Below are 105,388 nucleotides of genomic sequence, written 5' to 3'. Positions count from 1 at the left end.
GCTGCGGGACGGAGCCGCGGGCTCGGGCCGGAGCGGGGATGTGGGAGGGCACTGGGGAACCCCCCGGGAGCACCGCGGGCCGGGCCCCGCTGCGGGCCGGGGGTCGCGCCCGCTGCTCCGGGAAAAGGGGCCCCAGGAAAGCGAACTGGTCAGCAAGCGGGGTTGTGACGCCCCTGGAGTCACTCACGGAAATGAAAAAATGATGCCAACGAGGAGTCAGTCCCCTCTTTTGTACGCTTGTCGCTGTGCTGAGGGTTATTTGTCGTGACAGCCAACAACTACTGAAACACTGAATACTGAAGCATGTTTTCAACTACAACACTCGATCGTCTGCAATTTAAAACAGAGAAAATGCAACTCAGCACCCATTTCTATTAAAAAACTTACTGCAGGTTCAGTATAAAAAGTCAAGTTATCTATTTAAATATCTATATACGTAGTATCTAAATATCAATACACCTATGAAATATCAATATATCTACAACTATATACATATAACTATATATGTAAATCTAACTATATACACATATAACTATACACATATATCAATATAACTATATATATATAAAAATATAACTATCCTATAACTATAGACATATATATAACTATAGCTACATACACATACATAAATATAGCTGTGCACACATATAAATATAACTATATACATAGGGAGCCCAGCTGGCAGCTGCTGCACATTTTCACATGCTCTCTCTTGTTCCTTCCTTTCCAAAGCACCCCCACTTGAAAGGCACATCTGCCAGCAGATGGAGATCTAGGAAGAAGCGGGAATGCTGAGTAAAACTGGGGCCTTGTGCGTGTCCCCTGGCACACACATGGCCGGTGTGCTCCTATCAGGGACTAAAAAATACAGCTCCAACTTGGGAATTTGGGGCCTGCAGTTCAAAGTACAGGAATCCTTCTAGTTCTTCAATCTTTAAATATAAAACAACAACAAAACAAATTATCAGCAAAATCTTCCCATGCTCCAAGATCTTTGCCTTCCCTTCCATGGATACCAGCTGTCCACTGTTTATTAATCTGAAGGCTGGCAGGACCTGCAGGAATGTCCCACGTGGGACACACACACCTTCCCTGATCCATGAAGGGCTCGACTGCCTCAGCATTGCTAAGGCTGGTGCTAAGATCCTACAGAAAACTCGAGGAGTGACAAAGAGCACAAACAAGAGGCTCCTTTATTTTTTGTAAATTACCCTAATTTGGCAATGTGAGGACATTTCCAACGTCTGGTCAAGAAAGTGAACACGCACCCTTAAGTCCCCACAGCAGCCCTGGGAATGGCACCCAGGAGAGCTTAAATCTCTCAGAGACATTCATATCTGAGGCAAAGAACTGCAGCCCTTGATCTTCCTCTGTACTGACAAAGACACTTCATTCTTCCTTAAATGTTTCACACGGATGGGCGTTATGAGCTGAATTATTAACTAGCACCATTATCTGGAATCTACAAACTCCCCTTTGAAGTGAGCAGCAGCTCTTCCAACTCCACCACCAGCTCGTGGATGCACAGCTGGGAGGGAAAGAGCTTCCTACAAGGCTGAAGGTGGCACTAACTTTGGCTCTAAAATGGGTCCAGAGCACTCCTGGTGTCCTCTTAAGTCTCACTAATCTGTGGACATTTAGGTTTCTCTTTTCATTACTAGATTAGAGCATTGTTTGCCCTCAGATGTTCTGCTGCTGGTTTGTATCATGTACTTCAGCATAGATATCAGCAGGCTGGTACAACATTTGTTTTGTGATTTGAGATGAAATATTTGGACTTCTACATCAACTTCATCAGTTTGGTGGGTTTTTTCCCAGTTACTTCCAGAGTCATCTCATTACTCAGTGTTTCCTTTAGAGCACTGTTATCTTCAGCAAACACATCTGTGGACATCAGCTCCAAATTGTGACATCCAGGTTTCTGACAACTCCCAGAACTTCAGGTTTTAATTACTAATTTAATCAAGACCTTTTCCATGGAAGAGGAATTAGTGTAAGCATCTCTGCAGAAGTGTGTTGGTAAGAACACTAAGAGGCTGTACAGGTGTAATATTTAAACTGTAATATTTCAAGATTCACACTGCCACCAATAACTAAACTATTCCTATCTCCCCTTTCTTTAATAGTCTCAAAGTAGTTTTCTTGGCAATCTCTTTAAAAAGTCAAATCACTTTTTTACCAAAGGTTTCCAGCTGAATCTGTTCCTTCTAGAGATTCTGTCAGATGCTGAGTGTCTGAATATTCCCAGATCACACTGATGTTCTCCTTAAAAAAAAAAACAAAGAACAAAAAAATAAATTAAAAAAAACCCCAGTGAACCAAAAAAGGAAGGAGGGAAGGAAGGAAGGAAGTGGCAGAAGGAAGTAAGTGAGGGAGGGAGGGAGGGAGGAAGGAAGTGGCAGAAGGAATTAAGGGAGGGAGGGAGGGAGGGAGGGAGGGAGGGAGGGAGGGAGGGAAGGAAGGAAGGAAGGAAGGAAGGAAGGAAGGAAGGAAGGAAGGAAGGAAGGAAGGAAGGAAGGAAGGAAGGAAGGAAGGAAGGAAGGAAGGAAGGAAGGAAGGAAGGAAGGAAGGAAGGAAGGAAGGAAGGAAGGAAGGAAGGAAGGAAGGAAGGAAGGAAGGAAGGAAGGAAGGAAGGAAGGAAGGAAGGAAGGAAGGAAGGAAGGAAGGAAGGAAGGAAGGAAGGAAGGAAGGAAGGCCAAACATCACTCAATATTTCCCTGTAATCACTTCAACATAAAATAATAACCATTCTTCTCCACTCCAAAAGGGCATCTAAGCTGAGGTAAACACTACCTGGATATGTTACATAATACATTAGTAGCTCAGGACTGAGGGTGCCAGCTTGAAACTCAAGCTCTTACAAAATTAAGAAAAACACAAAGTCAGAAAAGTAGAATTAACAAGCTTAGAGTACATGTCCCCACTGTCTGAACTGTGCCCTCAGCCATCAAACTGTCCAGAAGAAACAAGCCAGAATCCCAGAATGGGTCAGGCTGAAAGGGACAACAGAGGGTCCCTGGTGGCACCTCCCTGCTCAGGCAGGGCCATCCCAGAGCACAGGGCACAGCATGGTGTGCAGAGGGCTCTGGAATATCGTCTGTCCCTGTGTGCAGGGAGGGGCAGAGCAGGGCCCAGGCTCTGTCCCTGGGCAGGGACTGAGCCCAGCAGTGCCCCTGCCCAGCAGGCACAGCTCCTGCCCTGGGCAGTGCCCAGCCCTGAACAGGCTGCCCAGGGAGGGGCTGGAGTCTCCCTCAGCGGGGATCCTGCAGAGCCCTCTGCACACCATGCTGTGCCCTGTGCTCTGGGATGGCCCTGCCTGGGCAGGGAGGTGGCACTGGATGTGTCCCACTCACAAATCTCACCAGATGAAACCAGTGTCACAAGTTCCTTCCAGCTTTACTAATTCTGTGATTCTGTGACTCTGCTCAGTGTTAAATATATATATATTGATAATATGTGTATCATATTAATAGAATTATATTTGAATTATTTTACAGTGTTATGTAACAATTTTCCTAAAGACCTGTGCAAATATAGTAACTGAATACTCCAGTTTGGGAAGAGGAGAAGAGTTAGAGGAAGGGTATTTCTGAAAAAAAAGGCAGAATCTGTCAGACAAAAGGGCTGACAGTCCCTGAATTGCTCTTAAACACAGAATAAGCTCCAGTCATTGAGCCAGCTCATGTCCAGGACCACTATCAGACTTCTCACTAGTTACCAAGACATGGGGCCTCAAAACCAAACCATCTCCCCCCAAAACAGGGGCTCATACACCTGATCCTTCAGTTCCCAGTGAGGAAATTTGGGCCCCAAACTCCAAACATGTTCAGCAACAGAGAAAATGCCCAGTGTCTGAAGGAGCCAACAGGAAAGATGGAGCAGGAATATTGATGAGGGATGGAGGGACAGCATGAGGGGGAATAGCTTCCCAGTGCCAGAGGGCAGGGTTAGGTGGGATATTATTAGGAACAAATCCTTAGATGACAAGGTGGGCAGGCCCTGGCACAGGGTGCCCAGAGCAGCTGTGGCTGCCCCTGGATCCCTGGCAGTGCCCAAGACCAGGCTGGACAGGGCTGGGAGCACCTGGGACAGTGGGAGGTGTCCCTGCCCATGGCAGGGGTGGGATGAGATGAACTTTAGGGCCCCCTCCAGCTCAAACCATTCCATGATTCTGTGATGTAGTTCTGTATCTGCAGCTCAGGAGCTATCCAAGCTGGCAGTGTTTGGGGCTGACCAGCACTGCACACGGAGAAGGGAGGCTGAGGGAGATCCCACCAGCTCCAGCACCAGCACAGGGACAAGCCTTCTTCTGGAGCCTGCGTTTGGTGCTGTGTCAGGGACACCCAGCACTGCCCCACTGCACAGGGCATTCCAAACCTTGTGTACAGGAACAGCAGGCACAAGTACACAAAATGCAATTGCAACTTGTCAGGCACCACCAAATATAAGTCTGTGAGGATGCTTTATAGCAACCAGATGTTATTAAATTATAATTTCCACAGAAAACAGAAACTTAATATCTGTTTGTCAGAAACAATCTGACCATTTATATAAATTTTCAATGAAAATTTTTGCCTTCAGTGGCAAATCTCAAAACACTCTTCTATTAATACAGATTAATACAACTTCTAAAAGCTTCCACTTTATCACCATGAATTCACCCACACTCAGTTACCTGCCAAAAACATTTTCTTCCTCTTCAAGAGTTTGTCCAGGTCTACAGCGGGATGACTCCCAAGGATGCTTTTGCCATTACAGAGTAGGTCTGAAAGCTGCTGAAATGTTCTGTGATCACAAGCTGACAGGGCACAGTCACCTCCAATGGCCTTTTTCTTAGTAGAATTCATAGAGATCAAACAACCTTCAAAGCAAAAAGAAGGCAAGGAGAAGTTTCAAAACCAGCAAGTCCTACCCAAGGGAAACAACAAATCCCATTTTTACAACCAGTGTCTGTTCTGCTCCTTCTTCTGGAGATAAATAAGAGTTAAAGGGCACTGGAAAGGTAATTTCTTTGGACAAAGATGAGTCCTATAAATATGATGAAGAGAAACTCAGGTATACTTAAAATGCAGGTTTATTTTGGAAGAGATTTAGGGATGAAGGATTAGTCTTTAGTGCCTGATTATCCTCAGATTTTCTGGCTGAGATAATGGTTAATAAAAAGCTAATTCCATAGATGAATTAATGAAAACAGGAAGCCACAGGATCACCTATGAGGGAAGTCAAGCCCTGCTGTGACCCATGCAGATGCGCCAGCCTGCAGACAGCCATCACGGGGGGGGGGGGGGGGGGGGAAAGGAAGGGGAAGAGAAAAACTGGAATTGGAGAAGTTTAGAGGTGAAGTTAAGCAAAGTCCTTCCATTAAAGGCAAGTCACTTTTATATTTTTGTGGTCTGGATTTAAATGTAGTTCCTTGTCTTGGTTTGGAAAGACAGGCATCTGCTAAGGAAGGCAGAAGCCTCCCCTGAAATGGAGAATGTAAACCCTCCCCACCCCTCCGAATTGCTATAAATTTTAAATTAAGGGGCTCTCAGGCAAAAAAAAAAAAAAAAAAAAAAAAAAAAAAAAAAAAAAAAAAAAAAAAGGGGGTTCTTTAATAGGGAAGGAAAAATAAAAGGATAAAATAAACAATGCAGTACACTAGAACACTGAGAGAGTCAGAACTCAACCTGACACCCTGTTGGTCAGGGTGTTGGTAGCAGTCCAATTGGAAATGTGGCTGCAGTGCTCCTGGAGTGTCAGGTGTGGTGCTGTTGGAGCAGGGCAGTCCTGTAGGAAAGGGTGTATTCCTCCTCTGAAGATCCAGTGGAAGAGGGAGCAGCTGTTTCCCTGGGAAATCCAGTGGAGAAGAGCCGTGCTGGTGTTTCAGAACCTCCGGATTATATCTGGGTAGCAACGCTTGGCTCCTCTGTCTGGGCGGAGCATCTCACAATGGGATGTTATAGTTCTTATCAGTCATGCAGTGACATTCAATAGCCTCTTATCAGCAGATGTCCCCTGCCGAGGGAGGAGTGATTGTGATCACTCAGAGAGATAAGGAAAATTGCCCACTTGACAAAAGACAACTTCCATACAGATGGTAACAGAATTCGTCTTGCCTTGCAATCTGCAACATTCCTTTCATTTAATTTTTTTTCAGCTGTGTTTTTTTAAACCACAAATAAGGTGTTTCTCTTTTGCTCCATTGGTTGATTATTGTCTGAAGCAGACAGGATTTAAGGTAAGATCCTGGTTCCCAATTCAACTGTCCAAGGATGGATGAGCTCATCCTGCCAAAACCAAACCCATCTGCACTGCAAACTTCTGCCTCTTCTCAGGGACCTCAGCTGGCACCTGCGGTAAGACAGGTCATCTTGTGGGGTGCAGTACAGGATCTCACATGCATTTCGAACTGGAAAAAGTGCTCCAAGTGCAATTTAAATTCTTTCAGTTTCTCTAGCTAGGACAGACAAGAATGGGACAGGGGCAGCAGTAAAACAATGAAAAGGGACAAAAGATGGAGAAGTCAGGACACAGAAGTCGGGACTCAAAAGACTGGTGGTTTGCTAGTTACTTGAGCTCAAGAGTAAAAATTGTCATATTTAGCCAAAGTGGTGAAAGGGAAGATTGGAGTTTCATTGACAACCAGCCCTTTTCAGGGACTGCCATGACTAAACCAAAAGCTTTGGAATATGTTTCTATCCCAAACATCCATTCTGAGATAAGTTTTATGATTGTGACTCCCACCATTCTGATCCTAAGTCCTGGATAAAAAAGAAGCTCATCATGAAACTGAGAGGACAAAGGTGGGCTGGGTGAAAAATAAATATTGGAATATCATTGGCATGACTGGCTGCTGGCTATTACCATCCTTACACCAACACATTATCCTAGCCATAGCCTGGCCAAGTTGGATATGGTTGGATAAACTTGGATAAGCTTATATTTAAAAAAAAATCATGAATAAAAGACAAAGGTTGATATTTGCAAGGCAGGAAACTGGATGATCAAGCTTGGGTAGGTCAAGCCTTTTTCAACACACATAAGCATAACTTGCTTTGCTTGTCCTTTGTGAGGGAAAAAAAAGGATAAGCATTATGCTGTAGTAGAAAAGGAAGCCCTTGCATTTTTACTTCAGATCTTTTGATATCTGATAAGCCAGGGCCTCCAAGTAAGGAGCACTTTCCACTGGAATGATATAAAGCATTTAGAGTAAGTCCTGTCATTCTCTTTAATAAGGCACCTTGGAGGTGGGGCCCATTCCAAAAGTCACCATAGTTTTCCTCATTCATCAAGTGAAACTCAGGGCTGCAAAAAGCTGTCTGGGAAAAAAAGTGGAGCTATTTCCCAGTCTTTTCATAATAATAAAGAATCTCTTTTTGTCCGGGCAAGGACATTCTTCAAAGATAAACATAGACTCGTTAACTAAGATAAATTCTGGTGAAGTCAAGCAAAAAACTTTTGAAGAACAAACCACTGCACTGATGAGGACACCCACTATGCTGCTGCCCTGGAACCTCACTTGAATTACAGAACTTCTGTTTCATGTTCAGGGCTTCTTTGAAATAGATATTTGTAACCCGCAATGCTTTCCCTTTTCTCAAGCGGATCCATTTTCAAATTCATAGCCTTCATTCCAGAAGTACAGAAGTCTCTGGTCCGCTCCTGCAGTCTCCCCTGCTCTCCCCTGCTCCCTGGGCTCCCCTGGAAGGTGCTGCTGCTGTGGCAGGGGAGCTGCAGAACCAGCACAGCCACTGAGAGGGCTGGGGGGGCTGAACAACCCCATGGGGGGGCTCGAGGATCTGAACACAGCCACCAGACTCGTAGAATGTGTGCTCAGTTTGCAGAGTGCTATGGCTTCCTTTGATTTAACATTTCAAAAGTCGCACAGTAAAATAAATTCCAGAAATGTATTCTTACCCAAGTGATTTGCAGACTGATTTCTTAGTCTTCAAAAACATTTATTCTAATATATGTTATATATTCTATTTATTGTGTGTGTGTCTATATATATATATATATATAAAATTTATTTTATATATATTCTAATGAATATGAAAAGTATACATTGGAAAATTGATCTACACACACGTAGAAACTCCATAACCACAGTCCACAGTCTTTAGTGTTTTACTATCAGCCTTTTGATTTAGCTGCTTGACTTTATTATCACCACAAGCCGCAGAAAGTGGATTCATATAGGAATGTGAATTTCACAGTGAAATTAAACACTGGTTGTATTCTAAAAATCAACTTTGTAGATGAGGCAGTTTTCTGCAGGTATTACTTGGTGATACACAGAGATAATTTAAAAGCAAAGGCATTATTTGCAGGACAGACAGTCTTTTTACTCTGCAATTGTTCTGAGCAAGAGAGAAATCCTTGATGAAATCAAACTTAGTCCAATGTTGATAATCAGTAAATGTAACAGGTATAACTTGAGATGGCAAACAGCTCAGATAATTAACTTGCAATGCATGGCACTTACATGGGATTTTATATGAGATCATTGCTACAATAACCAAGAAGGTTTTTAATATTTCTGCCTATTGCCCTTTTTAATTGGATGTTGCTGTATTTTTGTGCTGTTTGGAGCAACAAACCAGGGAGCGAACAACACAGAAAGAGCTGGTGGCCATCATTCCAAAGCAGCAGATGTGGGAATGACTCACATTACCCAAAAGCTAATTTTGAGCAGCTTTATGATGAAATCTGGGCATCTTTGAGAACATTCTGTGACCTGTGAACAGAACACAATTCTGGATACTGCCAAAATCCCTAAATGATATCTGTGAATCTCTCACTGCGAACTCCAAAGTGTGTTTGCAAACCTGAGAAATCAACAAAAGAAACCTTTGAAGGGCTCCAGTGAAGACAAAGTGAGTGAGCAATAGCAAGGGAGAAATTTCTTGTAGCTTGTTGGAATGATTCCAAGGGAAAACAAACAGATACTACAGAAAACCCCAATCTTCTAAGAAAAGAAAAGGAGAGATCTGAAGGGAAAAAGTGCTTGTGGAATAGGAGATAAATGTTCGACATCAAATCCAGATCATATGCTATTAAAAACTATAAGTAAAAAGTCAAAACCACTGAAGGAAGTGTTTGCTGAGGGCAGAGATATCAAAGGGGAAGGTGGCGATTCATTTCTAAGACTTCAAGATTGAAGCGAGAGTCAACAAACAGACCCAGGAGACTTCACTCACACATTCTCATCCTGCCCTGTTAAATCAAGAGAAGTTTCTAAGCTCTTTTGTCTGAGAGCTTGTGGTTGATCCAGTCCTACCCAGGAGAAATTACCAGCTACAGCCCATTCTCTCACCAGAAATAGCTGTTATGAAATAGCTGACAGGGAACAATGATCTCCTTTGAGTACTATGGAAACAGGGATGAATGGCATTTTATGGAATAAATCAATATTTACTGATAAATTACAAAAAACCCACAGCCCCTTCCTTCTTCCAAACAAAACAGATTATCCTTAAAACAAATCGGTTTGGGTCAGAAAGGAGATGTATTTGGGCCCACAGAAGCTCTGGATGGACCCTGCATCTCAGCAAGAACATACCAGGGAAGACACATGGATGGTGTCACATGGACACTGTCACGAAGAACAGCAAAGTTGGGCAGGACTCTCCATTCCAGAGAAAATGCAACTGAGGGAACTGAGACAGAAGTGTTTAAAATCATGGGCCATGGGAGAGACATGGTTGGAGACCCAATCACACCAAAACCAAGTGGAGATTGAATGCAGGAGGCTCAAGAGACAGGGGAAGGTGGCTCTGGGCACAACAGCCCCATGGTGAAGTTCCTTGGCACAGTCATGTATGTGCCACTGTCTGCATCAATTGGGACAAACAAATTAATGGAAATTAAATACACCAAGGGTTATTAAATACAACATATGGTTTATTAATTCCCTCAGCCCACATGGAATCACAGAATCATTTGGATTGGGAAAGCCCTCCTAGACCATGGAGTCAAAGCTGTACCAGATCCCCACCTTCTCCCCAGCCCAGCATGCTGAGTGCCTTGTCCAGCCCTTCCTTGAGCACCTCCAGGGACAGGGACTCCAAACCTTCCTGGGCAGCCTCTTCCAGTGCCTGACCACCCTGTCAGTGAGGAAATACACTGTTGGAAGTTTTTTGGGACTGCATCAGTTCCTGCTGGCTGTGCTACTGTCTCCTCCTTGGGCATTGCTCTCCAAAGAGACAGTGAGCTTTGGGATGGGAGTTTGGTCTGACCAAGGCCAGTGTTCTTGTCTTCAAAGAAGAGATCTGTTCATTAGAGAATTATTCATGCATTCACTAAATCCTGCTTTCTCAAAACTGGAAAAAAAGGGATTAATTGGATAAAAATAAGCATGTGAAATCTAGCTGGAGGGGTGATAACACTAACACCACATTCTTACAGACACCTTCCTCTTGAGATAATATTATTTTGTGCCTCTCAGTGTTCCAGTAAAGAACAAATCAATCATCACTTCAGCTGAAGGCACAAAGGCTGCAGCTTTACCAGCAACTGTATCCAGTTCCACTCTCTGGCACAGAGGCTGTTAATACTGGGAAAATCTCTTACTCTTCCATTTCAGAACTGCCACATCCAAACAGCCTGGTGGGAATGGCCCCATGCTAAGCACTAAACTAAGCCCAGCACTTTTGGGGAGAGCTCTCACCAGTCCAATGGTCCAGTGATGAGGCTGAGTAAGACCCCCAGGCACTTCTCCTAGTGGGGTCTGCACTCAGGAGGGGCCCACATCATACTGAGGGCTTTTCACAGGTCTCAGGGCTACCTGCAAGCTTAGGAAATTGGAAAGCCCAGAAATCCGGCCTTGGGGTCCCAGCACAGCAAGGACATGGACCTGTTTGAGCAAGTCCAGATGAGGCACCAAGATGATCAGAGGGATGGAGCAGCTCTGCTGGGAAGAAAGGCTAGGAGAATTGGGATTGTTCAGCCTGGAGAAGAGAAGGCCATGGGGTGACCTCATTGTGACCTTCCACTGCCTGAAGGAGCCAACAAAAAAGATGGAGAGAGACTATTTACAAGGGCCTGGAGTCACAGAACAGGGGGTAATGGCTTCCCACTGCCAGAGGGCAGGGATGGATGAGATTTTGGGAAGAAACTCTTGGTTGTGAGGGTGAGCAAGCCCTGGCACAGTATGCTCAGAGAAGCTGTGGCTGCCCCATCCCTGGAGGCGTCCAAGGCCAGGCTGGACAGGGTTTGGAGCACTCTGGGGTAGTGGAAGGTGTCCTGCCCATGACAGGGGTGGAACGGGATGAGCTTTAAGGTCCCTCCCAAATCAACGCATTCTATGTTTTTATGGTTCTAGGAAATAAATGCAAATCCAACATGACCAGCATCAGATATGTTCCAAGTATGCTCGAAGTAGCTCGTGCTACCTCATTTCTCCAAAAATCTGTTAGAAATTGAAGGAATATCCAGATCATTTTCAGGCATTGTGGGTAGGAATAGGCCTCAAAAGGGATTATCACCAGCTCAGCTGGGCCAAAGGACACAAGACTGACACTCTCCAGCATCTCCCATCCCATGCAAGCACACGCTACATGGGAAATACCAAGGAAGCAATTTAAGACCATCCTTTTGCTGGGAATTTATAAAGTCAGGCCCAAAAGTTATGCTTAAGGGGAGGTAGTTACTCATCTGGGGTTAACAGAACTCAAAGCTGTGCAGGAAATTAGGTAATCAGCTGTGTCTGTTCCTGCCTGATCAATGAACACTCGGAATGGATCTGGATACAAATTCTGCAAGCTCTGGTCCTGTACCAACCAAAGGACTGGTGAAAATGAAAATTATCTCTTCATTGAAATGAAGAAAGTCTCTTCAAGAAGGGAAAATGGGAGAGACAGTGTTGTCTGCACTTTGACAGCCAGGTGGGATTAATGCTTTCCTGCCACAGCCCCAGAGGTCTGGCAGCTGTCAACTCCCTGCACACTTGATGAATTAATAGGCTCATCAGAAAGAAATTAATTGTCTTCCAAAGGCATCCATCTAAGAAAGTTGGAGTGATTCAAGCTCTGGGAGGTGCCTGTTTCTCTCCACTGACTCTCTGTGCAATCTTTGTGCAAGCCCAGGCACATCCAACTGACTATTACAGATTCAGATGAATCTTAGGCAAGATGAATCCTACAACGAGTTTTGCAAGTGCATTACTAATGCAGCTATTCTGCTTTTCTCAAGGGAAAATGTGGTGCTCTTCACGCTGTGTTAAAACAGATGTTTTCAGCTGCTTTTTATTTTAAGAATCCCCTTTTGGCCATGTGAATTTTAAGCCCTGCATACAAAGACAATTATTTATCTTGGCGGGGGTGTATCACTCAGAGCACCACGACTGCTCTGAGGTTACCACTCACCATAAAGGTGATCATGGGCAAAAGAACCCTCGGCCACTGATGCATTTGAAGGCATGACTGGACTTGCAAGGTCAGGTGGCACCAATAACTCCCATTTCTCACACAGCCTCCTCGACTGATTTTTCATTATTCTCTGATATTAAAGCTTCACTGCATTTCTCTGATCCAGCCCTACCTCTAGCAAAGGTTTTGCCAATAGTAGAAAGCAAACAGAACTAAATCCTTCAAATAATTATGGTCTAAAAGACCCAGGTGGGTATCTTTTCTTTTACTGCTCTCACAGTGAAAAACCCAGAGAAATCTTCTTGTTGCTGAAGTCAACAAAGTTTGAACACACATGAAAAGAAACCTTTTGACAAGGTTCTACTTTGAATTAATTTACTGAGACTTCAAGAGTGACATTAAAAGAGTCAAGAATAAGATTGAAAATATATTCTTTAGTCCCCTTATTTAGGAAATACATATTTGAAGTATCACTTTGCAAATAAAGCTAATCTTGGTGCTGTGTCTTTAAGATGAAGGCAATATGTTTTTATGTGAACACTAGAATTAATAAGCTTTCAGCATTCTGTACATAACACTGCAGAGAAGGAAGGAGAGCTGAGAGATTAAGGGATACACAAAATCACAGAATTAAAGAATGGTTTGGGTTGGAAGGGACCTTAAAGCCCATCCAGTGCCACCCCTCCATGGCAGGGACACCTCCCACTGTCCCAGGCTGCTCCAAGCCCTGTCCAGCCTGGCCTTGGGCACTGCCAGGGATCCAGGGGCAGCCACAGCTGCTCTGGGCACCCTGTGCCAGAGCCCCCTACCTTCAAAACTATTTCAGTGAGACTGAAAATTTTAGCAGAACCATTTTGGATGAAAGGAAGTCATGATTTTTGTACTTCCTACTCTTCAGTGCATAAAAAAATACAACATAAAGAAGTTAGACAAGAAAAAGAAATATGAGCAGAATGAACTGTTCTACACAATATTTTTGACTAATCTTTGCCTTTAAAAACATAACCTGGGAAAACATGAGACCAAAAACTTTTCAAACTTTTCAACACATCATCAGTTCTTTATTGTCCTAATTTTGCTTAATTAAAAAAAATATTAACGTCAGCCTAACAGTGACTAGTTGTGGACAAATGTTTTTCTCCTTGCACTTAATCTTCAGCAGGGACTGTCTGGAAATCACCAGGAAATGCTCAAAATCTGGAGGAAGGACAGGAACACCAAACAGAGAATCTTTTGGCTTTAAAGGTTTCTCTTCAGTTTAGACTTTACAGTTTTTGTCTAATTCTCACTTGAGATATACACATGACAGAGCATTGCAGAAATATATGTAGAGGTATCATTTTTTAACTCTCTTTTTGACAAGCAAGTACAGAAATTCTTTTCATACCTGATGGACCTGAGTCCTGCCCTGAGGATATGCAGGGCTGGAGAATGGAAGTGGAGGTGGGCAGAGCCAATTGCAGAAGCAGCCAGAGTGGAAACTTCTTTATCTGGAAAAGTTTGGGAATATTCATGTCTCTGGGATGAGGTTGTTAGGTAAAAGCATGGAAAGAAAGCGATAAAAGTGCCCTGAGTCCGTAGTGCTGCGAGGGGTACATGAGACAGTGAAACAAACGAGTGTTGGGGAGAGGACTTTTCCCAGGCAGTGAAAGGCAGCAAGAGGAACTGAGGCTCCACAAAGCTTTGAGGAAGCAGGGCCACCTTTGCTGCAGCTGGCCCAGGACCAGGCTGTGTCCCCAGCCTGAGCACACGGTGCTGCTGCAGGGGCAGGAGGGCAGTGCCAGCCCACCTCTGTGCAGCGCTCAGTCTCCTCCAACCCCGGAACAAGTCAGCAATGCTCAGAAATGCACTGGAAATCCTGTGGTGTTGGAGCCACTAGACCAAAGCAGTCATTCAGAAAGTGATGTGTGTTAAACCTGACAATGTGGCAAAAACCAATGGAAATCACAAAGCCAGGCTTTACCAGAACTCCAGTGCTAGCAGCTCCTGGACAATTGGGGAAGGGCAATGTCCAAATCCTCCGTGTGACCCTGGCAGCACTTTATAGCAAGGCATTTTCTCAAGAATTAAAATTCAAAATCCAATTTTTTTCCAGTCAGCTCAACGAGTTCAGTTCAGACAAAAATATCCAAAACTTTGCAATTTTGTAATTTCGTAGATATTCTCTTTATTTTTCTCTTAACTTCCTCTCTTGCTGATTATTTAATTAAATTAGCTCATAAGCTGTGACACTTGGATTCCTATTAGAGGCTGTAGTGAATTTGTTGAGACACTGACAGCAACATCCAGGACCCCTCTGCTTGCTGAATGCCTACAAACACGCCTGCATTTATGCCTTTTCTGCAGAGATGTCACATGCCAAGTACAAATTTTAGGATAGTTTACACCAAAATGGTTCATCCAGTAGCCAGGCTTTCTCACCTTGGAGTTTTAAAGGAATTTTTAAAAATAGCCTCACATTTACCTCTTTCTGTCCTCTGACAGGCCAGGTCAGATGGGGCTTGGAGCAACCTGGTCTAGTGGAAGGTGTCCCTGCCCATAGCAGAGGGGTGGAACTGGATGGGCTTTAAGGTTCCTTCCATGCCAAACCATTCCATGATTCTACAATGGGAACTAACTCAAGATGGACAACTTACAGTCATCATTCTAAAAGTTCACATTAAATCATTAAAATTCACTAAATAAATACAACTTGGTCCTGAAATTCTATTAAGAGTTATCATTTAGGACTGATTATTTCCTGCTCAGAAAGAGCAGAAAGTAAACATTTTTATTTCAATCACTATTTTTACCATATATTAACAGAGAATGATCAGACATCTGAGAATTCTCTTGTTTATATTTTGCTTTTGGACAGGAAATTATCATTTTCTAGTCTTAGCATATCAACAAGAAACCACAGGATGCCAAGCTAGGAAGAACAGTTGCTTGACATGAGTTGTTCCTGGATGTTTAACAGAAAGTTCCATGTTGCAAGACATTTGGAACAGACTGACACTTTGCAAACAAAAATATCTTTTATCTCTCAAATTACCTCACAAATACAGCAAAGCCATGCCTAAATCATCAGGACAGGGAACTGTCAGCCTATCGGAACTTGGCCGCGCATGGAACCCAATGTTTGCCTTGATCTGTGTTTCTAGAAACTGCGACTCCGAGAACCAAAGCTCCCTGAAACTGCATCCCATAGAAACAGAGGCCAAAAAATCAAAAGGCCCTGTCATAGGGTTTGCTCGACCACTGCCCAGCAGCGCATCAGGCAGAGCAGGCTGCACTGAAGAAGTCTCTAATGACTCATCTTCATCTTAACAATGTTAATATCAAATCTTAACTTAAATTCTTCCTAACTTGGTATTGAGGTGAGTTTTTTTGCTTTCTCAAACACTTAGTTCTATTTTCTTGGTATTACAGGTGATGTCCACATATACCACAGAAAACACCTGAGGAATCAGATGGCAACTCCTGCTCTTAAACATGGAGAACAACCCCTTCCCTACCCCGGGTGACCCGAGCAGCCACCAGGTCAGGTCCTCCCTCTCGCAGCCCTCACAGCCCCGCCGTCCCCTCACAGCCCCTTCATGCCCTCACAGCCCCTCCATGCCCTCACAGCCCCTCCATCCCCTCACAGCCCCGCCGTCCCCTCACAGCCCCTTCATGCCCTCACAGCCCCTCCATGCCCTCACAGCCCCTCCATGCCCTCACAGCCCCCTCCATCCCCTCACAGCCCCTCCATGCCCTCACAGCCCCGCCGTCCCCTCACAGCCCCTCCATGCCCTCACAGCCCCGCCGTCCCCTCACAGCCCCTCCATGCCCTCACAGCCCCGCCGTCCCCTCACAGCCCCTCCATCCCCTGACAGCCCCGCCGTCCCTCACAGCCCCTCCGTCCCCTCACAGCCCCTCCATGCCCTCAAAGACCCTCCATGCCCTCACAGCCCCTCCATCCCCTCACAGCCCCGCCGTCCCCTCACAGCCCCGCCATCCCCTCACAGCCCCTCCATCCCCTCACAGCCCCGCCGTCCTCTCAGGCCCCATCGCCCCCGCCCCGCGCTGGCTCCGGCCGAGCCCCGGGGGGCTCAGCGCCCTGAGGGAGGGGCTGAGGTAAGATGGCGGGAAATGGGAGCTGCCAGGAGGAGCGGCTGAGGGAGCTGGGCAGGGGCTCAGCCTGGAGCAAAGGAGGCTCAGGGGGCCCTTGTGGCTCTGCACAGCTCCTGCCAGGAGGGGACAGCCGGGGGGGGTCGGGCTGTGCTCCAGGGAACAGGGACAGGAGCAGAGGGAACGGCCCCAGGCTCGGCCAGGGGAGGGGCAGGGGGGATTTTGGGGAAATTCCTTGCTGGAATTTGGTGTCCAGCCCTGGCACAGCTGCCCAGGGCAGTGGTGCAGTCCCCACCCCTGGAGGGATTTAACAGGGGTGCGGATGTGGCACTTAGGGACATGGGGCAGTGGTGGCCTTGGCAGTGATGCAGAACAGCTGGACTCAGTGATCTTAGAGGGTTTTTCCAACCTTAATTATTCTGTGATTCTAAAGCTGCATGGGCAGCCTGAGCTTGGTGAGACTGAAGCTGTGCACTACTTTTGTCAACTTTTTTTTTTGTTTCAAATTATGATAACTTTAAATATAGTGGAGGATGCGTGCAGCATCTTTTATCTACAGACAATTATTTTATCTAAGGACACACAGAGACACCAGAGGTCCCATAAACAAATGGCAGCACCCTAAGTTCACTTTCACAGAAGCCCAAGATTTTGGGAGTGAAATGTGTGAACTATCACTGAAAACAGACACTTACACACTTCAGAAAGCTCAGAAATCCTGCCTGCTTGTGTCCCTCACTTTGAACTGTCTCCTGCACAGGACTCGCAGGGTTCACAAGGCCACACATCACCTTCCTCTTCCTCTTTGTCCTCCACATCCCCGGCCGTTTCAGTGTTATCCATTAACACACCTGAGTAACCCCAGCCTTTGCCAGCCTGACCTGGCTTCTCACTACACCGAAATATGTGTTTATTTTGTTCAGTGGCTGCTGAGATAGCGTGGCACATCACACGCAGCCCCAGTTGTTAATTCACCAAGGATTCCTGGCAGTTGGTGCATGGATGGGGAAGGCTTTGATGTCCCTGTTTGTGCTGGGTTCAGACCCATTTCGGCAGATATTGATTACCTCAGGCTGAACGTGTTGGCAACGAGGGCTTTATGTTCCTGTAGTGATAACACTTCCCTCTGTGCTTAATAAGCAGGAGAGTTCACTGCCCCTCACTGGGGTGGCCAGGCTGATGTCACACCAGACACAAGTGTCCTAGCAACTTGTTACTTAATAAACACTATTTATAAATAATGATTTACCTTTTAACTGTGCATGGGGGAATTCAGCTGTGGTATTTTCCTTGCTGGGGATAAGAAGCCAACAGATCACACCCATATCCCAGCAGTCAGCCTTCCTCTGCCTTTCCAGATGACATTGGGACTGCTAAACATCTAAGTTAATAATAAATGGCCTTTTCTTGCAAAAATGCTGGTCATGACTAATACTGAGCAGTGTCACTGTGGCAGTGCACCCACCACAGCTGGTTCCAGCCTGTCCAATAAGTGTCCTGCCACAGACAGTCCCAGTGCGCCTAGCTTGTCACACCTGTGGTGGCTGTGATAGGCAGCAGTTCAGATGCTGGCCAGCCATGGTTAATGTGAACATTTGACCACAGATCAGATTGGACTGGGCTGGAGCCCTGCTGAGGGTCAGTAGAATCTCATCCTCGGGTCAGCAGTCAGGGATTCTGTCTGAGGGTCAGCAGCTGCCTGAGGGAATTCCTCAAAGGTGAGCCCTTGCCTCCCTGGGGCAGTGACTGCACATTCCATAGAGAGGGTACCCCTCTAAACTCTTCATAGTTCTCATGCCAGTTGGGTAGTACCAATTCACTTTCACATCACAAATCTGTATTTGAGTGTTTGCAGGGCTATAATTTAACTGATTTATCTGGTTTCTAGAAATAATCTCATTTAAACACCTTCTTTGTCTCAGTTTTACAATCTCCAGCAAAAGCAGCCTTCTGAGCTGACCTCATGTGACTCTGAGGAACAATGGTTCATGTTTCAATGTGACAAACTGTCCTTTTCCCCACATTTCTGATACGAGGCCTTTAGGTATCATCTGTCTGACAGGAACACCTGAGCCGAACTGAGGGAGTAGTTTACCAGGCACCTGCTGAATTTCAATATCCCTGGATCTCTGAATTGAGGACAGGCTTTCCAGGAGATTCTCTCTGGCTCCCTCACAAACTATAACTGACCTGCAGCACCATCCAGCTGACAAAGCACAACTCTCCCACCCACTATCCTGCACAGAGGAAGCAGTCACACACCCACCTGGAACAAGTGGTAGGAAAACATCAGTGAGGAGTGAGGAGATCATAGAATCAAAGAGTGATTTGGTTGGAAGGACCTTGAAGCTCATCCAGTGCCATCCCCTGCCATGGGCAGGGACACCTTCCATCATCCCTGTTTGCTCCAGCCTGGCCTTGAACATTTCCAGGGATCCAGGGTCAGTCACAGCTACTCTAGGCACCCTGTGCCAGGGCCTGCCCACCCTCACAGGGAACAATTCCTTCCCAATATGCCATCCATCCCTGCCCTCTGGCAGTGGGAAGCCTTCCCTGTGTTCTGTCCCTCCATCCCTTGTCTGAAGTCCCTCTCTTGGAGCTCCTTTAGACACTGGGAGGGGCTCTATGGTCTCCCTGGAGTCTTCTCCAGGTGAACAATACCAACTCTCTCAGCCTTTCCTCATAGCAGGGAATCCTGCCTAACAATGCTTCCTTGGAAAGAAAACAACTACTTGAGTCCTTATAGGAGAGGCAGAAGGCCCTGGTTATCCTGGGAAGGACATGCAGGTTTGTTTGGAAGAGGGCAGAGGTGTTCTGTACACTACCTGTGATTCTGATTGTGAGAAAGGATATTAAATCCCTAACACACCTTAATCAAGGGAAAAGGTGGTGAGTAACAGCAGCTTGAAACTCCCTGGGCAAGCAGAACTCCCCACAGAGGAAAGAAGAGGCTAAACCCAGCAGCACTAATATAGAGATTTTATTTCGACTGTATCGAGTTGTACAGCACATTTCGTTTGTCACAATGCCATCAAACTGACTGGAGTTTTTGGCCAGCACATTGTGACGCTGAAACTCACAAGACCTAAAAGCAGTTTGGACTAATGGCCTGAATGGGAGGGCCAGCAGTACCTGGTTTCTGGCTTCCTCATCACTTGCAGTCATTCCAACATGTGCAAAACAGGAGCAAATCCAAGTTCCTTCTGCCAGGCCAATGATCACGCTTCCATGTCCAGCAATGACTGCAAGGTACAAGGCAGGGGAGAATCTGAAGCAAGGTGCCTTCTCTTCCCAGAGCCAAGTTGGTTGTTCCCAGTATGGAAAAGAAGCAGAGTCTAAGTAAGTACAGGGTCTTCAGAAGATGAGCTTCACTTACACATCAGGATTTACAAAACCAGAGGCTGACAAGTCAAAGTGCAGGAAAGGGTCCTTATTTCATGTCATCTGATGAAGATGACAAACCATTACCGAAAGATCTGGGAAATCACAACAGTGTCAAGTCCTTTGCCTTGTTAGCAGACCAATGTTCTTTGCCTTGTTAGCAGACCAAAGTCTTCCCTACCACAAACTGAGTCTCAGCTCCTGAAGCGCAGAACATATTGGAAAGAAAACCTACACTTCTGCAAAGAAATGCCCCACTTTCAAACTCTTCTTCCTGACTAGTATCCACAGATGCCTTACAGAGGAGGCAGGATGGATGCTCCTGAAGGGAGCCAGGGATTACAAGCCCACTGAAGCCCACTTTATAAACCATTCTTCCTTTCTAAACCCAGTTCTTTGTCCTTAGGATGAGTTGGGATTCCTGCTCTCTAGTTTAAAGAAGAAGCAGAGAGGCATTTACAAGTTGGCAACTCTGAACTTTGACCACTGTACAGGAGACAAAAAAAGAAGTCAAATTCAAGAGGCATTTCAGGTAGCACTGGGGCAAGTCAGAGAGATTGTTTCCATCACTGAACAAATGCCACATGTCATGGTTATCACTGCAGCTGTACATCCTAAAGTGAAAAGCACAGACCGTAGTGTCTATGTCAGCCAGTGTCCTTCCCCACCCCCGTTTTGGTATCGATGCTTCATTCTCCCTTCTTCGGGTTACATTAAGTGCACAGAAATATATAGCAGCATTTGGACTGAAACCCTCACATACACCAGACAGCACATTCCAGGAGGTAAAACAACACATTATGGCCTATACCCTCAAGGTATCAAGTTTTCAGGATAAAGAGCAGTAGGAAGTGGAGAGCTGAGGGCAGAAAAGGGGAGGAGGAGCAACACAGGAACACGAGTTCTGTTTCCATGCCAGGAGAGGATCAGGGTGCCATTCCTGTGTTAGCACCAGGCTGTGACACAACCGCAGACAAAGCAGAGGGGCAGAGCAGAAGTGAAAAGCCAATCTCCCATCTCCCCGTGGTGCTGGGGACAGGGACGAAGTCCAGTGAGACACCGAACCCAGCGGAGCCTGAAAATGGGCACGATCTGCTCAGCCGTTTTCAGCTGGAATGAATTTCTCTTCAGAGCCTGAGAGAAAATCAATTAGTGATGGCTAGTGAGTCTTGTTCACCAAGCTGATTGCAAATCACACTCATGGGAAGAAAATCTACAGATCTGCTCCAGGCTGAGGCCCTTCCAACACCCACAGGACCATTGAGAGCTTGCCCTCTTCCTTCTCACACAGCAGCCTGGCTTTGGAGGGGGAGGTGGCTCTAAACATGCCTTTCTATTGCTTTGAGGGGACTTCGCACAGGCAAACAGCTGTGAAAACGTTGCTTTCCAACCCACAAAAGGAAGAGGTTGTGATCTTCTCTCAGCCCTAGGCCATCAGAGCTACAAAACACAGGCCCACCAGCTCCGGGGTGGGGACACAGCAAACTCTGATCTGAGCTCCTCTGCTCCAGCCTGGCAGCGAGGCTGCTGCGGACAGTGCATTCCAGCTTGGTGTTCAAGTGTTGCACCAAAGGCCTTCACAGTTACCCTGGAGGCAGAGTCACACTTCAAACCCATGAGAGAAAAGGCTGGGCTTAGACAGGTCCTTTGTCTGGCATTCAGCTGGAAGCTGTGGCAATGGGTTTCTTCATATGTTGGCTCATGAGCTCCCTGGCACGAGACACTTGGATATGGTCAAAACAGGAGTTGCAAACGAGGACAGGGTCATACAACTGCTGATCAGGGATGGGCAGTTTCAGATGGCAGCAAGTAGCACAGAACACATTCCCACAGTTCCTGTCAAGAGAAAGAAAGCCAGTGAGAAGAGAGCTGAGACCACCACAGCAGAACTTTAACAAGTACAAAGGGTCCAGGTCAGGGCAAAGCACCAGCCTGACTGAGGATTGTAAATGTGTTTTTTATACTGTGGTCAGCAGTGCAAGCAAACTGCTAGTGCTGACAGGGACTCATTGCTGTCCCAGAAAGGGATCAAAAGCCTTGGAAAAATAGAAACAAGAACAATGTAGAATGTAACTCTGCAGGGAACTGATGAGGCCTGGCATGTAGTGAGTGGAAAGACCTAAAAGCTTCTCCTGGGAGCTGTAGGAGCAGACCTGGCAAAGGGGCATTTTTTGACACCAGGCTGAGGGGAGGACAGGCCCAGAGCGCTGACATTTTTACCTGCAGTGGTGCCTCCGTTTGGCCAGCCAGAACTCACAGTCGCAGTTGAAGCAGTGTGAGGCCATGTGGTCTGGGACCCACCGCGTGACCTAGGGCAGACACCAGTTAGCTCCCATCTGTAACCCCCGCAGGGACAGCTCTGAGCAAGCTGGGGGTGGCTTTGGGCCACACCTCACAGTGAGCCTACCGCACCCGAGCCATTAGCAGCAGAGGATGAGTCAAGGACATGCTCACTGCCTCACTTCCAGACCACTCTCTGCTGTTGTGCCCACCCAGGTCAGCTGCAAAAAACATTCCCTCCCACTGTATCACAGCTCCACGATGGGACACATACCTCAGTCTCCTTCTTATCCACAGGTTCCCAGCTTGCTTCTGACAAACAGTCCTCACTGTGGTCTGAACAGAAATCCTCTGTGTCACTGTCGTCTGATTCCTTAAGACACGTCTGCAAAACGAGACCAGGTCACCAATCCCCTCTGCTGCTGGGCACACACTCCAGGGCACGCCCTGCTCCATACACTCTTGTGCTGGTGAGGGGCACCCAGGTGGCTCCTGAGCCCCCAGACAGGGGGCAAAGCATCCATGAGTGTGTAGGAGTTTGGTCCTCGAGCAGCAGAGATCCCTCTGGGTGGAGGAGGACATGGCCAGGACAGGGACACGAATGACAGAGGAACAATCTTTTCCCTCCCCTTCCCAAATGTATGGAGAGGTGTGGGTTGGAGAGGGAGGTGTACAGAGGTACCAGGGACCCGGCATGGGGTGTGAGCGGCCTGTACTCACAAAGTCATCCTCGTAGTCCATGGGGGGCTCGGCCGGAGGGGCGCAGAAGTGGCGAATGTCCAGGCGCAGCTGCAGCTCCCGCACCTGCCGGCGCAGCTGCTCCACCTCCTGCTTGTAGCTGGCCTCAATCTGCCGCAGCCGGTGCTGGATCACATCCGTGGGGAAGGGCAGCCCGTCGTCATCCAGGTAGACAGGAGGCACAGGAGAAGGACATTTTGGCGGCAGGTGCTTGGGACCAGAGGCTTGTTTCAGGTGACAGGGAAGCCACAAACGGCTGGGCTTCCCGAAATGTGTGCTCACATGGCCAGCACAGGCCGAGGGCTTCCCACCTTCCCTGCCAGACCATGGGCCACTGAGGCACAGGCCTGGGGCCCGCAGGGGTTTGCTGCTCAGCCTCTTGCTGCAGCAGCCATAGGATAGGAGGTGTCTGGGTGTGGGCTCTCCATTGGGGAGTGATGTCACCATGCCTTGAAAACTGTCCCAGTTGCACCCCAGGAAGGAGAACTCACTGCTTTGGCTCTGGGAAATGGGCTTGCGCCAATGCTCCAGCAGGAGCCTCCCTGGCTGGCCAGGCTCCTCGAAGGGCATGCTTCGGCCAGCATCAACTCTGCCTTTGTCTGCATCTGGGCATGGAATACCCAGGGCAGGGCCTGGGATGTCCTGAGAAGGGGTGTCTGGTGCCAGGAACTCCTGGCTAGAAATGCAGGTGGTGATTCTCTTAGGACAGCCTTCTCCGTTGGACACAGTACCAGCAGCCTTCAAAGGTTCCTGAGGACAGGTTTCCAAATGCCTTCCAGAACTGGTGGAAATCTTGTAACTGTTTTCCTGTCCAGAAGGATTTGGATCTGGACCTCTGCCATCCATTTCCTCCGTGAGTGTTCCATTTCCCTCTTCCACCTCCACAGGGACACTGCTGGCCGGCACAGCAGACTGGCTGCCCAGCTGCCTGCTTGGCCCTTCGTGCTCAGCATGGCTGCTGGCTTGCAGGGGAGGGTTCTCTTCCTCCTCCTCCTCCTTGTCCTCCTCCTCCCTGGGCTGTGCCTCTCCTGTGGTCACTGCAGCACCTTCACCCCCTTCAGTGTTGACATGCCGGGCTTCCAAGCCCACCCGCACCTCCTGACAGTGGTTGTTCAGGTTGGGGTCACTGGATGTGCGGGTCAGAGGGCTGCTGGAGTCACAGGCTGAGAGCAGGTCATCCATAGATCTTGTCTTTGGCAATCTAGAACCCAAAAGCAAAGCAAATCTCACAATAAACCCCCCAAAACCTCCCTGGTTTCACTCAAAACTGAGATGAGGGCAGGGAAATATTCCTCATTACAGCTCCATGGGTCAGTGGAGATGGGCAGCGCAGCTGCAGGAGCTGAAATGCACAACACCACAGTGTGGCCCCCTGCCTTTGGGGTGCAGCAGGGACCTCAACTCCTCTGAGCAGCTGGGGCACTGCTACAGAGCTCTTGCTCTCACAAGGAAGATGAGAACAACAACAGGGAAACCACAACAAAATTCAAGAAGGGCAGGAAGATCTGTGGGTATGCAATACCCTGAGGCTGAAGCTTTAAGCTCTTACCTGTCCAAACACCTGCCACTGAAGTCCTGGCTCTGAGATCCAGGGGGCATGTAGATGTCCATGTCCTCCTGTCCCAGAGGATGTGGTGAGGAGGCCGGGAGGTACACGGCTGTCCAGAGGTGCAGGGCACGCACATGGCATACAGGATGCAGCACCTGTGACACCGCCCGTGTCAGAGCCCAACGCCTCGGAAACCCCCTCAGCCCCTCCCCAGTGCCTGCCAGGGAAAAAGCCTGGAAAGCTGGGTCAGGAGCCCTACTGACCTGCTCGGATCCGGGCATATAGAGCAGGTTGTGGAAGTTCTTGTTGCCAGCCCGCAGCAGGGACCACACGGAGCACGTGCGCTTGTAGATGTTGTGCATCTCGCGCTCGCAGGGGCTGTTCCCCAGGAAGGTCCCGTAGAGGCAGGAATACGTGTGCTGCACCAGCTTCACCTGTGGCAGGGAGGCAGAGCCACACTCAGAGCCATGGGGAAAAGGGGGCTCCTGCCTACAGGAGACATGTCTTCCCCTCCTCTGGGATGGCTCATGCACTGCCTACCCTGGGTGACCTCACTGCTGTCCTTGCTTCCACACTGGGTAGGACAGGGATGACTTCAATTGAAGGGAAAGTAACACTCAGCTGATACCAAACCAATCCCTCTAGAACCAAATTACTCTCTAGAACCTTGTCCTACATTTTTTGGTAAGACAGAGATTAATTTTTTTTCCTCTCTTTTATTTTTAAAAAAATATTTCAGACCCATATAGCTCTGAGATATGCAAGTCAAACCAGAGCTGCTGCTGGCATCTGAATTCCCTGGGGCAGGAAGGGACTGAAGAAGGGATTCAGGAAAATCAGAGTATACAAACCTTCCACCACCCCTTCATGGGAGAACAGATTTAAACTAAAAGAAAACAAATTTAGATGAGATGTTACAGAGAAATTGTTCCCTGTGAGGGTGGTGAGGTCCTGGACCAGGCTGCCCAGAGAAGCTGTGGCTGTCCCATCCCTGAAAGTGTCCAAGGCCAGGCTGGACAAAGCAATCTGGAGTAGTGGAAGGTGCCCCTGCCCATGGCAGGGGATGGATGGAACGAGATGTGCTTTAAGTTCCCTTCCAACCCAAACCATTCTGGGATTCTGTGATCACATCAAGATGTCCCAGGTTTTGCAGACCTCTTTTCTTTCAACTCCACTATTGTAAAACATCACGTCCTTCCCTCTGTTTCTGCTCACATGTTTTTCTTACCAGAAAAGCTTCATTAAATTCGAAGAGACAGGGAAATTGCTTCAGAAGCTGATGAACAGCATCCAGCCACTGGAGAAAAACTGGGCACTGCTCGTTCTGATCCTCCACCTTTTCCTGGTGTCCACAGCGATCCCCAAACTTGTGACCAAAGTCCAGCCAGTCCGATTCAACAAGCACCTGAAAGCCCTGTGATTAAATGAAAAAACAACTGCAGAGACTTTGCCGAGGACACGTGGCAGGACAAAGCACGCCCCATCCACCAGGAAAGGCTGGGAAGGAGGCTGCTGCGGTGCCTGGTTTGGGAGCAAAGCTCACCAGGGTTGGAGGTTTCCAGACACAAACTAACAGTTGTTATGTCTATGCAGTAACCAGCTCAGAGATTTCAGAGTAGGGAAGCAACTGAACTTTGAGCACAAGATGGTATTTCCCACAGCACTTCCCCAGGCTGGGCAGAGGAATGAGGAACAGTTCACCCAAAACAGGCAGGAAGAGAACAGGGAAAACTCAACACCCAGCCCAGCAGCTCAGAAACACCACTAAGCTTATCCCCAAATGCAGTGTTGCTTCTTTCCACGGGGATTCCGAGATAAAAGCTGCCTTTGAACAGACATGAACTGCACCAGAGCACAATCCTACCTCCATGGTCCGGTAGTAAGGGTCCAGGAGAATCTTTGCCAGTGCCACAATCTGTGGAGTCCTGTCCCAGCCGTCGGAGCAGTGAACCAGCACCGGACGCCCTTCTCTGTCCATGGCACTGGAGACCAGCACTGCTGCCTTCAGCATGACGGACAGATGCTGCAGCCACTTGGTGCTCTCCAGGGCTGAAAGCCAGCTGCAAAGGGGAAAAAAGGCAAGAATGGTTGCTTAGCTTCCTACTCTAGAAAAAAAAATACATTTTGACTTCAGTTTTCTTGGAGTCCTCAGTGAAAATAAGTCTTTTCTAAAACATGTCCCAGAGGATCCAGGGAGCCTGGAAAGAAGGGCAAAGAATCCAACCCCAAATTGAATTTTTCTCAAATACCCCCACATTTTAGAAACCCCCAGAGGATACACACAACTAAGTGACACTGAGCACCACAATCCCTTCTGGATTAATGGATCTGAATTAGCAGCATTCAAGCACTGTGACCACTTTCCTATCCCTCCATTTTCTCAGTTAGAAACCTGGGATAAAAAAAGGAAAACAGAGTGGAAACCCCCCCACGCTCCCCCCCCAGGTCACTGACAGATATGGCATCAAACTCAGCTAGAGAAGAGTCACTCACTTGCTGGGGTCTGGCACTTGACTGCAGACAGCACGCAGATACTGGAAGCTGTTCCGGATGGAGTGGATGTTGGCCATGCCCATGAACATGACTTCACAGTTGGGGTAATACTCTGACACAAGAGACAGGAACATTTAGAGAGAGCTACGGGAGCTACAGAACATTCTGAGCTGGAAGGGACCCACAAGGGTCATAAAATCCAACCCTGCTGCTACTGCAGCAACTGCCTCCACACCCCAGTGCAGCCACCCCTCCCACACCACCCCGGTGTTCATGGTTTTTCCCAACTAAGGTTGGGAAAAACCTCCAAGGTCATTGAGTCCAACCATTTCCCAGCACTGCCAAGGCCACCATTGACCATATCCCCAAGTGCCATATGGACCTGTTAACCCCTCCACAGATGGGGACTCTTAACACTGCCCTGCGCAGCTGTGCCAGGGCCTGACAACACTTCACTGAAGAAATTTTCCCCACATCCAACCTAAACCTCCCCTGGCACAGTTTGATGCCACTTCCACTCATCCTGTGCCTTGTTCCCTGGGAGCAGAGCCTGACTCTCTCCTGGTTGCCCCCTCCTGTCAGGGAGTTGTGCAGAGCCAGAAGGTCCCCCCTGAGCCTCCTTTTCTCCAGGCTGAACCCCTTCCCCAGCTCCCTCAGCTGCTCTAGACCCTTCCCTAGCTCCATTCCCTCTTAATGGTCTTTCTTGTCCTAATGGGCACAAAACTGACCCCAGTGGCCAGATAAGGTGGACTGTCACTGCCCTGTGACCACTTTACTGCTGGTACAGCTCAGGTGTCATTGACCTGTTGCTCACCTGGGCACACCTAGGCCCGTGTTCAGCGGCTGCCAACCAGCACCCCCAGGTCCTTTTCCACTGGGCAGCTTTCCAGCCACTCTGCCCCAGCATGGAACATTCCAGCGGGGCTGCTGTGAACCAAATGTAGGACCTAGCATTTGGCCTAATTGAACCTCATCCAATTGGCCTTGGCCTGTTGATCCAGCCCCATCAGATCCCTGTGGGGGAACATGCTGCCAGAGACCAAGCACCAAAATGCTGTGCCCTAAGAGCCACTGCCAGGCCCAAGAGGAAGATGCTCTGGGATGTTCTTGGCCCTCGGTACCTTCGCATTCGCAGCCACCTCCCTTGGCCCTGTTGGCCACGGCTGCCGTGTAGGACCTGGCATCGAGGATCAGCAGCTTCTGAGGGGTTCCTGCATTCTCCACGCCTGAACACGCTGTCAAGGACGAGTCTGCAGGGACACACAGGGACTGAGCTCCTGGCACCTGCCTCCTGAGTGAGCCCAGAGAGCCACCCACACACCGCGGTCACAGCACGATGGGGCCCAGGTTCTCTCCCCGGACACTGGGGTGAAGCCCTGCCCCGGGACAGCAATGTCCCCATTCAGGAGGGCTGGCAGGAGCCGTCTCACCGAAGTCGGCGTCGCAGGGCTCGCTGCCGTCGCTGCTCCCGGCGTGCGGCGCGGCGCCTGACGGCCTCGCTCCGGGGTTCAAGGCACAGGCTTTGGCAATGGATGTCACCAGGTACTCGTCGTCGGCGTTCCGCCAGCCCCACCAGCTGATCTCGGGCTGGCTGCAGCGCGCGATCACCGCCCCGTTGCGCACGTGTCTGTGGGGACACACAGACAGAGCCTTGCTGAGCCCCCGGGGGCGCGGGGCTGGTCCGGGACACGCTCCCTGTGCACAGCCACACCTGAGCTACTCCTGGCTGCAGCTGCTCCATCTACAGCACTGACTCTCATCAAGAAGTGAAAGAGGGCAGGCAATCTCAAAAAACCATTTTTCATCACCGCAGCACTGACAGAGAGGCTAAATCAGCCTCATACTTTTATTTACAATAATATAGAATCATTTAGGTTGAAAAAGACCTTCAAGATCCCCAAGTCCAATCTCTGACTTCTATTTATATATATTATCATATCCTGTAACCCATAAATATATAAAATAGATATTACTGTATATAGATATGACTGTATTTATAAATTAAACCAGAGAGAAGAACTTAAAATCATTATGGTTGTATTTTGGGAAAGTAATAGTCATTTCATAGAATCATGGAATAGTTTGGGTTGGAAGGGAGGTTGAAGATCATCTTGTTTGACCCCCCTGCCATGGGCAGGGACACCTTCCACTTGATTTTAAGGCTGTTCTGTTCTCTCCTTCTCTTTCTTTTTTTTCCCTCCCTCCAATTACAAACCCACTGTTAAACCATTTCACTTATCACCTGTAAGTTGGGAATATGAGCTCACTTGGCATCAGACCAGGGAGTTTCTGGGTGGAGGCCTGAGCTGGTGTTTATCAACAACCCATAAATGTGAACCCTACCCTGGCTGTGCTTACTGACAAGCAGGCCTGAAGCAGGAATCAGTGCATTTCTCACATGAACACACTGGTCAAGTCATTCCCAACTGGCCTGGAAAAGGAAGTCACTGTGATGCGACAAAGCTGCTGACGATAGAGAATGACCCAGAGAGTGTGAAATTTAGCATTAATAAGTGAAGAGTATTTACAGATGATCAAAGCATAACCCCAGCTGTGACATGGAGCAGTTTGGTGCAGATCCCAAAAGCTTTGAGGTCACTGGGATGCACTCAAAAGCCTCAACTCAGTGCTCAAGAGAAGCATGAAGGTTAAGGATATGCTAACAGTTACTGGGAAAGGAGTACGAAATAAAATATTATGGCTTCACATCTTAACCATCCTAAAATGACACAAACTCCTCTCAAAAAGGATCATGTTGAGCCAAACCAAGCTCCAGAGATGGGAGGCACAGACACAAGCAAGCACTGGAATGGTCATGCCATGTTTCAGAAACACAAGTATTTCTTGGACAGCAAACAAAACCAAGAAGTGGACTCACAGTGACAGTGCAATGTGGAACTACTAACTGGCTCCAACACTTGGTGGCAGGTTCACCAAATGACCATGAGACAGTCGCCCATTCTCCCAAATGGGTGTAGGAAATTTAAGATAGCAGATGCTCCAAAGATGCACCAGGAAAGAACACCTGCATCCCTATCCTGTTTGTTACATTTCCCTGAGGTGCTGCTCCTGCTGCCTGGTCCTTCCTGGAGATGGGAAAATGAACTCAACAGCCCTGAACCAGACCCACACACCAACCATGCTCAATTATCCCACCACCCCTGCTGCAGGATTTATCTGGAGACCACAGAGTCAAGGAATGGTTTGTGGTGGATGGAACCTTAAAGCCCATCCCATTCCACCCCCTTCATGGGCAGGGACACCTTCCACTGTCCCAGGTTTCTCCAAACCCTGTCCAACCTGGCCTTGGATGCTTCCAGGGATCCAGGGGCAGACACAGCTACCCTGGGCACCCTGTGCCAGGACCTCACTACCCTCACAGGGAACAATTTTTTCCCAACATCTCATGTCACCCTGCCCTCTGTCAGTTTACATAGCTTCCTTAATGACATCTCACAGATAATAACAATGAAGACTTTAAACTGAAGCATTCCAAAGAAATAATGTTCGTTTGGCCAAGTCAAAACACCGTGGGGACCCTTTACTTTAAGTGCTGCTCTGTTTTGCAAGGTGACTTGCAGAGCAGTCACTCCCAGGAGATCTATTTCTGCCTTCAGGATCACTCAAGGATGGATAACAGAGAGCAGCAAAGGCTTTGTTTATAGTAGTAAATGAAACAGAGCCAAGGTGTGGACTTAAGCACCAGCCTGTGATCATCCAAGCCTGTTTGTGAGCCACCCACAGCTCCTGGCCTGTGCCAAGCAACACTTTCCCAGACAGTGCCTGAGCACGTTTTTGGGAAAGGCAGGTGCTGTGCCAGGGCCTGCTCCCAGCAGGCAGCCTGGGGGGCAGGACAGGGTGCAGGGCACTGCAACTGCTCCGGGCAAAGCCGCTGATGTCACCACGGTCACGTTGAACTCACAAAACTCTTGGTAACACAAACCTCTGAGCACTGAACAACGGCTGGGGACCTTCAAGGGACACGGTGACCTGCCAGTAAACAAGGAAATGTGGCAGCACCAATGCGTGTGAAGCCACCAGCAAGCAGAAAGTACAGCAGGTGCCAGCAGAGGAACCAAAACCACAGCTGAGCTTGCAAGGAGTTTCCCAGGGCAGGGGAGCACCAGAACCTGACTCTGCCTTCCCTGCACATCTTCCCAGCAGGAGCACAGGAACCATTTAAGGCCTTTTCTTACCTGGGAGTTTCGGGGAGTTTTTTCTCAAAGGAAAAAGTTTCTTTCGTGAAACTGGAATGTCAGAAAGTGCCAGAGTGTTTTAACTTATATGGAGCAAGTGATTCCTTAGGGATCCTCAGTTTAGTTTTGACTAAACGACTCAAGACCCTTTCATAGTCCAAAGCTGCAATATGAAGTGCCTCTGTAGTTTATCAGTTGAGTTTTTCCTCACAGATTCCTTCTAAGCACAAGGCTAGAGCACATCTGATACTGTCAGCACATGCCATTTAACCTCCAACAATCCTCTGCAATGGATTAATACCTAGTTTAGTGGAAGGCAGCAGCAGGGGGGTTGGAAGTAGACAATTCTCAAGGTCCCTTCCAAGCCAAACCATTCCATGATTCTATGATCTCCCAAGTCTCTCTGTTATGTCCTGGACAAGTCAAGGAGCTTGGCTTAAAGCACAAGCCAGAGCCTGGAGAGGGTTTACTGAGCCGAGCCTAAAGGTTCCCAACCCAGATGTGCGTGTGTATAAGTGCTCCATTTCCCAGATCATTGGGATAAACTCCCATCTCACTGTGGCAGGATGTGAGAGTCTGAGAGCAGGGCTCAGCTGTGGGATGGAGCAGTGCCTGCTGTCCCCTGGCAGGGGATGCTGAGCGTTGGGAGGAGCAATCCTGCTGCCACAGGCCCAAGGTCTCCTCAAGGTGGCTGAGCAGACAGAGCCAAAACTGCCACACCATGCCTGTCTGCCTCTCAACTCAGCTAAATAATTGATTGCATCCTTTGCCTTGTTTTAGAAGTGGATTGTGCCTGGAGGCTTCTGATCAAGACCTGAATTTCTGTTTTGCTTAATACCTAATTAATATTTTTTTCAAGAAATCTGATAATGGGGTACCTTTGGTATCATGTTTTACAACTCTGATTGTGACCCAGTGAGACCAGTCTTATCCGAAAGCTCTGAGGTCTATCAGAGTCCCTTGGGATGCAGGGACCCATCCATTCTTTCCTGAGCTCCGAGTGAGGAGGAGGAGCTGAGTGTCAGGCTTTTCATTTCCACACAGCACAAGGCATTGCAGAAGCAGCCACAACCCTCAAGGATCCTCCTGCTCCAAAGACTTCAATCTTAAGGGCAAAGACTAAAAAAAGTGCACAAAAATCAGAGACACATGGGCAAGCACTTGCCCCATCTTGTAACATCACTTGTCAGCGTCTTCTAATCTGATCCCAGGCTGCAAAGGGTTGTACTCACCTCATAAATTACTGGGTACCATTACAGAGATGTAAAGCAAGAACAAAATAATTGCTGGAGTAGGAAAAAGACATGGCTTTGCCCTCGGGTGGGGAGGCACAGTGGGACAAGCTCCAGCACCAGGCCATTTTTAGCAAAAGGAATCACAAATACAATTAACTTCTTAGCTGAGTTGGCTACAAGGAGGGAAAGGCTCCATCCAATAAGCTGTGCTCATTCCCACTCTCCTGCAGAGCTGAGTTCTAGAAGGAACACACAGTGTTTTGCCACATCCAACAGCAAGCCATGAAGTGTGACGATGCAGAGTTAAGGTACCTGTAAATTCACTGGTTTTGCTTCCTGACTTTTGTATTTTCCAATACAGCTCTGACTTTTTAAGGTTTTTTAATATTTGGATTTGGTGACTGCTAACACACAGTCTAAGGCTACAAACCATAATGTACATTTTACAAGAGCACAACTGCCTGGGTGACCCTTTCCATCAGCCTCCCGTTGGTTTCAAACACATCAGTCTCCTGGGAGACACATTTAATGAGGAACCAGCCCCTACCCTGCAAAGCCCTGCTCCATTGACTGTGCGGCCTCCTGCATCCCCCTCTAGATTATTTCTGGAACGCTGGTCAGGGAATATTTAGTAGAATTACAGATTATCCTAAACTCGAAAGGACCCCCAAAGATCATACAGTCCAAGCCCTGGCCCTGCACAGACACCCCAACAATCCCACCCTGGGCATCCCTGGGAGCTCCTGGAGCTCTGGCAGCCTCGGGCCTGGGACCATTCCCTGGGGAGCCTGGGCAGTGCCCAGCACCCTCTGGGGGAAGAGCTTTTCCCTAAAATCCAACATAAACATCCCTGACACCACCATCCCTTGAGTCCTGTCCCCGGTCAAAGAGCAGAGATCAGAGCTGCCCCTAAACTGCTCCTTGTGAGAAGCTGCAGATTTGGGCATTCCCAGGTCTGTCCTGGCCTGCACACCCTGCTGAGCACAGGGCACCCAGCAGGCTCCTTTTGGCTCAGATCTTTTTTCAAAGTAGCAGCCAGACAAGGACCAACGTGTGGAAAGATTTTGAAACTCTGAGAGAACTTTAATTTGACCTCATCTTGCAACATCTCCCGTAGGAGGAAAGTCACCCACACCTTCAAATCTGACTGAGAACAGCAAAGGACAGTTCTGGAACACTGCTTTTCTCTTCTGGAAAACACCCAGCTGCAGATGGTGCTGGGAGAAGGAGCCCTGGGAGCATCTCCTTTGCAAGCAGGAGACAAAAGGATAAACAGCTCTCCTGCCATCCCTGTCCAAAGTCCCTGCAGGACTATGAGGACATGGCAGCTGTCATGGGTTTGGGGGAGGGAATTTGGATTTGCATTTACCTGTACACCACCACAGGGATCCTCTTCCATGACCTGAATGAAGCCACATTCTCCAGCTCCTTGTCAGTGATCCAGACAGGGACCAGCAGCTTTTGGGGATAACTGGAACAAAGTCTGGAGAGGAGAAAGCATGAAAGGCAAGATGAGGACTGAGCAATCAAAAGTGTGCCCCAGAGCAGCTCACATTTCCCCAAACTCAACATGCAGGACTTTGCCTCTTCCTCTTCATATCTGTCTCAGCACAGCCTCGACAAGTGAGACAAAATGTACTGTCAGGAATGAGCTGAGAGAAGACAACCTCCTTTCACCTCAGGCCTCACCTCTGGGCTCATACTAAGTATCCTAGTACTTCTCAGAATGCCTTTGGAACAACTTCTGAATTTAAGAATTCATGAGGGTTTAGGGAAATAGTCAATAATTTACATGGAGTTTTTGTTTTCTTTTAGCAGGTACACACAGAGCTTCTGGTAAAGAATGGCCAACCATTTTCTGCCTGAGAGAACAGGATACATTGTTCAGTGAGGAAGACACAAATCTGCCCAGAAATTTAGCAGTGGGGACCGGGGGTATGCAAATAAAGTGACAGGAGTGAGATCTACATCATAACTTGTTTGGTAGGGTGCCAGAAACCAAATTCTTATAGCTATCTGAATATGTACCAGCAGTGAGAGGAGAACTCTGAGAGAAGAGAGCACTGCTAGAGGGCAGGGTGACACGGGATATTGGGGAAGAATTGTTCACTGGGAGGGTGGAGAGACCCTGGCACAGGGTGCCCAGAGCAGCTGTGGCTGCCCCTGGATCCCTGGCAGTGCCCAAGACCAGGCTGGACAGGGCTGGGAACAGCCTGGGATAGGGGAAGGTGTCCCTGCCATGGCAGGGGGTGGAGTGGGATGGGCTTTAAGGTTCCTTTCACCACAAACTATTTTGGGATTGTAGCACACACAAAATTCCAGGAGTGCAGGGGGGGCTTTCTGGCTCCTGCAGCTCCTCCCTTGCCCCTGCTGCTCCCAGCACAGGCCAAGGGCAGGCTCAGACACAGCAGTGCCTGGGAGCTGGACCAGCTGAGCCCCTGCAGCCAGGCAGGCACAGGAGGGTACATGGCAAGGAACATCAAAGAGCAGCTCTGGCTCAAGGCTATCCCACATCATTTAGCAGGAATATTTCAGGGCAGATGGGGGGCAATGTGAGGAGGGTGAAAGGATCCAGCCAGTAAGCTCCAGAGGGTGGTCTGGTGATCCTGAGCCCAGGCTATTCCAGCTGATGGCAACAGGCACCAAGTATGAGTTTAAAGTGCTAGTGAAGAACTGCCTGCCACATTGGAAAATGGCACTGCAGTGTCTAGACAGCTCCTGTGAGAGCCCCAGGCAGAAAGCAAGGGTGGCTAAGGGATAAAAACAACTGGGTGAGGATGAGGAATTCAGGAAGCAAAATTAAAGCTGTCAGTTAAGAAGGTTGTTTGTGGTAGGATGTCTGGGCTTGGACATCTCTGAAATGCCTAAGATTCCATAAGTAAAGGTGCTCAGGAAATTAGAGAAGCAGTGAAGCATGACTGAAGATGAAGGAATGTGGGAGAGGGTTAGCACCTGTTCAGGTCCGGAGGAATTTCTGGAATAGCTGAGTCTATACATGAACAGGCTTTACTGAAGTGCAAACAGTTCCCTGGCACCTCAGATGAAACATGGGTGATGTCTTAAAAGTACAGATTGGGGAGAGGTAGTCCAGGAGAGGCTCAGGAGTGTATCTTCCCAGAGTTAGATCACTAAAACTCTGTAGCCTTAGGGAAAGAGTAAGATAGAAATCAATAAAATTCAGGTAGGAAACAGGATATCTTTAAGAAGTGAAGCCAAATTCAAGCAGAGTGCATAGAAACAGGCAGTAAGGTCAAGACAGAGAGACATGTCCTTCTAGGCTAGAATTCCAGAGGAATACAGTAGAGGAAGTGAAAACCCAGGATAAGCAACTCTGTTGGCTTAACAGTATCTTATAAACTGATACAAGGAAGGATATCTGTGGCACCCTAAGTTTCAGGGTACAAGCTTTATAGAAAGGCCTAAATAGGCTGAGCTTGTGAACAAAGTGTGGCAACTTCCAGGGGAAGGTGGGGGTGACAGTGTGACCAGCTCAGAGTGACCAGCATCCACCAAAATGTGCATGGATCAAACCCCAAGCCTGAAGAGAAACAGGACAGCATTGAGGCAACACTGCCAATCCCTGGAGTGACAGTAATGGCATCCACAGAAAATGGAAGAGAAGAAAGGCTGCAAGGGCAGAAATTCCCATGGGAGACTTGTGCTGCTTCTACACAGAACACACAAGTATCTGAACCAAAGGTGACATTTTCAGACACACTCAGGCGTTTCTTGGTCCTACCAGCAAAATCAAGTCTCTGACTCTTCCTTTGAACCTAAGCTGCTCCAAAGTAGAATAATTGAAAATTCCCTTTGTTGAAAATTCCCATTCATCACTCAGCAGATTCAGTAATGTTTTTAGAGGGGATAAGGCTCCCACAAGAGCAACAACCACACAAAGGGCACTTTGGGTTTTGAATCAACACGGCTGTTGGGAGGGAGGTCACTCCTCATGTGTGAGAGCTACCTGAAACATCAGTGAATGAGCAGATAGGGCAAATTTAGATTTTCAGAAGGGGTTTTTGAAATTTTTTGTGTGCCTGTGTTTTTTTAACAGGTATGTCCCCATAGAGCTGAAGGATGCTCTGCTTAGGAAACAGCTGCTCTGTTTAAGAAGAAATAGTTCAGAACCTCAACGATCGTTTTTCACCACAATAGGAGTCCTAAAGGGAACCACCTGCAGTGGGGTGGCCTGGAAAGCCCCAGCCTGAGCCAGACAACAAAGGGAAACAGCCTTGAACTGTGAGGTTTGATGGAAGGAAAGGGCGGCTGGAACAACACAGACACAAGAATCAGCACCTGTGAATGAGGATCGATGGAAAACCTTTTTACCACAGAGATAACAATGAGGGACAGGAATCATAGAATACCCTGGTTTGGAAGGGATCCATGAGGATCAAGTCCAGCCCCTGACCCTACACAGGACACCCCAACAATCCCATCCTGTCCCTGAGAGCCTTGTCCAAGCTCTTTTTTCACAGAAGGCAAACACGTGTACCACTAACAGTCCTCACAGTCCACATGTTCCTGTGGCAAATCCAAGCAGGGACAGTAATGATCTCTTTCCAATGGTATGGATAGTATTAAAATTTATAGAGAAGTGTAAAAAAGACAAAATTTGAATTAAGAACATTTTCAGAGACCAGTAGAAAACACCATCTGGCTAAAGCAGTAACAGAACTCCAGGCAACTTTCTCCTCATAAACTCAAAAGTTAAATAAAATCACAACTGTAAAAAGATGAAACCTAAAAATGAGCATCAACATTGGAGGCAAAGTGTTTTTGGTTTTTTTCCTTTTTTTGAAGGAACTACATGTGTACCAAATGCACCAGTACTAAGGCTGATATGAAGCAACTATCTCAGAGAGCCTGTGTGGACCAGATGGGCAATGCTGGAGTGATCCCATTTCCCTGGGTTTAAGATCCCTGAAGATGTGAGACCCAGGGAGAGACCGTGTAATAATTTTATTATCACCGTACACTTTTATCAAGACTGAAGGAGTGGTTATTATAAGCTTGTATTGCTCTCATTTTACGAGGGCTGTCGCCAGGAAGGAGATAATAGTTCCCAGATAAGGACATCTCGGAACAGACTTGAAAGACAAGGAACAAAGCCATTGCCTTGGAGTATCCTGTCTTTAACAACACTGTTTTGCCAATGCAGGGAAATAAAAGATAAAAGGACTATAAACAGTTAAAAAGTAACCTGATCCCTGTGAATAGAGGCAGGTGGTTATGATCAAAAGCTAGGGCAGGATTTAAAGCCACACTCCCCCAGCAGCAAGAGAGAACTGGTTTGAGTCGCACAAGGCAATTACACCACCCCTGAGATCCCGGGATGTCTGCAGGAAGCTGGGACCTGCTGAGGATCCCCAGAGAGGAACTTGGCAGGTGGAGCAAAGCCAGGCCCACACCCAGCTTGCTGAGGTTTGTTTTAAGTCCTTTCTTCCCTGGTTTGGTTGGAAATCAAACACCTGTCTTCAGAGAAGGTGGTTAATGGCCGTGTATTACTGGCCATGAAGCAAAGCACAGATGGTCAATGGAAGCTGAACTTCCTGAAATAGTCAGAGGGAACCACACCCCAAGACCCAGCAGGGAAGAAGACCCTACATACAGAGACTCTATCTAGGGCAGGGACCCACATGCTGTGCACTCCAAAACACAGCAGTTCAGGACAACAACTTTTATTTGGCAGCCTTGGAGAAACTGTGTAAATGCCAGCAGTCATGTGAACAGTCCCAAAGCAATGACGTGGTCAGTAAGGCAGAGGTAAAATGGAAATCACCCCTCAAATTTAGTGCTTGTGGCCTGGATTCTTCAGGAAAAGACAACAGATAGCAAGCTCCAAAACTGCGATTTCCCCAGTCCAGTGCATCTGAGATTTCTCATGGTCTCCACAGGAAACGAGTGACCTAGAAGTGTCCAGGTGATGGGGATGCCTGGACTGGCTGGGACAGAGAGGAAAGGCTGAGGGATAGCAGTGATTTCAAGAACAGGATTATAGGAAATGCACAAATGAGTATGTCCATCAAAGTCTAAAATCCCATTGGCTTAAGGCCACCTGCTGCAAACAGTGCAGCTGCCCTTCTCCAAGAGTCCTGTGCTCCTGCTGGAATAGAAGGCAGGCTGGAAACTGATTAGTGGCAAAAAGGTCTCTTCCACTGTGAGAGTGGGAAAACCTTGTAGAAATTTCCACCCCAATACCCACAGGGAACACTTTCAACACTGGCTCAACTGAAACGTGACATCACAGTGATGGAGAACCCCCTGTGGGGATGTGGCCAGCACACCACCATGTTCCCAGGGAATGCTCTTTTCCCTTATACATTGTGAAATTCCCAAGCTGCACTTTGGGGCCGCCACCTCTTGCTCTGCCGTGTGCTACTGCCAGAAGTTTTACTCCATGCCCTTTGTGAATGCCTTGCCAGTAGCTGGAGGCAGATCACCCTTCAGCTTCTTTTGCTCTGACTGAACGAGCCTCGCTCATTCCCAGACTCCTGAGCCTGCCAACAGCCCTCCACTAGCTAACCTCAGCTCCTCACAGAGCTGAACAGCTGCCTGAGCGTATGAAAACTGTGGCTGTTATGTTAAACTGAGCATTTTAGAGAGGAGGACTGACCAGAAAGACAGACCCACAATGGATGGACCTCCAGACTCCCAAATGTTTTCAATGGGGAATAAGAGCCACCACATGATAAACTACCTGAGTCAGCATTTACAGTTCCTGCTACCTCTGATGTTTGGGCCGCATTCCCTCTCCAATTCCACAATGTGAAAGGCAAAAAGAAAAGGGATCTGGCTCATACTCTGATCAGCCTGGGGGCTGTCAAGGCCAGGAAGGAGGATTAGCTGGAGTTTGACTCACCCACTGCTCCGCATGGGGATTACCAAGGGAAAAGGAAGGCAGGAGGAGAGTGGGGAGGGGTTGTGATGAAACACTCACTTGTAGTTGTTGTTGATGTCAGAGACGCGCCAGGCGTTCTGCAGGTCGAAGCCCATCCTCACCAGCTCCATCTCAAACCGGAACCTCACGTGGTCCCCTGAGGAACAGAGCACAGGAAGTTACTGACAGCACAGAGGAATCTGAACCTGTTTGTGGAACTCCACAGCAAATGTCACAGGCTGGAGAGAGTCACAAAACCATAGAAAGGTTTGGGTCAGCAAGGACCTGAAGCTCATCCCGTTCCACCCCCTGCCATGGCAGGGACACCTTTCACTATCCCAGGTGCTCCCAGCCCTGTCCAGCCTGGCCTTGGGCACTGCCAGGGATCCAGGGGCAGCCACAGCTGCTCTGGGCACCCTTTGCTAGGGCCTCTCCATTCCCTGATTCAAGAATTCCTTTTAACATCCCATCTAACCCTGCCCTCTGTTACTTTAACACTGTTCCCCCATGTCCTGTCACTACCCACCCTTAGAGAAAATCTCTTCCTCTTTTTTATAATCCCCTTTAGGCCCTGGAAGTGGCTCTGAGCTTTCCCTGGAGCTTTCCCTTCTCCAGGTGAACACTCCCAACTCTCTCAGCCTGGCTCTAGACCAGACAAGCTTCAGCCCTGGGAGCATCTTTTTGGCAAGGAGAAACTCATGGGCAACTGGATAGCAGAAAAAATTGTGCTTCGGAAGCCAGGAAGACCTGACCCTCACAGGGGTACCACTGCTTGTTTTGTCAAGTCAGATCTCATCTCAGGGCACATAAACCGCCTCTCCATGTCAAGGGGGTGTATGGAGGTTAATTTAACCTATTTATGCCCATCTGGCAGGGACAGCTTCCAAAGTCGATGTCAAGAACCCTATGGCAAGGAGCACTGAGCACCCACCTGAGGCAGCTCCTTCCTCCAGACTGCTCTCAGACACTGACTCAAGGTTTCCTCTCTCATGTGTTAGCCTTGCCTCACTAATTCTGGATGCCTTTGTTGCTCCAGTGTCAAATCTTATTAATAAACAAATACTGCAAAGCTCTTTACCTCAGCCATATCCTGCAGCAACAACTTGAACCGGTGAGTTTATTTACACTAAACACTTTCCCTAAAGGAAACACAGCAAATATCTCTGATTGCTGGGGTTTGGGGCTATGGTAAGGACACAGAGCTTACCTTTCCTCTATCAGCTTCTCTTGGAACAGCTATATTACTGAACTCCACCCCTCCATCTCACCTGTCTTTGGGCATTCAATTCAGGCTATTGCTGCTCTCCTCTAGGATCAGCTCATTTTTCAGTCTAAAGCCAGGTTCCTCACTCATTTTAATTCCATTTTTAAACAGCTTCATCATCGATAAGACAAAGCAACTGCAAGCGACCTTTGTGTTCCCAGGGAAGGGAAACTCCCAGTCCACACGAGGGCACCAGCACAGCTCTGGTTTTCTCTTCATGGACTCAAAGCTTTGATTTGCTTTGATTTTCTCTTCATGGACTCATCCTGTGCAAGGATGAGCCAGAGCTCTCCACCAACCTGATCCTGGGAATGTCACAGCATTTTTGAGTGTTGGTGAAGAGATGCAGATGGGCTCATATTAATTAGGCCGCCTCAAAGCTGATGCTGTTTGCCACTTCAGGACAGGACAGCCTGAGGTCTCTATCACTGTGATGAGAGAACTTAAGTATGGGATGTTTGCTCTCAAGGAGAAAGTGAAAAGTTTCTTCTGTGTTGCTGGTTCAGAAAGTTTTTTGTTGTGTTTGTTACTAATTCCTTTCACTGTGCTTCTTATCCAGCAGCATATGGCCATCAGCTGGATCTCTAGGCCAGGCACAGGATGACCCAGGGGGGAAAATTTGAAATCGGACAGGGTTTATGAACAAGAGCTTAACTGCAGTGCAGTGCTGCTTGCCCGAGCAGCAGGAAGGGCCAGGCCAGGAGCTCACCAGGACGGCAGAGATGTGCATGTTGATCCTCCTCATCCACACACACCCCCAAGCACCAGGCATGGTAGGCAAATGCAAAGAGGTCCTCAGGCTTGGCAGGGCGGGCAATGGCTCGAGTCAGCCTCTTCAGCCACTCCTGGCACTGCTTGAAGGTGGAGAAATGGCACCTGCAAACCCAAAGGCAAATCACCCTTAGTGGGGACATTCACCCAGCCAGGACTGAGACAGGAAAAGGAACATGGCCCCAAGCCTTAGAACCCTGACCATGGGCAGTTCAATAACAAAGGCATCACAGGGGGAGCCGCTAGAGCTGGTCCCAGCCTGCAGCAGCAGCAGCTGCACCACAGCAATAAACCTAGTACCTGATCACTTTGGAGTCTTTGCAGACGATGTGAAGCTGGAACATATCCCGACACTCCACACTTTCCATCATCCTCAAAGGCACCTGCAAGGGAGGGACAGATGTAGGGCATGGCACCACAGGCCAGAGCAGCCCCAGAGCCATGCCTGCAGGCTCCTCATGCTGCAGCACAGCTCCACCAGTCACGAGCTGCTTCTGTGAACTACAATCCCACTCCCAGGGTTACGGAGCTCCATGAGTCAGCACAGAGCTCTTCCATGATTATTATTCTGATTTCTGTTCTCTCCCTCGGTGATCTCCCACTTGGGGCCAGTTCCTGACTCAACCACATACAGTCAAGCACAGGTAACTGAGCCAAATAACAGCTGCACTAAGGGACAGCAAGTCAAGGCAGTGAGAGAAAGCCTCAAGCTCCCACTGCCTGACTCTGCGTTGGTGAGAAGTCTCATTAAAATTGGCCTGCAAGAGACCTCAACAGCCTTAAAACCACCTAAGTTATTGCTTGAATTTAAAGAAAACAACAAAGGAAAGACCTAATTACTATCCAAAGGAAAACCTCATCCTCACACTTAAATACAGTAACAAAACAGCAACTCCATGCCCAGGCCTGGCAACCTCCAAGAGGCACCTTCCTTTGCCACAGCCCACAGGAAAGGGGTATTCCCACCCCTCCCTGCTCTGAAACCCTGGGAGAGGTGATGGTGCAGCCAGAGCCAGACTCACATTGATCACAGAGTCCTTGAATTTGATATGCAGGCGGTAGTTGGAGATGGCGATCACAGCATCGTTGGCATGGCCCAGGTACTCCACCCCCTCACCCTGCAACACAGTGAATGGCACCTGCAAGGGAGACAGCACCAGGTCAGGTCACACAGGTACCCTGCGCACTGGAATCCCCAGAGCCACTCTGCCCATTGCCTCCACAGCGCATCTCCCAAGTGCTCCTGTGCCCTGAGAGCAGGACAGACAGACTGGCACTGCTGCCCAGCCCCGCACACAGAGCCAGCAAGCACCTCCTGAAGGATCACCTGTGTGCCATGCACACCTGGCAGTGAGGGGTGGCCTGGGATAGAGGGACCAACCACTCTTCAGAGACGGGAAACCAGCCCTGACACAAGAGGTACAGAGAGGGACACGACTGGAGGACAGCTCAGAGAGAAGAGGGGAGTGCTCTGCACAGCTCCTGAAAGAGCCCAGCACCATGGGGAAGCACTGGAAGGGCCTGCCCAGGGAGCTGGTGGTGTCATCATCCCTGGAGGTGTCCAAGGAACAACTGGATGTGGCACTCAGTGCTCTGGGCTAGATGACAATGTGGGGATCAGCCACAGGTTGGACTTGATGGTCTTGGGGGTCTTTTCCAGTCTCAGTGATTCTGGGATTCTGTGGCTGATCAGAGGTTTCTGTCCCAGAGCAGTGTCACTTATGTGATCCTGCTGTGCCATTTAAACATGGGGTGTCCTCAGCTGCCCTGTGAGACTCAGTAGTACCATCCAGGTAAACAAATGAACCGAAGTTGTACCCAGTTCCTGCTAACAAGGCTCTCAGGGATTCTGTGTAGAGTTATTTATATGACTGAGGAAGCTTGTCCTGATTAAACTGCAAGAAAGCTTCATTAAAGTTAACTCCATATTTAAGTATCTGTTTTTCCCCATCAATCTGGACACACCATAGTTGTTTTTAAAACACGGGATGCTGGCAGACAGTCAAATTTGACTTTTTTTTTATAGTAAAAAAAAAAAAGAAGGCAGAACACCCTAAAATTCACCAGGCCTCTTTGTCCTTAGCTAATCAGGCTCCTCCTGCTCCCTGAATGCCACCTATACCAGGTGATGTTGGTAACCAATTATGCAAAAAATGTCACAACAATTTATCATTTCAGCCAGAGCTGAAACCTGCCACACGGGGCAGCTGATGACACAATTCATTACACTGTAATTAGTACAAGTCAGACCATCTTCTCTTTATTTTGAAGTTGTTTCTATGGCTTGGGTGTAAAAACCTGAATTTCAGACTTCAAGTGACAAGTGTACTACCAACTTCTCCTTTCTTTGTACAAAAATAACCACCCTAGCCTGGCATCTGTCCGAACACTATTGAAAAATATTAATTATTTGCCTAAGAGAATATCCTCTCTTTATTTCTGCAGTTGATTTCTGCAGGCCTGCCAGAGCTGTTTTTATCTGGCATGTGTCTCTCCTGCTTACGTGGCTCTTTCACACAGCAACAGAAGGGAGACAGAACAGGAAGGGGCTGGTAAGGCTGCAAGAAGCGACGGAGGGAAATCCTGGAATAGGCTGTAGGTGCCCCAATACAGCTTGTTACCAACTGATGGCATCCTTCTAGAGCCACAGGATCCTGGAATGGTTTGGGCTGGGAGTGACATCCCAACCCAAGCTCATCCAATTCCACACCCTGCTATGGGCAGAGACACCTTCCATCTGGCCAGGTTCCAAGTCCCATCCAAGCTGGTCTTGAACACTCTGCTTTACAATAAATTAACAATTTACTGAAGGCAAATTACCCTTGGGAGGGTTGAACTTTTTTTCTCCACCCAGCAAACTAAGGCAGAGTGTGCTCTTCTCCAGAAGTCTCAGCTCAGAGTCACCTCAGCAGCCTCACCCCCCAAAGCCACAGCCCTGCAGGCCTGACCCTGCACAACTCCCCAGCCTATGGCTGTTCCTTCAAGCCAATAGCTCTCAGTCCTTCTTGTCCCCAGCACTGTTTGCCAAGGCAGTGACAGTCTCAGAACAAACTCAAAACACTGCAGCAGCAAGAACAAGGTGAGCCTGGCTGCAGCCCCAGGAGGACAGGGAGCACTGGAGGATGTTAAAGGAAGCACCAATTCCCAGGAGGGAATGCTGCCCTTGCTGCACAGCAGCAACAGCCCAGGGCTTTCTGCAGCAGGAGGCTGGCACTATATGGAGGTTCCTTCTTCCAGCCACCACGCAGCAGGAAAACACCAGGGGCAATGTGCTCGAGGGGAGAGCAGGCAGGGCAGCTGCACAGAGCATGGCCCCCAGGCTCCCCCTGTCCCAGAATCTCCCTGGCTCCAGGCTGCGGGGCAGGGCAGGCAACAGCACTTCCCCCAGGGAATGCCAGGGCTGGCTGTGCACTGCAGCAGCTCCGGCCACATCCTGCCAGGGCTGGGCGGCCAGGGCCAGGGCCTGGGAACAGCCGGCCAGGCCTCCATGCACAGGGACCTGCTGCCCTGAGTGTGCCCCCAGCCTGTGGCCTCCAGGACGTGCCGGGCTGGAGAGCTGCTCTGCAGAACCCAGCCTGCCACATCCCAGAGCTGTTTGGGTGTTTTTACTTCCTTACCTGCAGTGACTCCTCCTCCTTTATGAGCTCCTTCGGGGGGAACAAGTCCTTGGCCTGGATGTACTCCAAACTGGGAGGGCCTTCCTCACCCTGCATTACAAACAGAGCACACAGTCAGACAGCCTTGGCCAGAATACGCTATGAAAGCCAAAAACTGAAGCTGCTGGATACTCTTGGCATCCCAGGAGCTTGGGGATACCTGTGCATGGAAATGCCTGTTCTGCCTCCAGACCCCAGCAGTTCCTCTGGCTGCTGCAGAGTGCCCACAGCACAGTGAAATGCTGAATCCTCCAAGTCCCACCTCCTCCAGCTGAGTGGTGTTTGGAAAGCCAAGCAGACACACCTTGGCCACAGAGGACTGATGTGACAGACTTGTCACGTCAACTGTTCCCGTTACATGGCACCAGAGCAGACACACCAGGACACAAAGGGTTTCTATCTACAGGCCAATGTCAGCCTACTCTTCCTCCTCCTAAGGACTGCTTTGTTTTGGGAGTTTTCATTTTCACTCTCACACCAAAGAAGTCTGGGAAGAGCCTGAATCTTCTGGAGGAGAAGATACGACTGTGAAAAACATACAACCCTACAACAACTGCACCCCGGTGCACATAATTCACAACAGGCACTACTGACTGGTGCCAGCACCAAGCCCAGGGCAGCTGGACACGTCCAGCCTGTTCAGATGGATAGCCAAGAAAATACACAGAGGCCTCAGGATGATCACACAGAACCTGCACATGCCATCCTTGACAAGTGGAGTGTATGTCTCAGTCTGCAACATAAGAATCTTCATGCACTCATACAATCAGAGTATCTTGAGCTGGAAAGGATAAGGACCATCAATTCCCACTCCTGGCCCTGCACAGGACACCCCAAATCCCACCATGTGTCTCAGAGCATTGTCCCAATGCTCCTTGAGCTCTGGTGTGAACTATTGGTGCCAATTTTCACCAGCCCTCACCCAGGCCCTGTCACATCACTGCTGCCCAAAGGAGTGTCACCAACACATGCAGCTACAGATGCTCACAGCTGGGAGTCCAGGATGCTGCTAATTCCACATGCATTTGGTGTGGGAATGTTTTCTTCAGAAGGCTGCTTGGTCTCTAACTCTAGCTCTAGGCTCTAGCATTTACCAGGAAACACTGTGTTCTGTAAGCACTGAGTAGTATTTTTAAATGACATATCTTTCAAAACCCCAATTTCAACCTGAAAAAAGGAGATTCCAATCCTTCTGGCTCAGGAATATTTCAAATGATGCTGAATTCTCTTGTGTTTCTGACAGGGGCTGAAGCATCAGACCTTGCAGGAAGAGCCTGGCCTGAGGTGCTCCCTGGACCGCAGACAGGGGAAGCCAGACCCCTCCCACCTCACATCCAGGGAACCCACACACATGTAACATGCTGTTAGAGCCTTCATAAAACCCAGCGTCAGCCCCAGCTGGAGGCAAAGGCACTGCCCCTGTCGCCACGTAGTGAGAGAGACAGGGCACAGCACCAGCTCCAGCAGCAGCCAATGCTCACTGGAGACCACGGGGGGCTTGGGGCCCCTCCTGCCAGTGGCTCACTCCAAGGCTGAGGCACTAGCCCAGGAGAGCACAAAGGGAAGGTGTGTGCCCGTGTGCCAGTGCAGCAGCCAGGAAGGAGAGATCCTCTCCCATCCTTACTTTGCAGTTCGCAGAGAAATCCCAGGGAGCAGCAGGAACTGGAACAGGGCAGCCTGAGCTCTCCAGCCGCCTGGGTGTCCTTGAGTCCCTCCTCGCCTGCAGCGCAGGGCAGGCGGAGGCTGAGCATCCCCTCCCGCCACAGCCCCATCCCCGGTACCGGCAGGGCGGGGGTCAGCACCCTGCTCTCTTCACAAGCCTCTTGAAGCCCTCGGAGCCCATCTGGCCAGGAGTGCCCTGGGGGGTTGAGGGTGGGTCTGCAGGAAGGGTCAGAGCAGGAAACCCCCTCTCGCTGAAGGTACAAAAGGTGCCGAGGGCAGGACCCCACAGCACAGCACAGCACCGCACCGCACCGGAGGGGCCCTGCACAGCCGCAGCCAGGGAGGGGGCGCGGGGCTCCCGGGGGGTCGGCTGCTGTCGCACGGTCATTTCCCAGCTCCAGGCAGGGCGCAGAGCCTGCGGGGCCCAGCAGAGCGGCCAGGGCCTGCCGGGGCTCAGCCCGCGGCGCCGGGCACTGCTGTGCCCTTGGGCCCGGCCAGGGCAGCAGGGACGGGCCACGGTGTCCTCCGGCGGCATGTGGGAGCCAGGAGAAGGGGATCCCCCTTCTCCCGGGCAGACGCAGAGGATGCCTCCACCGGCGTGTGAGTTGGAGAGCGCAGCTGGCTTACGGCCCCGCTTCCACGGAGGAGAGAAGGGGAATAAAAAGCAGCACTTACAAAGCAGTTGAGCATGGAGCAGGAGACGCGGCCTGGCAGACTCATGTTCATTTCCCGAGGCGGCAGCAGGGCCGGGCAGGCACAAGCAGCATCTCCTCCCTCCGGCTGCGAGCTGCGGCCCTGGCACTGCGGCAGCGTCCCCGCTCCGCCGGGAAGGGCAGGAGCATCCCGGCCGCCGGCGGCCCGAGCAGGTGCCGGTGCCGCCGCCGACAATGGAGGGAGGGCGGGCGGAGGACGGGCAGACTCCACCTCCCTCCCAGGGCCGCCGAGCGCGGCTCTGCCATCTGAGCGTCTCCGTGACGGGCGAGACAGAAAATGGAGCGGGCGGCGGGATGGCGGGCACTGCCCGTTACTCGGCCGGGACCGGCACTCCCGGCCCATGGCGCTGCTCCCGCCGGCACTTGTCTCGTGCCACACTGATGGCGGCGCTGGGAGCGCCGGGAACAATAGCGGGAAGGCGGCTTCGTGCCCCGGCACCGCGGCGTCTGCCCCGAGCCCTCCACCCTGGCCCCCCGGCACGGAGCCTTCTGCCACGAGCCCACTGACCGCACACCAACGTCTCCACACGAGCACTGAGGCCTCTGCTCCAGCTCCGTGCCCTCTGCTCTGAGTCCTCCACCCTGGCATCAAGCCCTCTGCCCTGAGCCCTTCAACCCTGTGTCAACCCCTCCACCCCAGCATCAAGCCCTTGGCCCTAAGGCCTCTGCACCAGCACTGACCCCTCTGCCCCCAGCCCTCCACTCCAATGCCGAGCCCTCAGCCCCGGCCCTGCTCCCAGTAGCTCAGCCAGGATGTGCCACTGCACCCCTGAGCCTGCTATCCTCCAGCAGTCCTCCCTGCCTGGACCGGGAGATGAAGAAAACGGGGCTGCCCTGCTGCATCTCACCACTCAACACTCCCAAGACCATAAGTCCTCCATTCCAGGAGCTTCATGTGCACAGGGACTAGTCAGATGTCCCTGGCTCCCACCAGCACCTGTGTGCTGGAGCCTGTGCTCTGGAGTGGACAAGGCTCCTCTTGCTGACCGCTTGGACACTTGGCTCCCATGTGAAGTTTCCCCAGCTCCCGCTGGAAATGCTCACAGACAGAGGGTAAGGCCATGGGCGCAGGAAATGCTGTGGTTGAGCACCCACCTCCCCGCACCAGCGCCCTACGAGCTCACCTTTACCACCTGCTGTTCATCAAGCCCAGGAGCAAATAGCTCCCAGGTCACAGTCTATCTCAGGAGCCACAGAAGCAGCTCCTGGGCAAACCCATCTTCATTTCTACCATCAGCTGCTGCTCTGCCCCCACCACTGAGCCAGAGGGAGAATCTCTGTTAAAATGCAAAATTAAAACCTGACCCTTCATCAGTCCTCAAAGGCCCCACTATCTGAGTCAAATCACATCAGCTTTTTGCTCCCAAAACACAAATCCAAACAGAGCACAGCCTGTAGCCATTGAGCTCCTCTTAGATATGTCTGCCCCAAAGACACCGCAGACAGCTCTCCCCAGCAATACCAATGGGATCTCCAAGAGCTTTTCTCGAGTCAGATAAAATACTTCAACATTTCTTTGCAAAATTGTCCATGGTTAGATTATTCAGAGCTGCCTTGGCTAAAGGGACAGCTTTGTGATACCCAGACATGCTGCCCACTGTCACTTGCAGAGTAAAATTCAGTTCCATGAGCTCCCTTGCTGACAAAACAATCCCACAGACTCACATGGTTACACCAGTTTCACTACTTAGGATTAAAGACTTAGAAGAACACATAGCAACACCAGCAGATAAGCCATGAAATTCCATTTCACCCTTGCGTTGCCCCACTCCACCATTTACACGGAGCACAGTGGGTGGATGTTAGGCATTGCTCATCCTTGGGGCACCTGAACCAGTTGGCACCCACAAACCAGAACACAAGGACAGAGGGTTATGGACACAAACAGATGATTACACATAAGGACAGAGGGTTATGGATGAGGTTACAGATTTGTCTTGGCCAAAAGTGAGTGGCAGGTGAGGTGCCCTGCTCCCTGCAGGTGGCCTTTGCCTGGATCACTGGAGGGAATGCTGAGAGAAGACAGAGCAGCTAAAGCTGAAGGAACCTTTTATACTAGAGAGAAAGTGTGGCTAGAAATACTGTAACGCCAGTATTTATTGGATTTTTGACATGTATCAGGGGAAAAGCAACCCAGCATATTCAGGGAACAGCTGAAGTCCAGGAGTTCATTGGGCAGAGTGTGAGCACACATTGCTGTTAAGTGCGTACAAGCACAAGTCCAGAGTCTATAACACACAAAACCACTGTCAAGGTAGGTAAGAGGTTTGCTCCAACCAACAGTAAGATTTTTAGGGCCAAGGCTCAGTTCAGGGCCTGGCACAGGGATTGTTGGCATTGTAACCCCCCTAAGCTACCGCTGTGCAGAGTTAAAGGACTGCTTGTCAAATCAGTACTCTGAATTTCCAACCTAAGCTGACCTGAACATCCACAAATAGAACTTCTGCTTTCACTGAAATATTTCTGCACTTTTAGTATCAGAAAAAGACTCACACACAACTTAGAAACTTCTGCCCGAGCACTGAGCCTGGTGCAGAGCAGAAACCTTGCTCTGAAGTTCAGTGGCTTCACAGACTTTCAAGAGGAACTTGATCCAGACTCTGCTTTCACTTCCTTCAAGAGCTCCCAAAATACCTGCCCTACTTTCCCTCCAGTGACCCAGGCAAAAGCAGGAGTGGTGCTGGGCAGCCCAGCACAGAACTGGAGAGTGCTCCAGACTCCTTAGCTGGCTTAGCCAGAGGGAATTCCTAAATGCCACCTTGGATGCCTCCCCAGCTGGGCTCTCTTCTCCACTGTCACAAATCACAGAGGAGAGAAGGTTATTTCACAGAACTGGGCTCCTCTGAGTGTTCTCAGTGTGTGTGTTCATGTAGGCAGAGAGAGAAATCTTCATCACTCAACCACCCTTACAAATGTTCCTCAGTTCTGAGGAAGAGAACCTGAATATAATGTGGGCAGCATGTTCTTAAGGGCAGCTGGCAGTGATTTGCCCTTTTTCCCTCCCACTAGCAATGCCCACTGCTCCTCTGCTGCTCCTCCCACCCCTCCAGACATCCCTGGATCCACACTGCAGGTAAACAGCTTGCAGCCTTCTCCTGAAGGTCCCAAAAGGGATTTAGAGGCTTGGAGATGATACAGTGCTTGGCAAAGACAGGACTGGCACTCAAGGGGCCATCCTGCAGCCTCCAAAGGAGATGATATTCCTTATGGAGACACGCCTACATGCACCAGGAGCCCAGCCTGCAGCACAGGGTTCACAGGGAACATCTGGTACACTTGCCCAAGGAATCTGTACTGGGAGCACAGCACAGGCATCAGGATGCTGAAATCTCTCTTGTGGTCTGGAGCCACTCAGCATCCTGAAACGAATAATTCTGCCAGTGGCTGGTCCAGCTTTCTCCAAGTTTGGGAAAGTGGGGGCAAGGGAGCAGCTAATTCCCACCTGGCGAGGTCCCTTCTAACCAAACCATTCCATGATTCTAAGAGAAAAACTGGTCCCATTCACTGCAGGAAGGTACCAGCACACCTGACTCAGCCTTCCACAGACATGTACACCCTTCCCAACCCTGGCTTAGCTTTATCCCTTATTCTTTTTGGCACCACAAATAAAATTGCTCTCTCCTTAGAAGACACCACACCCATCCCTTCTATAGATTAAGGGTGGGCTTTTCCTCACCCCAGCATGGAACATCACTCTACAGATGGAGGGAGGGAAGGCAAGGGCTGGCAGGAATCTGCATGCACAGCCCTGTCCCTGGTAGCACATCCACTGCACAGACTGCCCTGATCTGCCTCCAGCTGGAGAAAACAGACAGAAAAATTGGCAGAAGGAGGTGACTGCCCTGGAAAGGGAATTCCAGGACATGAGAATTAAGTCAGCGGGAGCCAGGGAAGCTCTGTCTGACAGCCAGGGGCACCAGCAACAGAGGGGCCATCAGGATACTCTACTTTAGATCCTTCCAGGTCTGAATATTTATTTTCCATGAAGATCAAACTAGGAACTGGTTATCTAGATCTTTTTTTTCCAGGTGAGATGGGGAAGGCAGAGACTTGCATCATTTCTCTTATTCTAAAAGCTGAAATTTATTCTCTTTCTGCCTGGCAGATGCCTACATTGGGTGAGATGAGCTGCCCTCAGACACGTATTTCTCTCTCTCCATTAGCTGATACTGAGACTGATGAGCTGTGGCCAAAGGCACTTCTTCTTCTGCCTCCCCTACTTCTGTTGCACAAAGGGCATCTTTGTTTCAGGTCCCCCTACATAAATAGTAAATTTCTTCAAAGCCTAGAGGGAGGTTTGTGGGTGAACTGAAAGGCTGCCGAGCCTGAGATGGAAACAAACCCTTAAACCTGTGCAAAGAGAAGTTACTGTTTTATACCCCATAAATCAGGACTGGGATGGTGGGTGTCATTTTTTAATCTGGATAGGATGATAGAATAATTTATAGATCTGTAATACTGCATATGGTATTTGTTCAGAAGGGTGCCCAGAGGTGAGCATGGAACAGAATATGCACCTTGAAACATTTGAGGAGAGGGACAAAAGGGCACAAGTCATGGCCTGTCAGCTCCATGCACCAGCACGAGGGGATGGGGGGGGGCTGCCAATGCCCACCTCAGACAAGTCATGGGCCCCTCCAGAGGGTAAGAAGCAGATGCCTATAGTGCCAGTATCCCGGCATTCAGGAGAGAGAATGCTGCTGTGGGAGCTGAGCACTGAGTGCCAGCACAGCACCTGCACCAACCCACCAGCCAGATTAGGTTTAAGTAATGTATTAAAGTACCAGGTGCTTGTTAGGGCTCCATTAGCCAGAGTTCAGGATTAACCCAGCACTAGTGCTGTCTTCAAGGTCATCTCCATCAGCAGCTAGTTTTGGGGAAAAGTGCGAAGAGTTATGCAATCCAAGCTGTTAACGCTAGACCACGAATCCGGAGCAGCAGAAAGGGAAGAGCAGGTGGTGAGGCACATCTGGGGTGCTGCTGAGTAAGGGCAAAGCTTTTGGGCCTGCCCTTGCTAACCACAGGACCCTGGTGCTGTGGCCTCAGCCTGCCGTGAGCACAGGGAATGAAGGAAGCACTCAGAATGGCTCCAGGGAACAGGGATCCAGCCAGCCCCGAGGCACCCCTTAACCCACAGCCCACCTCCAGCCCTCCCTGTAACCAACTCAGGAGGCACAGCCCTCTGGAGAGGTCACAGAAGGACTCCAAGGAGGCTGTCAGGAGTTTCCACCAGCTCTCTGCCTTCAACTGCTGACAGAAGCTCAGGTAATGGGGTGGAGGTAAGTGCTTATTTCTACAGCTTGCAATTACAAGTCGCTTTCTCTCCCTTACCATGGGAGACAAAAAGCCCATAGTCTTTTCCCAAAACAGTGGTGAAATGGTTGGTTTATTTTCTCTAAAATGAAAAAAAGAATTTTCAAAAAATCACAGGAGCATTTTAATAAAATATTTTAAAAACCCCACCTTTTCAAAAGATCCTTTGAAACAGTAAAGGTATCTTAGGGTACTGATAAGGAAACCCTCTTATGTAGAAGAAATCAAACAATGATTACACCTAAGGGTGGGCAGGGCCAAGTCAGGGTAAGGTCCGTCCAGACACAGGAAAGGAGTTCAGGGAAAAGAAAAGCTTCCATGTTTTAGTAAATCCAAAATTCCAGTCTCTGAACTCAAAAAAAACAAACCAAACAACAACAACAAAAAAAAAACAAACCAAAAAAACCCCCCAAAAAACAAAAACAAAAAGCCAAAACAAAACAAAACAAAAAAAAAAAACCACCAAAAAACCCCAACAGAAAACCAAGAAAAACAAAAAAAAAATCCAACTGACCAAACCAAACCCCTGTCCCCAAAAAAAACCCAACCAAAAAAAAAAAAAAACCAGGCCCATGGAGGGGTGATGAGAACTAAAGATGGCTTTGCTTCAAAGAATTTAAAAGGCTCTTCAGATGCCTAAGCGGAATGTGTGGAGATCTACAAAATCCTGAAGGGCAGGACATGCTCACAGGCAGCACCTCACTTTATTGTTATTCCCAATACAAGAACCAGCCAAAACAATATGGGGCTGGTTCCAAAACGAAGCAAGAGGTGCTCGGTAGCACAGCTCTGACACAACTGCAAATCTTCACCTGGTTTTTAAAAGCCTGATGAATTCATGGAAGAAAAACCATGGGGCCCATAAAACATCAATAGTTTCTGGATTACCAAGTCCCTGAGCTGCAGGTGCTGCCAAGTGAGGGCACACCCCTGAGTCATGCACCCCTGCAGCATTCACTAGGCCCTGTCACTCAGGTGTCTGACCAGCCTTGCCCTCAGGGGGCTCAGTCTGGACTTCTCCGTTTTCCTGGGGAGATTTTGGATGCATTTTCCATGTGTTTATTCCCTTTTTTTCATTCATATCTGGATACATCTGCATCCCTCTCACTTCAGTCCCACCCAGAGGAGCCACTGGGTTTCACGCCTCCAATGTGACACCAAGGCAGCTCCAAGCTGAAGTGTGAGGCCCTTTCTCAGGTTTTGACAGGCAAGGACTTTCAGCTCCCCACCCCAGACTAAGTTCCTCACCCTGCAGCATGGGGATCAGTTCTTCCAGCAGAAGCACAGGAGATCTTGAGGCAACACCAGAGAGCATGAGGACAGGGGCTACAGCAAAAATGCTGAGTGTGTAGCTACTGGAGCTGAGAGCTTAACTCATGCAGAGAGCATGTTTCCTTTCATATTCCAGTTGTTAACAAAATATATCGGGGACAGACCCTCAGGAGACATCACCATTTCCTCAAGCACTCTGCCAGATTTTAATCTTTTATTTTTCCTAATGCGTTTAACCTAAATTTTCATGTCCTCAGTCTGAATTTCCAGCCCTTTGTCTGTCTCTGCAGTTCTCCTCAGCACCTCTTCCCCCACAACATGAAGCTGGTGCTGATCCATATCACTGCAGCAAGTTCAGGCTCTGCCCACCCACAGCCCACATGCAGATCACCCCTCTTCAGACTACCCCCCTCAGGACACTCACAGCACATCTTTCAACATTCCTAGTCTCCAGCTTTTTCCTCCCAGCAGATCCCTTGTATTTTGGGTTATTTCTTGCTGGAGGTATTAGAGGCCCTTTATCCGAGTTTATCAGCAATCTGGCTGCTTTGGCTGTGGTTCAGATTCTTTGCTACCACATTTTTCTGTGACTAATTCTTGTGAAATTTCTGCTTCTTTGGTGGCACCAGAGCTGTTATTAACATGGTGTGAAATCCTTCACTGAGAGGCAACAAAGGAACACAATGAGAAACCCCAGCCGTAAGTTTTAAAGAAAAAATAAATCAGTAAGCCACAAAAACTGGATGACTATGTCAGTAGTACAGGGAGACAGAAGGGGGTTTCAGTCTTACTTACTTTTTTTTCAAAATATATTCCAATAAGAGATTTAGGAATAAATGTTTCTTGTTAACAGCATCTTGATGACAGTGATAAATCCTCTCTATTACATTACTGTATATAATACACAATACTGTTGTACTCTTCTTGCCCATTCTTTTATTTCTTCTCCTACATTTAGCAGCAGTACAAGATTTGGACACACAAAGAACAAGACCACCCACAGAGGCAGACCAGAATCATGGAATCATTAGGGTTGGAAAAGCTCTCTAAGATCAATGAGCGCAACCATCCCCAAAGCACTGCCAAGGCCACCACCAACCCATGTCCTCAAGTGCCACACCCACAGGGCTGTTAAACCCCTCCAGGCACAGAGACACTGACACTGCCCTGGGCAGCTGTGCCAGGGCTGCACAACCCTTTCAGTGAGAAATTTCCCCAAAATCCCCCCTGCCCCTCCCCTGGCCCAGCCTGGGGCCGTTCCCTCTCCTCCTGTCCCTGTTCCCTGGAGCACAGCCCGACCCCCCCGGCTGTCCCCTCCTGGCAGGAGCTGTGCAGAGCCACAAGGGCCCCCTGAGCCTCCTTTGCTCCAGGCTGATCCCCTTCCCAGCTCCCTCAGCCCCTCCTGGGGCTCCAGACCCTTCCCAGCTCTGTTCCCTTCCCTGGACACGGTCCAGCCCCTCAATGTCCATCCTGTAGAGATGAAATAGGACATGGACTCACCATCCTCAGACACTGTCCAAACCCTCCTGGTTCAATCACAGCTCAGTCTCTTCTTGTTCTTCCACAAGTCTCCCCTGCAGCAAAGAGGAGATAACCCAGAGCAGAAGTTTAGCTTATATGAATTTAGTTAAGAAATTTAATTTACAGGAATGGTCCTCCAGTGTGAACATAGAGGGGAAAAAAAAATCAAGACCCCTGAGGCCAGTGCCCAGTCTCTCCCTATCCCTGCCAACCTCTGCTTTGTGCCCTTTCCAGGAGCTGCTGGAAACCAGATTCAGCATCAGGGGGAGCCACCAAATCCTTCTGGTCACTCACACAGCACCCTGGACTTGTCACATAAGCACACAAGCACAAACCCCCCACTTTGGGGGAACACAGGAGGAAGATGAAGGAAGCTGAAGGTCATTGTGGTTCAAGGACCTGGGAAAGATCCTTCACAGGGAACTTAAAGTGTTTGGAGAAGATCACTGTGGTCCTGGGAGGAAAATACCTCTAAATCCAATTGGGCCCTGCCTGGGAGGTGAGGCAAAATGCAAGCACTCCAAGTACCAGGAAAAACCAGCAAGTCCTTCTGACAGCTTTGCCCTGCTTGAGGGAGGTCACAGGGGGCATCTGTAGGAAGGGGAAAGCCAAGCAGCAAGACTTGAACAAGGTCCTGCTCCAAGATCTTTTCCAACAGGACCAGATGCTCCCACAGGTGATCCTGGGAAACTCCATGGAGGAAGAGACCCTTCCGCAAAGTTTTCAGGTGTCTCCAAGATCAGTTGATCACCAACATCTCTCTCATCTGCCTACATTTTGCCTCTGTTTTGCTCTTCCAGCCCCCCAGAAGGGATGGAATTATCTACAATTAAACACTGGGACCAGGGATGAGCCGAACCCTGGGCACTCCTGTCCTGGTACCAGTCCTGTCCCTGAGCAGCCTCCCACTGCCCCATCCCTGGCAGTGTCCAAGGCAAGGCTGGATGGGGCTTGGAGCAACCTGGGATAGTGGCAGGGGGTGGAATGGGCTTTAAGGCTCCTTCCCACCCAAACCATTGGGATTCTGTGAAGCAGCACAAAAGTCTGCATGTGTGTGTCCCTATGTTTTTTAGATACAACGACATTTTAAACAGGGATCTTCAGTATTTCAGTGTAGGTTGAGGATGGCTCAGAGCTCACCAACCCAACCTAATTTCTGCCAGCTCCCTCTAGCACGTCAGAACTCTGGGAATGCTCAAAGTCTTCCGTAAATTTTGCCACCATTAATTTTAACCTTTCTCCTCCTCAGGTGAAATACAAATGCCAACAAATGCGCAACTAGAGATTATCTAAACATCTCACACAACACACCCCAGCTGGGAATCCCCCTCCTTCCACCACTCAGGAATTGTGTTGGCTACAGAAGAGCTCTGAATACCTGCCCAAGGCTTTCCTTTGCTCAGGGATTTCCTTCCCAGCCCAGAATTAAGTCAGGTTTGACACCCACACATCAGAAGGCCAAGCTGAATGCCAGTACAGAGAAGTCATTGCTGAGATGGGATTCCCACAGTGAGGCAGCTGCTCCCACCCTGCTCCTGCCGTGCCCAGGTTGGAATCCTTATCCTTGGCCTTTCAGGTCATCTCTTACATCCCACCATGCGCTTTGACAGGAAAGGACAGGAGAAAGGAATGGGAGGTCAGGAAGGACTCCAGTCTTGTGCGATATATCTCTACATTTAATTCTTATCTTTCTGGGGCCATGGAGCTTTTCTGAGGGCTGGAGCCGCTCTGTGCTGGAGCCAGGTTGGGAGAGCTGGGGGTGTTCGCCTGGAGAAGCACAGGGAGAGCTCAGAGCCCCTTCCAGAGCCTGAGGGAGCTCCAGGAGAGCTGGACAAGGCACGGAGGCACAGGACACAGGGAATGGCTCCCACTGCCAGAGGGCAGGGCTGGATGGGATATTGGGAAGGGCTTGTTCCCTGTGAGGGTGGGCAGGCCCTGGCACAGGTGCCCAGAGAAGCTGTGACTGCCCCTAGATCCCAGTAAGAGTCCAAGGACAGGCTGGATGGGGCATGGAGCAGCCTGGGACAGTGGAAGATGTCTCTGCCATGGCAGGGGGTAGAACGAGATGGTCTGTAAGGTCCCTTCCAACCCAAACCATTCTGTCACATTACCTTACATTTAAAAGCAGATCATCAGGTTCCAGGAAACTATGAAACCGTGATTCCCACACACTGGAAATTAAATTTCCTATGGAAACAGAAAAAACCATACTGCACTATCATCCTTAAACCCAGATCAGTCTGGCTCTTTTGAACTATAAAAACCTTTTTCCCACTACTTAGCAAATGATCTCACCTATCAGACTTCACAGAGGAAAGAGCCTCCCTCAGGAGCTACCAGGAGAGTCACTGCCAACCAGTGACTTGCAAGTGATATGAGAAGCACAATTAGTTTGTAGGTAAGAAAGGGAAGAAAAATGTTAAATATGCTTTTTTCACTCAACCTGAAGATACTTGAATGGACAACATTGGACACCAGGAGTACTGTTCCTGCAGTGTGCTTTGCACCAATGCGTGCAATCACTGCTAATGGCCAGCACAGTTTTTCAGTTCCTTCCTTGTACAAGTTAGTAATGACCAGAAACTGAAACTCTGTGGCTGTGTCATGACTGAGGAGGTTCCTCCTCCCATCCCCCAGCTCTCTGGACAGCCAGTTGCCCAAGAGGAAGGCAATCCATGGCAGCAGGACTCCTGGTCCATGAGCTCAGCCTGCTGGAATGCTGCTGCTCCCGTGTCCCCAGGGCCTTCCTCCTCCTGTGGGAGCAGGGGCAAAGCTGAAGGGGTTCCTGAGAATTTATGGGGTGAGAAAAAGCCAGGAGATACCACAAAAATCCAAGTGCTGCTTGTACCTCTGGGGACCCCCAGCCTTACCCTAATGACACTCGGCCCAGGCCAACAGGCAGTCTTGCTCGAGCACTTGTGCAGCTCCACGTGCCCCTGTGCTGGCATCTCAAATGCAACCCTCTGTTTCAGGGCTGGCCATGGCCCTCCCCTTTTCAAAGGCTGCTGTGTCCCACTGGCTGCTGGCTCTGCCCCTGTGGCCTCTAGCCCAGGGTCTCCAGCCCTTGGGAGAGAGGTGGTAGCTGCCCACTGCACCCAGCAAGGCTGTCCAGCACCTCCCTGGGCTGGACCCACCAGCTGCTCCTGTGGAAGTCAGGTTTGACACCTGCTCAAGGAGCTGCCTCCCATGCGAGGGGCTGGATTACCCCAAAATCCAGGACAGAAGCACTCCTTAAAACCTTGGTCACAGGAGATGGCCTGGGTATGGGCTGGGGCTGGCCACCTGCTATGCCAAGGTGGAGGCTGATGCTACAGAATTAAATGAAGAAGGGACCAGGGACAGAGAAAGCCAAGGCAAAAAGGATGGCACTGAAAAGAAGATAAAAGAGAGCAATGGCTTTCACACACAGATGGAATGACCTAACACAAAATGCTTTTGGTTGAAAGGGACTTTAAAGGTCATCTTGTTCCAGCCCCTGCCATGGGCAAGACCAGGTTGCTCCAAGCCCCATCCTGCCTGGCCTTGGACACTTCCAGGGATCCAGGGACAGCCACAGCTACTCTGGGCAACCTGTGCCCAGGACCTGCCCACACTCACAGAGAATTCCTTCCCAATATACCTAACCTAAATTTTCTCTCTCAGTTTGAACCCATTCCTCCTTGTCCTGTCACTGGCACACCGATAGCTCATGTTGAGTTTTTTCACATTGAGTCACCCCAAAGCCCAGAGCCTCAGGCTTTTCTGCTGCTCTGCAGTCACAGGCAGAGCATGGGGCCAGCAGCTGCCTGCCCTCCCCATAGGTCACTGAAGGGGGGCACAGGAAGGAGGAACTGGTGCTGCTGGTGGGGCTGGTAAGGTGATGCCACCTGATACAGCTGGGCTGGGGGAAGTAGAGAAAATAATTCACTTCTCTTGAGCATTTTTATAGCTTGTAACCTCCTCTGTAACTCTCAGTCTGGGAGACAAACCCTCAGATAACAAAGCTGTGTCAGAGTTGAGAACACTTGTAAAACTCCTCATTTGCTCTCCTGTAGCCTCCTGCTCGCGTGACTCACACCACACTTCCTTATGCAACCACACTGCTGCCTCCAGGGATCTTTGGCCCTCCTGGTGAGAAATGGAGGGGCAGGGACTGGAGCACTGTCTGGAAACCTCTGTCCCCATTCCCTGCAGATGGTGGAAGACGCTGCTGGAAGAACATGGCCAGGACCACCAAGCTCTGCCTACATTCTCCAGGAAGCTCAGCCTTAGGCCCTGGCCAGACTGTCACACACACACCAGGAAAGGACTGCTCCTTTTTCAAACTGCAGCTCAGGCCTGCAACACCCAGGTCCCCTCTCAGCTGCAATCCAAGCCAGGATGTGACCGGAACTGGGAATCGCAGCAATCCCCACAAACAACTGGGCTGTCAAAATCCAGGGGAATCACTTCCTATCCCTCTGTCTCCCCAAGTCTCATGGAGGTGCCACGAGAGCACAGTGCTGTGAATTTACAGGAACCTCTGAAAAAAGCTGAAAGTTCTGCCTCTAATACAGTGGGATTAACAGTGTAGGGAACACAGAACAATGAGAACAGCACTCGCTCCCTGCCATCGCCTGCCAGCACAGTATGGAACAGGGGTCCTGTGGGAAGGAGGGAGGGTGCCCGTACACATCCACACATGGAGCTCTGGGAAGCTGGGGAAGGGAGCAAGAGCTGGCTAAGGCTTCCTGGTTGCAGGGGTGTCATGGGTGCCCCAGGCGAGGTGGGTGGCCCCTGGCAGCTCCTCACTCCCTGCTAGGAGACTCGATTTTAATTGCTCATAAAACTCCAGCCATTGTTTGCAGTTGGAGCAGAGCTCTCTGCACTCAGCATCTGCCCCAGGCAGAGATTTTTGCTTTAATTTCAGCTAAAATGGTAGAGTTGGTCCTGGTGCACTTAAAGGGGAAGAACAAGTCCAATATTAAACAGGGAATGTTAGAAGGAGAAAACCAGGAAACCTATTGGCCTTATTGTGATCCCAAATGAAACAGAAACAGCCATCTCAAGCCTCCCACTAATTAGAGGCTAAAAATGTAATTGTCAGACCCCACAGTTACATGCAAAGCAGATTGTATGAGCTGGTCTTTGTTATTTTAAACAAAATTACAGCTAAGAGGGTTGTTTCTAATGATGGCCATGACCAGCTGCTCTTCAACAACAAAACTCTTTTACTGCTGAATAACTATTAAAAATACCAGAGCCTCCGAATGTCACAGCAATGCCAATGATGGTGACAGGTTGCCAAAGTATTCAGATTGCTCTGCAGCATGAAGGGATCATAATATATGGTCAAACCAGGGGGAAGGGCTGAATTCCAAGATGAGGAATTACCCATGGATGAAAAGCTGCTGGAAGTTCAGATTAGAGGATCTCATAGGCACCCTCACATGAGCTGCTCAACAGGGACTGGCAAAAAGTCCACTGCAAACATATATAATATCAGTGATGAAAAAGGGCCTGATGGGTGGCACTTCTGTCTCCAGCACTGCTGGGACCATGGCCACAACTGCCAGAGCTCAGCCAGCACACTTGGAGCAGGAAGACCAATGCCATGTAATGATCCAAAGCAAAACCAGCTCACCTATGCAGCTTAAAAACCCAAAGATAATAAAAGAAAAGAATTCTTCAATATACTGCAGTATTTATGCTAAGTATTGGTCCTGCTGCCAAGGACAGATCTCAATCCAATTACTGGTAGATGAAGTTTCAGAATGGAATAAGTTCCATCAAGCTTATGGGAAAAGTTGTCCTTTTTGTTACTTGGGAGTGTTTAAAACTCCATTAAATAGCTGTTTTTAGTCCAGGTCTGAATACATGAATCTCCACAGACTCTGGACAAGCAGAGCTGCCCATGGTGCCCTTGGCACACCCCAACCTCCAGGTGCTCTTCCCAGGATCAATGACTTGGGAGCACAGACTGAGTCTCATGTTCAAAGTTATCCTACCTGGGAGATGTGGGGACAGCAAGAGGAATTACTCCAGGGGAGGGGGCCACCTGCCATTACACTGCATGGCCCATCCTGAGTTCCAGGGGATGGCCTCAGGCCAACACAGAGCAAGACACAGCAACTGCCTCACTTAGCCCATGGCACAGAACCACATCCCCCCCCGGCTCACCCACAGGCACCAGGAGAAGGTCACGACTTGCAAACTCTTCCTGGTCATCCAAGCCAGGAGTCAGATCATGACTAAAATACCCTTGAAAGCGTTTTTCTTCATATTTAAAAGTAAGCATGAGTACTTTGAAGGCTGCTGAGGCTTCAGCTGCATTCCAAGTGGGAACATCTAGGTTTCAAACATGGAACTGCTCCCAAGAGCTCAGGCCAGGACACATAAATCAGCTCTCTGCAGGACTGCAGGGTTCAGGGAAAGGTGCCGTAGCCAGGAATGCTCCTGACTGCACTGCACCATCCTATGGGAGAAAAGCCCTCAAAAACACACCCACATGTGGCCAGTGCTAAGCTGGTCCTCATGCCCATTCCCAGGGCAAGCCCATAGAGCTGTGCAGGGAGGATGCTGGAGGCTGGGCTCAGCCACACAGGGACACAGGGAACATAGGGACAGATTATCCAGGCCTGTAACTGACAGCCAGGCACAGGGCAAGAGGGACAGATTATGCCTGTGCCAGCTGCAAAGGAGGGCAGGAGATGTGTGAGGATAAGGTTACACAGAGCAACAGAACAGAAACCAGAGCCCTGCTGGGATAGCAAATCCCCAAGGAAGTGCAGGAGAGGCAGCAGAGCAAAGGAGAGAACAGGCAGAGCGAGTTCAGGATTTCAGGAGCACAACTGCCACGGAGTCAAATCTCCCAAATGGTGAAGGTGGGGAGAGCAACATGGAGATTTAGCAAAGCTCAGGGTTTTTGCAGCAGCAGTTCCAGGCTGAGGAGATGAGGGACTTCCCCTTTGACAGGGCTGTGTCCAAGAGACTTATCATGGAAGTGGGGAAAAAAAAAATAGGCATAGGAGGTGAGCAGGAGCAGAGGTAAGCTTCGCTTTTAACAGGAGAGAAACTACACAGCATGGAGAAGGATTCAGAGGCAGCTGAGAAACTGAGCAAGGGGGGGAAGAAGAATAGTGCAACAGGGAGGAACAGACAGCACAGGGGCAGAGATCAGAGGACAAAGCAGAGGAGAACTTGTGCCTGGTGCAGGGAAAAGAGCAGAGCGCCAGGAGGGAATGCTGACACCGCATTTTGTCCTTCTCCTCTAAAGAAACAAGGTCCTCTGCAGTAAAAAAGAAGGGGAAAGAAGGATGGAGAAATCAGAGGGGTGCCTGGAGCAGCCACAGGCTTAATGCCAAATAAAAGCAAAGCTCTGGTTTAGTAAAGCCCAGAGTAGCTCTGCTATGAGCCCTGAGCCTGCGTGGCTGTAGGCAGGACTGGACCCCAGAGCTGCCATGGATGTACCACTGCCAAAAGGGAAAATGAACAGGACTAATTTTGGAAAATGAAACACATGAGGTGGCTGAAGATCACAGAGCTTGGGAAGAACAATGCAGACCCTAGGGCAGAGCTGCTGGTGGGAACAGAGGTCACTGAGCTGAGCAGGCATCTGCTGGAGCAGGAGCAGCACTGGGGTACAGGCAGTTTTGGGGTTCGTGCTGCTGAACAGTGTAGAACTGAGGACTGCCGAGGATGGAAGGAACAGTGGAAGCTCTAGAAGGAAAGATGCAGGAATGTAGAAGAGGGTGTGGAAAGAGCTGGAGGAGGAAACAAGCAAACAAGATTATATCTTGGGGGATGAAAACACCACCAAAATTTAAAAAATGCTGAACTCGATAGTCTGGGCCAGGGATACACCTGGAGCCAAGACCTGCCAGCTACCTCTGTGTCAGGCTCCAGGGACAGCTTAGCCTGGGGACACTGTCAAAGCAGGGTAATGACGACTTGTTTTGCAGAGGAGTGAAGGAACCAGGGAGGGGGAGATCTTTATGGTGCATCCAAGCTCCAGCACCATGTTCCCATCAGCATTTTGTCTGTCCCATCCTTTCCTCTGCCACATCTTGCTCAGCCAGGAGTCAGGAGAGATGGAAACACAGAGGAGCCAGAAAACAGTTTATATCGTGTGCAAGATGGAACAAAATTATCTTTAAGGTCCTTTTCAAACCTTGCATTCTGTGAGTCTGTGAGATGAAGGTGCACAGGCAGATTCTGACAGACCCCAGCTGCAGGGTCCAGCAGTGTCACCCAGATGCCATCAAGGTGTACGGGATAATGAGAGAACAGAGCCCACCACTTTGCCAGCAAACGAGCACTGCTATCCATCTCTGCAATCATTTTCAACATAATTAATTTCAGCAGCCTGCCTGCCAGCTGACTCTGCTTCTTTTCATTAATGACAGTGAAATCGGAGTTTCAAGGGGAACGCAATGACGGTGAAGGAAGGAGAGCCAGAACCAGGAGCAGGCGTTTCTCAGCTCATCTCCCCCCTCCTCCCGAGGCTGTGGCTCTGCCGGCGCCGCAGCCCCGAGGCTGGGGCAGCCGGTGGCACCAGGTGGCAGCAGCACACCGGGGATGGTCCCCTGCCAGGTCAGCGTCTGCCTCCTCCTTTCTGCTCGGGAAGGAGCAGGGAAGGAGCAGGGCCGGCAGCAGGGCTCGGCGGAGGCGCTGCCATCACCGCACCGATTCATTCCCATCCCAGCCAGCCGCACACAGGGACAGACCCCTCAGTCTTTTCCATGGGGGCACGTGGAGGAACCACGGACCGAGAGAGCCCTGCTGCCCCCGTGCCATGCCCACCCTACAGGCCTTTCATCCCAAGCTGGCAGAGAAGGAATTAAAAGCCAAGGCTCCAAGCTGAACTCCATAACCAAGGGACTGACAGAGACAGGAAGCATGGCTTTGGCAACCATCTTCAAAGTTCCCTGTAACTCCAGCCTGTTGTTCTTCAGCTTTGTTTGCTTTTCTTTAAAAAAGCAGTTGGGACATTTCAAGTCACAATTAAGCCTTTATTCAAGCACAAACAATTGCCTGGTCCCTACCCAAAGCAGTGCACGGACCCATCCCAGCTGCCATCCAGGCTCCTGCCTGCTCCTGGCGTCCCGCAGCTCCGAAGGGAGGGATATGCAGGCCGGGGCTCCCTCTCAGGCTGCCCTGGCCCCTCCCTCCACACCGTGCACTGACTTCGACTCAATCTCAGGAAGGAAGCAGCAACAGCTTCAAGGAAACGGTGCCTGCACTGCTGAGGTCACATCCCAAGTCTCCAGGCCAGAGAAGTGCTGTCTAAACTGGTCTCTCTGCAAACACTCACTTCTCATTATGCACGAGGAGAATTCACCTTTAACTCCCATCAGCTTGGGGAGTCTCTGACAGCCACAGTTTTTTCTGAAAGGCAATCTTTGTGACAGCAGAAAAAACCTGAGATATGTGACCAAACACACCAGAAGGCTCTGAAATTCAAAGATAAAGTCCTGAAGCGTGCCACTTCCCCTCTCTACCCCACTACAGGTTTTCCCAGCCAAACTCAGGGCTTTCCCAAGCACCCATGTCTAATACCCTGGCATTCAACATGTGGGTACTTTAAAATAATTTCAACCAAACAGCAGCAACACAATGTCAGCCCTATTGTTATTAAAAATGTAACTATTATTATTTCATACAAGTGCATAAACATACCCATGTGGTATTACTTTAGGAATCCTAAGGTTTCTGAGGCATGCCCCTGCAGCCAGAGGACAGGATGGACAGGAGGAACTATAGCCCTTGGTAAAGGGCAGCCAGGACACCTCTGGCATCTAAAGTGGTGCCTGCCTGCAAGGATCTAGAATCTCCCCTGGCACAGTCAATAGAAACAGGGTCTGAAAACAGAAAATACCGCTTTTACTCCAGGTGATCACTGCTGGCATTCACAGCCCTGGGACAGCCATGCTTCAGGTCCGGCTGAGGCTTCTCAGCTCTGGAAACTCATGTTGCTGGCTGGAGGCAGACCCCAGGCCAGAGCTCAAGTGCCACCATTCACCACAGGCAAAATTTCTAGGAAAGCCTGTTTTCTCCAAGGGTAGTTTTCTTCCATAGGAATAAAACGAAGCATCTTTTGGTAACCCCCATAAACACATATGTGAAAAAGCTGTGGCCGAAACCATCAGCACGCCTGAGAGGACAAGGAAGCATCAGGATTTATTCTCTTGACTCACCCAGACCAAGCCCAGTTTCCCCAGCAGCCTCCTCACAAGTGACAAGGAGGATCCTGTGCCAGGCCCTGCAGCACTGACCCTTGGAACGTGGCTGGGAACACACAGCTCTGCTAACATTCCTCCCCACTGCTGGGGGAAAGCCAGCTTCTCTCCAAAACTTGCAATAATTGCCATCACAGGAAGAACCTCTAAAACAGAGCAATGAACATCTGCTCAGGGCTTTTACCATCAAGCTACAGAAGACCACAACAGGAGATGAAAACCCTTGAGAGTTATTAATAAGGTAAGAGCTCACTTTCAATTGCATGTCCAACCTGAGCATGGTCAGAGCTGTTGGCTCCCATGGAAACCCTGAGTTTGCAGGCACTGTCTCCTGATGGTTTGTTGTGTCTACAGCCTGAACATCCTCCTTCCTAAGGAACCCTCTCAGGGCTTGTTTTGCCACAGCTGCTCTTCACAACCAAGCAACGAACTCAGAAACTTGGCCTTCATGAAGCTTTTCTGGATGTGGTATCCCTCCCAAAACCAAGCAAAACTTCACCTGGTGCTTAACAACTCCCTTTTCCCACCCCAAGCCCCCAAAGTTGAAGAAGGTTAAATCAGAGCCTCTGGTCTTTAATTTCCAGCCTTTCAAAACTGGTTTCACTTCAGCAATGGAAAATCCCATGAAGGTAGTGCCTTGCACACTGACCTGCTTTCATTAATAACCTCACCTCAAAGGATGTGGGCAGGTCAGCAAGTTCAGCTGAGCTTAAGTGCTCCCATCTCGTGCTCTCTCTAAGCACGAGCTTAACTGCTTCTAAAAACAGCCCTGGCCATGCCGGCTGCTCCAAAGGCACTCTTAGAAAGGGAAATCCCCAACCAATTGATACAAGGGAGGAGAAGGCAATTTGATATATATAGCAAGTCCCCAGCTTATCTAGCAGCAAGAGCTGCTCAAATTCACACACACACTGTCCCTTCCCTGCTGGTAGCTTCCAGCAGGATGAGGGATGAAGGTGGCCACATGCTGAGCTCAGTACAGAGAGGAGCCAGAGGATTTAGTCTCATCTGCTGCAACTCACAGAGGGAACAGAGCCTGGGATTTCTTCCACTTCATAACTGACTATAACAAAACTCATTAAGGACCAAATTCCTACCTCTACAAGGCTTAGGACAAGACTGCAATCCATTCACCTAACCCAAAGGCAAATCTCAGGAAGCACTGGGATTTTTATCATCTTTGCCCAAACACAGTTCCCTTCCTCCTGACAGTGCATCACTGACATGCACTGATGGAACCCCATGGTCACTAACACTAGCGGCAGCTCTATCAGCAATTCCAGCTGAATCCAGGTTTTCCCCAGCACTGTGTTTTCACTCCAGCCCATGCTGCCCACACAGGCCAGCATCCTGGGCTCCAGCCCCACAGCTTCTGGAGAACAGGCAGAATGGAAAGCTGGAGTTGCAGCACTCAGTGAAACATCCCACTTCCCAGCTTCTAACACTCCAGTATCACCCCTTTGCTGTAAGGAGGAAGCAGGAGTGGCAGCACAAGGGCAGTGGGATCCCGCCCCTGGGCTGTTGCTCCCCAGGGAATTCCAAGGAGGAACTGGCTGTTCATTCCAGCTTTGGTTTTGAGTACTTCGTCATTAGTAAAACATGCTGAAAATGTGACTTCCTCTGCCATGAGACCTATTGAACCTTTTCACAGAAGTCTAAGGAACTTCCTCTTGTATTTCAATAAAAGACAAGCTCACAGGAAGAACAGTTCCTCTCATAGTTCTGAGAATTCCTCTAGTAAAAACACCTATTGAAGAAGGAACGATGCCATGGAACAAAGAGAAAGGGAGGTGGGGGATTCACTTGTCCATAAATCTGTGGTTTATTATAAAACAAAACTATTAATCCACTTCACAGCACAGAACCACTTTTACTTCCTTTTTTGCCTCATTTAGCAATTGCAACAAAAGCTTTCTGCGGAGTTTCCTAATGAGCTAAATCTGCACAGAACCTCCACATTCAAGAGTTTCACATTAAAAAATAATCTCAATTTGCACTCCTTGCTGAACAAAAGAGGCTCTGTCTAGGATCATCTTAGCCAGCATCCAAAGGTGCTTAGCTACCCACTTTGGTTTGGAAATGCAGACATGAGACAGCAGAGAGGGATCCATCTGCTCACTGGCATAGTGGTACTCCCTGGAGAGTCCCAATAGATGAACTTTCCAATTCCAGAAAGGAGAAAGAGCAAAGAACAGGGTGAGGAAGATATAACCTCATGCCAGCCCAAGGAAGTGCAAAGGACAGCAGAGAGGGATATGAGTCGCTTGCTGGCACATCCCAGCCCTGGCATCCACTTCCCATGGATCTGCATCCAGTCTGTGCTGGCTGCCTGCCGGTAACGTGGCATTCCCTCTGGCAGCTGCCTGCAATATGTCTCCAGGCTGCCCTATAACAAGCACAGCCCCTTGGATGCTGGGAGCTACCGGCTCCCCGAGGAACACTCAGTGGTATGAGTCAGCCAGAGGCACCAGAAAGGACGTGACCAATTCTTCAGGCCAAAGCAGGCCCGTTCATTCAGTTCTCCTAATCATGTATTGTCTCAAAGTCCTGCAGAGGCTTCTCTGCAGCCCCTGCTCCTCCCTACATCCATCAAATCTCAGCCTGAGGCAGCTCTACTAATTACCCCTTCCTGCATCAAGACTCATCCCTCACCTTCAGCAAGCAGCAAAGCTCATCTCCAACACAGTTCTTTGTGCTCCCAACCAGCTGTGGGAGACAAACAAAGGATCTGCTCTTCCAGGGCAATAATCCCCAGTATCACCATGTCACACAGAAACAGCCAGCATCCCTGTGGAAAGTTTATGGCAAAGATGAACTGTGCCCAGGTCACCCCTTCGAAAGATGCTGCCCCAAACACCCCCCACTGATCTCACGGGGCATGGTGAACACCCATTCCAAGGATCCCAAGTGCCAGGAGGAGCAGAAGTGGAGCTGTCACAAAGCAAAGCTGCTGCAGCAACAGCTTTGCTGAAGGGACCACTGACACGGCCCTAAGGGATGGTGCAATCCAGCAAAGATGCAGGGAACGCCTGGGACTCGCTCTTGGGTCCCCTCGGGGATTTCTGCACCCCCCTCCAGTGCCTGGGAGTCTCCCACAGCCCCTTCCCTCACCACAGCATTTCTAAAGAAAAGATCCTCTATTATTGCTGTACCACAGGTTCAACACCCCCTAGAAAATAGGGACTTCACAGCACAAACAAGCAGTTCTCCTTGGAAATCAAGGGACTTTCTATTCCTGTAGGCAGCTATATCCAAACACAAACACTCAGGGCACAGTGATAACAAACATTCAGAAGCAAACCAAATTTCACCTGAGTTAAGAGGCAGCAAGGCCCTGAGCCAGGCAGCAGTGAGGGAGCTGGAGTGCAAACAGGAAGGATTTGGTTATCCTGGGTATGATAAAACTCCCTCAACATGGTAACAAAATTACTTTATAAAGGCACTGTACCCTGTGAGCTGTAGCATCAACCAAGGCTGGCAGTGTCAGAGTTGGCATCAGTATCAAAATTCCCAATCAGCTGCTTACCAATCAGCTCAGCTAGGCTACAACTTCTTTGGGAAGAGCCACTGCTGACCTCAGCTCTTGTCCCTCTCCCTGCACATGGTGTTATTCCCTCTTTCTGTAGAAGGGAAAGGGGCAACAGGCAGAGCCCCTGGCACTTAGAGGAAACCAGGTCTAGAGGAGATGTTTTCTTGCTACAAGCAAGATGAGAATTCTTATTGCCCAGACTCCCTCTCACTGTACCCACTTCCCCTGGCTAGGTTTGCGCACACTTCCAGGGCCTCAAGATATCACCTGTTTGTCAGAGGAGGTGTGTAGACACAAGGAACCTTCTCTTCTTAGAGAAGTTACCTCTTGTGAAGGGGTGGATATGAAAAGCACAAGCCAGGACTTCCTGGCAACAAAATATTAAGCACTGACACTTTCCAGGAGCAGCAGATCTTCCCTCCACAGGAGGCAGGTGATGAAGAGCCCACTTGCAGAGGACTGAGAAGAACCAGGCATATTGTTTAGGAGCACAAAGGATCCAAACACACAGAAGGAAAAGCTGATACCTCAGAAAGAGGAGCCAGAGTTAATCCCTCTGCAGGGCTCCCAGCCATTCCATGGTCCATTGGGATTGGAGGGAAACGGCTGCCCTGGAGCACACAGACAGACACTCATCACGCCAGAAGTCAGCAGCAGTTTCCCAAGTCACAAGGGCCACAGCTTTTAAAAAATAAAGCAGCACTGAACTATAGCATCAAAGGAAATTAATCCCACATAGAGAGGACATAAGTCTCAGGCTGTAAGAAACCCTGAAGCAGCACTGGAGAGGGAATGTATGGCTGAAAAGGGTCCAGACTTACCCAAGGGAACAGGAAAGTTGTCAAGAGGACACAAATCATGAACTGTACTTCAGCACAGCCAGAGGAAAGTTTAACACCCCAGGTCACTGGGAATGTACCACAGACACAGCATCCTCAGTGGTACATAAAGCAGCTTGAGAAACAAGTCTCTAGTGTTTCCAGAGGAGCTCACCAACTCCCACTGCACTGTGTTTCTTCCCACCAAACCTCCAAATACTTCACAGCTGTTCTTCCCCCATCCCAACACACACTCTGTCCTGGCACATACAGGCTGCTCCATCCCACATCCAACTCCAGCCTTCCCAGGCCTCGTGTCTGAAGAGACTCACTTCTACTGCCCCAAGCCTCAACTCCAGGGCAGCACAGGCTTTTTGGCCTGTGTGCAGATGCCATGGGCTTGCTCCAAAGTTTTCAGCAAGAACAGAACATTTTAGCCTTTGAAAAGTTCAGTCTGCCATTTGGGAATGAAGGCAGAAGTGCCTCTGGCAAGGGTGCAGCTGCAGGCCTGACCTGGGGGAGGCAGGAAGGGGGTGCTGTCTAGCTGGAAAGCAGAAGTGAGTATAAGCCCAAACGATGCTGACTGGGGTGAGAAGCAACAACTTCAGGGCTCCTCACATCCTCCTAAAGCTCCTCCTGAGCACCCCAGGTCACGAGGCACCCACAGGGCGATGAAGCTGCCAGGTGGTGCTGGTAGCCAAGCTGAGCTGCCGGAAGCACAGGCATGACCCAGGCTCCAGGCTGGCAGCCAGCCATGCTCTCCCAGGGTACCCTAGGTGAAACGTTCTCCAAACTGGGTCTAGGTGCCTCATAAATGAGATACTAAACAGGACAACGGCTGCTCTCATTCCCATTAGAACAGTGAAACAGATCCCACCTGGCTCTGTCACACTGGTGTCCCTGAGTGCTATGTGCCAGTCATACTCCTGCAATAAGGAGACTTCTGCTGAGTCCTTTGAAAGATTTAAAAAAAAAAATATTGCAAATCCAGGCAGCACAGTTGAAACAACAGAGACAACTGAATAGATTCATGCTGGATTGCCACAAGGCACTCATCCACTTGGGGGAAGCTGTCTACTTCAACAAGTTTCTAGAATAAAACAAACCAACAAAACCCTCTGAAGTTTCCAGAAGGAACAATGCAAACTGCAACCCTCGCTCACTCAGAGCAATCCCCAGCTTCAGCAGGGACCATCAGGAAAAGGCTGGCAGAGCCTAAGCAATTGAACTGACTGTAGAGTAGAAATGCTTTGAGTGTCCTTACCATAAAGCTGTCACTCACAGGCAGTGCCATGTCCAAGCATGTTCTGAGAACAATTCCATAATTTCATTTTGCAGTGAAGAACTGGTCAGGTTGGAAAAGGAACAAGGACTCCACTTCCCAGCCACTGCTGTTCTGAAAGCATGAAATGGCAGAAAGCTGAGCTCCTGAGAATATCCTGCTGCAATTCTGGGCTTAAGTTCAGATACAAGACTTTGCCCCCAGGCAGATAAGTTGTGAGCCATTTCTACCTCTGTCCCTGCTGCAGGCACAGGCTCCTCTGAAGCAGGGAGGAGCTGACAGTGGTCAGCAGCCTCAGCAAGAGTCACCAGATTTGGCTCTTGCTCCATCTCAGACAGAGGTATCCAATATGTCGCCTGTACTTTGTTATCAGAACATTCCCACCTATCTTATTTCTAGCAAACCCCATTCTCAAGGCTTAGGAAAACCATAATCCTAACTGCCATCCTTCCTGTCAATGCTGTGCCTATCTCTGTGGTAGGACCAGACCCACCCCCCTGCAAGAGACAGGGCGGTGTTTCTGTTCCCGAGGAAAATCAGTGTTGGCAAAAGCAGAACACTGTCGTGCGTGGCCGGGCCAGCCGACCCTCCTGGGTGTGCAGTGCTTGAGATCAGCTGTATCATACACACTGCTGAGCAAACACTCCACCTGGAAGTGAAGCAACAGGATCCACGAGGGAAGACAGATCAGGAATGCTCTCCATCAGAGACTAAAGGGAATAAAAGTGCCTAAAAAGCCCGCAGCATAAAAGCAAACCTCAGAGGCCAGAAACTTGATACATGTTGAAACAGAATATATTGACACATAACTCTCCTCTCTTGGGATAGGTCCTGGGGCAAGCTTCTCCCTCTTGAAGAAGAAATTTGAGGGCATCTCCCAACTGAGAAACAGCAATACAAAGTACTAAGTAACAACAAAGGCCTTACTCCTGTTAAGAGCGGGAAACTGTCAGATTAGTTCTGCTGGTGCTCCGTTCCACTAAAGTCATCTCTCTCTGGAAAGGCCCAGGCTGCTCCCAGACCCACCACACACAGATCACTGCACAACGACATTGCAAAACACACCCCGTGAAAACTATCCCTACCCCACTGGGAAGGGGCTCCTCCAGCTCCGAGGCAAACCCAGGTATGTCAAAGCGACCAGAGGCTGCACATGAAAGCTCAGCATGTGTGTCAGAATCTCTCAGCAGCCCAGAATTGACTAAACTAGAGAGAAAGAAAAGAAGGTTGGAAGGAAATAGGTAAGGGAGAATGTGTGCAACTCAGAAAGGACTCCAAGAGCTCAGGCTTCGATACAAGGGTGCCCCAGTACCAGCACAGGCTTCCTGGCAGGAACACAGGCTCATTTCAAACACGATTCAGCCACTGAGCATGTCTCAGATTCATTTCAGCTCACATTCCCAGAAAAGAGCCGTTTTCCCAGTGCTGTGCCAGCCCATCCAGCAGCACAGTGCACTGCTGCTGCTAGACCCTCCCAGCCAATCCCCCCTCTGAGGCTCTGGCCGCAAAGCCAAAGCACCTTGCACCAGGGCAGTTTCCTTCCAGGCAGAAATTCACCAGCTCAAGGAAAAGCATCCCCCTTTCCTTGGATTTGGCTCTGGGCCGCAACATGCAGATGCAGTTGTACTCATTGCTTTGGATAGGACAGGGACCAAATCACCCTGGAAAGTAGGCCTGAGCAGGCATTTGCTATTTATAAGCTAATCATCTGATCCCTCCGGAGGGAAATCCTATCCTTTGGGGCTGTTGGGAGTGTGTGGAACTGCGGGAACATCAGGGAGGAACAGGAGGGAAGCGATTACAACGGCCCAGAGCGTGCTCCAAGTAACCAGACAAAATTCCTCCCTGCTCTATCACAGCCCCAGCATCCTCCTGAAGAACAGGCAGTGATTATGAGCAGGGATTAATCTGTTACGCTAATTTGCTAAGAGCAAAGTAATTTTTTAAATAGCTCTCATCTCCATTCATCATCATCTAAAAAGGGCTCTGATCTAGTTCTGCAAAGAGCGACAAGTCTCACAGTAAGAGACCACTAGAAATCCAAAAACACATGGGAAAATGGCTGGCTGGAGCTGCCTTGGAAGGGGAAAGGTATGAGCTTTCATAACTCCTTGATAATTATTAATTCCTTGGGGGAGCATGTCCTGGGAAGTTGAGTATGATGTGCAAGCATGCAACACTGATTTTTTTCCTTCTGTTCACATTTCTCTCTCATAAAAATAACCTGGGTTAGATGACACTGCTGGATTTTTCTGTGAAACAATGCTCAGTCATTTCCAACACCACTGCACACACTCAGTGCAACCACACACACCGCAAAACAATCTCAGTTCTCTCTACCCTCCTTTTTCCTCACCTACCAAAGTATTACTGAGAACAACCCTCTCCCTCCACTGACAGCAGCCTCTGAAACAAACTGGAGACAGCAAAGAGGGATGGAAATAGCTCTGTCTCAAACAGCACAGACTAAAACCACATTTCTTGGAGGAGAAGGCCCAATTCCCAGAGCAATCCTCACCAAAAGGCCGGACTAGAGTCATCCAGGCCTGGCACCTGCCTCCAGGTGAGCAGAACTCAGCGAGACACAGGCACCAGGCCGAGGAAAGGTTGCTCACATTATCCCTGTGCTCCTCAGCACTGGCACAAGGGAGACTTTGAGAAGCCCCATGTAAACAAAAAACAAAAGCAGGCCATATTTGGCAGATTGAGATCACAATAGAAGCCGGCACAGCAGCATTCTCCAAAGTCTCTGTGGCAAGATCTGCCCCTAAAGCTTCCCTTGATTTGAGTTTTGGGTTTGGTTTTTTAGCTTGTTACAACCAAATCTGACAGGTAAATTACACTATTGTTAAGATGGATGGGCTGGACAGACCCTGCCACAAAACCCACAGCAGTGACACCTCTGAGGAAATGTCCTAGTCAAGGCTCTCTCAAAAAAATTAAATAACTGTCACAGCAAGATAAACAGATTCCTGAGAATGCAGCAAAGAAAAGAGGAACTCAGATGTTCCTAGAAATTTATAAGTGAAACTTTTACATTTATTTCCCAGTCTACTTAGATGTCCATCTTCCAGCAAACTCCCTAAAGACACCACAGACACCTCACAGACCCCCAAGCAGAGCAGATCCCAAATTCCTGGACTGAGCCCAGCTGCTTTTATTGAAAAAAAGAAAAACATGAAGCCTCCATGTAAAAGTTGGCAGGCAACACAAAGTCATGACTGACTTAGGGAAGTTTTTTCTCATGCTTGCATCCCTATCACCTAAAGATATACATTTTGGATTCCATGTACCTGATCAGCCAGATACCCTGATACCCTGATCAGCCAGACTGAATTCCCAGTCTCCAGCCTCTGCTCTCCACAAGAAGCAGACGCAGACTGGCCAGATCTTCTCTCAGGTTCTTGCTGGAGAAGGTAGATGGAGTTCCCTCAGAACCACATAGAAGCTTTTTTCACCTTTATTCCCACCTCATACATGTCCAAACTCTGCCCAGCTTTCCACCAGCTTTAAACCACACACAAACACCAAACCTGGGCACAGTAGCTTTTGCACCAGTGTGGGAGCTGAGTTAACACTCCCTCTCCTCCTCCTCAGTGAAGTACGAAAGAGCACCTCCAGCCTAGCTCCCTGTGTTCAATACATTCATGAACCCAGGCAAAAATTCCTGCTTCCCAGGACAGATCTCACTTCTCCCTGCCTTGTTTCTCTGCTCCCATTTCAGACTCTTCCTAAAGTCTACTTTCTCTGATAAGACATATGTGGTCTCCCCAAAGTCTAGTGCCAAACTAACCAGGCCAGTGTCAGATTCTCATTTCCCATTTTTTACTCAGCACTCTGCATTGCTCATGCAGTTTCTCAGCTTTTACCTGTCAGCTTCCTTCAAGTCATTGCCAAAACCACCATCAGGATCTTTATGAGACAGTTAACATAACATGCCCAATAATGTTCTAGGAACCCCCATTTTACCGTGGATTATTTTGAGTTCATTCCACTTCAGTTAATTCAGCAGAAAACCCCAAAGGCATCACATCAACTGCTTTAGGGAAGCCAGTGTTTACAACACAGTTAGCTGAGGGGGTTCTAAATAAATGTCAAACCTGCATCACCATCTCCACACCAAACTTCAGCCAGCCGCAGTTCCAAACTAGCACAGAACCAGCTCCTACCCAGCACGGAGGGGAGGCACCTGCTCCAAACACAGCCGTGAGGGGGCATCCAGCAAACCCCACCGGTATGCGAGAAAGAACCAGCTCCGGGCCGCTACTCCGGATCTCTGCGGCACAAGAATCTCCCACCTGCCAGGCACTTCCAGGCGGAATCTGCACGGCCCCAGCGCAGGTGGACAGGAGAGGCGGGCGAGCGCACCCGCCGCCTCGACCCTGGGAAGGGCTCAGGCCCCGCGGCAGGGCCGGAGCGGGCAGGGCCGGCCCCAGCGGGAGCTCCGCGCCCCGTTCCTCGGTCTGACTGCGACCCCGCCTCCGCCCGCCGGCGACACCACGGAACCTCCGGTGCAGCCCAACCCGCAGGGCCGCCGCCGCCTCAGCGCTGCTGCCACCGGGCGGTGCCGCCCCTCACGGACAGGCCCCGGGGAGGCCGCGCTCACCGGGCGGCGGGGAGAAGGAGCGGGACCGCGGCGGGCGGCGGCCCGAGGAGCGGCGCTGGGTGCCAGGGCGGCGGGAGGGGAGAGGGGGCGGAGAGTCCCGGGCAGCCCCGGCCTCACCTGTCCCGGCGGGTCCCGCCCGGCTCCGGCCGCGCCGCTCCCGCCTCTGCCGCGTGCAGCTCCCGCCCGGCCCCCCCCCCGCCAGCCCGCGCGCCCCGGCCAATCAGCACCCGGCACCGCCGGCGCCACCGACCAATCAGCGGAGAGAACGCGTCCCCGCCCAGCGCCACCGGCCGCCAGGCCACGCCCAGCCCCCCTCCCGCCAGGCCTATCCCGTGACACGAGAGGGGGCGGTGCCCGCCGCCCGACGACCAATGAGAAATCACAGCGCGTCCCGCCGCAACCAATCGGCGACCGCACGGCGCCGCTGCTCAGACAGGGCGGGCGGGCCGCCGGGCCGCCCCATCACGTGACCGCCCGCTGACAGGGATTCCCCCCCTCCCCGCCCCCCCCCCCTCAGCCCGGCGGGGCCCGGGGCGGCCCGAGGGCTCTCGGAGCCCGGGGGCCTCGGTCCCAGGCAGCGCCCAGGGGAACAACCCCTGCCATCGGTGCGGCGGGGCCTCCGGTGCCTCGGCCTCGGCCTGGGCAGGATGGCGCGGGGTCGCTGCCTCCGGGCCAGGCCTCACGTTCTACGGAAGCCCCCTGAATAGTCAAGAGATCGTGAGGCTGCCCCGCTCTATCGCCCCGCTCGGTCTCGGGCAGCTTCTCTCTGCCTGGATGTGCCTCCCCCGGGGCTGGATGGCCCGTGCCCCGCGCCTTGTCCCTGCATTTTCCGATCCGTGGCGTTCACATCCTCAGCCTGCCTGCGGACCAGCCCCTCTAATGTAGTCAGGGGGCAATCTCAGACTTGCTCACAGCCTAGGTTTTACCTTCCAGGATCCTGCGAGCTGCATCACAGAGTAGTTGAAACTGGAAGGGCCCTGTGGCGATCACCCAGTCCAACCCCCCTGCCAAGGCAGGATCACCCAGAGCAGGTGACAGGAACGCATCTGGGTGCATTGGGAATGTCTCCAGAGAGGGAGACTCCAGGGCCTCTCTGGCAGCTGTTCCAGTGCTCCCAGCTGCCAGCATGAGGTGCTGCCAGAGGCGGTGTCTCTCTGCAGCCGCTGGAAAGGATGAGCTGAGGCCAGGCCCAGACAGGTCTGGAGGGTTTTTGGGTGTGGACAAAGGGATGTTGGTCCTCGACAGAGGACAACCATCCGTGCCTGGTGCCAGCTGTGAGTGGAGCTGTCCCGGGTCTGCCTCTGAGAGCTGCAGAGGCACCTCTTCCACCTTCTCCTGCAGATGTTGAATCTTTGCAAATGCATTGCTTTGGGCGATTTCCCCGGGAAAAATGTGTGGGGAAAGGGGGAGGTGAGTGAAGGCAGGAAAAGCCTCTGGGCTGGAAAATTAAGGAGGGAGCAGCACCCTGGGTTTGCAATAGCGCAGGGGGAGCACATAGGGAGGAGGCAGCACCTGGAGGGAGCTAGGTGGTGGGGCAGCTGGAGCTATGGTGCGGGGCAGATGGTGCCATCCTGAAGAGGAGCTGCTCCAGAATGTGCAGAAAGAGTTTGTGGAGCATGTGAGCAACCCGCTGATCTCTGGGATGCTGGACAACCTGCTGACCCAAGGGGTTCTGAGCCTCAGTCAGGTGGAAGAAGTTCAGGATCAATGCAAGATGCATGCGGGTAAGGCTGGCTTCTCAAACACTGTGCTCCAGAAAGGGCACCAAGGCCAGCCAGATCTTCAGTGACAGCCTCAGGATGATGGAACCGCTGGGTCTGAGCTGACTCAGGTGAGAGATGAAGGGCTGTGATCTGCTCCTGGCCAGAGCCTCCAGTGGGATGCTGGAGCAGCCCTGGGAAGTATCCAAGGCTCAAGGGCAAGGGGCAGTTGGGTATCACTGCCCTGAGACCCCCTTGCTATCCTGTAATGACAGAGCTCTTGGGGGTGGCCAACCCCCCTGGGCCTGAACAGGGGCCCCCAAGGGGTCCTGCCCTGCAACAGCCCCTCTTGCTGCAGGCACTTCCCAGTGTAACTGAGGGGCTTTCTGCTTGCAGGGCCCCCTGCTGTGCCGCTGGCCTTTCTGACACTGAGGTGCCCCCTTAGCCCCTGTTGGCATCCAGGGCCAGCACTGGGTCCAGCAGTGCTCCCTGAGTGAGTACTGCGACATCAGGGACAGAAGGAGCCCACACATGCTGTGGGAAGGGTAGATGAGCCGAGGGCTGGAGCATAGCCCAGGCACCCTGATGGAGCAGGCATGGGCTCAGGGGAGCCAGGGGTCTGCCGACCAAGGAGCGGGGCAGGAGGTTACAGAATAAGTTAGATTGGAAAAGACCTTTGAGGTCATTGAGTCCGACCTTTACTGCAGGGAACCCCACTACCAGGATTCGCGGCTGTTCAAGACACCGGCAGATCCCTCTAGCAGCACCAGGGCCAGAGCTTCGTGACCGCCTTCCCTGGCACCTCCCTGGAGGCGGGGCTCCCACCCCCGCCCTCCCCGGCTCTGCCCGCACTCCTTCTCCTGCCAGTTTTATCTCCCCCCGCTAACCGCTGCGGTGGAATTTGGCTTCTCCTGCTGGGTCTCAGATGGCTCCAAGCCATCATGGCTGCTGGGAGAACAAGAGAGCAGAGGCCTGAAGAAAATATTCACATCACTTGTGTCTTCCCTAGGATGCCCTGTCCTTTTTCCATGCTGTTGGTCAGATGGGCCAAATAGAATGATCTTGGAGAAGGTACCCCAGTCTCCCGGTCTGGCAAGCAGCATTAATCACTTTTGCGGTGAGGGACACTGGTGAAGCTACACTTGACATTTTCTGTCACCCCAGATCCCGTGTCCTCCAGGTCATCAACAGGCTCTATTTCCACCCAATGCCTGATAGAGCAGTTTCGAAGCCATGCCTGCAACAGCCACACAGAGGTCTTCCTAAAGGTGGCGTTTGTGGTTAACTGCACTTGTGCCAAGGGTCAGACATCCTGCTTGGAGCAGAGCTCAGGCCAGGACAGGTCTTTTCTTGGCAGGCTCCTTGGGAGCAAGCTGTCAAAAAGGGGTCTGGTTTTGCCTGGGGAGTCAGCTGGATCTCTGGAGGCATTAGCACCCTGACACTTGACAGGCATAGAGCCCAGTGAGTTGGTGCAGCCCATGGCATCCCTTGTGCCACCAGACACATGCCTGGATGTGCCCCTGGGATATCTCTTGAATTCCCTGTACCCTTCTCATGCAGGAACAGAGCTGCTCTCATTTCTCCCTGCTGTCTCTCTCCCCCCAGGTCCAACACTGCTTCCCTATGCTCCCTCAGCAGACGCCATCACAGGAATGGACTACAATGCTCTACCTCTAAAAGCTTTACCTCTCCTCAGGCCACTGATCTCCTGCCATGGTGAGACTCTTCACCTTGCACCTTGTAGCTGCCTTTTGTCTGTGCCCCAAACCTGGTACCTGGCCAGGAGGAAGGAGTGGGAGAAATCCCCCACAGATCCAGGGCTCCAGAGCTTATGGCTTAGTCCAAAGGTCTTGTGTGCTGATGGCTGGGGCCAGACCCCACCCCCAGCTGGCTGGTGGCACCCAAGGAACTAATTTCAGTAGCTTGTGACTCTAGAGCTTATTAGTCTGACATTCTTCACAGGAAAAAAAGTAATACACAGAGAGCAAAAGCATTTGAATTTGAGGGTGATATAGCAGAAAACTCAAGGCCAATGCAGCTGAGGAGAGGAGAGGAGAGAGGAGAGGAGAGGAGAGGAGAGGAGAGGAGAGGAGAGGAGAGGAGAGGAGAGGAGAGGAGAGGAGAGGAGAGGAGAGGAGAGGAGAGGAGAGGAGAGGAGAGGAGAGGAGAGGAGAGGAGAGGAGAGGAGAGGAGAGGAGAGGAGAGGAGAGGAGAGGAGAGGAAGGAGACGGAGACAAGAACAGCTCTGCAGAAATACAGCAAATCTCCAAAGCAGTCCCTGGTGCCCGCTCTGCTAGGCAACTACAGCCAGACCTGGAATAAAACATCCTCAGTCTTCTGCCCTTCCTCCCTTCTGGGGCCTCCAAACAACCCCAAATTAAGCAGACTCATCCCAGGGAGCAGCAGACACCTGGCTCTGGAGCAGCAAAAGCAGAGATGGTTAGTGTCTCTTTCTAATGTCCGCACACACAGTGTGTCCCCACTTGTGACAGAGATGATTTGTCACCCCCATAGTCACTTCTGCCCTGTCCCCCGCTTTACCAGTTGTCCAGCAAAGGGATTTTTGCAGCAGACACCCTGCCCCTCTGCCGCCAGCCCATGGTGGGCGGGTGTTATGCTGCCTTGAGAGGATGCAGAGCAGGTGGGAGGGGAGAAATTGTCAGGAGCTCAGGGATGAAGCAACACCTCCCTTTGGGACAGCCTGGGCAAATATGCTCCTGGCTCAGGAGGCAGATTCCCTCAATCCCAAATCCTTACACTGCCCCAGGCATAGAGCAAGGATGCAATTTCCCCTGGAAGCCAAGAAAGATTCTCAAACCTGTGTCTCACATGCACTGCTCCCACAGCTTGTCACATTAGGGCCCAGTCCAGCTGTCACCTCCCACCAGCATCCCTGCTGCCAACTGAGAACCCCCTCCTATGCCTCCCACACATGCCCTGCCCACCAGAGCCACATCCAACCCCTGTTCTGCCTTGGCATGGATTCAGCTTTATTGCACATTCTGCAAAGTCACAGCCAGATCCATGGAAGGGTCTGCAGGAAAACAAGAGGGCTCTCCTGCCCCCTCCATGTGCCTGACACCCCTGTGCAGGCAGGACACTGTCCTGAGCCAGTGGCACCCCATGTCCCTGAGAGGTGGCAGGAGATCTCAGCAGGAGGAGAATCAGGATGGGAGAAGATCTTGCAGGCCTGCAGTGAGGGCAGCCAGTCCCAGCTGAGCCCATCCTCAGAGCCTGAGCCCTGCGTCACTGTCCAGAGCTCCTCAGGACCCACACGGTCCTTGCAGAAACCCTGGTCCCCAGTGCTACGGCTGTGGCAGGAAATTGAGGACAGCAGTGATGAATTCTTCAAATTTATCCTGATGGACTATGTGGCCTGCACCTTTAATGTACTGGATCTCTGCCTTGGGGAAGAGACGTTGGATCTCAGGGTAGTCTCTGGAGCTGCAGGACAAGGGAACATGCTGTGATCAGAGGTCCCTCCTGGTGTCTTCCCTCACCCTCCCCAAGCAGAGAATGATCCCAGATATGACTCCTTTCCTGCTGGGGGCCCCCAGGTTCCCCCTTGCTTCAGTGTGTTGGTGTCACTGGCTGCTGGAGGAACAGCCCTCGCTAAGGACCTTCCCCATCCCAGGGGCTCCTCCCACTCTTGGCAGCTGCAAAGAGCACAAAAGGTCAAACCACAGACCTGGAACCGCTTCTCTCCAGTCTCACCTGATATAGGGTGACTTGGACCCTCCCAAGAAGAGTGCAGGACCAGGATATGGCTTTTGGAAGACAGGGAAGTTCATGATATCTGCCAGGTGCTGAGAAATAGCCTCCAGATTGACCCGCCACACGTAGCAGCCTTCCACCTCCACCAGGTTGGTGAGGAGGAACTGTCTCAGCTGTGGAAGCTGTCATGGAAGAGGATCATGCACTATTCAGTAAGAGCAACAAAACAGGATGTCCTGGCATCCTCCATCCTCCCCATCTCCCACGGGATTTCTGACCTTGACCACGGGCTGCAGCTGGTCATCTGCCAGCTGGCGTGCTGCTGAGCGGGACAGCCCCGCCGGGACCTTCACCTCCTTCATGGCCGAAATGTAGGCAGAGAATTCCGACACGGGGGCGGTTGAGCCAGGACCAATGTCTACGGCGATGAGGCGCTCCACCAGGTCTGGCTGGAGACACAAGCAGGGTAGATCAGATGCCAGGATCTTCCAAGATCTCCCTAATGGGAGTGGGCACAGGGCTCTACTCCCAGTCAGATTCTCTGGAGTCTCTTTGCTCCCTTCTGTCTCAGTAGAGACCTCCATGTGCCCTTCCCAGAGTCGTTGTCCTTAGCACAGATCTCCAAGCTCCCTCACAATCGGTGCTGGAGGGACAGGGCAGAGCATGGGCTGGTGGACACAGATTTGCTCCTGCTCCCATAGCCTGGCTTACACCACCCACCTTGACACAGACAAGTATCAGGTCTGTGGAGCTGGGGGCAAAGCTGGCCCCGGTAAACAGTCTCAGAAGGTGTTATCCCCTCCCTACAGCCCCACCTGGAACTTCCTGAGCCTGTGACCCCATTCCCACCCTCGTGCCTGCTGACCCGCTGCAAGGCCAGTGTCATGGCTGTCTTGCCCCCCATGCTGTGTCCCACGAGGATGCACTTGCTGATGCCCAGGTGGCTCAGGAGGTGCTGCACATCCAGGCTCATCGCTTCATACGTCATCACGGGGCTGTGGGGGCTGCTGCCATGGTTCCGGGCGTCCACTGTCAGCACCTGCCTGGGCAGGAGCAGCGTGTCACCCCAGGCACTGCCCAGCATCACCCTGGACCCCTCCCTGTGTGCTGCGCCTCCCCCCATGCCCTGGGTCTCACCTTGCCACTACCACGGCGCACCAGTGTCTTGGCCACCGTCTGGAAGTTGCTGTGGCTACCAAAGAGCCCATGAAGCAGGACGAGGGGTAGCCGATCCCTGCGACCTTCCAGCTCCACGTGGCTCAGGGGCACTGCACTGCAGGGAGACAGGAATGGGGTATGGCCAGAGGTGAAGGGGGAAAGTGAGTCTTGCTCTTCTGCCCAAGCCCTGGTGAGGCACATTTGGAGTGCTGTGTCCAGTCCTGGGCTCCTCAGGAAAAGGGAGACACAGAGCTCCTAGAGCAGGGCCAGCTCAGGCTGTGAGGATGAGGAGGGCCTGGAGCATCTCTGTGCCCAGGAAAGGCTGAGGGAGCTGGGGCTGCTCAGCCTGGAGAGGAGCCCCAGCTGAGAGGGGCCCTCAGCCCTGGGTGTCCCTGAGTGTCCCTGTGTGTCCCTGGGTGCCCCTGTGTGCAGGGAGGGGCAGAGCAGGGCCCAGGCTCTGTCCCTGGGCAGGGACTGAGCCCAGCAGTGCCCCTGCCCAGCAGGCACAGCTCCTGCCCTGGGCAGTGCCCAGCCCTGAACAGGCTGCCCAGGGAGGGGCTGGAGTCTCCCTCAGCGGGGATCCTGCAGAGCCCTCTGCACACCATGCTGTGCCCTGTGCTCTGGGATGGCCCTGCCTGGGCAGGGAGGTGCCACAGGGACCCCTGGGCCCCCTGACAGCCCGGCCGAGTGGGGACTCTGTGAGGGCGTGGCCAGGGCTGGGCCAAGGGCAGGCAGGAAATGGGGCGGGACCAGGGGGCGTGGTCAAAGGGGGCAGGGCCAAGCCCGCCCACCACCCTTGGGGAGCGTCGAAGCAAGGGGCGTGGCTTAAGGGAGGCGTGGCCACCACCCTTGCGGAAGCCACGCCCCTGGTCGCGGGTTTTCTCCCCGGGACCCTTCATGGAACCGCTCCCGCCGCCCCCGCTCCGCCCCGCGCGCGGCCAGGCCCTTACGTGGCCACGGAGCGGACGGCAGCGGCGGCGGGCGGCGGGAGGGAGCGCGGGAGGGGCGGCGGGGCGGGGGCGCGGGGCAGCCGGCGGAGCATCATGGCGGCGGCAGCGGCGGCGCGCGAGCCGTGACGCGACGTGCGGGGGTTGCCCCGCCCCGTCGGCAGCGGGTGCCCCCCCGCGGCAGGACGGCGTCAGCGCGCGCACGGGGAGGGTCACGGCGGGGCCGCTCCTTCTGCTGCTCCCGCGGGCCCCGGAGCGGTCAGCGGGGCAGGGGGGTTGAGGCCCGGGGGAAGTGAGCCGGGCTGGGCGGCTCCCTGCGGGCGGCGGGGGTTCCGCAGGGCCCTTCGGCCCGCCGTCGCTCGCAGGCACAGCGGGACCGGGCGGCTCAGCCCCGCACTCACCGCCCCCGGCCTCGCTTTCCCCAGGCCCGGCCCCGCGCTCCTGCGGCGGCTCTTGCCCCTTTGTCCCTGGCCGTTGGAGCGTGGCGGCGGGCGGGAGGGAGCGGCCGAGCAGGGCGGCCTCGCCCCAGCGCAGCTCCAGGGCGAGGGAAGCACCTGGCGGCCCCCCGCGGCCCCAGACTTTGGACTGCGGGTAGGGAGTGTCTCTGCGGCATCCAGCGGCTCCTCCGCTGCTTCCCGCCCCGACCGTTCCCGAAGAGCTGCCCCTGGAATGCAGGGGGACAACGGGTCTCCACCCCGAGCAGGGACGCCCGGCGAGCTGCGGCTGAGCCGTCTGTCCCCAGCCCGCCGGTGCCGCCGCAGCAGGGGGTGCAGGGTGCCTTGGGGGGCTGAACCGCCGTGTTCCCCCTCCCTGTGCCCCCCTCGATCGGGCCGCACATCTCAAGGACACTCGGGTACCAAAACAGGACACGTTTATTGACAAATGTAACCGGTACAGACCACGCGTAACAGGGACAGACGGTGCCGGGCCAGCAGCGATGGGGGGACACAGCAGGGGGGCCCCGTCCCCATCCCGTCCTCATCCTGCCCCATCGGCATGGCAGGACCTCGCTGGGTGCCGCTTCGCCCGCCGACCCGAAACTGCCTCGTGTTTAACCGAAACTGTCTCTATTTACACAGCCCGGCCCTGACCCCGCCGCCGTCCCCGTCCCCACCTTCGCGCCCCCCCCCCGCCCCGGCGCTGCCGCTCCCGGGCCCCACGGAGGGCAATGAGGGTTCCAGGGTGGGTGGGTGGGGTGGGGGATATCGAGGGGGGCCGGGGGACCCTGGGGGGCTCAGACATAGTTCCTCTTGTCGTAGCTGGTGACGGCAGAGCGTGGCGCGGAGTAGGCCACCTTGCCTGTGGGGTACCTGTCGTCTTTGGGGGGGCAGGAGCAGCAGAGCAGGCCCCCTCCCAGCAGCAGGAGTGCGGAGGCCGCCCAGCCCACGTAGAGCGAGGTGCCCAGCTCCCGCTTCTGCGCTTCGATCACCAGCGGGTTGTAGAAATCCCGGATGATGGTGTTGGCCGACCAGCAGACAGGGATGAGGGTCATGACACCAGAGAGGAGGAAGATGACGCCGGAGACGATGGTGATCTTGGCTTTGGTGCTCTCGTCCTCCACGCAGCGGGTGCACTGGGCGCCCACGATGGCCACCATTAAGCCCAGGACGGCCAAGATGATGGCCACCACCAGCAGGGCACGGGCGGCTTGCAAGTCCTGAGGGAGCGCCAGCATGGAGTCGTAGACCTTGCACTGCATCTGCCCCGTGCTCTGCACCACGCAGTTCATCCACAGCCCTTCCCAGAGGATCTGGGCCGTCACGATGTTGTTGCCGATGAAGGCCGACACCTTCCACATGGGTAACGCGCAGCAGATGATGCTGCACAACCAACCCAGCACGGACAAGGCCACGCCGCCGATCTCCAGCCCCATCGACATGGTGGACGGTTCAGTGACGCGCTCCAGGCGATGGCGGAGAAGAACCCACGGACCGAGACTGTCGCCACCACCCGCGCCGCTCGCAGCCGGGGGATCGGCTTACACCTGTGCACAGGGCTATTTATATGGGCTGGCCCCGGGGTGGGGTTTCAGTGCTGGCTGCTGGACGCTCCTCTCTGCTCCTCCGTCACCGTCACCTGTGTCCCACACCCTCCCCTTTGTTTGCAGAGATGGCGCCGGGTAACCAGAGAAGGGCGGGAGGAGGAGAAATGCCACCTGCCACAGCCATCGCCTGGTTTCGGCCGATGGGTATCAGGAAGCAATACCACCGTGCTCATTCCCACCAAACCCCCTCTGCGAACCTGGAAATCCCAAGGATTCCCCTTTCCCCCGTGGAGGAAATGTGGCAGGTCAGGGTTTGTTGATTTCTGTAGCGTTGTCAGTGCTCACATTTTACTGGGGTTCGGTGAGCGTTGGGCACCTTTGCATCACCGTGCAAAGTGCAACCCCTCCGCCATGCTATGAGGTTTGTGTCACCATTCCAGGGAACCTGCGGGTGCTCCTGGCCCAGCAGGAACCCCTCCAGCCTGGCCCCTCCTGTTCCCACCCTGCTGGGCCGGGAGCACAGTCAGAGATCCTCTGACTGACTGATAAATATCTTTACTCATCCTGCACAAGTCTTGTGACCTTGAAGGAAGCAGATAATGCACGTAACCACCCCAGCAGCATCACCCTGACAACCTGAGCTGGCACCCAGCAAAGGGAAAAATATCCCAAGGCATGAGCAATCCCTTCAGACCTGGCAGCAACAGCCCCATGGCTGTGGGGTGCATGTTTCCTCCCCCAGCCTTGCATGCCGGGGGTAGTGCCAGTGCTTCCAGTCCCCCTCCCCCAGGAATGTGGTTGCTGGACACAGGCTTGCTCCTACCTGTTCCCTGCCTGCTCCAAAAATCTACTCTACAACTTATTAACTACTCAAGAGCGCGGTGGGATGCTGGCAGCTGGCACCGTGCAGTTGGGATGTGGGGAAGCCCTGCAACTGCCTGGCTGTACCCCACAGTATCCTGACATCCCACAGCCAGAGGGGTTGGAGTTGGGTGCCCCCAGAGTATTCCAACACCCCATAGCCAGAGGGGTTGTATTTGGGTGCCACACAGTGCTCTGATACCTAGTATCTGGTGGGTCACCTTCTATTGCCCTGCAGCACCCTGAACCCCCATAGCTAGCAGGGTCACCCCATAGCATCCTGAATACCCAATATATATCTGGATCAGCTGTTGTCACCCCATGTCACCCCAGCCCCCCATATCCACCCAGCTTGACCTCCAGCCCCCTGCAGCACCTCATGTCTGACCTCCACCACACTGTGACACCCCAATATCCCCATATCCAGCCTCTGCCAACCCACGGCATCCCAAAAATATCCTGTACTTGGCTGGGTGAGTTTCTGCCACCCCACTGTCCTGTGATCACGCCCCCCCCCCCCCCCCCCGCCCCCCACTCGAGGACACCAAAATCCCCACAGCCAGCTGGGGGTACCCAGGGCCGACCCAAGCCGTGCAAGCAGCCCCCAGGGTTCTGTGCCCTCGTTGCTGGGGGCACTGGGGGTCCCGGCCCTTGGGGCACCTCGGGCTGGGTGTCCACAATCCAGTGCTGTCACAGGGCTGGGTCCGCCAGGCTGCCAGCAGCGAGCAGAGGGGGGGCCGGGCTGCTGAGGGCCCCCACGTGTGCAGGAAGGGGAGTGCCCGTACCCCCGGGCTGCGGGAGTGCACAAGCGCGCAGGTGAACACACGCAGACAGGTACAGGCACACAAACACACAGAGACAGACACACGGACAGGTACAGGCACACACACACAGAGACACAGACACACGGACAGGTACAGGCACACAAACACACAGAGACAGACACACGGACAGGTACAGGCACACAAACACACAGAGACAGACACACGGACAGGTACAGGCACACAAACACACAGAGACACAGACACACGGACAGGTACAGATACACACACACACACACACACACACACACACACACACCCCCTCTGCTGGCAGCGGCGCCCCGGCATGCAGCTGCGCACAGAAACACATGGACACGTAGACACACGGACACACAGCGGCAGACTTGGACACACAGACACACAGACACATGGAGACAGACAGACACACGGACATATTGACTGACAGATACAGAGACTCTCTGACAGATTCACAGACAACACACAGACTCAGACACAGACAGATTCAGACAGACACACACACACACACAGACTCACAGACACAGACAGATTCAGACAGACACACACACACACAGACTCACAGGCAGACTCACTCACACATACAGACACTGACACAGAAGCAGAGGTGAACAGGCAGTGGTACAGCTGCACACATACACACCCTCCCCCAGTGCACATGAGGCTGCGGAGTTGTGGGCAGGGGTTCCCCTGTGCCAGGAGGGGACCCCAGGCAGGGCTGTAGGGTGTGGGGATGCCCCAACTAGGGCTTTGGGGCAGGGTTATATCCCAGACAGGGCTGGGGTATAAGGAAAGGAGTTTGGCACCCCAGACAGGGCTGTGGGGCACAGGCTTAGGGGCAGGGCTATACCCCCAGGTCTGTGGAACAAAGGGAATACTCAGTAGCAGGGCATGGGCCAGGGGAGATAACCCACGTAGGAGTGGGAGGTAGGAGAGAGGGATACCTCTGGAAAGGGATGTGGGACAGGGAAGATATTCTAGGTAGGGCTGTGGGGCAGGGGAAGAGAGGGATACTCGAGGCAGGTGTATGGGATAGGAGCTACTGGGGCAGAGCAGGGGTGGGACAGGGCAGTGAAACACCACAGCCCCCGACCCTGCAATCAGAGCCCCACACATGGCGTCCCCATTTTGTCATCCCAAATTGCCCAAAGTACAGGCTCTGCCCAGTGTCATGCCGGCCTGGGGCAGCTGCCGCTGCCTGACTCATGACGGAGGAAGGGGCAAATCACTGGGGTTTCGGGGTGCCGGTCACCCCCGGCAGGACACATTCTTGTGGTGAGCAAACCAGCTCACTGGTGTTTACTGAGGAGCTGAGCACGACCAGCGTCCCTGGGGGATTCCTGAGAGCACCCCCATCCCATCTGCTGCATCTCCGTCCCCGGTGCAGTCCCTCTGCACTTCTGCACAGCTGGGGAGGGATGAGGAGTATCCAAGTCCCTTGGGATGGGGACAAAGTGTGGCGGCTGCAAGAACTCTGTGGTGACATAGGGACAAGTTTGCTCCACTGTGATGCTGAGACCCCAGACAAATGTCAGACCCAAAGGTCACGGGAGCATCACCGGTTTGGTGGCCCCAAAGGAAGGACACCTGCACTGACGGGGGGACACCCACTGCAGCATCCTCCATCCATGCAACCGGCACCCGGGAGCACCCCGGGGGTGCGCAGGAGGTGACGGCAGAAACCGCCCCGGGCGCCGCGGGGCCGCGTCCCACTCACGCGTGCGGCGGGGCTGGGGTGTTCCCGCCGCTGCGGTCGGGAATGCCGGCGCTTTTCCCCCCGGGGGAGCGGGGCCGGGGCGGTAAATGCCGCCTCGGCTGCTTATATTTCAGGCGCGGGGCTGCTGGCTCTGCCCCGGCCAGGGCACACAGGCAGCCCATTGTTGGAGCCCCTTCGGCGCGGCGGGAGCAGGTGAGGCGGCTCCGAGCATCAATGGCAGCTCTGTCTGCCGGCGGGGCGGGGAGGTGGCTGCGGCACACGGGGGCTGGGGGCAGCGGGGGACATGGACCAGCGGGATGTGTCAGGGGGCTGGTGGTTCGCTGCGGGATGGTGGACCATGCCGGGGGCATCCCTACCCCGACAGATCTGATCGTCTTCCCCAAAGCTTTGCGGTGGCATCCTGCTTCCTCCGAGCATCGCCGGTGGGGACACCCCCATTGCACTGCCCGTGACCCCCTTCCTGATCCATCATCTCCCCCACCCCTTCACCAACCTCCTTGGCAGCGCTTAGGGGTGTTTTCCCTGTTGGGAGACACTTGTTGCATAGAAACTGGACAGAGTTTTGACTTTCAGAACATCTTCAGGGCGAAGGTCCCTTCTCTCCCTGCAGGGACCCCACAGGTCCCAGCGTGTTGCTCCCCTCCCGATAAGACTTTGCTTTCCCCCAGTGATAAACAACCTGACTGTGCATTTTTGAGTCGGTTGGAGGGATTTATGTTGGGCAAGGATGTTTTTTGGGAACATTCAGTCTCTGGGCTGTCAGTAACTAATCTTCAGCCTCCAGCGGGGAGAAGCTGCCCCGCTCCTCACAGGCTGAGTGGGAGGGTTGCTGGCCGTGCCTTGCTTGGCAGATGTGAAGCCAGAGATTCCGGTGGATCATCATTTGCTGGCAAGTCTCACCCACCTCTTTGGGAGCTTGAGGTAGCCAGGTTGGTGGGTCCATGTGTGGGTCCTGGGGGGTGAGGGGCTCTCAGCTCAGTGGTGTGGGGTATGTGAGGTGGGACTGACACCCATGTGCTGAGTTGGGATGTCCCCAAGACCTTTTTGGCAGGAGATTCATACCCCAAGCCCTCTCCCTGTGGAGTGTCCTCAACTCTGAGCAAGGCCAGGGTGACACAGCCTCTGCTGTGCACCTAGCAGTGCCTGGAATTGTGGTGACACTGCATTTAATGTCACCTTCCCGCCTGGGAATGGCCTCACTGCCCAGACAAGGGGCTGCAGTGTGTGCCCATGCTCGTGAACCCAGGAAAAGTGTCAGAAGGTGTCTCCTGATGGATGTGCCAGAACGGGAGCTCTGCCCTCACAAACCCTCTTAGTGCAGTGTAACAGGGATGGGAACCCAGGCTCCTGCATGTCCTCCCAATCCCACTGCATTTGGGGCAGAGCATCCACATCTGTCTGGGTGCTGGGGCAAGCGCTGGGTGGTGACGGCTCAGGATGGGTTGAGTGTGTTGAGCAGCCTGTTTTGGGGTGGAGGAGCTTCCTGCTGAGCAAGTGGGCTGTGGTCCCACCAGGACATGTGCCTGTGCCATGGCTTCTTGCAGGTGACACTGGGGGAAATCTGGGACTGGGGTCCTACAGGACGCACTGGGAATGAGCATTGGGACTGGGCTGTGGGGCTGGTGTCTGCGTGGGGCTGGTGTCTGTGGAGTGGTTGTCCTGGCATGTCCTGAGGCACTTGGTGGTCCCACCTGTGCTGCACCACCATCCTCAGGCTCCAAGGGCTCTGGGGTCGGCTGCTGCTCCTCCACACCAAGCCGGTGTCTGTTGGTCCTGCTGGCTGTCCGGGTGGATGTGTCACTTGGGAATGTGGGGAAGGGCACAGGGGCTGCCCCTGCGTGACAGCTGCCAGGTGGAATATATGTCACGTTCCAGCATTAATTACAGTAATTGGCTGTCAGAGGCTGTGCTGGCGCCTGCTCTGCCTCCGAGGGGGAGTATGAGCAGCTCAAGCTTTGATGCTCTGTGTGCGGGGGAGTCCCTGTCCCCACCTTGCCATTTGTACCCAGCCCAGAGACATGTCCCCACGTGCCTGCGTGGACACGGCCGCTGTGAGCCACATACACACGTGGGCGTGCCCCTCTCTCCAACCCCAAATACTTCCGTGGTTACAGCAGCCAGCTGGGAGGTGAAAGCCTCAGGCAGAGTCTGGCCCCAGCGGGGATGCTCCGGAGCCTTGTAGATTAAAGGCAGCTCTTGACCACAAGGTTCTGGCCTCAGGGTAGACACACTGGTATGTGAGCAATGCGGGCGTTCCAGCAGGACAGAGGGACGGTGCCTGGGCAGCTCCTCTGGCACAAGGCAGGCAGGACCGTGACCATCTCCTTAGGCTGGGGTCTGCTGTGAGACATGGGTGTCCCCAGGCATCCTCCTGGCGCTGCAGTGCATGGGCCACCAGGCTTGTGCCACCACACTGGGACATGAGCCCAGGGACATCCTGGCACGAGCAGCAGCAGCTCCAGAGTCTGTCATACCAAGCAATAAAAACAAATGGTTGGATCGTGATGGTAACCCAGTGCTCAGGAAAACTAAGATTATCTCAGTGCCTCTTATCTTTTCCAGGGGCCCAGGATTAAGCTAGGGTGATGAAACAGTGCAATGTCCGTCTGTCTCTCTGTGCTGTCTGTCTGGTGTCATGCTGTGCCTGTGCAGGGGCTTGGAGGGAGTAAGGAGGGAGCCTGTGTGGGAGTCATGGATTAAAAGAGGACAGGTCAGCATTAGCATGGCATCAGTTTTGGCATTGGTATTGGCATCAGCACTGGGATCAGTGGGTATGGCTCTGGGTAGGATCAGTGGGATCAGTGGGCATGGCTCTGGGACAGCTCAAGGCCACATCTGCCCCTCACAGCCCCAACCCACCCAGCCCCACCATGCAGGCAGTGGGACAGGGGCAGAGCTGGGGCTGAGGGTGACTGTGTGAACTCTGGCTTGGCACTGGAGCACAGGTGAGCTGGGTTTGGGGTCTGCCCCCCTGTTGCCCCAGGCAGTGCCGTCTCTCCTTTGTGGGGAAATGGCAGCCACTCCAACCGGTTTGTGGGTCTGGGCGGTGGCACCTCCTGCCCGAGGCCTAATGGAGGGCTGGAAGTGCTGGTACGGACGCCAAGGAGCAAACAAGAGCCGCTTGTGTCCTGCCGGGCACGGAGCCCAGCAGCCAGAGGGAACAATGTGCTCCTCCCCCGGCATGGGGCCATGGGGGGACAGAGGCTGGGCTGATGCTGAAGCAGTCACTATGAGCTGGAGGGAAGTTGAGGCATGAAGGAATAAAGGGGCCCCATCCAAGTGACGGAGCAGAGGGTTCTGGTAGGGATGGCAGAGATATCCTGGTGCCTGGACACGGGCTGTTCCCCTTTAGCCTCCTGGGTTGAGCCCCAGTGCAGCCCTGGGCATGTCCTGCCTGCCCACAGCAATGGGATGCACTCCTGCACCTGGATGGCCTGGTCCCAGTCCCCTGCATCCTCCTCTGTGGGAGCAACCGGGATATTAAGTGTCATTGCTGCGGGGAGAAATACAAGCGGAAGAATCCCGGGAAACTGGTTCTACCCCTCCGTCCGGTGCCGGCGGCAGGCCGGTGGCTGCGGCGGTGCTCCTCCCTCAGCAAAGGCATATAATGCCTTCCATGGTCCCGGCAGCCGGCACTGCGCGGCAGGAGGCGGGCAGGGAAGCAGGCGGCGAGCGATGGCCTCCATGGGGATGCAGGTGCTGGGCATCGCCCTCTCCGTCATCGGCTGGCTGGCCTCCATCCTCTGCTGCGCGCTGCCCATGTGGCGGGAGACGGCCTTTGTCGGGAACAACATCGTGGTGGCACAGATCATCTGGGAAGGGCTGTGGATGAGCTGCGTGGTGCAGAGCACGGGGCAGATGCAGTGCAAGGTGTATGACTCGCTGCTGGCCCTGCCGCAGGACCTGCAAGCCGCCCGTGCCATGGTGGTGGTGGCCATCGTCCTGGCCATCCTGGGCACCCTGCTGGCCGTCAGTGGCGGCAAATGCACCAATTGTGTGGAGGATGACACCGCCAAAGCCAAGGTCATGATCCTCTCCGGCATCATCTTTATCATCGCGGGCATCCTCATCCTCATCCCCATCTCGTGGTCAGCCAACAGCATCATCCAGGACTTCTACAACCCGCTGGTCTCTGACTCGCAGAAGCGGGACCTGGGCTCATCCCTCTACGTGGGCTGGGCGGCCTCGGCGCTCCTGCTGCTTGGCGGGGGGATCCTGTGCTGCACCTGCCCCCCCCGCGGAGAGAAGCCCTACTCCGCCAAGTTCACGGCTGCTCGCTCGTTGCCAGCCAGCAACTACGTGTAGGAGCCGCCGCGCCTGCCTGGACCCCCCGGCCGCTCCAGGGAGCGGGGACCTCCCGGGACACGCAACCTCCCCGGCTGGGCTGGGACTGGCCGGGCGCCGGGGCGGTGCGAGGGAAGGCAGACAGAGCCGCCTTTGTTCCGCCGGGATTGAAGCCGGTTCTCTAATCTCGGTTGAGACAGGGGACAAGGACATCCTGTCCTGGCTGTCCGCGGTGGGGGCTCTGCTGCCCCCGGAGCATCCAGCTAAGGCATCTTCTCCGAGACATCACCTGATCTCCTCCTCGAGCATTTCCTGGCTCTCGGTATCGGGGTGTGCCATGTGGTGACACAGCTCCCAGGAGCCCGTCCCACGGGTGGCACAGGGCTCTCTTTCCCTGCGTGAAGCTTCCCGGGACGAGTCTGTCCCTCGGGGTGGGTGGCGGTGTCGGTGCTGATAGAGACAGCGAACCTGTTCCACGTGGTCACAGGGACGTAGTGGTTCTGCAAACCCCGTCAGGGTCTTGAGGCGTGATAGGGGCTGTCACCTGCCTGTTCTCTAAATTTTGACTTTGACCTACTTTCGGGGCTCGGAGCGGCCGTACAGAGTGTGATTTCTCGCGGCAGCTCCCCAGGGCGGGGGCATCATTATCCCGGGAGTGGGAAGGCAGCGCCCGGGCTGGGAAAACCGGTCGGGGAGGCGGGAGGGAGCGGGGCTGTGCCCCCGCGTGGTGGGGGGGCGACTCCCGGACCCGACCTCATCCATCGCCCCAGAGTGGGGCGCCCGGGGCCGGGAGTGCAGTCTCACGGTACCCCTGGCTGTGCTGCCGTCCCTCCCCGTGTTCAGCCTTCCCGCATTAAACGGCAGCTGCTCAGACCCCGCTGTGCCTCGTGTTCTTTACGCTCTCCAGCACCCGCCTCGATGGTGGGACAGTCCGGTGCTCCTGTCCCTGAGCTCCCGTCCTCCTGAGAGACCACCCAAATCTGTTCTTCGGAGTCTCTTGAGATCCCCGCCGCCCGTTCCAGCCCTGGCGTCCCTCGCCGTTCCCCTCCCAGGCCGCCCCGGGGGTGACAGCGGCTGCTGCCACGGCACAAAACCTTGGCGGCGCCGGACGGGGCGTCAGGGCTGTCCCACGCCTGTCCAACGCCTTACCCGCCGCCATCTCCCCACCCGAGCAGGAAGAAGGTGGCGGGCGCCGGCCGGGGCGGGTCGGGGCGCGCTGGCCCCGGTGCCACCCCACAGCCCCGGTGGGAGCGCCCCGCGGGCGGCGTGGGCAGCGCCGGCTGCTTTGCCTATCCCGTTTCCGGCGCGGCAAGTGCTCCTCTGGCTTGGGAACATCCTTCCTTCCCACCTCGGGGTTTGTGGGGACGGGGGTGACTCCGCCTAGCTCTGGGTATCTCATCTGGATCTGAGGGCTGGAAGGCTCCCAGCTCCTCAGACCCTTCACTGGGCACGGGAATGGTGGAAAATATGCCTGTAACCCTGTGGTGCCGGTGGCCAGGTAGGAATGTGAGCACAAGGCTCTGTCGAGCATCCCAGGGAGTCCGTGGCGGCACTACTTGTTCCCCTACAGGCGGTCGTAGACCCTGTTTTGGGTGTCTTGTGTGGCCAGGTCCCGCTGGCTGGGGGAGGGTGCCTGGGATGGTGCCCACCATCCCGGCCCCTGCCTGCCTGGAGCACGGCAGGAGGGGCTGTGATTTTGGCCCAAAGGGTCTTTCATGGCCCGGAGGATACCAAGTCCCAGTGCTGGGAGTCCATCAGGCTCCTGGGAGATAAAAGGTGCTGGGTAAGGAGTGGGGATACAACGAGAGAGGAGGGGCTGGAGAAACCAAAACTTGGGACAGGGGAAATGATGGTGAAACCTCTGGCAAGAGCCGCAGGGTGTGCCAGGCACAACTGATACTGGCTGAGCTCGGGGCCATAAAACCCTGGCCTGGTCCCAGCTGCCAAGCATGGCACAGGCAGCCATGGGTGAACTCTGCTCCGTGAGGGGCTGAGCTGGATGTGGGCTGAGCCAGGGCTACAGCAGTTACACGTGACCATGGCGGAGCTGCCAGTGTGCCCAGCATGTGTTGCTGTACCAACCACCCCGTCTCCCAGGGACACCACCTGTGGTGACCCCAGAGCCCCTCACCAGGGTTTGCCCTCTTGGGTCTGCTCCTGGGCTTCTCTGGGATGGTGCCCCAGACCTGGGACTGGGGCAGAGCTGAGCTGTGGCCCATTTCCCTTTTCCACTGGAGAGGAGATCCCGGGTCCAAAGGGCACTGTAGGATGGCTGTGATGGCAAAGCCAAAATGGGAGCAGGCAGTGCTGAGCAGTGTCAGGGGCTGCCTTCCCTGTCGTGCCCTGTGCCCTTCCCTGTGCCTCTGGCACGAGGCTTGTGGCTGAGGAGGCTGAGCTCCAGTGGTGGAGTGGGACAGGGGGTGGGCACTGGGGGATAGCCACCAGGGCAGGACATGGGATGAGTGTGAAGTGGGGAGTTGCACTCTGGAGCACTGGGGCATGGGCCCACTTAGCCCCCCATCCTGCTGCCCAAACGCCATGCCCTCCCTGACACGTGCCATGGGGGTGATGGCAGAGGCTGCGTTGTGCTGTGGGGACAGTGTAGGGGCCAGTGTGACACACGGGGGCTCTGCACCTTGGCCTGCTTGGGGCCTGGGTCACTGGTGCCGTATGTGTCCCCATCCTGTCCTGCAGCACCGCCCCATGCCACTCATGCCCCTGTGCTCCTCAAGTCCCCGTGTCACCCATGTCCCCATGCTGTCCTGCAGCCATTCCCGTCCTGGTGGGGAGCAGGACATTCCAGATGAAGCCCATGCTGTCCCTGGCTGTGGGCTGTGCCTGTGACACCCGTGCCTGTCCCCGCAGGAGCTGTCGATGGCGATGATGACAATGCAGACGGGAGGACTGATGATGGCCGCGCTGGGCTGGCTGGGCTCCATCCTCACCTGTGCCCTGCCCATGTGGAAGGTGACGGCCTTCATCGGCTCCAACATCGTGGTGGCCCAGGTGTTCTGGGAAGGGCTGTGGATGAACTGTGTCTATGAGAGCACGGGGCAGATGCAGTGCAAGGCCTACGACTCCCTGCTGGAGCTCACCTCTGACCTGCAAGCTGCTCGTGCCCTGGTGGTCACTTCCATCTTCGTGGCCTTCCTTGCCTTCTTCATCGCCCTCTCGGGAGCTGACTGCACCCGCTGTGTGGATGACAACGGCACCAAGACCAGGATCTCTGCGGTGGCAGGCGTTATCTTCATCATGGCCAGCATCATGCTGCTCATCCCTGTCTCCTGGTCTGCCAACAGCATCGTCAGCAACTTCTACAACCCCATGGTGCCTGAGGCCCTCAAGAGAGAGCTGGGGGCTGCCCTCTACATCGGCTGGGCCTCCAGTGCTCTGCAGCTCTTTGGTGGGGGCGTCCTGTGCTGCTCAGGATCCCAGTCCCAGCAGGACCCCTACCCCAAGAAGTACAGGGCAGTGAAAACCTGCGGCCCAATGGGCTATGCCATGAAGGACTATGTGTGAGCCACTGTGCCCAGGTGCCAGCCCAAGGCAGAGCACCACTGTCCCTGTCCTGCATCCCTGTGCCACACCCTGCCCCTGCACTACCTCCTCCTGCCCATCCCCACGCTGGCTGACTCCCAGCACGGTCCCCACATGTGCCCTTCCCCAGGGCAGGGACTATAAACATCCTGGTGCCACCAAGGCTGCCTGGGCTCGTTTTGAACAGCGCGGTGTGGGGAGGATGGTGACGCGTCCTGGGGGTGCTGTGTTCCAGCACCTAGAACATCCCCATCTTCCCATGAGGATCAGCAGCAGTCAGCCAGCTCGGGGCATTCCTTGCAGCAGGAAACAGAGGCAGTGAGAGGATGATGAGAGCCATGGGGGGACACCAGGTGCTCTGAGCCCCCATGGACTGGGAGGGAACCCCAGAGAAAGGCTGAATCCCCTCTCCCAGGCTCCTGGCTACCCACCCTGGAGGGTGCACATTCCCATTGCTCTGGGATCAACACACAGCAGATAGACAGCAGGGACAGGGCTTTATTGAACAGGCAAGTGCAGGGCTGGGAACAGCCACAACTCCCAGCTGCCCAGGGGACAGTGTTGGAGACAAATGGGGAAGGAGCAGTAGGACAGCTACTGATGGGCACAGGGACCCCAAAACATGGGGGACAAAGCAGAAGGGTGACAAGAGCCATGGGGAGGGCGAGTGTGGAAGATGTGGGATGTCCTGGGTGAGGAACAGGGACAGACACAGCCATTTCCTCACATTGAGGAACAGCTCCTGAGAGGAAGGATGCAACCTCTTCTCCAGGAACATGGGAACAGGATAAGCAGGAACAGGTCTGAGGGAAGGGAAAAATGAAAAAAAAATCCAAATATTCCAGGAAGAGATTTGGGTAAAAAACTTCCCAAGGGAGCAGTGGAGGAGGAATTGTGAAAGCAGCCCAGCAAGGGGCTGGGGGAACAGGCTGGGCAGGCAGTGCTGGATGGCTCCTGGGTGGGGAGCAGCTGCCAGCTCCCCAAATCCCTTCCAAACTCATTTCCCCTCCCTGAACATTAACTACAAAGCTGTGGGAAAAATGAGATTCAAGCAGCTGTTGTGGGATGCAAGGCAGATGTGGCACTTGGAAAGCCTCTCCAGCTGGGAGTCACCTTGGCATTGCTGCTTTGACTCTGGATGTGGAGGCTCCGGCACCTCAGGGCTGGCTCAGTCCCTAGGGAGGAGGAGGATGGGAGGCCAGAGGACACAGGTGGGGACCCACCTCCAGCAGTCCTCAGCTAAAGACTCTGGGGGTAGGAGATGAAGAAGGATCCAGATTTTGACTATGAGTGCTGAGATGGGTGAGGTGGGGAGAAGACATCCCAGACTGGACATGCCTTGGAACAGCCATGTGGGTCTGTGAGATGTCACAGTGAACATTGAGGTGTTGGGGTCAATACCTAAATGTCAGAGCTAAAGGTGGCACTCCTGGTGAATCCAGGAGACCCTTCCTGTGCTGAGGAGCAGACAAGGGCCCCAAGCCCCGACCTCGGTGAGAAGGAACTGAGGAAGGGAATGGGGAAATTCACCCAGAACATTGTCACCCCCAGCAGCTGCCCTGCTGCAGGAGGGGGTCACTGGGCTCAGTTTTATAAAGGGTCAAGTGCTCACCCCCCATCCAGAGCCATGCTAGCTCTCAGCCCTCCTCCAGGTTGGGAACAGGGCACTTCTGGTAGATGTAGACCACCCCGGAGATGTAGCCAGTGCCCTGGGTGCTCTCCTCCTCGGTGGTGGCTCTCTCCCAGTACTCCACTTCCTGGGCCAGCAGCTTCTGCCAGGCTCCTCTCTGCTCCAGCTGCCCCAGCGCTCTCTCCAGCTCTGCCTTGTACCGCAGGTTCGAGGGGTTGCTCCTCGTTGTCAGGCACAGGAAGCCGCCTGCGGGACAGGAGACAGGTAACGCTGACACAGGGTGTCCCTCTCTGGGGACCACATCCCCCACAAAGGGTGGGGACACAGGGAGACACTGAGAGCCTGCCAGGAGTCAGCGGGCAAGGGACGGACAGGGCACGTACAGGGCAGTAGGCAGGGGATAGGCAGGACAGCAGGCAGAGATGGGCAGCACAGGGTGCGCCGGGGAGGGGCCACAGGCTGAGCACAGGCTGTCACACACCAGCACCCTTACTGCCACCTCCTACCTTGTCCCGCTGCCCAGCCCTGGCAGTGGGCAGGGTCAGGGGCCCCGTGCATCGCTCGTCCCTGGCAGCGGGGACAAGGCCACGTCCCAGCTGTGCCAGGGCTCCAGGGTTCAGCGGGGGACCCACATCCACCGGGGCTCGGTGTCCCATCCCAGCACCCCGGGGGTCACGGCGGGGAGGGGAAACGGCCTCCCCTTACCCGGCTTGGTGACCCGCAGCAGCTCCGGCAGCACCGTGCTCGGCACCTGCCCCTCGCCCAGGGCCCCCACCACCGTCACGGCGTCGTAGTGCTCTGCGAGGACACGGGGCGTCACCGGGGGGACTATCCGGGGCTCCCCCCGCCCGGTGGCGGCCCGTCACCCGTGGGACACGTGGGTGTCACCGAGGGGTCCCGGGGATCCGCCCCCTCCCGTTACCTGCGGGCGCGGGCAGCGGCTCCCTGCCCAGGACGCACAGCCGCAGCTCCTGGTAGAGCCCGGTGCTCCGTGCCCGCTCCAGCATCCCCGCGCTGCCGTCCACGCCGTGCAAGCAGCGGAACCCGCGCCGGTGGAGCTGCAGGGACAGCGGCACCATCACCCCGCCCCGCCCCGCCCCGTCCCGTCCCGTTACCCCCGTCCCGTCCCGCCGGTACCTCCCGCGCTACGAGGCCGGTGCCACAGGCCACGTCCAGAAGCCGCGCCCCCGCACGCGGCGCGGGGAAGGCGAAGGCGAGCGAGGCGGCGGCGAGATACGGTGCCCGGTACTCCAGAGCGGCTACATCCTGCGGGGACACGGCGGTCAGCGGGGACACCCAGGGCCCCCCGGCGCTCCGGTTCCCTCCGCGTCCCCGGTACCTCCTCGTAGCGGGCGGCCCAGCCGTCGTAGAGCCGCAGCCGTTCGGGCAGCGCCGATCCGCGGTGCACCGCAGCCACGCGGTCACGGACCGCCGCCGGCAGCCCCATCCCGGTACCGCTCGGTACCGTCCGAGCCAATTGACCCGCGCCGGGCCCCGCCCCCGCGCCCATTGATCCGGAGGCTCCGCCCCGGCTACGCCCCCAAAGCACATCGGCTCCGCCTCCCGCTCGCGACGCGCCCCCAATGCCCCATTGGCCCCTCTGCTCGCCCAGGACACGCCCCCTATGCCTTTCCACAATGACCCCGCCCAGGGCCGCCCCACAGAACACGCGACCCCGCCCCGGCCAATTGGCTGGGGGCGCCCGCCCCGGCCACGCCCCCGCGCTCCATTGGCCGCCGGAGCCGCCCCTCGGGGCGTTGGGAGCGACCAAGTGCGCCGGGAAGCGGGGGGGGAAGAACGCGGTGTCCTGAGACCTGACCAAGCGTCCGAGTGGTGACCAATGCCCCAGGGAGGCGTCAGGTGTCCTGGGGGCTGACCAAGTCCAGGGATGGTGACCTCAAATGTCCTGGGAGGTGACACCGAATCCCCGCGGCGAGTGGCACCAGGGGCCCCCGGGCTGCCATTGACTCCCAGCAGTGTCCACTGTTCCTGCTGCTCTGTCACCTGTAGGGGTCAGTTCCCATTGCGTCACTCATGTCCCAGGCGCGGGGACAGTGTCCTGGACAGGTCACCTCCTGCCCGGCCCTTGGCCCCAGCCCCACACGGCCCCAGTGCTGCGCTGTCATCTCCATCCTGCGCCCGCATCTCCTTCCTCCGCTCCGACCGTCACGCAGTGCGACCACCGCCCGAGCCCGCCGTGTCGCACTGTGTGCGGCAGTGACAACCCGGGACTGCCCCCGGGGAGGAGGCCACCCACTACCGGGCAGCTCCTGCTTGTCCTGACCTGCCCGTGCCGCCCCTCGGGCCGGGGGTCGTTCTGCGCTCCCCGTGCCTCCTGCGAGGAGCCGGGAGCCGGGGCTGACGATCGCTGCCGGGTCCTTGCAGCTCGAGGTGTGCCATGAGTTTATAACCCGGGTGAAGTTCGGGTTTGGCTCGGGGCAGGAACAGCCCTGAGACCCCGCGCGATGCACGGGGGGCGGCAGGATGTCCCCTCCAGGTCACAATTTTCTGGAGTGCCTGATCCAGGTGCCCAACGTTTGTGAGGGTCCGTATCCAGCTGCGCTATCTCTCCAAGAGCTCTCCCTGCGAGGTCACTACGGGAGTCCCCCGTTAACCTTTGGTGTCGCAGCGAGGGCGAGGGACAGGCTCTGGGGCGAGGGACAGGCTCTGGGACGAGCCCCAGCCGTGCCCATCGCCTCTGGCTGTTCGCAGCAGCGAAACAGACGGATCCAGCCGCTAATTAGTGGCGGATTAAGCTGCTAATTAATGACGGGAAGAAAATGCGGTGCCCTGACGGAGCCGGTGGCCGCTCCGAGGTTGCGCTGCTGACCTCGTCACCTCCTCTGTCCCTCGCTGGGGACGTGTCCGTGTCTCAGCGGGGACAGCTCGGCCCGCGGCCGGTCAGTGCTGGCCGGGACCCTCGAGAGGGAGCCCTCCGCCCGCGGGACGGACCCGCGCCCCGCCGGGCTCCGGAGTCCCGCCCGGGGAGGCGCTCGGGGAGTTTCCGCTGGAGCGGGAGAGGACAGCGCGGGGCTGGGGGCGGCGAGGGCTCGGCCCGGGACAGCAGCGACCGTCCCGCCCACCTGAGGGCAGAGCGATGGCTCCCGGTGGGGCTGCAGCCCTGTGACAGCTCCTGCCACTGTTCGTGGACATTTTGTCCCCCCTGCTGCCACCAGCGTGGGCCCAATCCTGTCCCTCGTGCTTGGCGTCCTCGGGAGGGCTGTGGCCTCCAGCAAGGGCTCTCTCAGTCTCGTCATGGCTCCCACCACGAAGTGACCCTGGGGCCAGCACCCCCTGTCCCTGCTCTGCTGGCCCCAGGGACCTTCTGCAGCCTTGACCTGCACGGATCCAGCCCCGAATTTCCCGGTGCTTTTTCCGTCCACTTCCCGCGGCTGGCTGGCTCTGTCACAGCACAGCTGTGCAAACATCTGCACCCCGTGCCACCCCCACGGCTCTGGGCTGGCTGGGACCCAGCATGGCCCAGCTGGGGTCTGCACAGGGCCTGCTGCCAGCCTTGGATGGCCTGGGCTGTCCCTGCTGAGGGTGGGGGACAGAGGTGGCAGCAGGTAGTGGCAGGCTGGAGCATCCCACGGCCGGTGCTGGTGTGAGGCTGGACTTTGTCTGACACATGGCCTGGTGCTGGCAGGCTCCCACTGGGTCACAGGACGTTCCTCTCTGACAATGCAGTTCCTAGGGGTGCTGTCCTTGTCCCCTGCCTGGGAACAGGGGTCTGTCTGTGCCCTGGGTGCTGGGACACTGGAACTCAGCTCAGCTGCCCTGATGGAGTGTCCCCACCACCCCTCAAAGGGACCTGTGGGCACATGTTCCCCCAAGGCAGGGCTGAGCCCCCCTGAGCCCGCAGACCTCTGCTGGGGCCTCGCCAGCCCTCCCTCCCCAAGGAACTGCTGCAGGGGTGGAAGTGTAGCTTAGGTGAGTCCCTCTCCTTCAAAGCTGCCACTGAACTGGAACAGGAGGTGGGAACGCCCAGGTCTGTGCTGGGTTTGGGCCAGGCATCTCCACGGGTGGGCAATGTCACCTGGCACCAAACCTGCCTGCTGGTCCCCCTCTGAGCCTTCCTGGAAGTGTGTGGTGGCATTGGTACCCTGGGTAGGTGAGCTTGCATGGCCAAGGGCCTGTGCAGGGCAGCCCTGGCACATCCTTGACCCTTGGGGTGCAACTGATGCTGTCCCCCTGGACATCCCAATGATGTTGGAATGTTCCTAAGCTTCTTCATCAGGCTGGAGTGACAGAATGCTCAGTCCCATGGCCTTGTGTGCCTCAGAGATTTCCTGGGTGGCCCACACAGTCCCTGGGTCTGGCTGGGGTGTGAATGTCCCTGGGGCAAGGGGACAGATGCTTTGAGGGGGACAACTGTGGACTTGACAGCTTCTGGCTCAGAGGACTTTGGGGACAGTCATGGTAACTGTCACTGGAGGCTGTCGTGGTCATGAGCTGCCTCTCTGGGCATCTGTCCCTGACTGCAGTTTCTTGGTGGTGCAGGAGCCTACCAGCACCAGGGAATGCCTTCAGGGCATCCCTGGACATTTCCAGCTCTGGGAAAGGGCCCTTCATGGTCCCCTGAGCTCTCTGCTGCATTTCCTGAGCTGGAAAAGCATGGATAACCATCCCGTGGGGCACTTGAGCCACGCAAGGTGGAATGCTCTGCTGGGTGCAGAATTGGTCAGAGCAGGGAAGGAAAACCCTGTGGGGTGACAGCCAGGTGGGATCTGGAGAGCTCCCGTGGGGAAATGGAGGGAGGAGGGAGGTTCAGGTTGGATATTAGGAAAGATTTCTTCACAGAAAGGGTGGTCAGACCCTGGCACAGCTGCCCAGGGCAGGGTGGAGTCCCCACCCCTGGAGGGGTTTTGCAGCCCTGTGCATGTGGCACTTGGGACATGGGGCAGTGGTGGCCCTGGCAGTGCTGGGGGAATGGTTGGACTCGATGACCTCAGAGGGCTTTTCCAGCCTTAATGATTCTGTAATCTTTCCATGGCCGAGGAGGTGACAGCAGGACAGGGCCGGGGGGCCTGGTGGGGTTTCACACCCTGGGTGGGATTGTTCTGCACTCAGATCCTTAGAGGAAAGAGCATTTTCCTTTCCCAGCATCCAAACGTGACTGGAATCTGTCCACTTCTCCCCTAATCCCCATCCCCCCTGGTGTTCAAGGACTGTGAATTTTGCCTCCTGAGCCCCACTCAGACACATGAGCTCGCCCGGGTCGCTGGGCTCCTGCCCAACTTCTGAGTCTGCAATCTCGGTGTTGCTGGGACTGATGGTGCCCGGGGCTGCTGTCACCAACCCTCCTGCCCTGGTCTCACGGCCCGCACGGCTCCGGGCCAGGTGACAAGGAGGGGCTGAGCTGTAAATCCGCGCTGCCCTGCGGAGATCGGAGCGGGAGCAGCTCACGGAGCCCATTCAGGGGGCTGGGAAGGGCTGCGCTGCCTCCAGCGGGCCACGCTGCCCCCGTCCCACGAGCCCCGGGAGCCGGCTATTCCCTGAGCACGGCTGTCACCCCGCAGGGCACTGGCCATGCCCGGTGCCCGGGGCCCGCAGCAGAGGCCGTCCCTGCCGTGCTGAGAGCGTTCCCTGGCTGCTGTGCTCCTGCATCAGTGCCAACCTCTGCTCGTGTGTCGCCTGCATCCCATCCTCCCTGCGTCCCATGTGCGGTGCTCCCCTCCCTCCTGCACCCCTGTGCATGGTGCTTCCATCCCTATTGCATCCCAAACCCTTGGTGCTCCTTTTCCCTGAGCTCCCAGCGTATGGGCTCCACTCTCCCTTTGTGCTCCTGGTGCACAGAGCTCCACATCCCCTCCGCCCCTCAGCTCCACACGTTCACAGGGGCATGGTGCTCCCACACTGGTGACATTCCCATTTCTCCTTATCCCCATCCCAAATGCCAGTGGTTTCATTCACAGGGTGTGCTTTGGCTGCAGTTCTTAACTGAGCTCAGCCTCTTCCTCACCTCTGAGCAGCCCCACAAACCACATCTACACCCCCAGCTCATGGACCTCACTCCTTGTCCCCCTTTCCCCTTGTTCCCGCTTGTCTCCATTGTCACCTGCTCCTTTTCCCTGACTGGGGACTTCCCACCCTGACCCTATCCAACACACCCAGAGACCTCAGGTCCCACCCACCACACGTCCCTGTTTCTCTGTCACACCCCATCACCTCCTGGACCCATCTCCTGCCCCTCACAGCCCTTCCCACAGCCAGGTGAGTTCCCCGGGTGCTGCCTCCCTGTTCCCATTCCCACAGGCAGTGCCATGACATCACTGACACCTTGACACGCCTCAGGCCAGTGACTCAGCGTCCCTCCTGGGACAGCACCTCTGGAACTCCTCACCTTCATGGAACAGCACCCTCCTGACTCAGAGTCCTTCATGGGACAGCACCCTCGTGACTCAGTGTCCTCAGGTCCACCCCAGGAGCTCCCTGTTCCCACCCTGGGACACAACGTGACTCATGGTCACATCCCTTCCACTCCTGGCATTCCAGGTGTGGCTGCCCCACAGCCCCCCTGGCCCGATGCAAGCCCACCCAACCATGTCCCCAAATCCCCCTGACCACCTGCCCTGCCACCGGCCTGGCTGCCCAGAGCACTCCTGTGCCCCGCTCCAGATTCCTCCCCGGGACTCCCCTCTTTCATCCCTGCATCTTGGGAAGTGACTGCCACCTCCTGGGAAGAACAAGGGACAGGCTGGGCGAGATCCCAGAGGTGGAAGTTGCAGTAAAGCCCAGCTCAGTAATGAGGTACAAACTTTCACTGGAGCAGGAATTAATGAGTGGATTAGTGGCTATAAATAAACAAAGGATTTCTTGTGACTTGTAAAAGATGACTCAGTGCTTTCGGGAAAGCTGGCTGCTCTCCAAGGGATCTCAGTGATCCCAGGGCAGTCTGGACCGTACCTGTTGAGGTTCATCCTGATGATCCTAAAGCACCTCTGGACCTTTGGTGAGGTCAAGCCACCTCAACTCTGTCTGCACAAGGGCTGAGGTGGTGTTTGGGTATTTGAATCCTAAAAAGCAGTTTGTAGCTTCTCCACCAACTCCCAACTCTATAGATATAGAGGATGGATGGGCCGCTGTGCCCAATTGCTGTTATTTGTTTTATTCCCAGGCTCTTGCAGGAGCCCAGTCCTTCCTTTTTCAGGGACATCCCTGAATCCCAGCTCTGATGGGGCCCAACAGATTGCCGTTGGCAGGAGAGATGGAGAATCCCTATGCTGCTTCATCCCCTGCCCATCCTACCCAAATGAGGATTT

General features: G+C 53.1%; 6 protein-coding genes across 8 annotated transcripts; 2 read left to right on the top strand and 4 right to left on the bottom strand.

Annotated features, from left to right (window-relative positions):
- Window positions 1–19,421: 19,421 nt before the first annotated feature.
- On the bottom strand, window positions 19,422–75,961 carry MTMR4 (myotubularin related protein 4). 2 transcript variants are annotated; one of them, XM_084219394.1, is made up of 19 exons: window positions 75,915–75,961; window positions 55,346–55,419; window positions 44,847–44,936; window positions 42,252–42,368; window positions 41,530–41,612; window positions 41,168–41,334; window positions 39,255–39,351; window positions 33,684–33,797; window positions 28,314–28,510; window positions 28,005–28,133; window positions 26,884–26,995; window positions 26,255–26,450; window positions 25,619–25,804; window positions 24,654–24,824; window positions 24,391–24,545; window positions 22,824–24,042; window positions 22,378–22,488; window positions 22,044–22,132; window positions 19,422–21,659 (listed from the first exon to the last, which is right to left on the bottom strand). In XM_084219394.1, the coding sequence occupies exons 2-19, from the start codon at window positions 55,346–55,348 to the stop codon at window positions 21,482–21,484; spliced, it is 3,414 nt and encodes a 1,137-aa protein (XP_084075520.1). In that variant the 5' UTR covers window positions 55,349–55,419; window positions 75,915–75,961; the 3' UTR covers window positions 19,422–21,481. The 2 variants fall into 2 exon arrangements, with proteins under 2 accessions (XP_084075520.1, XP_084075521.1); XM_084219395.1 differs by lacking the exon at window positions 75,915–75,961 and adding an exon at window positions 75,361–75,451.
- A 4,525-nt stretch (window positions 75,962–80,486) lies between these two features.
- ABHD11 (abhydrolase domain containing 11) lies at window positions 80,487–83,433 on the bottom strand. 2 transcript variants are annotated; one of them, XM_084218838.1, is made up of 6 exons: window positions 83,320–83,433; window positions 82,349–82,484; window positions 82,077–82,254; window positions 81,490–81,660; window positions 81,212–81,393; window positions 80,487–80,941 (listed from the first exon to the last, which is right to left on the bottom strand). In XM_084218838.1, exons 2-6 carry the CDS (start codon window positions 82,417–82,419, stop codon window positions 80,803–80,805), a joined length of 741 nt encoding a protein of 246 aa, XP_084074964.1. In that variant the 5' UTR covers window positions 82,420–82,484; window positions 83,320–83,433; the 3' UTR covers window positions 80,487–80,802. The 2 variants fall into 2 exon arrangements, with proteins under 2 accessions (XP_084074964.1, XP_084074963.1); XM_084218837.1 differs by having other exon boundaries at window positions 82,077–82,250; window positions 83,320–83,427.
- Window positions 83,434–84,550: 1,117 nt separating this feature from the next.
- Window positions 84,551–85,195, bottom strand: LOC311161412 (claudin-3-like; the record flags this gene model as incomplete). Its single annotated transcript, XM_084218952.1, has 1 exon — window positions 84,551–85,195. The coding sequence occupies one exon, from the start codon at window positions 85,193–85,195 to the stop codon at window positions 84,551–84,553; it is 645 nt and encodes a 214-aa protein (XP_084075078.1).
- A 7,155-nt stretch (window positions 85,196–92,350) lies between these two features.
- Window positions 92,351–92,980, top strand: LOC311161548 (claudin-4-like; the record flags this gene model as incomplete). The annotated part of the gene is made up of 1 exon (XM_084219184.1): window positions 92,351–92,980. One exon carries the CDS (start codon window positions 92,351–92,353, stop codon window positions 92,978–92,980), a length of 630 nt encoding a protein of 209 aa, XP_084075310.1.
- A 2,853-nt stretch (window positions 92,981–95,833) lies between these two features.
- On the top strand, window positions 95,834–96,478 carry LOC311161629 (claudin-4-like; the record flags this gene model as incomplete). Its single annotated transcript, XM_084219338.1, has 1 exon — window positions 95,834–96,478. One exon carries the CDS (start codon window positions 95,834–95,836, stop codon window positions 96,476–96,478), a length of 645 nt encoding a protein of 214 aa, XP_084075464.1.
- A 532-nt stretch (window positions 96,479–97,010) lies between these two features.
- Window positions 97,011–99,582, bottom strand: METTL27 (methyltransferase like 27). Its single transcript, XM_084218842.1, has 5 exons — window positions 99,466–99,582; window positions 99,264–99,392; window positions 99,049–99,184; window positions 98,832–98,924; window positions 97,011–98,372 (listed from the first exon to the last, which is right to left on the bottom strand). Exons 1-5 carry the CDS (start codon window positions 99,571–99,573, stop codon window positions 98,134–98,136), a joined length of 705 nt encoding a protein of 234 aa, XP_084074968.1. The 5' UTR covers window positions 99,574–99,582; the 3' UTR covers window positions 97,011–98,133.
- Window positions 99,583–105,388: the final 5,806 nt, after the last annotated feature.

This window comes from Fringilla coelebs (genome assembly GCF_963513975.1).
Source record: "Fringilla coelebs genome assembly, chromosome: 20".
NCBI lineage: Eukaryota > Metazoa > Chordata > Aves > Passeriformes > Fringillidae > Fringilla > Fringilla coelebs.
The sequence above is the reverse complement of the archived record's forward strand: the minus strand, read 5'-3'. Positions and strand labels throughout refer to the sequence as shown.

Excerpts from the sequence above, each read along its gene's own strand:
- MTMR4 (XM_084219394.1), bottom strand. Across the intron at positions 26,996-28,004 it reads AGGTGGCTGCGAATGCGAAG|AGTATTACCCCAACTGTGAA; the intron begins GTACCGAGGGCC and ends CTCTTGTGTCAG. Across the intron at positions 22,489-22,823 it reads TGGACTACGAGGATGACTTT|ACGTGTCTTAAGGAATCAGA; the intron begins GTGAGTACAGGC and ends CTCGTTTTGCAG.
- ABHD11 (XM_084218837.1), bottom strand. The coding sequence starts at position 83,414 with ATGATGCTCCGCCGGCTGCCCCGCGCCCCCGCCCCGCCGCCCCTCCCG. Across the intron at positions 82,485-83,319 it reads GCCGTCCGCTCCGTGGCCAC|TGCAGTGCCCCTGAGCCACG; the intron begins GTAAGGGCCTGG and ends GTCTCCCTGCAG. Across the intron at positions 80,942-81,211 it reads TCCAAGTCACCCTATATCAG|CTCCAGAGACTACCCTGAGA; the intron begins GTGAGACTGGAG and ends CTTGTCCTGCAG.
- METTL27 (XM_084218842.1), bottom strand. The coding sequence starts at position 99,573 with ATGGGGCTGCCGGCGGCGGTCCGTGACCGCGTGGCTGCGGTGCACCGC. Across the intron at positions 99,393-99,465 it reads GGGCCGCCCGCTACGAGGAG|GATGTAGCCGCTCTGGAGTA; the intron begins GTACCGGGGACG and ends GTGTCCCCGCAG. Across the intron at positions 99,185-99,263 it reads CCGGCCTCGTAGCGCGGGAG|CTCCACCGGCGCGGGTTCCG; the intron begins GTACCGGCGGGA and ends CTGTCCCTGCAG.